The following is a 144,179-nucleotide window of genomic DNA, read 5'->3' on the forward strand; positions in this document are numbered from 1 at the left end:
AGGATTCAGAAATGGTTAAGTATGTGAATTGCTGGAGAATGTAGCTCACAGTATAGAGAATAATGACGATATATTCTTCTGTGTAATGGTTTTATGTTACCTACCTTTCCAGTTATGTAAGATTACAACCGAGCTTTATGATGTCACTCAACTAGCGAAATCTACGCTACGCACTAGTCACGGGTATGAGAAAATGGAATGATATGTAAACAATAAAGTACATAAACACTGGATGGCTGAGGATGTCTTAATGTCAAGCTCGGCCATATTGGCACTCCTAGTAGGCGCAGTCCTTCATAGGAATTCATTGAATTGTACGCTATTTCAGATAAATGAAATTAATTTAAGCTTTTGTATTGTAGTGGGGGCAGTAAACATGTTTAAAAAATTAAGTGAGAGCTTCTTTCTATTACGTACACATTTTATCTCACAAACTGCAATTTGAAATGACGCATATGATGTATTTGATAAATGATGAACTTGAAAAAAATATAGACACCACAATACGTTTTCTAAAATTGAAAGTCAATTTTAGAAAACGCGTATTTACAAAGGAGAGGAGTACCAAGATGGCTACCTAATGGCTTCAGTACAGCGCCCTCTATTAGTCATCTGTATATGAAATAGTTGCTGTAAAATTAACCGAGTGAGTCGCATTCTGTCAAGTGTCAAGTATAGTTGCAAAACTTGCTCAGTATGGAACTGGGAACGTTCGTTAAACTGTTTGCCTTTAGAGGAGTTTTTCCGAAAATAGGTAAGATATATGTATTGATATTGCGGACAAATATGTGGGTTCAATTTAAAACGTTTAATTCAAATGTATGTATGCGACAAGGACCTAACAAGTGTATGGATTTCTGTCGTAGCGTTCTGTCAGCCTATGCGCCAGGGTCAGTTGAAGCGCGCCAACGGTCAATAGTATTTAGAGACCTTTAGCCTAAGTAAATCTCCCATCTTCTGCCTGTGATCAAAGAATAGTAGGCTAACCTACCTCAATAATTACAGGCACAATTTGTTATTCGTTTTTTCATTGAGTGCACTATTACCCGGCTGTTTACTTCCGGTTACCTGTATTGTAGGAGCAGCGACAGATGACATGACACTCACTGCGGGAGCTGGGAGAATTCGATATTTATTCTATTATCAGCTATAGCCTTCTGCATGCAATGACAGTATATAGTGATGCCTTTTTTAATTCTCTCTCTCTCTCTCTGTATGTATATATATATGTGTATATATATATGTGTATATATATATATATATATATATATATATATATATATATATATGTGTGTGTGTGTGTGTATATGTGTATATATATATATATATATATATATATATACACACACACACATGCACAGATATACACACACAGATGCATATGTAATTGTAACATTTATTTATTTAACATACCATTTCCAGATGCTACTTTCTCTGTCCTACTGCAAGAATGCTGAAATTTGGTCTTGATGGATGGGACTATGACGTCACAGAAGCCAAGCCCTGTACTTATTTGAAGATGGAGGAACTGGCTCTGTTGGACTTGCTACAATGTCCCCAGTGTTTTGAGCGACTGGATATTTCAGCAAAGGTCTTACCGTGCCAGCACACCTTTTGTAAGCCTTGCCTGTGGCGCAGTGAGACCTCCAAGTCTGAGGGCCAGATCCTGACCCATTGCCCAGAGTGTCGTACCCCTGTACAAGCTAGGTCAGTGGAGGAGCTACCACCTAACCTCCTTCTGGTTCGGCTCCTGGAGGGGCTCAGTCAGGGATCAATGGGGCCAGAGAGAGATGGACACAAGGACAGAAGCAGGGACAGAAAGTATTCTCGATACATGGTGCCTTCTGTCGGGAAGAATGGTCTGCCCAGGGAGATCCAGCAGCTGAGTTCATACCAGTCTACCCAGAGCAGGGAGATGCAGCCTGGGCAGAATGAGGTGAGTAGAATGTGGGACTGGGTCTGGTACTATGGGTCCCAGATCCATGGGGGGAAACGCCTTGTCTTGCCTTGAATGATCTGTTCTATGTTCTTTTCACATTTTAAATGTGCCTGTTAATTTGGGGTTGGTTTCTCTGGATGTCTCTGGATACAAATATCTGGGAATATAGATAGCTGATAAACCTCATCAACGTCGGTAACCAATACCTGGGGTACCTCTGTTTACTTTATTGAATTCAGTCTGATAGGAGAACATTAACCCATATCTGGGTAACCAGGGTATCTGCTGAACGCTGGGAGTCTTGCCATTCCAGCGGTGCCTTCCAAACTTTGGTGTGACTCACTACCATGGAAATGTTGTTTCTACACATAACCCATTACCTAATTAACTGGGGTTGTTGTGGGGATACTTCTTGATCATTAGAAGAGTTGAATAGGGTTTTGTTTCACCAGGTCCCCATTTTTTACAATGGATACACCCCTCTCCCTGAAAAACAAAAACAACTCCCAAAACAACAGCTATTACCATATTAATTCAATGTGTTGGAGTTCTAATGTTCTGTCATTTTATTTTTTTGGAGGGGAGAAGGGGAGCTTTAACTGGCTTGCATTCAATGGTTTACTGACAGTCAGTAATGTTCATTTTTGTTTGTAAGATAGCTATGGCGTCTGAGTGAAATAGTATTTAATCCATTTACATTGAAGGGGAAAGAACATGTAAATAAACTTGTCAGAAAATTGCATATGGAAATTGGCTTCCTATATAGAAATCGGTCATGCCTAACATTTGCTAGCATAAGGCAAATTGTTCATTTCACTCTCAAGAGGGTTGTTGATTGTGGCAATATTATTTATATGAATACTTCTACTTCTATTTTAAAACCTCTTAATGTAGTTTATCACAGTACAATACACTTTATTACAAGTTATAGTTTCAGCACACATCAGTGCTCTCTATATCGGAAAGTAGGTTGGCCTGCTTTGAAGTCTGTGAATTCATGCATTTCACACTTTTTTTTATAAGTCTCTCCTGCACGAACTATCACTGTACATCCATTTCTCTGCTGACATACAGAAAAGCAAGACTTGGTTCCAGTAATTGTTAACTCTAGAAATCCATTAAATCTCCCCACGTTAGATAAATCAGCTTATAGTTTTTCGGCACCTTACAATTGTAATAAATTCCAAGATAATTTTAAATTGAATGAATCTGTGCCTCTAAATGAAAAGTATGTTCAAGGAGTATTTTTATGAATAATGTGTTTGTGTTATGATTGTGTTATGCTCAATGTTTTTTTTGTCTGTACTGTGTACTACATGTTTATAGGAATGTATTGATTTAAAAAAATATTTTTTTACATGGAGCCTGCCATGGGCGGCACTAACCTCTAAAAAGGCAGAACTTTACCTTTGGGATATCAGAGAGCCAGATTTGATTTGTCTGTATTGGATACCGAATTCTTCTCACCCAGCATGTAATAAACTGCACTTAATGAAAAACGTAGCTCTGCCACAAATCAATTTCCTTTTTTTTTTTGTCAAACAAACAGGTTTATAATAGGTATCATAACCTTTGCAATACATATTCTGTCACCTACTCATTTTTATAGAATTGTTTTGCTGGAGCCCCCAAATATATTATTGGAGTTAATAATAATAGTAACTTTCTATAACTTTTTAAAACTTTTTATTTGTAAATGTCCTGTGGTCGTGTGTATGTACCGTGTTCTAGAGCTGAGGGGCCATTATGAGAAGGCCTATCACCCCTGCTACACTGGGTTGTAACTGGAATGACCTGGCTGTTTCAAAATCATTTAAAATTGTATAATAAATTGACCAGACAGCCATTGGACGCTGAATAAAACAAGGGTGATTTGGGTTTTGTGAGAATTTTCTGGCAGCCACATTCTGGAGCAATAGGAGTTGAGGCAGGAGCTTAATTGATATTCCTCTCACTAATGTATTTCATTTGTGAAGTTTGGATGTTAATAGGGCAACACGCAAGCTTTTCAGTGCCCAGAGGTCAACCTATTACCTACACTACGTTTGGTGTCCAGGGGGTGTACATGTACATTATACTGCCTCCACAGAAACAGTAGATAGGCTCCTGATCTTCTAGCTCACACAAGCCAAGGCTCTTTCAAGGCCACTTTACCTATTTTTGAGCACGTCTTTTTGGGGTTAGTAGTACAGTACGCAGAATGCAGCCTGGATTTAGGGCAGAGACTCAGTCTGGTGTTTTTCTAGAGGGAGAACAAGATGATTATCTTGGCAATGAGACTCAAACTTCTCATGGGAAAATAATGTAAGCACGGCTTAGAAATAAAGTTTAGGGAATTTTGGACCCTTCTTGCTCCAAAGTATTTGCAGCTTTGATGAGTTTCTTTATATTGCTTTATTAATTACATAATTCCTTTGTTTATTTATTGAATTTAATTAATTTTTTAAGTAACTGAAGATGTTTCAAGTTGTATAAGATACAGAGACATTAAACAACAAATTAAACAGCAACACATATACACAGTACCACATTTACAAGTTAAATAGAACCTGAAAAGGAATGAGGAATGAGGCGAGTTGTTGTTCCTGGCTGGTTTTGATCTGCGGTTCCCTATGTGGAAAACTGTCTTTAACCATTACGCTATTTAAACAGCGGGAATGCAACTTATACCTCAGCCATTACAATTTTGCTGAAATAACGTGGACAACAGAAAGTTTATTAACGGAACTAAAGTGTACTCTTGTACAAAGATTACTATAGATGGGTTGCTAATAGCTATACTATACCTATAAAATGAAAACAATGACTCCAATCGTGAATGACATTGATACAATAACTATCAATATAGGTGAAGATAACTGACATTTTCGTCAAGTGAAAAGAGATAATCGTGGAAACCCGTCCTCTTTTACTGCGCAAGGGGTTGTGATCTATAGGCAATTACACCTTAAAGCTTGCACAGATACATACTTCGAAAATCCACCAGCAATTGTCGCAATATAATCGCAAAGAGTTTTATCTTAGGTTTACTATAACGTAGCTACTGAAGGTTGTAGCCAGCAAAGTTTTTGTCTATCTGGAATAAATCCTAATGCAGAATTTGTTATGTCTCCGGTTAGATTCGAACACTGGTCGCTTGCGTGGAAGGCTGTGTCTCTAACCACTACGCTATTTAACAAGGGTCGGTCGGTTGGTCAGTCAGTCATATATATTTACGTTGAAAATTATGTATTAAAATAATGAAATATATGAATATGCAGTACTTTAAGCATTTCTCATCAACACATCACAGAATTACAGTGGGGCAAAAAAGTATTTAGTCAGCCACCAATTGTGCAAGTTCTCCCACTTAAAAAGATGAGAGAGGCCTGTAATTTTCATGATAGGTACACTTCAACTATGAGAGACAAAATGAGACATAAATATCCAGGAAATCACATTGTAGGGTTTTTAATGAATTTATTGGTAAATTCCTCTGAAACATAAGTATTTGGTCACCTACAAACAAGCAAGATGTCTGGCTCTCACAGACCTGTAACTTCTTCTTTAAGAGGCTCCTCTGTCCTCCACTCGTTACCTTTATTAATGACACCTGTTTGAACTTGTTATGTATAAAAGACACCTGTCCATAACCTCAAACAGTCACACGCCAAACTCCACTTTGGCCAAGACCAAAGAGCTGTCACAGGACACCAGAAACAAAATTGTAGACCTGCACCAGGCTGGGAAGACTGAATCTGTAATAGGTAAGCAGCTTGGTGTGAAGAAATCAACCAGACCATTATCAGACCACTGATAATCTCCCTCGATCCGGGGCTCCACGCAAGATCTCACCCCGTGGGATCAAAATTATCCAGAACCCACCCAGAACCACACGGTGAATGAATGACTTCCAGAGAGCTGGGACCAAAGTAACAAAGGCTACCATCAGTAACACACTACGCCGCCAGGGACTCAAATCCTGCAGTGCCAGATGTGTCCCCCTGCTTAAGCTAGTACATGTCCAGGCCCGTCTGAGGTTTGCTAGACAGCATTTGGATGGTCCAGAAGAGGATTGGGAGAATGTCATATGGTCAGATGAAATCAAAATATAACTTTTTGGTAAAAACTCAACTCGTTGTGTTTGGAGGAGAAAGAATGCTGAGTTGCATCCAAATAACACCATACCTACTGTGAAGCATGGGGGTGGAAACATCATGGTTTGGGGCTGTTTTTCTGCAAAAGGACCAGGACGACTGATCCGTGTAAAGGAAAGAATGAATGGGGCCATGTATCGTGAGATTTTGAGTGAAAACCTCCTTCCATCAGCAAGGGCATTGAAGATGAAACGTGGCTGGGTCTTTCAGCATGACAATGATCCCAAACACACTGCCTGGGCAATGAAGGAGTGGCTTCGTAAGAAGCATTTCAAGGTCCTGGAGTGGCCTAGCCAGTCACCAGATCTCAACCTCATAGAAAATCTTTGGAGGGAGTTGAAAGTCCGTGTTGCCCAGCGACAGCCCCAAAACATCACTGCTCTAGAGGAGATCTGCATGGAGGTATGGGCCCAAATACCAGCAACAGTGTGTGAAAACCTTGTGAAGACTTAATGAAAACGTTTCACCTCTGTCACTGCCATCAAAGGGTGTATAGCAAAGTATTGAGATTAACTTTTCTTATTGACCTAATACTTATTTTCCACCATAATTTACCAATAAATTCATAAATAAATCCTACAATGTGATTTTCGGGATATTTCTTTCTCATTTTGTCTCTCATAGTTGAAGTTTACAGGCCTCTCTCATCTTATTAAGTGGAAGAACTTGCACAATTGGTGGCTGAAGAAATACTTTTTTGCCACACTGTAATGGCAATTCAATTGTGTGACTTGGTCATTTGTTATTGCCATTTTAACACTGATGCTTTTATAAGGTGAAGTACAACAGTGATATTCAATAACCATTCATTTTAGTACCTTCTACTTAATATTTCAATGAATATAAATGAATATCATTAATTAGCCATACTTCTATGGTGTCCCAGGTACATAAAATATTTCTAGCACACATACATTTACATCAACAAAAACTAGGAAACACACAGTTACAACAAATATAACTAGCAAACTCACAGTTACATCAACTATACCTAGCAAACTCACAGTTACATCAACTATACATAGCAAACTCACAGTACATCAACTATACCTAGCAAACTCACAGTTACATCAACTATAGCTAGCAAACTCACAGTACATCAACTATACCTAGCAAACTCACAGTTACATCAACTATACCTAGCAAACTCACAGTTACATCAACTATACCTAGCAAACTCACAGTTACATCAACTATACCTAGGAAACTCACAGATACATCAACTATACCTTGCAAACTCACAGTTACATAAACTATAGTTAGCAAACTCACAGTTACATCAAGTATACCTAGCAAACTCACAGTTACATCAAGTATACCTAGCAAACACACAGGAACATTAACCCTGTGGAGCCGTATTGGGTACTTTTGCAAAAGACATTGGTCTGAAATGGCTAGCTGCCAGCCGTTATTATATGCTCACCTTGCTTAATTAGCTACGATGCTAGAGGCCAACCTGCTGAGCAGTTAATTACATCCTGTAACAAAACCCTAATCACCTTATTAAAGTCATCAACACAGTTGGACTTGATCAAACACTTTCTTACTTGAGCATGCTTTTGTCCAATCCACTGCATGTTGTGATAGTCAAATTAACTACATTGCCACTAGATGTGATAAGATAATTAACTCGTACTCATTGAAATCAAAGTGAAAATGTTTTTGCCACTTGCACTGTGAATTTGAATTCCCTGTGCATGTGAGCAAAACACTGACGTGAACTTCATTGTTTTGTTGTGTTGAAGGCAACCGCAGTTATTACTTTAAAAATAGAGATAAAATATTTCTACAAATCTACAGATCATAATTGTAACATATTAACAGATATATTTGTTTGACACGGATTGCAGTATCGGAGTGGTCACGGCTAACAAGATACAGATCATCAGCCAGCACCGTCAGACTCAAGATCAATCCAAATCTCAATCTCATTCCCAACAGCAGACTCAGTCTCAACCCAGATCCCAGTACCAGATGGAGCCAGAATCCCAGGCTCAGCCAGTGGCCCTCTGCAGAGCACTGTTTGATTTTGACTCGAAAGAGATGGATGTGGATCTCGGGGAGTCGAAGGACTGTCTCACCTTCCTGAAGGTATGTGCCTTTTACCTGTATTCTGCACATCAGTGTCCTTTAGCCCTCATCCTGGAGTCCCACAAACTCTATTTTAGGCCTGAACCTGATTGAATTGAACCGATCTTCATGCTGTTGATTCATTGGAATTGAATGTGTTAGCACTACAATTGGGCTTGTACAACAGCCTGCTCACATCGGGAAGCCGGTCCTGACAGACTAGTCTTTAGGGTTTTTAGGTTTTTCTATCTCCAAAATGGTGTTCCTTATTAGTTAGACTAGATGGGGTATTTCTTTGATTTGATCTAGTTAACCCATTTCATCTTGGTGTTTTGCATACCCACATAAGCCTGTTAGTACATTAATATACAGCAAATGAAACTCCTGCTTGAAAATGACTTATTTCAAATCTCAGATTGGCTTTCTGCACTCTGCACAGCTTTAAAAGGCTCTGAGAAATTGAAACTTGTAGACCCTGCAACTCAGTCTCTCCTGCTCACTTGCAACAAGAGACCTCTGATGCAGGGTTTCTTATTGTGAGGGAGGATTTGAAAGGCAGGAGTTATATAAGGGTCTTATGTGCTTCTCTCTCTCTCACTCACTCACACACATACTCCCTCTCTCACTCGCACACTCCCCTGTCTTTCTCTCCCTTATACACACACACACACACTCCCTCTTTCTCTCACACTCTCCATTAAGGAACACATTCTTGCAGGCCTTTTTTTTAAGGCAGAGGGTGGGATAGGAGAGGATGTAGAAAGGACGAGAAAGAGGCCTACAGATACAAAGAGAGTGGATGTCAGATTGTGCTGGAGGGAGGGATGAATATGGGGAGGAGGAGAGTGGTCCCTTCTGCGTAGAACTCTCTGTTCTGGTCTGTACACGTTGCCCCCCCCCCCTCTTTCTCTCTTACTCTCTCTTAGTCACTGTTTCTCTTTTATTCACTCTCTCTCTGTCACTCACACCCTCTCCCTCTCTTTATTTATTTCCTCTCTGTCTGGGTTCCCTCTCTTGTCCATCCGGATTCACAGGGAGACCTCCTTACGGTCACCAGGCGAGTGGATGAAAACTGGATTGAAGGAAAGCTGGGGGACAAAGTTGGTATCTTCCCTCTCAAGTTTACTGAGGTGAGTGTCTCTCTGTCCGTCTGTCTTTCTGTTTGTCTGTCGACCGGGTCACTGTGTATTGACTCTTAGGTGTGTCTTAATTACAAGTGTCTAGTGGTATGTGGTTAATACTGGGTCTGTGCCAGGGCATTGCATTGATTCCTTTTCGATTCCTTAATGGTCTCCCTTAACTGAAATGTTACCCTATCTACTGTGTGCATCCCAAACTGCACCCTATTCCCTATCTATTGATTTTGACCAGGGCCTATAGGCCCCACAGGCACCTTATCTGGGTGGCATTTGGGAGACTGGCGCTGAGTCTACTCCACCGCTCTTCAATGCAGTAGGTTTACATGTGGATCCCAGGGCCATAGCTCAGCTTAGGTAGCTGAGACGGTGTGATTTAGCTGGTTCATGTTGTCGCTGCTCCCTGTGTTTCCACCTCAAACTGGTCGGAGCAGAACCCATTCATATCCATCCGTTAGGTAATGCTCCATATTGTCTCCGGCATATTTCCTGCAGTACTTCTAAAGGAGTGTAGGATAGATGCAGAACCCGCTCCTCTTTACGCCAGCTTTCCTATCTTCCACTCTCTCCTATTTTTAACTCTGCTCTGTGATCTGGCTTTCCCTTTCCTCTTCCTATCTAAATAACCCCCCTGTCTTTCCCTGTCTACCACTTTTCTTTCCACTTTTAGCCTTTCGGGTACCATCCCTCTGTTCTCCTCTTCTCTACTTTTCTGTTCTGTCCTTCACATCCTCCTCTCGCCCACCCCCCCCCCCTTCTCTCTGACTCTCTCTTGCTCACTGAGCCCAGGTCCTCTCTTCCACTCCTCGTGTCGGGCTGTGAAGCGTGAAGACACACTAATGCGTCTGTGCTTGGGTGGCATAACAGCACGTCACTGTAGGGAGCGAGAGCATTAGAACTGCCTGTCTACCTCTCCGCCCGTACTGTCTGTCTGCACTGCCTGTCTGGCAGCATCACTCTGCTCCACTTTTTCCAGTCACGACTGCCTGCCTGCCTGCCTGCCTGCCTGCCTGTCTGTTTTCCTGCCTGCTTGCCTGCCTGCCTGCCTGCCTGCTTAAAGCCAAGCCAACAAGTGCAGTTTGAAAGCTAGTGAGGGAGAGCTAGAGCTTGTGAGCGAGAGAGAGAGCTGGAGTTAGTGATTACAGGCCTCTTTTTAAAAGAGCTGCGTCACAGATCGGAGACGACCACAGAGGGGATCCAGGGGGTGACAGGTAAAGTGGCTAAGAGAGGGAGGAGGGAGGAGCATTTCCTCTCGGTTTGTGATCAACAGTTTGATTTTAAAGGGGAGATTAGGAGTAATTAACACAGTGGCTCCCCTCTCTTTGTTCCCTTTCTCTCTCCTCTGTTCTCTTCCTTTAACAGGCATGTTTATTCTCTTCCAGCCCAACACAGCAGCTACAGCCAAGCTCCTGGAAGGGAGGACCAGACAGGGGAGTAACTCCTCGGCTGAATCTCAGATTGGGAGTGGGCTTAGCAATCTCGCTCCCGGTGACATACCCAACCCCAACGGAACTGCCCACTCCGGAGAGCCCCAGAGCCCCACGAGGAACCCCAATATTGCTGCTTTCAACCTCCCGGTCAACATCCCGGGGAAATCGCAAGCTAGCCTCAGCAGCGCCTTGTACCAGAGGAACCAGACGCAGTCTTCTTATAGCACCGGCCTGTACAAATCGAACCAGGCACAGCAACCCGCTCACATCGCCGCGGCGTTCCAGTCGACCGCGGGTCAGGGTCAGCTATCCGGCGTCAGTTCCCTCAACAGCTTGAACCGCCAGCAGGGGCATCAGGGCCACCGCAGCCTGCCGAACCACCCCCGGGTCCCCCCCGCGCCACTCGGCTCCACCCACCCCTCGGCCGTGACCTCGCAACGGGTGAAGAGGAGCTCGGAGAGCGCCGCCAGACGCCAGTCACAGCACGTGAGTACGCAGGTGTGTGTTAGTGTGCGCGGCGGGTGTCTGTCTGCGTTTGCGTGAGCGCGTGCTGGCCTTCTCCTCTCCATCCACCTTTAAGTTGGTTTTCCTTTCACTTTAAGTCATGTAGCTGGCGCTGTTACCTAGAGTGCATACGTTGTGATGCTTTTTTTCACGTCCACCTACTCTGTTTTTAGAATAGCTACTTATCTCTGGCTGTTTTAAAAAGTGTGAGTCAGTGGAAAGTATAGGGCGCATTCCCAAATGGCAACATATTCCCTAAATAGTGCACAGTTTGTGAACACTTCCCATTAGGGGAAGTGTTCCAAAGTTGTGTTCTTAATTGGTAGGAAACTGCATTTTGGAACACATCCAAGCTGCTCTGTACCTTTGAAGAAAGTGTAGGGAAGAAATTCACGAACACATTCTTACTGAATGCTTCAGGAATGAACAAAAGGGAGGGGAGCAGGGAGTGGAACCATTCTTTTGTGTGCATACTGTGTGCTGTAGGAATGAACCAGAGGTCGCACCAGGCCAGCATGTGTTGCTAGTTCCCCTCCCAGGGAGGAAGATAGAGATGGAAGCTCATGGAGGGAGAAAGGGAGAGATGGGGGAGGCAGTGAAAAATACAGGAGGGGAAACAGCTGGGAAGCCCAAATTTACAAGCAGAGCCTTTGGGAAGGAGGCCTATTGTGCTTGGTCCTGGGACACACAGGTGAAGCTTACGATGTATCACAGACCGGCACACATCTCAACAACACTTCCCAGGTGAAGTTAGCATAGGTGTATCTGAGAAGAAATTAGGTCTTGAACTGACTTAGTATGCAAGAAACACATTAGCCATAAGCAACTTTGAATGAACTATTAGATACGCAGCTTTGCAAACTCAGTTGCAATACACAGTAAGTCGTGTTTTTCCCTGAAAGGAAAAACTGCACCCTATACCTTTAGCCCGAGTGATACAGTAAACAGCATTGCGCGCTCTACGGTCATAGCCATTTCAAAGCAGGTTGATTTGGTAGCCGGTTCTGTGTCAGCTGTGTCAACACCGAAACGCCTCTGCAGAGAGACTTAACTTGAAACCAGCCTACTTCTACCCAGTAACTGTTGCCAGCTGACCCACCCCGAGGAGATAATGAGTTGGATTTAATTGAACCGTCACTGCTGTACCCTGCAATTACACAAGGAGAGAGAGAAGTTATAAGCACAAGAGTAGACTCATGCTCTCATGCGGGGATAAAGAGTAGAGGGGGAAGAGGCGGAAGAGGAAATGAAGCGGGGGGGGTGGGCGGAGCGCCCCTGTGTCTTCCAGTTGATCCCTCGCATAATTATGATGATGACGATGGTGAGTCACTGTAGAGTCAGTTATATAACGGAACCCCTCATCCCTCCATCTACAGTGGGGAGAACAAGTATTTGATACACTGCCAATTTTGCAGGTTTTCCCACTTACAAAGCATGTAGAAGTCTGTCATTTTTATCATAGGTACACTTCAACTGTGAGTGGTGGAATCTAAAACGAAAATACAGAAAATTACATTGTATGATTTTTAAGTAATTAATTTGCATTTTATTGCATGACATAAGTATTTGATACATCAGAAAAGCAGAACTTAATATTTGGTACAGAAACCTTACAGTGCAATTACAGAGATCATATGTTTCCTGTAGTTCTTGACCAGGTTTCGTTGTCATGCTGGAAGACCCAGCCACGACCCATCTTCAATGCTCTTACTAAGGGAAGGAGGTTGTTGGCCAAGATCTCGCGATACATTGCCCCATCCATTCTCCCCTCAATACGGTGCAGTCATCCTGTCCCCTTTGCAGAAAAGCATCCCCAAAGAATGATGTTGCCACCCCCATGCTTCACAGTTGGGATGGTGTTCTTGGGGTTGTACTCAACCTTCTTCTTCCTCCAATCACGGCGAGTGGAGTTTAGACCAAAAGCTCAATTTTTTGTCTCATCAGACCACATGGCCTTCTCCCATTCCTCCTCTGGATCATCCAGATGATCATTGGCAAACTTCAGATGGGCCTGGACATGCGCTGGCTTGATTTTAATCCATGAGAGGTTGGAGTCTGTTTGATTGAGTGTGTGGACAGGTGTCTTTTATACAGGTAACAAGTTCAAACAGGTGCAGTTAATACAGGTAATGAGTGGAGAACAGGAGGGCTTCTTAAAGAAAAACTAACAGGTCTGTGAGAGACAGAATTCTTACAGGTTGGTAGGTGATCAAATACTTATGTCATGCAATAAAATGCTAATTCATTATTTAAAAATTATACAATGTGATTTTCTGGATTTTTGTTTTAGATTCCGTCTCTCACAGTTGAAGTGTACCTATGATAAAAATTACAGACCTCTACATGCTTTGTAAGTAGGAAAATCTGCAAAATCGGCAGTGTATCAAATACTTGTTCTCCCCACTGTATCTCCTTCTATCTCTCCCTCCACTTCTATGTCTTTCTCTCTCCCTCTCGTCTCATTTTTCCCTCTCGCTCTCCCCCTTTCCCTGTCTGTTTTTTCCCCGTCTCTCGTTCTCTCTTACCCCACCCATTCCCCTCCCCCCATCTGCCTGAGAGCTCCTTCCTCTTCAGTGACCAGGTAACAGTTTCTTTCACATCGCTGTGCCAATAATAGCAGACAAGCCGAGTCTGCATCCCCCTGCCCTCCCTTCGCCGGTCAAGAAAGGAGAGTCTCTAGGCTGCCCTTGGTGTCAGAGCTGGGGCTGGGCTAGGCCGCCCATTGGTCAAGCTCCTCTTGTGGTCTGTCTGCTATATTTAGAAAGCCTCTGGTCCAGCAGTGAACTTGTCTGTTATCGCTACCAACACGTGAACACGGCCAGTTGAAATCCTATGAGGCTGTCTGTGGTTGATGGGAAATACTAGTTTGCCCACCCATTACTTAGACTGATCTGTATCAAGTGAGTGCCAGCCATGTTTGGCATGACAAAGAATGACAGAGGAGCTTGGCTAATGCACACAGACCACTGAAGGCAAACTGTTAGTAACAGTTTAGCGGTTGCTAACAGCTCACATATTGTTAAGTGTTTACTTGTTGTTCTGCTAAAGACCCATTCTGGGACATTTGGCCACTGATGGTACAAGGGATGCTGTTGAGCCGAAACAGGTCCCTGGAAATTGTGTACTATATCAGTGGTTCTTGGCCTCTCCACATGGGGTACTTGACAACACTCATGACACCATAGGCTTATTAGTGAAATTAACATGAGGGCGTACTTAAAAAGGTTGGGAACCACTGTAAGATACACCGATGAGCCATGACTTTATGAACCTGCCTAATATTGTGTGGGTCCCCCTTTTGCCGCCAAAACAGCCCTGACCCGTCGAGCCATGAACTCCAATAGACCTCTGAAGGTATGCTGTGGTATCTGGCACCAAGACGTTAGCAACCGATCCTTTAAGTTCTGTAAGTTGTGAGGTGGGGCCTCCATGGATCGGACCTATTTGTCCAGCACATCCCACAGATGCTTGATTGGATTGAAATCTGGGGAATTTGGAGGCCAAGTCAACACTTTGAACTTGTTGTTGTGTTCCTCAAACCATTCCTGAACCATTTTTGCTTTGTGACAGGGCACATTATCCTGCTGAAAGAGGCCAATGCCATCAGGGAATAATGTTGCCATGGAAGGATGCACATGGTCTGCAACAATGCTCAGGTAGGTGGTACGTGTCAAAATAACAACCACATGAAAGGCAGGACCCAAGGTTTCCCAGCAGAACATTGCCCAAAGCATCACACTGCATCTGCTGGCTTGCCTCCTTTTCATTGTGCATCCTGGTGCCATGTGTTCTCCAGGAATGCGATGCACACGCTCCTGGTCATACACGTCAAGTAAAAGAAACGTGATTCATCAGACCAGGCCACCTTCTTCCATTGCTCCGTGGTTCAGTTCTGATGCTCAGGTGCCCATTGTTGGCACTTTCGGTAGTGGTACAAAGGTCAGCATGGGCACGCTGACTGCTCTGCAGCTATGCAGCCCCATACACAACAAACTGTGATGCACTATGTGTTCTGTCCTTTCTATCAGTACCAGCATTAACTTTATCAGCAATTTGAGCTACAGTAGCTCGTCTTTTGGATCGGACCACACGGGCCAGATTTCGCTCCCCACGTGCATCAATGAGCCTTGGCCATCCGTGACCCTGTCGCCGGTTCACCACTTTTCCTTCCTTGGACCATTTTTAATAGGTACTGACCACTGCAGACCGGGAACTCCCCACAAGGGCTGCAGTTTTGGAGATGCTCTGACCCAGTCGTCTAGCCATGACAGTTTGGCCCTCAAAGTCGCTCAGATCCTTTACGCTTGTCCATTTTTCCTGCTTCTAACACATCAACTTTGAGGACAGCATGTTCACTTGCGGCCTAATATATCCCAGCCACTGACAGGTGCCATGATAACGAGATTATCAGTGTTTTTCTATTCACCTGTCAGTGGTCATATATTTAACGGCTGATCGTGTATGTGCCTCGTGTCATCCAAACCACTTGCTTTCAATACTGGAATTTCAAGGCTAACTGAGACATGACAGCGACACTACTTATAGATTGTGCACACATAAACAACATGACAGGGGTTAATGTCTGGGTGTGAAGTCTTAACAACTGGTGATAAGTAGGACAAGTAGGAATGCTCTACCAGGTTCTAGTGTCTGGACTGGCACATAGTTGTGCATCTACCATGGTAACAGAGTGGGTCTGAAATGTGAACCTGGAGAGGAGGAGGAGGAGGAGGAGAGAGAGGAGGAGGAGGAGAGAGAGAGGGAGGCAGGAGATGGGGGGAATAAGAGGGTAGTGTGAGGAGGGAGGAGGGAGTGTGAGTGTATAGGTTAGGAGGAGAGATGAGATGTGGCTAAATAACAGCCTATTCACAGTAGTGGTCTGTCATGACGCTGACAAAACAATACTAATATACTTTGCTGTTTACATTTGCAATGGGAATGATTCGTGCTGTCCAAGCTCGGCGATAGGCGGAAAACATGCAGATGCGGCACTTTACCCTGTCTGTGTATTATCTGTTGCGTCGCACAATCTAGCTTGTTTAGTTCATTATCTATTCACTTATCACTGCAGTTTGTGGTCATTGTTTTTGGGTGGATTGCATTGTTGCCAGCTACGTACCAAGCCTTAAGTAACATGAGCTTTTCCAAATTCAATGCACACAAAGGTCTTTGATTTTTTTTCAAACGTTCAGAAGCATATTTGATGTGTAAAACAATGTTAAAGTTACAAGAGCTGTCGCAAATTCTACTACCACAAAACTCTTTAATAATTCTTTATTTTGACACACAGAGACCCAAACGGAAACTAAGATCCATATATAGTGGATTTTATAGACCAGAGGCATGTAGCTGAGCCAGCTAACGAATGTCAAATTGATAGAAAGGGAGTAGTGTAATGGATACTGCTTACCAGTGCAACCCACATAACACTGTTTCTTCAGTAGCTAGCTAACTAGCTGCTGTTGCTATCAGCTGTCTCTTACTAGCCGCTCTAGTGTGCACATCGGATCAAAGGGAGCTGTTTCTGAGAAAACATGCTGACAGCCAGATTGATATTCAAATAAAGGCTGTATGTTTACAACTTTACGAAGCAAGCCTTTGCGTCAGGTGTAGGTATTTAAGGAGCTAATTATATTAATAAGAGGAAGCGTCTTTTGACCTCCGATTTGTATGTCTTTGGAATAAAAAAAAATTGCAGGATTGGTTGCTGAGATTGCCTTTGTGTAACTTTAATTAATCAAGAATGCATATAATTCAAGGCATGGTCAAATTATCTGTGTTTAATGTGTGTGAACGGGACTAACTAAGAAACAAATACCCTTGAAGAAGTATTCCAGAGTCAAATTCATAACAGATTGTAGAAAACATTAATAATACAACAATGGTGAGGTGAATTTTGTTTTTCACCTACACAATTGAATGGTGTAGTAGACAGTACCACTTTTATAACTACGGGATGAAATAATAAAAAAGCTCTGGACAACATCTACAAACAAAACGTCATAAGATATTTAAAGAGTCGCTATCATAGAAATTGCAGTGGGATAGTACATACATTTTCACTCCAATGTCGTGGTTTGTCTGCCTCTATTGCTTATCTTTCTCCCTCTCTGTAATTTTCTCCCTTTCCCCTCTCATATTTTCTTGCTTTCAATTCAAAGGAGCTATTGGCATGGAAAAAATATTCTCTCTCTTGTATGCAGAACACAGTGCTTGACAGAACAGGCTGAGAGTCTGAAGTGAAGTGTTGTTGACATCCTGGTTAGAACAGCCAGTTCTAGATTCTGCTGCTGGCAACGTTCTGTTCACTATTTCTCCCGTCTCTCCCATGTCTGAAACTATGACGCATTGGTAACCTCCCAAATGGGCTTCTATTCCCTATGCAATACTGCAAGCACAGTGCAATAAATAGGGAACAGGAGCCCCACTGGTCTGTGGTAAAAGTAGTGCACTAGGGTGTATCAGGAATATGCACTCGGGGTTCCTTGTTTTGTTCATTCACTGTAATAGATGGTTGTACCTAATAAACTGGGCACCTACTACAGTGTTTCTAGAGTATTTACGACAGCGTTTCTACAGTTTTTACGACAGCGTTTCCACAGTATTTACTACAGTTTATATAATGGGTTTTTTGTGTGTTTGTTGTGTAATTTACTACAGTGTTTTAAGAGTTTCTAGTGTGTTTGCTGTGTTATTTACTACAGTGTATGTAAGGGGTTCTAGTGTGTTTGCTATGCTATTTACTACAGTGTATATAAGGGTTTCTAGTGTGTTTTCTATGCTTTTACTACCGTGTATATAAGAGTAAATAACACTTTCTAGTGTGTTTGCTATGCTATTTACTACCGTGTATATAAGGGCTTCTAGTGTGTTTGCTGTGTTATTTACTACAGTGTATATAAGGGTTTCTAGTGTGTTTGCTGTGTTATTTACTACAGTGTATATAAGGGTTTTTAGTGTGTTTGCTGTGTTATTTACTACAGTGTATATAAGTATTTCTAGTGTGTTTGCTGTGTTATTTACTACAGTGTATATAAGTATTTCTAGTGTGTTTGCTATGCTATTTACTACAGTGTATATAAGGGTTTCTAGTGTGTTTGCTATGCTATTTACTACAGTGTATATAACGGTTTCTAGTGTGTTTGCTGCAGTATTTACTGTAGTGTTTAGGGATTTATGGTGTGTTTGCGACAGTATTTATCTTCTCCATGTGTGGGTCCATACTTTCCAAAGCCGCTGTAATTGATTTACAAATGTCTCAGGATTTTGATACTGTACATTTAGGTCCCCTTTTGGTAAGAGCATAAATGGGCAATTCACTAGAAAAACTAATGGAACTGACATCTTGTGAAAATGTTGAGGATCATTATTTACATCTATGCTTTGGGCAGTCCCAGTAGGACAACGATCATTTTACACTTACACACTGCCCGCCATTCTACAAATCTTACCGTGGCTTATGCTGTGTTCCAATATATTTTATGCATGCTTTATATCCGGTCATTAAGCTGTATATCTACCAAATTCCCTGGATGATGGAACACCTAGAGAAAAAACATTCTAAAAAACATTCTTTCTCATTCAAAATCACAACTCCAAGACGTGACCTGTGTCTGATTATAGCTACTGAATGGGAGAGATTGTGTCCCAAACGCCACCCTATTCCCTACATTGTGCACTGCAGTGGACCAGGGTCATATGGATCTGTGGTTAAAAGCAGTGCACTCTGCAGACGATAGCGGAGAAAAGGGTATAGGTATTAGGCACAGCACACACATGTGAGTTCTTACGCTTCAAACCAAATGAGGTCCACATTACCACTTTAATAACAGTGTTTAGCATCATGTAGTCATGGATGGCACCATGCCATTAGCATCATAGAGTATGACAAAAATGACAACGCCCACTGGGAGATTAGCGTTTACCCCTGGGAGGGATTCCAGAAAGTGGGATTAACGAATGAAGGATCCCCTGAATATATCTGGTTTCTGTTAACAAGATGAGGGACTCTGGGATTTGTTCGTTCCGCAGCGGCTGCTTCTCGTTTAAATAGTTGAGGGAAGTGCAACTTGGTCTATCCAACAACTGGCACGCCCATGCAGCATTTAAATAAGGGGTTCGACAGAGAAATTCCAATAATCATATTTATAATTTGAGACAGGGGTTGGCAATCTTGAGGCTCTTGAGCTCTGTCAATCATTATTATTATTATTATTGTTTATTTATTTTCAGGTCAGAAATATTAGTAAACCAAATGACGTGTTCATAAAACCATCACAGAAGACTTTGTTAGAATTGCCACCTAGTTTAATAACAATTTAAAATAGGATACTCAAACTATCCTAAAAACACATTTACAGTCTATTTGGATATGTATTTTTGAGCTAAATTCCAACATTCATTGATAAAGGCAAAAAATAACACAAAAAATACTTTGAAACTGTTTATGCAATTAAAATCAACAGAAATGTGTTGATCATTTCATGATGTGGAAAATGTCAGTACATTCTTCCCAGTCAGTGTCTGTGACAGTTAAGATGGACAGATACCATACATGCATCATGAAAATGCATTTCTGTTGATATTTAATGAAAAACGTTTTGCAAAGTATGATCTTTTACAATATATTGGGACGCTGGGTAAAATGTAAAGAAAAACAGAATGCAATGATGTGCAAATCATTCAAAACCTATATAAAAGAGTACGAAGACAACATATCAGATGTTGAAACTGAGAAATGTTCTTGTTTGTTGAACAATATATGCCGACTATGAATTTGATGCCAGCAACACATTTCAAAAAAGCTGGGACAGGGGCAACAAAAGACTGGAAAATTTAAAAGTCTGGAAAACTAAAAAGAACCTGGTGGAATTTTAGGTTCATTGTCAACAGGTCAGTAACATGATTGGGTATTTAAAGAGCATCCTGGAGAGGATGAGTCTTTCAGAAGTAAAGATGGGGAGGGGTTCACCACTCTGTGAAAGGCTCTATGGGCAAATAGTGCAACAATTTAAGAATAACGTTTCTCAAAGTAAAATTACAAAGAGTTTGGGGATCTCATCATCTGTGGTACATAATATCATTATAAGATTGAACAAGGGACAAGGCCGAAAAACGATGTTGGATGGCCATGATCTTTGAGCCCTCAGACGGCACTGCATTAAAAACTGTCATGATTTGGTAGTGGACATCACGGGCATGGGCTCAGGAACACTTCCGAAAACCATTATATGTGAACACAGTACGTCTCTGCATCCAGAAATGCTAGATAAAACTCTACCATGCAGAGAAGAAACCAGATATAGACAAGATCCAGAACCGCCGCCGCCTTTTCTGGGCCCAAGCTCATTTATGATGGACTGAGGCCCTCCCTCCAATGCCTTTCGGGGGAAGAGTCACTGGCTTGTTGTTGACTCTCTGTTGCGCACTTCTGCAATTGGGCTGTACGCTGCTAGCAATACTCGGCCCTCATTCAGGGGTGTTGCGGTTGGTGCGTGTCCCTTTGGTTGATGCCTGGCAATGTGGTTGGATTGATTTCCTGCCTGTTGGGCACAGTGTCCACAGTGTCACCGGACCCCCCCGTCTCAGTTCCAAGGTGTTACACTGCTATATTATTGTGCTGGGGGATATGAGGGATGTACTTCTAACTTTTCTCAGTCTCCTCCCGTTTTAAATTTTAGGAGGAGATGAGGTCCTGGTCCACACCTGCGGATTACCTGGTTTGGGGGGCCCGTTGCTGTCCCTGTCCTTGTTCACCTGGTCATACTTCTGACCTAGTCAAAATTCAAATAGACTCTGGATTTAGCCCAGAGAAATGTATTTATTATTCCAATTGGACTCTTAATATCTCACCCGGCACAGCCAGAAGAGGACTGGTCACCCCTCTGAGCCTGGGTCCTCTCTAGGTTTCTTCCTAAAATTCAACCTTAGGGAGTTTTTCCTAGCCACTGAAATTCAACACTACTGTTGTTTGCTCCTTGGGGTTTAAGGCCGGGTGTCTCTGTAAAGCACTTTGTGACAACTGCTGTTGTAAAAAAGGGCTTTATAAATAAATTTGATTTATTGATTGACTGAGGCAAAGTGGAAAGCTCTCCTGTGGTCTGACAAATCAAAATTTGAAATTATTTTTGGGAGTCATGGATGCCGTGTCTTCTGAGCTAAAGAGCACAGGGACCATCCAGCTTGTTATCAGCGCACTTTTAAAAAGCCAGGATCTGCATTAGTGCACCTGGCATGGGTGACTTGCACATCTGTGAAGGCGCCATTAATGCTGAGCAATATAAACAGGTTTTGGAGCAACATATGCTGCCATCCAGACAACATTTTTTACAGGGTAGGCCTTGCTTATTTCAGCAAGACAATGCCAAACCGCATTCTGCACGTATTACAACAGCATGGCTCCATAGCAAACAGGCTGCAGACCAGACCTGTCACCCATTAAAGGATTTGCACATCATTACATTCTGTTTTTATTTGCATTTTACGTACTTTATTGGAAACTGGCTGTAGTTTTTGACATACAGTTGAGCTCCAAAGTTTGCATACCCTTGGAGAATTGGTAATATATGTACCATTTGTAAAGAAAACATGAGTGAGCAGGCAAAACACTTCTTTGATTTCTTTCGGGATTCACATTCAACTGTAGGTCATAACAGAATGGCACAATCATAAAACAAAACATAGCAACAATTTTTAATATGAACTGACCCTTGTTCAAAAGTCTGCATACCCTTAGTTCTTAATACAGTCTTTTGTAATAGTTGTCTATGAGGCCCCCGTTATCTTACAGGTGGTATAGCTGCCCATTTGGCTTGGCAAAATGCCTCCAGGTCATGCAGAGTCTTTGGTCGTCTTGCATGAACTGCACATTTTACATCTCCCCAGAGTGGCTTGATGATATTAAGGTCAGGAGACTTTAATGGCCACTCCAGAACCTTCACATTTTTTCTGCTGTAAGCACTTGGCCTTGTGCGTAAGGTCATTGTCATGCTGGAAATTCCAAGACCGTCCCATGCGCAGCTTTCATGCAGAAGAATACAAATTGTCTGCCAGTATTTTCTGATAACATGCTGCATTCATCTTGCCATAAATTTTCACAAAATTGCATGTGCCTTAAGAGCTCACACACACCCAAAACATCAGTGAGCCACCAACATGCTTCACAGTGGAAATGGTATTCTGATCACTATAGGCCTTGTTGGCCCCTCTCCAAACATAGCGCTTATGGTTGTGACCATAAAGCTCTATTTTGGTCTTGTCACTCCAAATTATAGTGTGCCAGAAGCTGTGAGGCGTGTCAAGGTGTTATTGGGCATATTGTTACTGGGCTTTTTTGTGGCATTGGCGCAGTAAAGGCTTCTTTATGGCAACTTGACCACACAGCAAATTTTTGTTCAAGTATCGTCGTATTGTGCTCCTTGAAACAACCAAACACTCTTTTTCCAGAGCAGCCTGTATTTCTCCTGAGGTTACCTGTGGGTTTTTCTTTGTATCCCGAACAATTCTTCTGGCAGTTTTGGCTTAAATATTTCTTGGTCAACCTGACATTGGCTTGGTATCAAGAGAGCTCTGAATTTTCCACTTCTTAATAAGTGATTGAACAGTACTGACTGGCATTTGCAAGACTTTGGATATCTTTTTATATCCTTTTCCATCTTTATAAAGTTCCATTACCTTGTTACACAAGTCTTTTGACAGTTCTTTTCTGCTCCCCATGGATCAGTATCTAGCTTGCTCAGTGTATCCACGTGAGAGCTAACAAACTCATTAACTATTTATACACAGACACTAATTGCAATTTAAAAAGTCACAGGTGTGCGAAATTCACCTTTAATTGCCATTTTCACCTGTGTGTGTCACCTTGTGTCTGTAACAAGGCCAAACATTCAAGGGTATGTAAACTTTTGATCAGGGCCATTTGGGTGATTTCTGTTATCATTATGATTTAAAAAGGAGCCAAACAGCTGATAATAAATGGCTGCATATGATCACTATCCTTAATTAATCTCCTGAGACCCTGTGTCCACATATGAGGACACTGTTTTAGGCTTCCTGCACCATGTACTTCTTTCTGCTTGACTTAAACCTATTGTCCTTATTAGAGGACCTTATTGTCCTTATTAGAATCCCAAATAGCTAAGGGAAATAAAGAATGCATACATTATCAAAGCTCAGGTCTTATGAGGTTAAAATACCATATTTTTGAATGATCAGTCATATTTTCAAAATCAAAATGTTTACAATTTCTGCCAAGGTATGCAAACTTATGAGCACATCTGTAGGTTGTTTTCTACAGATTATTATCTTCGTATTCAATTAATCAAAACAATATTTCCCTTTTTTTAGGTATTTGTATAAACAATTGTAGCATTTAATGATTTGAATTGATTGTCACTACACCTTCACCAGACAACTGCTGGGTCCAGTCCATTGTCCATAACCCTAACATCAAATTCTAACCCTAACATTAAATTGACTGCTATGAAGTTTACCTTTCACATTTTTTATCATTTATTTCTCTACCGCAATAAATGGTTGTAACAAAGGACAGCACGCAGTATGTCCACATATTTCACAAAAATGTTAACCACAAATGCAACGATGGAGCCTGGCTGGAAATTGTGTGAAGTGGCATCGCTCAAATATCCAACAGGCCTAGCATGGGTGATTAGACATTGTGCTTTGAAGAGCACTTTTTACATCATTGGGGATATTATGGGTCAAGGCCATAATTAAAGTTGCAATGGACTGTGTCACAGTTGAGGTTATCTCTCTATTCCATAGCCTGCATAGGATTATTGATGTTGTTCTTAATTTTTACATTGCTTTTTCATGACAACGCAGGCTGCAGTGGTCTATGTTTAGGTTAAACCCCATGGGATCATGACAACACAGGCTGGTCTAAGTTTAGGTTTAACCAGTGGGATCATGATAACACAGGCTGGTCTATGTTTAGGTTTAACACCATGGGATCATGACAACACAGGCTGGTCTATGTTTAGGTTTAACACCATGGGATCATGATAACACAGGCTGGTCTATGTTTAGGTTTAACCAGTGGGATCATGACAACACAGGCTGGTCTATGTTTAGGTTTAACCAGTGGGATCATGACAACACAGGCTGGTCTATGTTTAGGTTTAACACCATGGGATCATGATAACACAGGCTGGTCTATGTTTAGGTTTAACCAGTGGGATCATGACAACACAGGCTGGTCTGTGTTTAGGTTTAACCAGTGGGATCATGACAACACAGGCTGGTCTATGTTTAGGTTTAACCCCATGGGATCATGACAACACAGGCTGGTCTATGTTTAGGTTTAACCAGTGGGATCATGATAACACAGGCTGGTCTATGTTTAGGTTTAAATCTGTCAGCAGATCAAAACTAAGTAATAGGACAACAAGGAAACACCCCAGTTATGGGCATAGCATGAGTTACGGAAATGTCATGTTAATCTGAAGGCTCCTTGTCCTGAAAGTAGCCTCTGAGTCAGGTGTAACCCATGGGCTCCCTAAGTCCACAGACTACTGAAGATATTTTGAGTTCATCAGAAAGTGTTTACAATTTGTGAAATGTTTACGAAGTGTTTGCAGTTTACAACTACTAGTATGCTGTAAATTATCTATTCCTGCTTAGGTTGGGCTGTCTGGATTGAGCATTTGTTTCTTTAAAATTTTGTTTTAAAGATTAGGTTGTCTTGGTAACATTTTCTTTAACTGTAGCCAGTAGTTAAACACTTTTCTTTATATTTAAGTGTATGTACATTTAAAATGTATTTTGATTTGTTGATTTGTCTGGCTTGCAATTGATTGTTCATAGTCACTTTTGTTTGTTATTATTACTTTGCAAAGAACTTTCTGAAATGGATTTACGTTAGGCCTGCAGATTTGTTTAATGTTTCAACATGAAAGAGGAGTGGCTGGCTCAGGCAAGACTGAATGGATCAAAGACTGAATCACACATCTGCAATGTCTCTATTAGAAGCCACTCCTTACAGTGTTTGTATGAGCTAAAGTAAAAATGCTATCAATACTTTGTAAAGTTACTTCTGTAGAATGATATGGTCATTCCCACACTGGCCAACTTGAACACATTATGTCAGGTTTATATGGGGATGAGGTTAGGTGGGTAAAAGGCTCTGTATTTCTCTGCAGGTTATAGGCTCTGTATTTCTTTTACTCCTTATTGACACAACCTGCCGTCTCTCACAACAGGTTAGACCACACAATGCAGCATAATAATACTTAATTACCTATCCCAGCTACTGGAAACAGATATTGACACATTTAGGTAGGCCTTATATAATTATTACGTTTTTATTTATGTGCATCACTCAATGACATTACTTTACTAAGCAAATAATGATGTTGCCATTTTGTGGTTCCTAGGGATATTTCAGAACGCTGGATTACTGAGAATGTCAAACCAGTATGAACACCCTAGAAATGTCAAGTTTTCAGAAGGACCTGACACACAGCCTGATCAGAAACCATAGCAGTGAATGCCCTGAAGCTAACCTGCTACAGTTCCTTCTAGGTTATCTTGATCTTTGCATGTACTGGTAAAAAAGGCTTCTCTGACAATCAGTTCAATTCTAGTCCCAATTCTAGAACCCTTTGCTGCCATATGACCTCAAATACCTTTTATTATTCTGACTATATATTAGATTAGAAATATTTTTTGATTATAATTTTTATGAATCTTTCCAATTTACTATACTTTTACATACTTAATGTGACCCAACACAATTTAGCAATGAGTGCTATAAGAACTTATCATTGTGCTTGACAACTTTTGTTTTTTGTTGCTGGAAATTTCCTCTACAGTATGAGTCATGCTGGATGATTTGGAAAGACAACTTAATGTGTCTGGCAGTTGTATTTCTTATAACCTCTGGTCATCAAGCTGTCCATATAAGCAATGATACAATTGCAGGTAGGCTACTAGATAGCTAATGTCTAATTATTTTCTCACAAAATTAACAGGTTTTAATGAAGCGCCAACTCTCTTGTTCTGCAGGGGAGAAGTTAATGGATTTAGGAGACAGGAGAAGGTGGCAAAGCGTTTCCAGAGGCTAGAGGACGAAGCATCTTTCTATTTATTAATTCATTTAGCAGCGGATGGAGAGGAAGAGGATGTGGCCAGAAGGAAGGATTGTTTTCCTCCATTTTCACTCAGCTGCCTCCAGCCCTGTTCTATGAGCTCGCAGTGAGTCACTTGGCCAGATAGCGGGGGAGGGGGGGGTGGCAGTGCAAGCCGATCTGGCCAGGAGGGAAGGGGACAGTTAAGACTCATAGGGTTTCAAGAGTAAAGAAAGTAGGATTGAAGATGCGGAATCAGGAGATAAGGGAGAAGGATTTAGCAGATGGGGGAGATTACTGAAGAGGACATAGCAGAGAAGAGAGAACCAAGATTGTGGCAGCGCTTGACCACCTGGGTAGGTGCTTAGTGGATAATGCTGGAGGAGAGAGGAAGAGGTAAGGAGGAAATGTGGAGATCCAAGACCTGAAGGAGGTTTGCAGTGAGATTAGTCAACAAATAGCTCCTACTGAAGATGAGGTTGACATCAATTTGGAGTGGGAGGGGACTGGGAAAGGTGAGTTTAAAAGTTGACAAAGCTATATAATCCTAAAGTATATATGCAGTATTATGCAGTACATAGTAGAAAGCCGGAGTTCTCAAGCTAATGATGGTCAACGTCCTGGAACAAGATTACTCCACACCAGACCTGGATTAGTAGGATAGTAACTCACAGTCTTATTTTTCATTATTTCTTTTGCACCTTTACAAAAATATGTCCAAATCATTTAGAACATCCAGAATAATGTATTTTTGAACGGTATCATTTCTCCACAGTCAGTCAATTATCTTGCCGACTTAGTCAACTCATATATCTCCAATGTAACCCAATGCAGTTTTGCTAAGTATACAAACTCTGTGTACTGCTTCCCAAAGATTTGTTTTAAAGTAATACTGCCACTGCTACAAAAGCCATATTGGAAGCCTAGCATTTAAAAACTGACTGAGTGAATGTCATTAAATGGCGCTATTTAATTACACACATACTGTATAGGTTAATATTAATATTCATGTTTTTAATTTATAGAGCACTAATAATTTTAATTGTCAATCCTGTAACCTAAACTGCAGCAGTCTAAAGTTTGTCAATATTGCAATGGTTAGCCTATTGCCTAGCCAATATACTGTAGGAATGGTGTTTCATTCCTTTCATAAAGTGCTTTTCATGACAACATGTTTTCTAAAGTGGTAAACCCATTGGTGCAACACGATCCTGGCAGCAAATTAAAAAATAAATGTATTTTGGAGAAAGGTTCTACATGATTGCGGGAGGCGTTAACAATAATTTATTATTTCAAACTACTAAAATAGTGGGCACTATCTTAACTCCATTGTTTCAGGTCCATCATGTTTTCTGTCATGATCATGAGGACATTTTTAAATGTTGTGTATACACGCAGGTTGTCGGCTCAACAAATCTGCACTTCAAATAGCCTAATGATTAAAAAGAGGATCAGTCATTCTGGAACCAAAAATTCTGCAATTCCCTCGTCTGATTAAGAGAAGCCGGATATGTTTACGGAACCCTGAATTTGTTGAACTGTTTTATTGGAATACCACTCAAGTTAAGCTGGGTATGGGTTAGGTTTAGGGGTATAGGAATTGGGATTGAAACTATTTCAGGTCCCTACATGAATGTTTGTGTGTATGAATGTGTGTGTGTAAATGAGAGAGACAGAGACCGTGAGTGAGTGTTTGAAAGTGATGAAGTTACATGACTGACTCTGTAAGGGGATTTGGCAGGTAGGGGGTAGGATGTCTGTTTTTTATTTCTTGGCTGTTTTTTATTTTTGTAAATAGTCATGTTAAAAAGTTTCAGGTGCAGCCAGGGCATTAAAGGAGGTGGCCAGTCTTTTATTTTGGATGATGTATAAAATTGCAGTTAATGATTAGTTAGTGATTTTAATCTGTATGCCAGGAAGAAAGGCTGTTTACCCAAACCACCAAGGTTTCTGATCATATTATTAAACTTCCTCACTTTAAGCGTAATCACTTTAACTGTCGTGGAGGATTTGCTTCGGTTGCAAGTTGCAACTACAGAATTGCCTCCAAATTAATGACAATTACTGCCTATTGTCCATAAGCACTTAACAGTCAGCAAGACTGAAACAATTATCAAAATTGACCAGTTTTTCATACAATAAAATTGACCAAACAGTTTTTTAATACAACCATCACGTAATAACAGCGCCCAATTCCTGGAGACCCAGGTGTTACGAAGTTGTATAGTGTGTTAGCATAGTATAGAAGACATACGGTAGGAGCAAGATCACTGATACAATGTCATTTAGGAAGAGCTATGGTCCAAAATCAACTCTGTAAGATTCAGTAGTTGTAGTGAAGTGGAGATGTCAGGTTCAAAGCCTTAGCTAGGCACGCTGTCTTCAGAGTTCCACTGTTGCACTGTTAGTAATTGAGTGGAGATTGAAAGTTAAAAGGCTGTAGAGAAGTAGGCAGACTAAGCACATTCTCTCTCTGAGTTTCAGTGTTCTCTACTGTGTTTTGAATTAAAGAGTGTGTCTAAAGTGGAGTGACTGAGACTGGGTGAGGGCAGGTAGGACCTCCGGTGGCTAAGATCTTTTTTTCTGCTTTTACATCTGTCTTTATTACAAAAACAATGAAAGTTGCTTTCTTGGTGTAACATTGAGGGTGCATCTCAAACAGGCCCTGGACACAAATAAGTGGACTACATAGGAAATAGAGTGCCATTTGCAGACTGTACTAAATCCACTTGAAACTACAAAATCAAGAAAGAAACATGAATTGCATTGCATTGCATTGCATCATCTTCCGCTTATCCGGGGCCGGGTCGCGGGGGCAGCAGTCTAAGCAGGGATGCCCAGACTTCCCTCTCCCCAGACACTTCCTCCAGCTCTTCCGGGGGGACACCGAGGCGTTCCCAGGCCAGCCGGGAGACATAGTCCCTCCAGCGTGTCCTAGGTCTTCCCCGGGGTCTCTTCCCAGGAAGGCGTTCCGGAGGCATCCGAAACAGATGCCCAAGCCACCTCAGCTGACCCCTCTCAATGTGGAGGAGCAGCGGCTCTACTCTGAGCTCCTCCCGGGTGACCGAGCTTCTCACCCTATCTCTAAGGGATCGCCCAGCCACCCTGCGGAGAAAGCTCATTTCGGCCGCCTGTATCCGGGATCTTGTCCTTTCGGTCATGACCCAAAGCTCATGACCATAGGTGAGAGTAGGAACGTAGATTGACCGGTAAATCGAGAGCTTCGCCTTGCGGCTCAGCTCTTTCTTCACCACGACAGACCGATACATCGACCGCATTACTGCAGAAGCTGCACCGATCCGTCTGTCAATCTCCCGTTCCATCCTTCCCTCACTCGTGAACAGGACCCCTAGATACTTAAACTCCTCCACTTGAGGCAGGCACTCTCCACCAACCTGAAGTGGGCAAGCCACCCTTTTCCGACTGAGGACCATGGCCTCGGATTTGGAGGTACTGATTTTCATCCCCACCGCTTCACACTCGGCTGCAAACCGTCCAAGTGCATGCTGAAGGTCCTGGCTTGAAGGGGCCAACACGACAACATCATCCGCAAAGAGCAGAGACGAAATCGTGTGGTCCCCAAACCTGACACCCTCCGGCCCCTGGCTGCGCCTAGAAATTCTGTCCATAAAAATTACGAACAGAACCGGTGACAAAGGGCAGCCCTGCCGGAGTCCAACATGCACAGGGAACAAGTCTGACTTACTGCCGGCAATGCGGACCAAGCTCCTGCTTCGGTCGTACAGGGACCTGACAGCCCTTAGCAAAGGACCCAGGACCCCATATTCCCGAAGCACTCTCCACAGGATGCCGCGAGGGACACAGTCGAATGCCTTCTCCAAATCCACAAAACACATGTGGACTGGTTGGGCAAACTCCCATGAACCCTCCATCACCCTGTAGAGGGTATAGAGCTGGTCCAGTGTTCCACGGCCTGGACGAAAACCACACTGTTCCTCCTGAATCCGAGGTTCTACTATCGGCCGTATTCTCCTCTCCAGAACCCTGGCATAGACTTTCCCGGGGAGGCTGAGAAGTGTGATCCCCCTATAGTTGGAACACACCCTCCGGTCCCCCTTCTTATAAAGAGGGACCACCACCCCGGTCTGCCATCCCAGAGGCACTGTCCCCGACTGCCACGCGATGTTGCACAGGCGTGTCAGCCAAGACAGCCCCACAACATCCAGAGACTTGAGGTACTCAGGGCGGATCTCATCCACCCCCGGTGCCTTGCCACCGAGGAGTTTCTTAACCACCTCGGTGACTTCAGCCCGGGTGATGGACGAGTCCACCTCTGAGCCTTCATCCTCTGCTTCCTCAATGGAAGACGTGACGGCGGGATTGAGGAGATCCTCGAAGTACTCCTTCCACCGCCCGACGACATCCCCAGTTGAGGTCAACAGCTGCCCACCTCTACTGTAAACAGCGTTGGTAGGGCACTGTTTCCCTCTCCTGAGGCGCCGGATGGTTTGCCAGAATCTCTTCGAGGCCAGCCGATAGTCCTTCTCCATGGCCTCACCGAACTCCTCCCAGGCCCGAGTTTTTGCCTCCACAACCACCCGGGCTGCAGTCCGCTTGGCCTGTCGGTACCCGTCAGCTGCCTCTGGAGTCCCACAAGCCAACCAGGCCTGATAGGACTCCTTCTTCAGCTTGACAGCATCCCTTACTTCCGGTGTCCACCACCGGGTTCGGGGATTGCCGCCTCGACAGGCACCGGAGACCTTACGGCCACAGCTCCGAGCGGCCGCTTCAACAATGGCGGTGGAGAACATGGTCCACTCGGACTCAATATCTCCAACCTCCCTCGGGATCCAGTCAAAGCTCTGCCGGAGGTGGGAGTTAAAGATCTCTCTGACAGGAGACTCGGCCAGACGTTCCCAGCAGACCCTTACAGTACGCTTGGGCCTGCCGAGTCTGTCCAGCTTCCTCCCCCGCCATCGGATCCAACTCACAACCAGGTGGTGATCAGTTGACAGCTCCGCCCCTCTCTTCACCCGAGTGTCCAAGACATATGGCCGCAGGTCAGATGAAACGAGAACAAAGTCGATCATCGACCTGCGGCCTAGGGTGTCCTGGTGCCACGTGCACTGATGGACATCCTTATGCTTGAACATGGTGTTCGTTATGGACAAACTGTGACTAGCACAGAAGTCCAATAACTGAACACCGCTCGGGTTCAGATCAGGGGGGCCGTTCCTCCCAATCACGCCCCTCCAGGTATCACTGTCGTTGCCCACGTGGGCGTTGAAGTCCCCCAGTAGAACGATAGAGTCCCCAGTCGGAGCACTTTCCAGCACCCCTCCCAGAGACTCCAAGAAGGTCGGGTACTCTGCACTGCCGTTCGGCCCGTAGGCACAAACAACAGTGAGAGACCTATCCCCGACCCGTAGGCGCAGGGAAACGACCCTCTCGTTCACCGGGGTAAACTCCAACACATGGCGGCAGAGCTGGGGAGCTATAAGCAAACCCACACCAGCCCGCCGCCTCTCACCATGGGCAACTCCAGAGTGGTGAAGAGTCCATCCTCTCTCAAGGAGTGTGGTTCCAGAGCCCAAGCCGTGCGTAGAGGTGATCCCGACTACCTCTAGTCGGAACCTCTCAACCTCACGCACCATCTCAGGCTCCTTCCCCGCCAGCGAGGTGACATTCCACGTCCCTAGAGCTAGTTTCCGTGTCCGGGGATCGGGTTGTCTAGGCCCCTGCCTTCGACTGCCGCCCGATCCTCTCTGCACCGGCCCCTTATGGTCCCTCCTGTGGGTGGTGAGCCCACGGGAGGGCGGCCCCATGTCGCTCGTTCGGGCTTGGCCCGGCCGGGCCCCATGGGGAAAGGCCCGGCCACCAGGCGCTCGCGAACGAGCCCCAACCCCGGGCCTGGCTCCAGGGGGGGCCCCGGCTGCGCCATGCCGGGCGACGTCACAGGACACACAATTTTCTTCTTCATTAAGGGGTTTTTGAACCGCTCTTAGTCTGACCCATCGCCTAGGACCTGTTTGCCTTGGGAGACCCTACCAGGGGCATATAGCCCCAGACAACATAGCTCCTAGGGTCACTCGGGTACTCAAACCCCTCCACCACGTTAAGGTGGCAGTTCAAGGAGAGGGAAACATGAATCATTATTATTTTAAATCAAAGTGGTTTAAGTCTGTCTGCCTCTCTTCTTCTGAGGTTATCTCTCATTCTCCAGCATTCCAGATTTACAGTCCCCATATACCCCAAATAATACCTTTTCAGAGTTTAAAGATGTCGTCTGCCAAATGGCATATTTATTATTTTTCATTATTGATGTGTTGTTATATTATGGTGATGATATATTCTCCAACTTAATGATTGATTTATTGGTCTTAATCAGTATACAGTCAGAGGAAGACTAATCTATAGTAGGCATCCCTGTTTATTGAGTGCCACATTCACCCCATTTCTTTGGTTTAACTGGAAAACCAGGTGTGTTGAATTTTTCCAATTACTGAACTGATCAATTAACTTCTTTTTTTTGTTGCTGCTTTTACAGTAAATTGTGTTTGGATAAAAGTACAAAAAGAAAATCTGTTTGTTTTGATTGTTGCACTCCTGGAAAATCGTTGTTGACACCCTTGCCCGCCTCTTCCTTTTGTCTAGGGTGAGAGGAAGATGAGTAGTGGTGAAGCCCCTCCCACCATCACCATGGCTCTGATCAACCCCCAGAACCCATCAGGCTCCACTGACTCAAAGCAGTCCTCCACACAGCAGCTCTCCATCAGCGTGTGAGTCACCCTGGAGAAACCGAGTAGTTCCATGGGTATTATTATCTAACTGCTTATAATGAGGTTGTTGCAGAATCAGTCATTGTACTGTATAGTATTGGAACGAGGAATGTGTCATTACAAATGTACCCGCTAAATGCTTTTACACATTCATGTTTGTGAAACATGTTAAGTACATGTTTCGCTTCTAAAGTACCTTGTTAATTACCATGTGAATAACTACCCAAATGTGACTTTGTTACATGAAATAACGCCTACTTTGAACTTCACAGGTAATACCAGTGTTAACCATTTTGATTTAATTAGCTGGGCTGAGAACTGGCAACAACAGTTGTAACTAGGCCAATTGCCTATGTACTGTACAGCATGTAAACACTGGATAGGTGACACTACTTATCAATGTGAGAAGTGAAAATGTGTCCTTAGTTATATTTTTATTATTATTTAAACACTGTACACTTTTTTTTTTCCCTGACATTTTTGTAATGCCCAATACATGGTTATGGTCATGGCTTGTAAAAGCAACTCCCGTGAGGCTTGGGAGAGCCAATCAGCAAATATGCACATCCAGCCAAGCTCCTTAGCTTTTTTTTTACTCCACTAGGAAGTAAACCTGCCCTGAGGAGAACGTATTCCCCAGTCAACAACCACATGTGGGTTATAAACCTGCCCAGAGGAGAACATATTCCCCAGTCAACAACCACATGTGGGTTATAAACCTTCCCAGAGGAGAACGTATTCCCCAGTCAACAACCACATGTGGGTTATAAACCTGCCCAGAGGAGAACATATTCCCCAGTCAACAACCACATGTGGGTTATAAACCTTCCCAGAGGAGAACGTATTCCCCAGTCAACAACCACATGTGGGTTATAAACCTTCCCAGAGGAGAACGTATTCCCCAGTCAACAACCACATGTGGGTTATAAACCTGCCCAGAGGAGAACATATTCCCCAGTCAACAACCACATGTGGGTTATAAACCTTCCCAGTGGAGAACGTATTCCCCAGTCAACAACCACATGTGGTTTATAAACCTGCCCAGAGGAGAACATATTCCCCAGTCAACAACCACATGTGGGTTATAAACCTTCCCAGAGGAGAACGTATTCCCCAGTCAACAACCACATGTGGTTTATAAACCTGCCCAGAGGAGAACATATTCCCCAGTCAACAACTACATGTGATTTATAAACCTGCCCAGAGGAGAATGTATTCCCCAGTCAACAACCACTTGTGGTTTATAAACCTGCCCAGAGGAGAACGTATTCCCCAGTGTGGGTTCCCCAAATCCTGTCCATCTTCCATCCCTGGTGCACAGTATTACCAGCGTTGTATTACCTTCTCCGCTGTCATACAGCTTGAACCAGTGAAGAGAAAAATGCATCCATTTCAATTTGGTATAGACAATGTTTAAACAAATATATTTGACTAGTACAGTACCAGTCAAAAGTTTGGACACACCTAGTGATGGCCATTCGAGGCTTCATTAGCGTTTTTTTTGCAGCAGGATATTATGCTGGCAGCACTCAGATTTCTTTATCGCAATAAAAGCCATAATTGAAATGTATAAGGCAATATAGTAAACAATCTATTCTGTGAAAAAGAATAGACAAGAATAACATTGGAACGGAAATTAAACATAAAATGTACAGACTAGATTGTTAAGTATATTACCTTATATGTTTCAATGATGGCTTTTATTTTGAAAAATGAAATCTGTGTTAGCACTGCTAGCATAATATCCTGCTGCTAGAAGAACGGTAATGAAGCCTCGAATGGCCATCACTAGACACACCTGATCATTCAAGGGCATTTCTTTCATTTTCCTCATTGAAGAACAACGGTGAAGACATCAAAACTATGAAATAACACACATGGAAACATGTAGCAGCCAAAAAAGTGTTTAACAAACCAAAATATATTTCACATATATTTTATAGTCTCTGTTTTTTAGCCACCATTTGCCCTGATGACAGCTTTGCACACCCTTTGAATTCTCTCAACCAGGTTCATGAAGTAGCCACCTGAAATGCTTTCCCAATAGTCTTGGAGAAGTTCCCTCATTATGCTGAGCACTTATCGGCTATTTTTCATTCACTCTGTGATCCAACTCATTCGAAAATAATCTCAGTTGGGTTGAAGCTGGGTGTTCATAGTTTGGATGTCCTTGATGTTTTTCTACAAAGTAAAAATGTAAAAATAAAGACATACCCTTGAATGAGTAGTGTTCTGACACTAAAAAGGCCAGTTTTTTTCGCAGTCACTTCAAATCTACAGCAAGCAGTAAGGTCACATTACAAAACCAGACTCCAAGGCAGGATGAAATCAAACACATTTTCTTTTAAAAAGTTTATTTTTACAAATGTGATGTGTCCATCCTAAGAAAGAAATTTGAGAAGCTTAAGAGCTTTGGCCAAGCTGCACTTTGGCCAAGTCATCTTGGCGCAAGTAACCAATCAAACTCATCGTATGTTCCAACCCTTCTTGATTCTCTGACACTGGCTGTTACCTAGTCCTGCTTAGCCTGCTTGCTAGGTTATTGTACTCACAAAGCTGCCTGAGCGTGGCTAGGTATTGTGCATTTAGCCCATAAATGCAGTTGTTTAGCTCACAGTGCCGCTGTATTTAAACCATTAGTTTTCATGGCCCCATCTACTGTAGTTACGCTGACAAGGTCAAGGTCCCATTTTGGCTTGAGGCATAAACATTGTGATTGACAGGTAACTTTCAAATGTGTAATCACCAAGCATTAGTGACATAGTGGAGCAATAACGTGTTTAACGACCTCAGTAATTGGGTGCATAGTATGTTGAGTAACATTCAGCGAATGAAGTGAATGTGGAATTACACTTTCCTCTTATCAGTTGCCTAATAACTGATTCCTCAACAACCATGTGACCTTGCTGTTACATAGTAATAACTAACCATGTTGCTATTACATTTTTTACTAATTTAGTTTAAATATACACACTGGAGTTCAATAATAATACCATAATAGCAAGTGACTCAGGAGTTAAACCTGTTAATCATGCATGACCTACAAAGGTCCTGGGCTACAATGAAAAAAACAAAACACAATGTGATATGGAATTCGTCAAGTCTGTGTGATATCGTTGTGACCTAACATGTGACCGTGGTCTGTTGTGTTCGTCAGGTGTGCTGCACTGTACTCCTACAAGCCCCGTCGCTCTGAGGAGCTGGAGCTGAGGAAGGGGGAGATGGTTGGGGTGTACGGGAAGTTTAAGGAGGGCTGGCTCCGAGGCCTGTCTCTTCGGACGGGTAAAGTCGGCATCCTGCCCGGCAACTACGTCACACCTGTTCTCAGGTGAACATGGAAAGCTAGTCTCCTACAGATTCTTTACTTTGGAATGTAGTTTAAACTGTATTCTCACTGGACATCTGCCTTTCTCTTTGGGGAATTGGGGGTGATCAATCACTATGCTTTCCATAATTAGAATGCACTGTACCTTCATCGGTTGCCCTCAACGTCATGTTTTAAATATCTTAATGTTCCTGTTTTATTTAATTTATTTGGTTATCTTGAGTATTTTATCCTTTTTTAAGTTGGATTTTTAGGGCACATTGGTAATTACAGTTTTTTTGGATTGCTTAAGCACGATTTTCAAAACAGGACCCGTGTTTTCAAAACACTACACACAATAAGCACAACCACACACCCAATTACCAAAACACTACAGATCCTTTGCATAATTAAACACTCTTGTAAAAACTATACACTTCTGTTTAAAAACCACACTTTGTTACCATATGAAACACACACGTTTCACATTACTATACTCTGTTTGCACGAGTTACACTCTGCTGTGATAAACCTAAAACACTTTTAGCACTTCTACTTCCCTATGATTAGAGTAGGCTACCATCAACAAAGTACAAATATAATGTAAATTCACCAAACACTACACAAGACCAATGTTGCAGACTTAAGAAACTCATTCATTTCTCAACACGCCCAAAATGTTGACATGGAGATTCATAATACTGTAACAAAATGTCACTTTACGTATTGTACTGTAAGTTTACTGTAAAAATAAAAATAAAAATATAGACATTGTCTCTTCGCCTAGCTGGATCTGGCCAGAGAATTTCATCAACATCGCAGGGAATGTTGTCATTAGCAAGACACCTTGGAAAGAAACGTCTTGAATGACGAATCCATCCTTGAATCGCTGCTACCTCCATCTGGTCACAGGCCTCCTCCATGGCTTGGAGACGGAGATCATATACCTTCCACCGCCATGCCGAGAAAAACTCTTCTATAGAGTTGAGGAATGGAGAGTATGGTGGAAGATATAGGACGGTGAAATGTGGATGTTGCTGAAACCAGTTCTGAACCAGAGCAGAACGGTGGAAAGACACATTGTCCCAGACAACAATGTATTGCATATGATCGATTTGATTTGCTGCTGTTATGTTGTGCATTTGGTCCAAGAATGTAAGTATGAGTGCTGTGTTGTAAGGGCCCATATGGGCATGGCAGTGGAGGACCCCATTCTGTGTAATGGCTGCACAGAGTATTATATTACCCCACGTTGCCCTGGGACATTAACTATAGCCCTGTGGCCAATGATGTTTCTTCCCCTCCTTCGTATGCTCGTCAGGTTGAACCCAGCCTCATCTACGTAAATGAACTCATGCTGGATCTCTTCTCCATCCATTAGTAAAACTCTCTGAAGAACAGTGTCAGGCAAAATTGTGTAGTTCAGTGTAGATGTAGTATACATATTACAGTAAAAGATTATGAGACAGTATGCAAGATCACAATGCTAAAGTGAATACATACCTCTGCATAATCATGCCGCAGTCGTTTCACCCTTTCGGAATTGCGCTCGAAAGGCACTCGATAAATTTGCTTCATTTGAATATGGTTTTTATTTAGGATGCGTGCCAGTGTTGATGTTGAGACCTGATGGATATCGTTGAAACTGGCGTGGTTATTGACAATGTTAGTTTGGAGCTGATTGAGTGTCATAGCATTGTTGGCCAAAACCATGTTTACTATCTCCCTCTCTTGCTGTTCTGTGAACATAGGAGGCCTTCCCCCTTGTCGTTCCTGACCCTCAATCCTATGTAGAAAAAAAATACAGTATACAATAGTACAGTAATTTCACAGGAAAAGGTAACAGAAGTGCTGATAGTGCATAGAATACAGTACTGTAAGCAGTTACTGAAACCGTGCAGATGTTTTTGATATGATGTTTTTACAATACCTATTTTCCAGTCGAAATGTTCTTATCACACTTGCCACTCTGTATGGGCTTAGATTTGGCTGTACAGTCCAGCCTCCCTCAGCGTCGGGCCGTGGTGGACAACGTGGTCAACCAGTGTTGCGCGGATCTCATTTGTCAGATTCGGTCTTCTTTGAGCACCTTCTTGTCTTCCTCTTCCTCTACCTCTACCTCCAGCATGGCCTCCATCTCTTCCTCTTCCTCCCCTTCCTCCTCCTCCTCCTCCTTGTCCTCCTCCTCGTTCTCCTCGTTCTCCTCCTCGTCTTACTCTTTCTCTGACTCTTTCCATTGTGCTTGAAGACCGATGAACTCACCTGCTGCTTTTTATAGTGCTTATACATCTGATTGGTGTGTTTACAATTAAGCAAACAAGTGTTTGCACACCTGATGACTGTGTTGAACCAATTGGTTGGACAGTGCGGTAATTTGACAGTCAGTGCTTTGGTATTGCAAGGAAGTGACTTCATGATCGATTTTTGTGTGTAATGTATGTTCAGTGTGTTTAGTGTTTTGCAAATCACTGTGTGTAGAGTTTTGCAACAAGTGTGAGGTTGACAATGTGCTTATAGTTGTGCAAATATGGGCTGATGTTTGCTTCTTAAATGTGTAAGGTTTTGCTAATAGTGTACTACTTTTAATTTTAGTGTGTAAGCAATCCAAAAAAACTGTAAGAACCAGTTCCCCCTGGAATAAGTGAAAACCAAATAATTGGTTCTGTCCTTGACATACATTCGAGTCATGGACACCTCATGTATCTTTCGGTTTCCTCCATGCCACAGAACCTCTGCAAGGCTCCTGGAGTCAAAGGCAGTGACGGCGGGCCCTGGTACCATCCCAGGGAAGAGAACTACATCTTCCAAGACCCCAGCAATGGTTCTAGCTCTGGACCGGGTCAACTCAGATGGAACAGGCTACCCAATTGGACAACATGTTCCGCCCGTCTCTATCGCAACGCAGCCTGTGAGTTCTTCGGGTGGCGCTACGAGACAATCCCTGCATGGCGTTGGCTCGAAGGGATGGGACACAGTGAGAAGGGTTTTCCGTGGTTCACACAGAGGTGAGGCTGGCACAACTTCACCATTCTCTGTTTAAAGGCTAGATGGCTCCAAACTTACCACCATAACGTTTACAGCATTGACTAGACCTGTCAGCTCAGAGAAAGTCAGCGGCGAAGAAAGCTGCTGTTGATCTGTTTTCTGTTGTATTTTTGGCACACACTCCGTGTATAACCACTATTCGTCCTCATAAATTCTTCCCAGGCTCATCTCACCGGGGAAAACAGTATTCCCACACAATATCCTCAAGCTCAGCGCTTCAGACCCACAGTCAGAACTCATCCCAGCGTGGTAACCACTACCCTCCCACCACCAATGCCACGTCAGGCCTTCAGCCCCACACCCAGAGCCAAAACTTTAGCCACATTCAGGCCCCTGGCTACTCCCCAGCTCTGCTAAGGAGGAAACAACACATGAGCATCCTTCCAAATCACAACAGATCTCTGGCCTGGATGTCTGAGGGGCCGCCGCCATCTAGTGGTGGCTTTATGAAGGACAGGGACACTGCTGCCAAAGAGGCGTTTGATAAGCAGGTGTTGGAGACTAAGCAAGCAGCTTTGAATGGGAATGGCCCGAACACTATACACTCCATCCTGGTGAAGCCAGATGCCCATAAAAACAGCACGGAGAAGGTAACAAAAACACACACACACAGTTTTTTTTTTCCTGTCCTTTTTTGGATCAATAATTGATTCACAATCCTATTTTTCCTAACCCTAGTGTAACGCTAATCCTTAATGTATAGCTTATCCTCAACCAAACCTTTACAAATAAGATGTATTCCCAAACAATTTCCTTATTTTAGTAGTCTTGTGTTTCCTGTAATGATAGAAAAAAACCCACAATAGTACTTGTTAAAGGGATAATAAGACGGATATCTACAATTTGTGATAGCTCATAAATCGCTTTAAGTAATTGTCGGACTGCCTCTATATGCACACAACTTTCACTCGGTGGTATGTACCACATACAATTTATGTGATTAATGTCAGTTGTTAGTTTTAAATGTGATGTTTTGTAGTTAATGAACCATCTATGTTAGAAATAGCATGTGAAACTCCTTTTGCAAATGGAAAAAAGTTTTCTGGGCTTATGTTACCTCATTACTGAAAACTGCCTCGTGAGATATTGAAGTCCATATATTGTAAACAAGACAGACTGTGCTTGCTGGACAAGCCCTAAACACTATGCTTGGAGCTACATGTTTTGAGAAAAGGTGGAGGATGCCTTGTGCATACTGAACTCGCAGGACAAGCTGGTGCAGCTAACCTATTTCTATAGCCCACGATATTAATCATTGTTACGCCAATACTTCCTGGTTCCCAAAAGGGATTAGTTGCTGGGTCCCATTGAAGAATCTCGAACCCTCATCAGGTTCCTCTGTGTCGACAGGTTCAACATTGTGGGTTTGTTAGCTACTCCAGATCTACCTCCTGCTGTTGCAGCTCAGCGAAATATTGGGAAACATTACCGTTAGCGTGCTACCGCTACTCATCATTACCATTTAGATTTTTTCCATCCATTCAAAGAGAAAATTACATTTTGAATAAAGGGAACAACTTGCACTCAAAACCCCTTTTACATTTGACCAGGCGTTAGTTTGGAAGCAGTGATCACAACGGAGGGATTTGTTTCTGCAACAGCTTTTGTCAGCATTTGTTGTGCTCACTGCTCGCACTTTTAATGCATACTGAAATGTGAAGGGAAAATGTACAATGTTTTACTACAAACCTTTTGAGCTGAGCACTTTTGACACACACAAAATACGTTTATTGAGTTTGATATTGTCATTGCATCCAAAGAGTATGGTCCCAAGTACTGAACTTTCAAGTACTTTTAATGTATACAATGTATGTTGTATACCAGTGCATTTGAATAATCAAACTGAATGTTCAGACAATTTGATTAATAAGAAAAGTGCTGTATTATTTGTTTAATGCAATACACTTAATGTATTATTGATCTGATCACATTGTAAGTAAAATGTATGCAGAAATACAGGAAATGTTTCACCAATATAATAACAATATTATTATTATTATTTCTTTTTTTCACTCTTTATTTTCACATGCCGGACAAATTCTCAAATTCATAATTTTCCAATGCTGAATCATAACAGGACCATTGTTTGTTTCCCTCAGCCCGCCAAGTCAGTAAGGTTTGTCACCCAGCCTGATTCTCCACCACCACGACCCAGGACCACTTCCCTCCCTTCGGGTAGCCAGCCCCCCTCCAGTACTCGCCCCGGCCCCCTCCCCTTGGAGGTGTGGGCTCCATCACTCACCCTGGGGCGAGATGGGCCAGGGATCATACTGAAAGAAGGCAAGGCTCCTGTTCTTAGGAAAGGTCTGGAGACATACCCTTCAGTCTCAGATAGTCTGACTTCCAATCAGAAAACGACAACAACATCATCATCATCCTCCTCATCAGTGCCATCTGCATCTGTACAGTCCAACAGCCCGAGCAGGTAGTGTGAGTGACCGTGTCTGCTCTCAGAACAGAATTAAAACTTTACATCGACTCTACAAATGAAGAACTGGATTAATGTGTCTTTTTTCTATCCACCAAATCTCTTGCCCATTTTCTTTGTTGTTGTTTGGATAATAACCTCTTTTCCTGGTTTTAATATCCCCAGACACCGAGTAGCGACAGCATACCAGGCCCAAGCCGAGTCAGAGATGAGCCTGAAGCAGGGTGAACCTGTCCTGCTTCACAGGCACCGGCCCGATGGAAGAGTTCTTCTCACCCAGGAGAGTAGTGGCCACACTGGCCTCTTCCATAGTAGTGTTCTACAGTACCTAGATAGGTTCAGCTGACCACTTCAATTGATGAAATAGGTATTATATTATTGTGTCTCCACAGAAATAGATTGACTAGAATGGGAAGAACTCCTTCAACCACGGCAATTTCATAGCACACATTCATGGGTACACTCTATATGGCCCAAGGTCCCCCTGCCCATTTGACTTCAAATGCCATTTCTAGCAATTCCATTTCACTGGATCTCTATGGGTATGGTACCATGCACACAATAATGCAAACATTGTGATTCATCAGATTAGTATAACAATTAGATTTTAACGTTCACATGTTTTCAGAGTATAACATTTTTGGTAATAACCTAATTTGCATGGGCATATCTGAAACCAAGCTACCTGATGGTACTTGAAGATAAATGCGCAAAATCGGCACTCAAAATACAAAATATTAATGTTTTAATCTAATAGGATTTTGTGTTCGGACATACAAAGATTGTATGTGAACTATTTTGAAGATGCGTTCTTTAAATTACTCTGAAATAATTTCACTTAAGATGGAGGCTTGCTCTGCTGTTGTTGGCACATGTGCGGATAATATGCATGCCTGGATTAAGCTGTTTACATTGAAATAATTTGAAGGTTTGCTTTGAAAACCAGGTGTTTTATTTGGCATGGGGTTACGTCTTTTATGATGTAACTCTGTTTTAAGATAAGCACAGTGAGGTGTTCACATAACTAATGACATATTCAGTCCACTGCCATAATCAGTCAATAATATACAATTATTAGTGTGCATGTAATTGCTCTCTGTGTGTTGACACTGCCAAATTAGATGCCCAATCTGTGGATGTTTGTGTGTGTGTGTGTGTGTGCGTATGTATTTTCACTTTGTGTTAAAATAAATTATACTGCCATTTAAAGACCAAATAAATAGGATATTTTTTGCTCTTGAGATTCCTTTGATCTGTTTTAAACTGTAGAAATATAACTTAAAGTTTCTGAGGTACAGTATATTTTCATGTATTTTGATGTGCCCAAGCATGAGTGTACATACTGTATAGCCTACTCTATGATTATTACAAATATATGCCACACAATCCCACCCCTGACCAATGTTTTATACATAGAATGAGTGTCCCTTAATTCAAGAGCTGTAAGACACAATAGACAGTGCCTTTATCAAGCCCAAAAAGTCTAGATTAAAAATATTAACAACCGGTGTAGCTGAAGCTAGATTTATGCAAACATGATCATTAATTGGTAATAAACCATGCTGAAGTCAACTATGGCATACATTTGTTCCATTCTTAATCTGCTGTTGCTAATGAACATTTTACACCGGTGGTATGTGTTCTGTCCTGCACTATAAAGACTTATCTGAGAACATGTACCCACTCCGTATGACCTGTAAGGTATTGTACTGCAGCTCTTTGTGAGTGCTGAAAATAAAACATTAATGACACATTATAAAAGACTCTTAATTATCGTCTGTTTGCATGGATTATGGTCCCAAGGTGCTTTTCACATAATTCACCTTTCACCCCTGTTTTTCAACTAGTATTTCAGGTCAATACACTGGTTTACAGTTGTTGATCAGTTCACATCAGATACAATTTGGTCAATTGTTAAAGCACAGTGCTTGAAACTGCAGGGTTCAGGGTTCAATTGCCATAGAGGCCCATTATGAAAAATACATTATGCACTTACTACTATTTACAGTCACTTTGGTTATACTGTACTTCTGCTAAAAGACATACATGTAAATGTACACAGATTAGCAGGTGAAGCAAAATGTTTTACAAGCTTTAGTCATTCAGTAAAATGTACAAATAGACAATAATACTAACAAGTCAACAGTAGTACATGGCGGCATGGGCCATGTTGAATGGGGTTACATGCTCCACATTTCTATGGACAGGACAGTACCTAGGGGATAGCTGGCTGGTGATGGCTATTAACCTGTAGGAGAGCCTATAATCCTCAGCCTCTCAGCTCCTGACTGCTCTCATGCACCTGTACCCCTGCTGTTTGTTGCAGACAACTGAGTGGGTGGGTGGTGTTTGGAATGATCATTGTAGCAAATTCACTGAGATAGGCCTGGAGCTGACCTCTGTGCCATCTGAATCAGGTCTTGAAATCCTGAAAGGAACTACTGTGCTTCACTTGGTTGTCCATCTCCCCCCAACGCCCTCTTTCTCTCTCTCTCACACACACACACACACACACACACACACACACACACACACACTTTCCTACTGCGCAGTCGTAGATTGGGCTCATCAGACGTGACAACAATGTTATCAGCACCGGAGGAAATGGGCCACTGACGAAATGCCTGGGCATTGCATTGGCATCTAAATAATTTTGATAAGTATTTTGGATGTATCGATGCTAGTGTTTATGATATTGTCTCATATAACTGAAACATCAAATTAAAGTCTTAAAATGCCGGTAGGTGGACGCTTTGTATTCATATTTTGTATTCAGAAGCAACCAGGACAGGGGTTCCTCCCTTCCTCACCCTGAATGATGTGATGCTAGAATTAGCTTATAAGGCTAACCTTAGCTTAAGTAGCATATTTCAGCCTGTTTAATAAAATTATTATAAACATCATATTTGTAATATGTGCAGCAAGAACATCTAGTTAGCCGTGTTAACGTTTAGGATTCGTTCGCTCTGCATAAACCACTCAGCAAGTGGGTTAGCTAATTACCTAGCCGGCTAGCTAGCTGCAACAACATGTTTGTAACTGTCTGCTTGCCTAGCAACAACGACCAAGCGTTTGTGCGATACATCGCGGATTAGCTAGTTAAACTAGCTGATTAAATATACAGTACACTGGCTTGCTCGCAAGTATGCATTATCCATTCATTGAACTACTACTGTATTCGTTTTCAGCTGTCTAACGTTAGCGTGACAGTTAACGTGTTAGCTTCTGTGACTAAATGCACAATGTTTGCTGTAACGTTGTTACATTCATTTAGCTTTTATGTTAGTTGGATTCTGCATCCTACCCAACTTTCGTTATCTGAGAAATAGCCTGCCAGTTGCTGGTATCCCGTTTACTGCAATTATATTATAGCTAATGTTTTGATACTGCATTAATAACTAATTTGACAGTACATGACATCATTCTGAGTCATCAGCAAGGGTGGACGACATAATTGCTTGTTTTCCCCCCCTTGCAGAGTAACAAAATGGACAAGCCAGAGATCATGGACAACGTCAAAGTGGTGGTGCGATGTCGGCCGCTGAATCAGAAGGAGAAAAGTATGGGCCATAAACAGGCGGTCAGTGTGGACGAAAACCGAGGGACCATAACCGTCAACAAATTAGAGACTACCCACGAACCTCCCAAAACCTTTACATTCGACACAGTGTTTGGGCCTGACAGCAAACAGCTGGATGTTTACAACCTTACTGCCCGACCTATCATAGACTCTGTATTAGAGGGTTACAATGGTAAGTGGATAGGTAAAATGATTGCCAGAGGACCAATCTGTTTGTCAAATATAATAAGGAGTGGCAAGGTGTATGATGATGGTACAAATGCACTGGTATCCATTCTAGTGAAGTTATCTGAAAGACAGAAATATATGTTAATCTACTGTTGACATGCTCTGCAAAACTATGCCACGCAATAAACAATTTGACTGACACCAAGGCATTCAACCACATATTGTGCTGTCCTAACATAGTCTTAATTAAATACAAATGATCATATTCTCCATTATGTCTCAAATACATTATACATACGGTAGTTATAGAAAAATGTGAGCCTATATAAGACACATTTTTCAATTAGGCATGATGCAATTTGTCGATACTATTGAATGTGTGTTTTTGTTTGAAAATACATATTAATAAAAAAAAATCTGCCATCTTGTCACTTTCAAATCTTCTCATGTCATCATGACTGGCAGGTAAGGGCAATGCAGTTTCCCCAGTCAGTGAGAGAATGTTTGAAAGATATCAGATGGTGGCATAAGTATTGGTTTTGTACTAGTAGTTAATACTATTGTTATTTATCTGGCTCGATTGACTGAAAATGTCAATAGTCCCCATAAAACCTTGCGGCAAAACTCAGTGTCTCTTTGTGTTGTTACACCATTCATTTAATAGAGTTAACTGAAGCAAAAATGTTGACAAATGCCGCTTTTTGGGGAATATTACACATCAGTTATTTCACTCTGAATGATTAGAGGTGGTTTTGCATAGTTAAGGAGGCCATATAGTTAAGATTTTTCACAGCACTACTAGCGTAAATATAAGCATAAATCATGAGAAGACATCTGCAATTAATGTTTTAAGTTAATACTTCAAATATTAGTTTTTTGGAAGTATGTTCAGAGTGCTTGAGATACCCCCCCCTCTTAAACATTCTTGCTGGCATGTCTGTCGGTTTGCATTGTCTTGTAATTTCCTCATACACACTTAAACACTCTAACCCACCCTGTACAAGCTAACACGTCTGGTTTTGTTCAATTACCGGTCAAGTTATTGTTTAATTTCAGCCTTGTGAACGTTAGAGGCAGGATTCTACTGGGTGCCCCTTTATGCAGTTTCCTTATAACTGCAATCAGACATAGAAATGTATCACCCAGTTAATCTGCTGAAAGGAGATAAAGGGCCTTATAGCAGAAAAATGTGAGCTATCCCTTTAAGGTTTTAATGCGGAAGCTGTGTCTTTTCTCCAGGGACCATCTTTGCGTACGGACAGACGGGGACGGGAAAGACGTTCACTATGGAGGGAGTGAGGGCGGTGCCAGAGCTCCGAGGAATAATACCCAACTCCTTCGCTCATGTGTTCGGCCACATCGCCAAAGCAGAGGGTGACACCCGGTAAGGACAGTAACACAAACGTGGCAAAAACATCAGCTATACTGGTTCATTGTCAGTCTGTTGTTTGCTGCAATAACATTATATGACATGATCTTTTCTTTTCAAACTCTAGTGGAGCTAAGGTCCTCAATCACCATGGGTTTAATCAGTGCTAACAGAAAACACTTAGGGCCCCAAATGCTGACATTGTTTTTCTGACCTGCTTACTGCTCACAGTGTCTAAGATAACTCCTTCTCTCACTCTCAGGTTCTTGGTTCGCGTCTCTTATCTGGAGATTTACAATGAGGAAGTGAGGGACTTGTTGGGCAAGGACCAGATGCAGAGGTTGGAGGTTAGAGGATGTTTCATATGATATGCATCAAGGGCTTCAAAAGTATGCATCAAAAGTAGTGCATTATATTCCAGATAGGGTGCCATTTGGGATGTTGACAATCTATGATATGCTTCTCAGAAAAACCGTCCCATTAATTTAACAAGAAGTTGCTACAAAGCAGCTATAGATAGCAAGACTGTTGTCCTTTTAATTAGATTAATGATATAAACATCTAAGAAATGAAACTGATGTTAGATGTAGTAGGCTCTTGGACGATGAAACCACAGTGATCAATTGATTAAGGTAATATGTTATACTGCTAGTTCCTTGTTTTGTTGCACAGTATGGTGAAACTTGGAACTAGAATTATTATGATCAGTTCTTCTGTCAAATGTGTCTATTGTACATTTGGAAATACATTTTTGGGATCACATAGAAATGTCCTTGTTTCCAAAAGCTTGCCAACAAGCTTTTGAAAGAAAATATTATATTAAATCACATATAATTGATCAGAAATATAGCATAGACATTGTTAATGTTGCAAATGACTATTGTAGCTGGATACAGATGATTTTTTATGGAATATCTACATAGGCATATATATAGATATTCCATAAAAAAAAAAAAAAAAAAAAAAAAACATAGGCATAGTGGATTTGGAGAAGGCATTCGACTGTGTCCCTCGCGGCATCTTGTGGAGGGTGCTTGGGGAATATGGGGTCCTGGGTCCTTTGCTAAGGGCTGTCAGGTCCCTGTACAACCGAAGCAGGAGCTTGGTCCGCATTGCCGGCAGTAAGTCAGACTTGTTCCCTGTGCATGTTGGACTCCGGCAGGGCTGCCCTTTGTCACCGGTTCTGTTCGTAATTTTTATGGACAGAATTTCTAGGCGCAGCCAGGGGCCGGAGGGTGTCAGGTTTGGGGACCACACAATTTCGTCTCTGCTCTTTGCAGATGATGTTGTCGTGTTGGCCCCTTCTAACCAGGACCTTCAGCATGCGCTGGGACGGTTTGCAGCCGAGTGTGAAGCGGTAGGGATGAAAATCAGTACCTCCAAATCCGAGGCCATGGTCCTCAGTCGGAAAAGGGTGGCTTGCCCACTTCAGGTTGGTGGAGAGTGCCTGCCTCAAGTGGAGGAGTTTAAGTATCTAGGGGTCTTGTTCACGATTGAGGGAAGGATGGAACGGGAGATTGACAGACGGATCGGTGCAGCTTCTGCAGTAATGCAGTCGATGTATCGGTCTGTCGTGGTGAAGAAAGAGCTGAGCCGCAAGGCGAAGCTCTCGATTTACCAGTCAATCTACGTTCCTACTCTCACCTATGGTCATGAGCTTTGGGTCATGACCGAAAGGACAAGATCCCGGATACAGGCGGCCGAAATGAGCTTTCTCCGCAGGGTGGCCGGGCGATCCCTTAGAGATAGGGTGAGAAGCTCGGTCACCCGGGAGGAGCTCAGAGTAGAGCCGCTGCTCCTCCACATCGAGAGGGGTCAGCTGAGGTGGCTTGGGCATCTTTTTCGGATGCCTCCGGAACGCCTTCCTGGGAAGGTGTTCCGGTCCCGTCCCACCGGGAGGAGACCCCGGGGAAGACCTAGGACACGCTGGAGGGACTATGTCTCCCGGCTGGCCTGGGAACGCCTCGGTGTCCCCCCGGAAGAGCTGGAGGAAGTGTCTGGGGAGAGGGAAGTCTGGGCATCCCTGCTTAGACTGCTGCCTCCGCGACCCGGCCCCGGATAAGCGGAAGAAGATGGTATGGTACATAGGCATACAGAGGCCTGTCATCAGCTACTGTATCAGTCATGTGTTTGCTAATCCAAGTTTATGATTATTAAAAGACATATTGCAGCATTTTGTTTGAAAATTAGACACGAGTTAGCAACTTTAGTTTTTTAGTGATCGTTTTAGCCACCAGGCAACAACATGTGTATAGAGTTTTTGCATATTTGATGTGATTATGGGATTGCTATCAGAATGCTGTTCTCTGTTCTCCTTAAGCTTATTCATAATCTAATGCTCATATTTAATTACTCTTTTGCGCATGCCTTGAAGTTCAGGGAATGTATGCTTAGGAGACTGACTAGCTGAAACCAAATAGTCAATATCAAACCACAACATGCCATTTGAAATGCTAAAAATGTGTGTGTTCATATGACTTCCAGGTCAAGGAGAGGCCAGATGTGGGCGTTTACATCAAGGACCTGTCTGGTTATGTGGTGAACAATGCTGATGACATGGACAGGATTATGACAATGGGACACAAGAACCGTAAGGATCCACTATGGACAACCTTGTAATTCTTATTAGCATTATAATTAGTGAGCATACATAATGTTTGCTGGCCTACCAAGATCCCGCCACCACAGGCTGAATCTGCTATGTCTTCTGCAACAGGCTCGGTTGGTGCAACCAATATGAACGAGCACAGCTCTCGCTCTCACGCCATCTTCACCATTACCATTGAGTGTAGCGAAAAGGGAGTGGACGGAAATCAACATGTCCGCATGGGAAAACTCCACCTAGTGGATTTGGCGGTAAGGAAGTTTCACATTTGCTGTATAGGTATAATAAAGAAATCAAAAGATTTTATGTCCTCTCCAAGAGATGCAATTTGATAAATTAGTTGAATAAACAAATTATTAATAGCTTGAGGGAAAATCTATAATTGTTTTATAGATTTGAGGGATTCTTAAGACCTATTTAGAGGGAGTATTAACATATTCAAAGGTCAGTGGGTATGACAAGTTAGGTCCGTTGTTGAGTGTTTTGCCAGTTAACTCCTCCACCACACTGTTCAATGCCCCTCTCTCCCCACAGGGTTCTGAGCGACAGGGGAAGACGGGAGCTACAGGCCAGCGGCTGAAAGAGGCCACTAAGATTAACTTGTCTCTTTCCACGCTGGGTAATGTCATCTCAGCTCTAGTGGATGGGAAGAGCACCCACGTCCCATACAGGAACTCTAAACTCACCCGCCTGCTGCAGGACTCTCTGGGGGGAAACTCCAAGACCATGATGGTAACTAACTAGTGTAGTGATACCAGTCTATCATGATCTCTGCCACTCCTAGTAGAATAGTCGAGTCGTGTTTTTTAAATTATTGTTTAGTGTTTTACTTTTACCACTCGCGTTGCATCCGGCAAACTAGCTACAAACCCTAGTTTTGAACTGGGAGGCCAGTTCTACTTTGTCTATTATTTAATTTGAACTTTAATGTCGAAAATTATCTACTGTATGAAGGATGGATATCAAGTCTACACTCCCTTGTTGAAAATGCAACAATGATGCAACAATCATGTCAGACCTTTTTTTCACCTTTAGTTTCTTGTAACCAGTGATATATTAATGAAAACAAAAGGATCATTTTGTGTAAAAATAAGAAGTAACCTGTCAATGCATGGGTTGCATAAGTCTACAAATCTCACAACAAATACTTTGTGGAAAATACCTTTTGCTTGGTCTACAGGAGGAGTCTGGTTAACTGTATCAATCCACACCTGGAATTTGCTATTTAATCCAGCTCTTCTGTGCATAAAGGTTCAAGCTCTGTCAAATTGCGGTAGAATCTCTGTTGCTCTCCGTGTTGGCTGTGTCGAACATTTGAGCAGAACATGACACATTTTCCCACATGGTTTGGAAAGATTAAGTGTATTTTCTTGCAAAATACAGTCTTAGATATTCTTTTTATGTGAGAAATGGCTTCCGTCTTGCCACCCTAGCCCACAATTTAAACTTGGGCAGTGGTTATATGTCCTCTTGGTAGCCTGCTCATCTAAAATATACTTTTAGTGGCCTACCTGTATTACCTGCCAGGAGGAGGTGGTTGTCACAGATACTGCTTCTTTGGGAGGCAGGATGAGTGAGTCCCGCAAATGCGGCCACACATGCAAGTCATGAAACAGACAGAAATCCTGAGTTTTATTATCAGGACAAGTATGATTCACATTACTGTTTGACCAATTCATGAAACTTTGAAAAAAAAAAAAAAATGTATTTTGAAGGTTGAGCTGATTCGACCAGTTAACAATGTAACTCGAAAAGCCAAGAAAAGGGGTGAACTCTGCTTTAAGTAATGTCAAGTGACGGCAAATGACCTTTGTACATGAAATATAATTTGTTAAATTTGACAATTAACTATTTGTTTTTCAGTTACATTTGTGTAGTGCACTGCAAAGTATTACTGCAAATATTTCATTTTCCTATATTACAAAATATTATATGATATGTTTTCAATAAATTATGATAGTGATTTTTTTTTTTTTCCTCCCACCAACCTCTCATTTCTCTTATATTGAATGGCTGATCTTGCTCTGATATTAAATTGAATATGTTCTCCTACACCCTCTGAACTCAGTCCCCCATCTGTTTTTCCGTCAGTGTGCAAACATTGGCCCAGCAGACTACAACTACGACGAGACCATCAGCACGCTGCGCTATGCTAACCGGGCCAAAAACATTAAGAACAAAGCCAGAATCAATGAAGACCCCAAGGATGCCCTCTTACGGCAATTCCAGAAGGAGATCGAAGAGCTCAAGAAGAAACTGGAAGAAGGTAAACGTCTTTTTAGCTCATTACCAAGCAAATAAATATTTTTCTTTTTTAAATGTATCTTTTATATGATTTTGGGGTGAAATTTCCTGGCACTTAGTGGAATTTATTATGCTATCACTCTTAACAAAAGCCCCTGGACCTCTAGTAGCAAAACCGCCCCAAAGCATCAATGATCCACCACTGTATTTGACTATGGGTATCAGGTGCTTTTCCTTGTATGCAGTTCCCTTCTAATGCCAAACATGCCAGTGGTGTTCATGGTCAAAAAGGTATGTTTATATCTTATCTGCCCACAATACACAATTCCAATTGTAATTCCAATGAGGCTTGGCAAGGTTCAGGCAATGCACTTTGTAGGTTGGGCTTAGTAAGGGCTTCTTTCATGTAACCCTTCTAAAGTTCTTGTTGACGTGAAGGTGGCTTCTTTATGTTAGTTGGAAACTTGATAACCCTAAGATTCCACTAGACTTGCAGTTCTGAAATTGTAATCCTTGGACTCTTTCCCTCACTCACCAACTACCTCACCGTGCATGGGAACAATATGCATATATCATCTACTTGGCAAATTTGGAACCGTTCTAGATTTCTGAAAATATTGCTCTCACTGTGCTTAGGGGTATTTTCAACTGTATGCATTTTTCAGTACCCTCTTTCTATTTAAAAAATTCAGCCAATACTTTTGAAAACTATGTTTTGCCGAGGAAATTAGAGGAAATTATATTATTCAATGAAATATTTTGTGTTTGAGAAATTATGTTTAAATGAAAGCATACGGCTTCCCCTTATGTTTAGGCCAAAATATGACTCATTATTTGTGTGGTTTTTGCCGGACCGCGTAAGCGGAGCTGGCCAAGAAGAGCGAACGTCTCTTACTGAGTGAGTGAGTGACTGACTGACTTCCCATTGTTATATAGCGCTGTGTTTAGAGACGCTGACTGCCACACGTTCGACTAGGGTTCGTTACTCGCCACCAATCAAACAAAGTACGCATTAGAGTTTCATCAGGATAGTTTAAACTGGGGTGTCACGATATACTGGTATTGACGGTAACCGTGATATTCCAAAAATGTAATATGGATATCATGTTAATAATGCACATATAATAATATCGTATTCACTAGGCGAAACTGAAGTTCTATTTTTCCAAAAACTCCTCTTGGTTGTTCGATACCTTTTTTTTTGTTGGGCAACTCGTTAGCCCCACTAGGAAACCCGGGAGAGATCCGCAATGAAGCGCCGTTTTAGTAGCCCATTCACATGGAGAAAAGGATGTTGTAATCTTCCAAAAACTCCTCCCGGTTTTTCCATGGCTTATTCATGGCCAAACTAAGCATTTGATTAAACTACGAGTCTGGACCTATACATTAGTGTTTGGATTAAGGCCTTTTCGTAGCCTATTCCCTAGGTGACAAAACTCCTCTGGGTGTTAGGCCTTGTGGATATTTTGTTTATCAGTGGCCTTTTCACCATCATTAAGTGTAATTGTTCTTTTTGTATGCTTTAATTTTTTTATTTGTACCGTTATAGTTATAGACTCTCCACCGCCATACTTTCTTATTTTGAGTGAAATTCATTTGCCAAAAAAGAGGAAAAAGCAAACAAAGTTGAAAAATATTTTGACTGACAGCATTTTATTCTTTAACATTTTCTATAGATACCGTGATAATATTGTTACCGTGAATTATTTTGGCCACGATAACCGTGTAGTTAAATCTGATATAGTGACAGCCCTAGTTTAAACATTTGCTGGCTACAAGCTTCAGTAGCTACAGTATAGTAAGCCTAAAGTAATACTGTTTACGGTTATATTGCGATGGACGAACTGCACCTTCAAGAATCATTTTGTTGTACATAATGTAGTTCACATAATGTATTGGTTGGCTATTCAACTGTCACTGTTTTCTAAAAGAACAAACCAGCCATGGAGTGATTGGGGTAATTGTTTACATTATAGGTACTTTATAGCTATTAGCTAGCCATCTACAGTAATCTCTTTATAATTTAACACATTTAATGTAGTGTTGCTTTGGATGTTAATAGATAATGTAGGGAACGAGTTTCAAGAACCATGGAGTTTTGAATAATTGGTTTGATGCAGGAAGTAAACAGACACCACATCTCTACAACACCCACTGTTTTAATAGCGTAGTGGTTAAATACACAGTCTGTCACAAGACACCCCATAGCAAATCCTGCCAGGGTAACAACATTCATTCCTTCTAATCGTGGCCTGGCAGAAAATAGGCTTGCCTGGCTTCTTGTTTTCCTTCACTCTTGCTCAATTTCATGAAAAGTGTATCTTGAAGTGACTGTAGATTAATGAACAGTGTGTTGTGAAAATATTCAGACCCCCTCACTTTCTGTACATTTTGTTGTGTTATATACTGAATATACATGGATGCATGCTTTAACTTTAATAATTACTGCAAATTAAACACTGTGCATTATTCTAACTTTATTGATTTCAGTAATTGAAGTATTCAGATTTTTGTCAGAAAAAGATTAAAAAGGATTATTATTTTAAAACATTGATGCTAGCGACATACAGTGATGGAAAATAATATTTGATCCATCTGTTGAATTTTTACATTTGCCCACTTACAAAGAAAGGATCAGTATAATTTTAATGGTAGGTTTATTTGAAAAGTGAGAGACAGAATAACAACAAAAAACGCCAGCAAACTAAATGTCAAAATGTTAATAAATTGATTTGCATTTTAATGAGTGAAATAAGTATTCAACCCCTCTCAATCAGAAAGATTTCTGGTTCCCAGGTGTCTTTTATACAGGTAAGATTAGGAGCACACTCTTAAAGGGATTATAAAACACCTTTCCACAGAAGCAATCAATCAGATTCCACTCTCCACCATGGCCAAGCCCAAAGAGCTGTCCAAGGATGTCAGGGACAAGATTGTAGACCTACACAAGGCTGGAATGGGCTACAAGACCATCACCAAGCAGCTTGTTGAGAAGGTTACAACAGTTGGTGCGATTATTCGCAAATGGAAAAAACACAAAAGAACTGTCAATCTCCCTCAGCCTGGGGCTCCATGCAAGATCTCACCTTGTGGAGTTGCAATAATCATGAGAACGGTGAGGAATCAGCCCAGAACTACACAGGAGGATCTTGTCAATGATCTCAAGGCAGCTGGGAAAATATTCACCAAGAAAACAATTGGTAACACACTACGCTGTGAAGGATTAAATCCTGCAGCGCCCGCAAGGTCCCCCTGCTCAAGAAAGCACATGTACAGGCCCGTCTGAAGTTTGCCAATGAACGTCTGAATGATTCAGAGGAGAACTGGGTTGAAAGTGTTATGGTCAGATGATACCAAAATCGAGCTCTTTGGCATCAACTCAATTCGGCGTGTTTGGAGGAGGAGGAATGCTGCCTATGACCCCAAGAACACCATCCCCACCGACAAACATGGATGTGCGAACATTATGCTTTGGAGGTGTTTTTCTGCTAAGGGGACAGGACAACTTCACTGCATCAAAGGGACAATGGACCTCCTTCCCTCAGCAAGGACATTGAAAATGGGTTGTGGATGGGTATTCCAGCATGACAATGACCCAAAACACACGGCCAAGGCAACAAAGGAGTGGCTAGTAGCATATGTAGGGTATATTTATTACCCAAAGGCCAAGAGTTTAAGGCTGGTGTGACTGATCAAAAATGTTTTAATGCCGGTTTATGGAAGACCTTTCGGAAAGTGATTTATTTGGGGCCAACACAGGGGCCACATAATGTATACTGTTTAAAGTTGTCGAGGGAATGAAGCAGTACGACTGTTTGATTGGAACTATTTCCTGAAAATGTCAGCGGGTTTGATTTTGACTGCGACTGCGGACTGTTCTATTGACGTAAGACACTGAAACCCCGCCTTAAGCTAACACCGTCCTCAACACAGCATAAAATTAGGCAACCGAAGCTTGAACTCCACAAAGTTGACAAAGCTGTAAACTTCTACGGAACCCCTGACCCCGACAGCTCGATTCCACAGGCATAACAAGAAGCTACAATTGGCTTGACTGGTTCGGTGATCAGCTAGGGCCTCTTAATCTGTCATACCTTTCAAATGCTGTCAAGAGTTATCATAAAATGGACAAACGCCTTGCACCACAAGCTTTAAAGATCATCAAAGCAACATTGGATATGATTCTGGAAAACGTTGTTGCGGCTGTTCTCCACAAAGTATGCTTCAGATGTGAAGTGGACCACCCGAGCCAGAGAAGATATTCTTGTCTCGAACCACCTGATTATTTTTTGAGACCCATTATGATGACATTGCGGAGACAGTTTTAACACAGTTTAAACTTGAATGCATTGGGGCTTCATGCACCACTGACCGGTGTTCACACTTTCTGCATGTGCTCAAGTTGGAGCCAAACATCACACAGAGACTGAGTGAGAACAAAGATGAATACATGGATAAATGTAATGAGGAAGCTGTATGCGACGCAGTGGCGTCTTGGTGCATCAGCCTCAAAACCTTAATGACTTGGAGAAGATCTGCCAATAGGTGTGGGACAAAATCCCTCCTGAGATTTTTTTCTGCAAATATGTGCAGGCGCTAAGGATGTTTCCAAGACCACATGGCATTGTTGAATACACAGTTTAAAATGGCATGTTAGAAACGAATACATTAAGAAGCTAAATGCTTTACATTTCAGAGGAGGTCTCTGCTTCCAGTAAGGGTCATGCCTGGTCGGGCTTGGGACTGAGTGTCTTGCACAAGTTCTAATCATAATAATTCAACATTAGGTAGATCTGGAAAATTGTTTCTGCTCAGTAGTTCACAGTGGGCAAAATTGTTTTGTCTGTAAGATGAATTTCTACAAATGTTGTTTGAACTTTTGCATGAAGTTTGTTTCGGTTCCAATGAAGGGTTAAAATAGTTTGCAGCTGTGGTGTGCTCTTCTTTTCTGTCGATATTCTTCTTGTATATTCTGTACCGGGAAGGTGTGTCAACACCTTTTCACAAAGTTGTACCTGACGAATTAGTGTGATTCTTTCTCCATTCTGTTTCCAGGAGAGGAGATCTCTGGGTCGGAGGGAAGTGGATCAGAAGAGATGGATGAAGGAGATGATGAGGGAAGAGAGGGACACAGGAGACGGAGAGGTAAGGAACTTCCTCCTTCCTTTATCTGAGTGAGTGTGTGTGTGTGTTAGCGAGTTAGCGTGAGAGTTAGCGTGAGAGTTAGCGTGAGAGTTAGCGGGAGAGTTAGCGGGAGAGTTAGCGAGAGAGTTAGCGAGAGAGTTAGCGAGAGAGTGAGCGTGAGTGAGCGTGAGAGCGAGAGAGCGCGAGCGCGAGAGCGTGCGTGCGTGGTACTGGTCTCAATAGAGGGAGCTGGCTTCTCTAAAGTGTCTGGGAAAGTGTGAACTATACAAGGAAAAGGCTTGCAAACACCCACGTGTGAGTAGAGGTGGGCTTCTTGCAGCATTACTCCGCACTTTATTGCAAGATAAGCTGATCTTGCACACTCATGTTTGCTGTTTTCTTTTGCTTTCATCAAAATTTTGCAAGCCCACATTTAAACCTGTTAACCCCAGAACAGATACTTTATGTGATTGTTATTGTGGCTTCCTTCTTGATCCGAAGGCAAGAATGAGTCAACATCCCCTTTTGAACGCAGTCTGACTAAAAGTACCTAGTGTACGTGTTTAGAAAAAAGTTACATACAGGTCTAAAATACAGGCCAAAATGACAGGAAATGCAGCTCTTGAGTAAATGAGGAATGCTAAATAATCTGAAAGCAGGCGGTTCAACATGGGATATTAGCCATACCACCAATAGTCATGTATGGATAAAGGTCATGCAGAATTGACCGTTACTCTATTTTGTCTACTGAGGCTAGAAGTAGCGATATCAGTGACTTTGAAAGAAGATACCGCATTTTAGGAGGAAACCTCACTGTTTTTCCCCAGCCTTCACCAAAACAGGAAATTGTTTTTTCTCAAAAGAAGAAAGGTGTTACATCCTTTCAATAAATTACCAGACCTGAATCTTTGCCAAAAAACATTTTGAAAACCCAATTTGAGAGTTCCAAAATCTGTTCTTTGTTTAATAATGGATATGATCTGCATTCCTGAAATATAATTTAGCATAATAATAAATATGAAAACTTCGGAAACAAGGATTCCATCTAATTGGCAATAGATTTTATTGTAACTTATTTTCTAAAGATTGATGTCTTCCCATTAGGTTTTTTGTTGCAAAATCACTGGTGTTAAAAAGCAAATGTGCTATGGTGTTGTGACCTGTGCTTCTTGACCAGGTTATTATGGTTAAAAAACAGATTATTTCTATTTAACAGCATCAATCATCATCAAATGTTAATATGAACTAGGGCTGTCGCAATTATTACAACAATTCCCTGTTCGCGATTATTTGTGACGGATCACAGTTATTTTTATGACAACAATCTTTTTGCCTTTTCCAATCTGAATAAGGGAGTTTCACACCGATATTAGAAACAATTGCCTTGCGAATTATGTCAGTTTTAATCAGGTAGGTTGTCTAGCCCAAGTGTGCAGCGGAGCGTTTGACAGCTCTGTGATAAGTTATAGGTGCAGATAATGTACTGAAAGTTATTTGCTTCAACGGCTACCACTTACTGAGAGCACAAACAAAGCTAGTTATATTTCTCTATCCTCACTCTCTAGCTTGCCTCTGAACGTTGGGTGCTGGATGATGTTGATCTGCTCTGATGCTCTAGTGATATTAAACGATGGTATACTGCACTCAGCTTGGTACATTTATTTTTTATTTCATTAAAGTATTTCTGTTTTTCAGGCGGTGCGCTAAAAATTAGCAGCGGTGGAGTGCAGCTCTGATTACAATATGAGGGAAACACTATTCTATACATACTGGTTTCATTATTTTTTAATGACTGTATCTGGTCCCCCTATTTTAAATCCCAACATTTGGAGAACAGAGCCCAATATATACAAAAGGCCATATATGCTGATATTTCTAACAATATTGGCGAATTGGAAGTATAACATTTTCTGCATGGACTACAAATTGCCTTATAAAGATGCTCAGGAAGAGAATTTCTTACATTTGAAGAATGGTTGTCTTTCTGAAAATGAGCAGGGACTCTGCTGTCCTAGCTTCTAGGGGAATCTTGTTCCACCATTTGCGGTGCAGGGACCGAGCAGAGCTTTAACGGCAGATGAGAGCTTCCTTCCCAAAAGGAGGAGATGACCAAGAAACAAGAGATGCCAGAACATAGGGGTCTGGTAGAGATTGCGAGTCTCTGCATTTTTATTTTATATTGTTATATATATTTAAATGCATCTACTTTTTGAGTAAATACCCACAATCAACTTGTGCAATGCATTAGGTGTTAAAGCAGATTGTTTTACAGCACGCATCATTGCTTAAAGGATGCTATTATGATGCTAATCACGGTCATTATGTGGTAGTCAAGCAGTTGACAAGTAGTCAGTTATCTTGAAATAAATTATTTAAACCATGATGAAAAGCTGTATTTTAATTTGGAATCTTTAGAGATTAAAGTGGTAAATTGGATCTAATCCCATCAGATAAGTAGCTAAATAGAATGCCTACCTCTTTGTTGGATCTTCCATTGCTTAGACAAATATCTCATAATAACTGGCCGCAGTTACGCGTGCTGGCCTAGTAAACTACCGTATTGCTGATTATTTATAATCTCTTTCATGAATGCAAGAAACCGATAGAAGATCATTAGATATCTACCTAACACAATAAACACATGGAGGCTATAGCATTAATTTAGTCCTGTGCCGGTCCTATCATAGTCCATCTGTGCATCAGCAATGGTTTCTAACATATTGGACTGTGGTCGTTCATAGTTTTTTTTTCTAATTCTCAGCAAAGCTCAATCTGGTGTTCATTCAAATGAGAAAAGGACAAATGCCAGAGCCACTTATGTTGGGAAATGAGGGGAGGTGAGCATTTGGACAGTGCTTCTCTCACTGGGGTGACAGACTATCATGTGTCTTGGGTGAAATCAACCACATTATAGGTCAGCCCCTTTCTGAAATCGAGTAAGGGGATGCAGGAATGCTGATCGTATATGTTGCTAGCTACAGAAACAATTTCAGAACAGCGCTTCAGTTTTACTGCATTTCTCTTTATACAGTGGTATGGTAGAGCTAGTGTGTTTTTAAGGGCCATGTGGCATGTTCATGAAACAACTGTAGCCTTGTAGCCTTCATGCCTCTAGGTTTAAATAAGATGTTTAAAGCAGTGATACTGCCGTATGTATGTATGCGCGTGTGTGCGTGCATGCGTGCGTGTGTGCACTTCTTTATGTAGCTAGTTACATAAAGCTCTTAGGATTGGCTTGCAGGCAGGTTGCTCTCTCCAGGTCTTGATTTGTGTCCATGCTCCAATTTCTCTCTCTTTCTTCTCTCTGTATCCCCCTATCTCCCTGTGTTTGGCCCATCCCTGTGGAGTGTCTCCTCTCTGTTTCAGGCAGTGGCAGCAGCATCAGTAGCTCAGACTCTGCCTGCTCCTCTATTGTGCCACAGGCCCCTGAGGAAAAACCCAAGCCCCAGACTAGTGAGTGGGAGCAGCTTGCTTACTGCACTACTACCCAAACCACCAACCCTATCACTCACAGATTTGAGTTACAAAGCGTCTCAAAAGTTGAAGTGTTAATTGAGGATCAGGCTCCGTGTGTTCACATTTACAGGACAACTGATCCTAAGTCAGCACTCCCACTGTGAAGCTTTAACATTCTGCACTCAAGCGCCTCAGAGTATTATTGATATGTCCTACAATAGACAAGTTAACTGACGCATGTATACTGCAGAAAGAGGCTAACCAGCTTTCCCCTTGCTAATGTCAGCCTCCCGTCCTTGCTAATGTCAGCCTCCCGTCCTTGCTAATGTCAGCCTCCCGTCCTTGCTACTCCCATAAGTGTAACGCACTGCCTTTCCCAACTCCCATAGGCATACGCTTCTCCCCAACTCCTGCTTTTCACACCTTGCCAAGTGTTAGAAAGTATGGGAGGTCACTGGAAGAGCATGGTTCAATGAGCAAAGTATTAAGACTCATTCCCCAACCCTGTTCACACTGCAGTCATAATATATCACTGTAGTGCAATTATACACTGTAATCCAGTGTACTTTGGAGAGAATTGAAAGAATATATAATGAATAATTTAACAGGCTACCTGTCAAAAATATACTATCTGTGTTGGTATTCACAACCAATAATTAATTGTATTTCATTCAATGCATTTTCCGTGTCCCACAGGTTCAGTGCATTTAGTTGATTCAGCCAAAACCGAGGTTGTGACTATTATAGGGATAAAAATACCAGTTGTTTTCCAAGCTTACTGAAGATTTCCATTCCTCTAACCCATGTGGAAAGACAGGGATTGTCTTTCAGACAAAGTAAACAGTCTCAGAGAAGGACACCTTAGATCCGCGCCACTACATCTCTATATCCATTCAGCTCAAGATACACCTGCACAACTCAACACTGACCATTCCTCTGGCAGACACCAAGGACAAGTCACCCATCACAGCTGGCTAGGGTTGGGATTTCACATGCTTTAAAGGCCATGAATTCCCAAAACAAGTAAAAAAAATATTTTATCTTTCTGCCATATTATGTGTATTGTTTGTTGAGTACTACACAAATGCTGAGACATCATGGTCAGCGATTACTGCCATGCATCCTGTCTGTATGAATAAGTTGCTCCCAGCATTTTTTGCCCATTCTTTGCAAAATGTATCATGTTCTGTCAAGTCATGCTGGGAGCAACTCATTCAATTTTCTACCATTTTAACATATTTTCAATTGGACTGAGGTCCAGGCTTTTACAGAACATTGACCTTTTTGTTTGTTGTTGTTGTTGTTTGTTTGTTTGTCACCAAATAGAGCTTAGTGTTGAGGCCAGAAATCAGCCCATATAATCTTCTTCCACCTGGTCCCAATGTCTCCTACGTAAGACACGATGATGTGAAGTTATTTTCTTTGCCACCTATGAAAGGCCACTTTTGTGAAGCACCTGAGCTGTTGTTGGAGGATGCACACTGTCTCCCAGCTCTGCCTTTAGAGTTGCCATAGGTGGTCACCCTGACTGGGCCCTTCTCGCCCAGATAACGAATAACTGTGAGGGATAGCATTATACACAAGAAGGTTGAGTCAGCTGTGACTGGTTTCATTATGAAACATGCGAAACAAAATGCTATAGATGCAGTAATAAGGTCAAAGCAAGACACAACAATTTCACAGAAATTTAGTAATGTGGAGGAAAGATTCAGAATCTCCTTTTAACCCCCCCACCCCCCGCTAAGCTATCCTACATCTATGCTATTGTTTGTTTGTGTGTTTCACACAATCCTGCAGAAAATATCTATCTATCATGATTGCATGGTTGTCAGTATTCATGACACTGATGCAATTCAATGCATAACTGCTGAGAGCAACTACCACCACCAAATTATTTATGCAAAGTAGTTATAAGGTATAGCAGTAATTTCTAAATATGAAAGAACTTCTAAATGTTATTTTGCAAAAACGTATCTGTCCAGATCAGGATAATCACATAGTTGGCCTGAAAATGGTAACACCTTATATGAAGCAGAGCACCATAACATGTTATGACACTGTAATCGTGTCACCTGTCCAAAAATGCTTCATATAAAATGTTGATCTATTACAGCAGTGTGCTCAGTCGTGTTTAGTCTTAAATAAATCTAGATCGAAAGAAAAGTAAACACCTCACACTTACTAGTATAGGCCTAAAGACATCTTTAAAATAGGTGAGTTTGCAACTCAATATTACACTTTATTTGCATGAATGAAATATAACAAAATGCTGTGCGTGTTTGAGCTTTTCACTTAGGTGGTAATTCAAAGATGCAGTGGGACAATGGTCCTCATGTAATCATGCTCCCAAAATGTAATTAGCAGATATCTTATACCAGTCTGTTATTATATATATTTTTTCATTTATAACAAGACCTAGAGGTCCTCTAGTGGATTATTGTTTGTTTTTGAAGTATTGGCCTTCTGTCAGCTGGAGATGTATGACTCTGTGACATAGAGGGGAGAGAGACTGATTAACTTAACTGATCTTAACTGCTGACATGGCTTCCTGAGGGATAATTTTAATCTGATTTATATTTTTATAATAAGGCATTATTTTCATAATAGGGCATTTATAATTAACCTGCCTTTGGTCCACTAGGGAGTGCTGTTTTTTTAGTTTGTTTCTGAAGAGAGCTTGAAGTTTTAAAGCTTAAATTTCAACACAATGTCTGGCATTGTAATGGTGTCTTCAATTCTGTAAGTCTATATTAATGTGTTCCTGAGGTGTATACTTTTGCTATTTGGTAAGTAATATGGTTATTGTTTAAACTCCTGCTTTTAGTGGTTAATAAATCATGCCCGATTTGACATCCACTTGACTGGGTCAGATTGTACCAGGGACTGCATCCGTTCTGGTCTAGGTTCCAGTGACCTCTTTACTGCATCCATCTTGAATGTTAAGCATTCCACACTACCTTGCATGTCTCCTGGTGCATCTTACGTATCATAACCTTCTACAATGGCTACTTTGTCTCTCACTGTCTTCAGATTTGCTATTATTCACAGCTGATACCGCTATCTTGTCAATTTATAATTAGTTTGTTGCTGTTAACGAAATGAATATGCTGTTAAAGACAGACAAAAAGGCCTTGGGGGTAAATGTTTAGAGCGACAATGTTTGGGTCGTACATCATTCATTTTCATCTTCCCTACCATGAAGAGACCGATTGGTTTCTCCAAGAATTGTTCGTCCGCTCGTGCTTATCCTTCTGCGCTGTCTGTCTTGTCGTTTTGTTTTGTCTCGCACTTATTCTTTCTCTTTCTTTTTCATTTTCTATGTGTGTCTCAGTCTCTCCTGTGTGTCTGTCTCTGTCGGCGTGTTCACACTGCACCTTAGCCCAGGGCTTGCATAGCACTGAAACGTGGTCAAGAACAAAACCATTGGAAGTCCTACCCTTTCACTTAATTTGCATATGCTCTTGACGTGTGCTGTTACCAACAGCTACAGTGTATTTCTTTTTTCGGTCCTTTCATTCCGCGAACTTTTGACGTTTCATTATACCTGCAAAATTTTAGCGCAGTAGTTATTGCAGCTTGCTTTGGACGTAAATCTAGCAAATATGTCCAAAGAATGAAGGTTTACTGACGTTTTTCTCAGTCTTTGCGTTTTAACAAAGTTGTCAAAGCAAATACCGACAGGGTGGGCATCTTCATCAACTGATGTCATGAAGTCGTTAATTGAGTCATGGTAGCGTGACACTAATCGCGTGTCAGTGATGTGCGGTAACATTATTTGTATGCCAGAGAGAACATAACATTTGTAGCTTATCATAGAATGTAAAATGGTATTGTGTCACATTTGTCTGTTAGCCCAGGGCTTCGGAATATAAGTGTGAATCCTTAGCCTAGGGTTAACCCTTAGCCCAGGGTTAACAAACACAGGCCAAGCTAACACAGGGCCAGTCTTAGCCAGGGGCTAAGTTAGCCCAGGGCTTTGAACACTGCAGTGTGAAAAGGCCTTAACTCACTAATTCTTTCTGTTTGCCTGTTGCTCTTTCTCACGGTCTGTTCCTCCTCTCTTTTTCTGTGCATTATCATTGTAGAGTCTGTAATGACTTCCGGGCGTGTAATGTGTCTCTCTCTTTGTCTTCTCTCTTCCTCCTCTCACCCTGGTGCAAACTGCCTCCTGTCTGACTCTGAAATGCTATACTCCCCTTAATTCAAGAAGAACGAGGTTGGTGCAAGGATGTCCTGCCACGCTGTTGCTCTGTAAATCATTCACACCGTACTACCTGCTTCTCCACGTGACCAGTCAATCGGGGCATGTCCCAAATGGCACCCTATTCCCTGTGGTGGACTACTTCATTTACTGAAAGTTAATGAACTAAAAATAGAATAGGGTGCCATTTGGGATGCCGACTCTGCCCTCAATCTGGCTCTAGATCTGAATGCACCCAGATTGTCCGACAGCTCTGAGACCAGGTTATAATTGCAATGTTTTTCCGTGACTAACTATTAAAGTCTGTGTAAATGATGGGTTTTTCACTCCTATATCTCTGAGAGTCTATTATTAAAAAAATAAGAATTTTTGAAGAGAGAGTCTGTCCTGAGCTTCACTTAGAATGCCTGAGGCCTGTGCCTCTAAACCCAATGAAGAAGTAGTTCATAGAGTTGTTATAGTTTTTGGTACTCGTTTTTGTTATAGTTTCTGGTACTAGTTTTTGGTATGAAACTGTTGCTATCTAACACGTCTTGAGAATGTATTCAAAAGTGAGATGGTTTGTGTTCAAACAAAATGTTTAAATTTACCATTTTAATGATGTGCCGTCTTAACCTGGTCTCAAATCTGTTCCTTCATGATGCGCCAGCTACCAGAACAGTTGGCTAGTCAGTGCCGTTTGCAGAACATTGAAAACAATGCAAATTTGCCAATCAGATTTGACTACCTGGTTGTAGGATGATGTGTGCTTAGGTTTGGGGTGTTCCCTATTGTTACAGTTGGACTCTGCACCTAGTCGAACTTCTCAACGGTTTGAGATAACAAAACATGACATGGAGGGATCTCAATGATGGCTGTGGACTTTGAAGGTAGTTCTGTTATAAATACATTTAATGAATGGTACTATTATTATTATTAAAGGGAAGAAGAAGGTTTCTCCTGACAAGATGGTGGAGATGCAGGCAAAGATCGAGGAGGAGAGGAAGGAGTTGGAAGCCAAGCTGGACATGGAAGAGGAGGAGAGGAACAAGGCCCGGGCAGAGCTGGAGAAGAGGGAGAAAGATCTCCTGAAAGCACAGTGAGTCTTCAGTACACTCTTAACCACATTCCACATTCACATAAATAAGGGGATGACTCACATAAAAAGTCAGTTATCTTAGAATTATTTAAAATGTAAAACAGAGGAACAATACATCTGTCATAGTGCATATACACTCACCTAAAGGATTATTAGGAACACCTGTTCAATTTCTCATTAATGCAATTGTCTAATCAACCAATCACATGGCAGTTGCTTCAATGCATTTAGGGGTGTGGTCCTGGTCAAGATCTCCTGAACTCCAAACTGAATGTCAGAATGGGAAAGAAAGGTGATTTAAGCAATTTTGAGCGTGGCATGGTTGTTGGTGCCAGACGGACCGGTCTGAGTATTTCACAATCTGCTCAGTTACTGGGATTGTCACGCACAACCATTTCTAGGGTTTACAAAGAATGGTGTGAAAAGGGAAAAACATCCAGTATGCGGCAGTCCTGTGGGCAAAAATGCTTTGTTGATGCCAGAGGTCATAGGAGAATTGGCCAACTGATTCAAGCTGATAGAAGAGCAACTTTGACTGAAATAACCACTCGTTACAACCGAGGTATGCAGCAAAGCATTTGTGAAGCCACAACACGCACAACCTTGAGGCGGATGGGCTACAACAGCAGAAGACCCCACCGGATACCACTCATCTCCACTACAAATAGGAAAAAGAGGCTACAATTTGCACAAGCTCACCAAAATTGAAGACTGGAAGAATGTTGCCTGGTCTGATGAGTCTCGATTTCTGTTGAGACATTCAGATGGTAGAGTCAGAATTTGGCGTAAACAGAATGAGAACATGGATCCATCATGCCTTGTTACCACTGTGCAGGCTGGTGGTGGTGGTGTAATGGTGTGGGGGATGTTTTCTTGGCACACTTTAGGCCCCTTAGTGCCAATTGGGCATCGTTTAAATGCCACGGCCTACCTGTGCATTGTTTCTGACCATGTCCATCCCTTTATGACCACCATGTACCCATCCTCTGATGGCTACTTCCAGCAGGATAATGTACCATGTCACAAAGCTCGAATCATTTCAAATTGGTTTCTTGAACATGACAATGAGTTCACTGCACTGAAATGGCCCCCACAGTCACCAGATCTCAACCCAATAGAGCATCTTTGGGATATGGTGGAACGGGAGCTTCGTGCCCTGGATGTGCATCCCACAAATCTCCATCAACTGCAAGATGCTATCCTATCAATATGGGCCAACATTTCTAAAGAATGCTTTCAGCACCTTGTTGAATCAATGCCACGTAGAATTAAGGCAGTTCTGAAGGCGAAAGGGGGTCAAACACAGTATTAGTATGGTGTTCCTAATAATCCTTTAGGTGAGTGTATTTGGGATGTTCACACGTAATTGGTTTATTTCCAAAAATGCATTTGACTTCTCAAACTTGCAGGGGTAGGTAGCATGACATTTTACTCACCAAAGTAACAGTGTGGTAAAAGACATAGTAATTTAGCTGGATTTAGGATCTGTTCCCTATTAATTAAAACAAGGCCTTTGAGTGCAATCAACCACTGTAAGCATTTGAATCTTGCTAAGTGGCAGTGGCAACAGGGGCTAAGGTCAAATGAAATTAAAGTTAAGCTCTTTGGCCAAGGACACCTGTGGTGAGTTTGATGCAGAAAGAAGGATGCCTATGCAGAAAATAACCTGATGCCTTTTGTAACATACATACCATGGGTATGTAATACCAAAAGTATTTGATACACTTCCGATTTTGCTGTTTTTCCTACTTACAAAGCATGTAGAGGTCTGTAATTTTTATCATAGGTACACTTCAACTGTGAGAGACGGAATCTAAAATCCAGAAAATCACATTGTATGATTTTTAAATAATGAATTTGCATTTCATTGCATGACATAAGTATTTGACATAAGTGTTTCTGCCTGCTGTGTTGGTAATAAGGAACACAATGTCTAACGTGTCTCAGCTGATACAGGCAGTACTATGAAGACAAAAGTAGAAGAAACGCACACCTTAGTTGACGAGGTGCTGGCTAAAGGGTACGGAATGGAAACAAAATGAATGAAAAAGCTGCACACTCTAAACTCAAATGCATATAATATTTTAATAAGACCAACGTTTCGACAGACACGCTGTCTTCATCAGGGTACATAGAGTACTATGAAGACAAACATCTTGGCTTGTTAATATAGGCACATTTTTATTTATTTTTAAATAAGTAAGTTTAGTGTTTTATTTTATACAGCTTCCTTGCAAAACAATCTTTAGTTTCACTTGATTTTCCTGGCTGCCAAGACGGGTGTCTCAAACGCTTTACGTTTCCTTTATAGGCCATGTATATACATAACAGATTTTGAAAAACAAATGACCAACATATATAGTCAAACAATTAATGTGTTTTGTTGAAATTCTGACTTTAAACAGACAATTAATAGAATTTGGAGCAACAGTTTTATTCCTGTGAGTGAGGTTTTACCTTTTTTTTTAGCACCAACAGAGCTCAGCTTTGCTTTCATTCTGGCACTGACAATCTAAAATCAACCTTAAGGGATACTGGCACTCACAATCTAAAATCAACCCTAAGAGATACTGGCCCTGACAGTCTAGAATCAACCCTAAGGGATACTGGCCCTGACAGTCTAAAATCAACCCTAAGAGATACTGGCCCTGACAGTCTAAAATCAACCCTAAGGGATAATGGCCCTGACAGTCTAAAATCAACCCTAAGGGATAATGGCCCTGACAGTCTAAAATCAACCCTAAGGGATAATGGCCCTGACAGTCTAAAATCAACCCTAAGGGATAATGGCCCTGACAGTCTAAAATCAAGCCTAAGGGATAATGGCCCTGACAGTCTAAAATCAACCCTAAGGGATAATGGCCCTGACAGTCTAAAATCAACCCTAAGGGATAATGGCCCTGACAATCTAAAATCAACCCTAAGGGATAATGGCCCTGACAGTCTAAAATCAAGCCTAAGGGATAATGGCCCTGACAATCTAAAATCAACCCTAAGGGATAATGGCCCTGACAATCTAAAATCAACCCTAAGGGATAATGGCCCTGACAGTCTAAAATCAACCCTAAGGGATAATGGCCCTGACAATCTAAAATCAACCCTAAGGGATACTGGCCCTGTCAGTCTAAAATCAACCCTAAGGGATACTGGCCCTGTCAGTCTAAAACAGGGTTTAGCATCGGGCCAATTTTTATTAAGCCACTAGATGTTGTGCCAGAACATAGTCAGAAATTAATGGATGAAAAATGAAAAATGCTACTCGATTTGCCTGGTACCGACTGTTACAGTGTCTTTTGTACCTGCTTAGTCAGCTGTGGTTACCTTGTGGTTAAATCTTGTAGGACAGTCAGAAACAAAAAGCCACAGATGTGTGACGGTGTCCAGGTACTACTGACACGTAGGCCTCACCGGCAAGTGTCTTCATTCACCAACTTGCAACACAGACCGCCTTTCTAAGACACACATATGGGAAATGTGTAATGGATGAAAATAACTCAAGAGATAAGAGGACTTGAATAAGCCCTTTAATGGCCTGTTTGAGTCATGCTTTTAATGACCTATGTTATTTGATGTACCGTAGCCTGTTTTTTTACTCAGAATTTTTCCTTTGCATCGTCACGTACTACTTAGCATTTTTTTATTGTTTGCGTACTGGAGGTAGGCTGCACTATTACATTGTGTGCAGAGCTAAACATTTAAACTAGCTGTACAACACAAAATGGTACTATCAAAGAGTCTAAAGAGGAAAGTTGAAAGTGAAAATAGGGCATTCAAAGATGAATGGAAGGACAAGCATGCCTTCATCCTACATAGTTTGTGAATGCAAAGCCAGTGTGTCTTATTTGCACTGAAATGTGTCAAGCAAGCCACAGTTGAATGCACTTCAGAACCTTTCAATGTAAAAACTCAATTCAACTCCAAATTAAGCATTGTTGCAAAAAACTTTTTGCACTTCTATTTTGTAGGCAATATCACTAAAGAAGAAGTGTTTATGTGAGAAAATGTTGCTGGCATGACTGAGATCTATTTCAGCACCAGCCACTGTCAAAATAATCAAGCCGGGGGCCAGATAATATTGGTGGCTGGCCAGTTTTGTCCCGCGGGCCGTCTTTTGCCGAACCCTGATCTAAAATCAACCTAAAGGTATACTGGCCATGACACAGTCTAAAATCAACCCTAAGGGACACTGGCCATGACACAACGTAAGATTATCCCCTGGGGATACTCACCCTCTACCCCCACAGGCAGGAGCACCACCTGCTACTGGAGAAGCTATCAGCCCTGGAGAAGAAGGTGATTGTTGGAGGAGTTGACCTTCTGGCCAAGGCTGAGGAGCAGGAGAAACTATTGCAGGAGTCAAACAATGAGCTGGAGGAGCGGCGCAGGAGGGCTGAGCAACTCCGCAGAGAACTGGAAGAGAAGGAGGTATATCACACATACTATTTTCCTCGCTACATTTTGTGCCCGAAATCTGAAATATCTAATGCATATGTATTCAGACCCTTTATTCAGTGCTTTGTAGACGGGTCCTCTCTTTATTTTACTCCTTTTGTCCTTCCCTGAATCCTGATCAGTCTCCCAGTCCCTACTGCTAAGCATCCCTATAGCATGTTGCAAAATAAACAGATCACTTCTCCAAATAATAAACCAGAAATGCACCATCTCCTTACACAGCAGTTAAATCATCAGCATAGATCAGACCTGTGTAAGATAAGGCCCCCGGGCCAGGTCCGACCTGTTTAGTCGTTCTATACGGCCCGCGATACATCCAGAACTTTAAAATTAATACAAAATGAAAATACTTCACGAGGTCTGCAGATCACGTTAATGTATTAATATAAGTACTGTAGTATCATACTGTCTGTTTAAAATAATTTAAGTTGAAACAAGCTATTTGCGTTGCTAGGATACGTGTGGACCAGCACCACAATCCATGCGCGGAAAAGTATTAATTTGTTCATACTATACGCAATGGAGGGCTAGCTATCTCTGGCAATGAGCCTGTCTAAGAAATGTTGATAACGAAAGCAGAGTATTTAAAAAAGGAAAATATTTGTTTTGCAGATGACTCATTTAAAGCAACCTGCTTAATATGTAAACCTAACATCACCGTTTTTAAAGAGTACAATTTGCAGAGGCACTTCCAGAGCAAGCAAGCGGCCAAATACAAAAATATTTCACCCTATGCAACAATTCAGCAAGCCCAAGTACAGATCCAGTCTAATTGACGAACATCTTGCAGCTTTACCCCACACTGCTTCAACAGAAATGACACCTGACTTCACCTCATATGAGGCTCTCCTGTTCATTTTGAGTGAGTGGCCCTAAAAGTAGATTTCTTGGGTCTGGGCTGCTGGAATAGCTGTTGTTAAAAGCATGTTGTACAAAAAATATACTGTATGAAGTTAGATAACGGCAATTATACCATTGAATGAAAATCTTCAAAAGTAATTTCATAGACTTATGGCTGCCCAAATAAATGTTAACAATATGCCTTATATAATATAGCCTACACTGTTAAGTTGAAAGTTAGGTTTTAAGGCAACAAAAATGAAGAGACAACTGCACTATATGTTCTTTCCTTTTCAAAAACTTTTAATCTTCCCACAGAGGTGATGCAGGAACTTGGGTTTTTGATGTGAGGGGGAAAGTTTTACGCAAAATGTAGATAACTGAGATAAGCAATACATGAATAGTTAGAAAGAAGGCTGCAAAAGTATTCTGAAACATAAACATGATTTGACATGAAAACATTAGATTTGACATTAGATGTGGAAAAAGATTGCATGCATAAGATGTGTTGTAGTGGATAAAAATAAACATTGGTCTATGTAAACCAGATAATATATATTTTTGAATTAATTTGGAGATCAACTCAAAATTATTCTTGATGCACTAAATTAATCCTACAGCACTTGCTTTATACTGTTATAATTCTGTTTGTAGAATAATTTTTGATTATATTGGTCTCAGTTACTAGTCCCATGATGTAGTTGTCTGACCGGCTTGGAAAGAACCTTTTTGCCCCTGAAAGAATAGCGTAGAACAGCCCTGGTCCAAATTGTTGTAGGGTAACCTGGCTGAAATTTGGTTGGAAATGGCTCAGTTCTTTGAATGCTCATCTGGCAGCCAGTCATTCCAGTCATTCCTGCAGCAGGATGTTCACCACCTCATGTCGTCTTTTTTGAGATTCATATCTGTTAAGGTAATGACTTCATAATGCCCAGTGGTTCCAGGATTAGTCATAACCTAGAAACTGTCTCAGATTTCTTTAGCGATTAGTCTATTGGTAATTGGTTTGCTACTAAATGTAAATGCAGCCATGACGTCATTTAAATGTTGTCTGCATTATGTTAAATTGTTGGTTTGATAGGCTTGTTATGAATCAGTAGGTCATGTCATACAGAGCATGAGGCAATAGTCTGTGTGCATATATTGAAGTACTGGCATTTGAAACAATCCACCCCACTCTAAATCAGAAGTCCATTTAAGCTACTAATTTATCCAAGTAAGCAACATCTGGCTATTTCAGATCGGCGTTGTTTTCTGAAAATGACGGCATCATCTGTTACAGAGAAGTGAATTTCACCCATTGTTACGTGCATTATGAAAATGTCAACACGTGATAAAACACTCTAGTCCCACTCAAATAACAGCAGAATCCAATCTAGAATGATGCCTCCGCACTAAATATTTGCTAACATTTACTGTAAGAACAGCAGGCCCATTCACTGGAAAGAGTCACTGTCTTTCACAAAGCAACAAGAGAAAACTAGGTCACATGTAAAAGGGGGGGAATCGATGCTGCACTCTGACTCCGGTCAAAAGTAGTGCACTACATAGGGCATAGGATGCCATTTCAGATAACTGTTGACTTCCTCTTGTTGCCAGTAAGGACCACAATGGTAATAAGCCTTTCTGCTCTGTGGATTATCCTCAGACGGGTTTGTGAGTTTATTCAGCATTTAATGCCCTTTAAAAAAAAAACACACAAGTTAAACATTCACTATCCCCAGCGACCATACCAATAACTTCATGGAGAAAATATTTCTGAAGAAAAGCAAGGGTGTGTCTTCTAATGATCAAACTGGAATAAGATGGCGCCTGTGTGTTTGGCTTGCTGTCTGCTGCTTTCGTGTTTTCTTCTCTGTCTGATGTGTCGTTTACCTGCTGTACGCGGCTAGTGTATGCCCGTCAAGCTCTCCTAGACCTCCGCATCTCTGTTGTGGATTCACTCGCAGACTTTTAACTCCCTTCACAGAACTGGTTCCAGCAAACTGTACATTTTTTAACTCTCCTTGTCCTAGTGGACGCGGGGGTGGGATTATAACTTTTTTAAATAACTCTCTCTCCTCACGCTGCCGGCTGGCCCCTGCAACGGCCTTTCCCAGCTTTGAAACCACCTAGATTGGTATGGTCCCATCTGTATAGGGGTGATATACCGCCCTCCACACTCCATTAAGGATTTTATACAGCAATTTACTGAGTTCATTGGCAACATTGCCACAAACTATGATTGCTTCCTTTTGGTGGCCGATTTTAATATTCATGTCTGCTGTCATTCAAATTCCCTGTCGCAGGAGTTTCTTGACTTAATAGATTCTTTTAATTTACTGCAGTGGGTCGAAAACTCTACTCACATTCAGGGCCACACATTGGACCTTGTGTTATCTTACGGGATTGATGTCTCTGATATCGTATTCTCTGATTTTCTTCTCTCTGATCACAAGCCTATTTTATTCTCACTGTCTCTTCTGGAGCTTTCTCAACCCACTATCTCACCTGTTATGTCGCGGTTCTATTCTCCACAGTTCAGCACAAACTTCGACCTGTGCTTTGCTGAACTATGCTCTCACTTGCACTTGGACCAACCATTATCTGACTTGGATGCAGATCAGCATCTTAGCCTTTTAAATTCTGCTTGGCTTAAAGTAGCAAATGTGACTGCTCCTCTTAAGCCTCACAAACCCAAACCAAAATCAGATATGTGGCAAAATTCTGACACTCGTCATCAAAGACAAATTTGTAGAAAGGCCGAACGCAAATGGAAACGGGACAGGCCAACTGCCTCCTTCCACATGTTCAAAGTCTCTCTTATAGCATACCAGAACGCTGCTAAATCAGCTAAAGTCGTATACTTCTCAAACTTAATTGAGTCCAATCACTCTAACCCTAAGGACTTGTTTTCTGTCATTCAATCTGTTTTAAATCCATCTGTTAAATTGTCTTTTGCCTCTATGTGAAGACTTCCAGAGATTTTTTATTAACAAAATCACTAAATTAAGGCTTAGTATTTGCCCTAAATTAACTCTCCCCCCTATTGTGTCGCTTACCTCCTGTGTTTGGGAGGCTTTTGATTCAATTAACTCTCTTATTAACAAGTGTTTAAACACAGGCTCTGTTCAGGCCAATTTTAAAGTGGCTACGGCCACTCCTCTGCTCAAGAAGCCTTCACTGGATCCTCCTGTTTTAAAAAATTACCGGCCAATCTCTGTCTTACCTTTCATTTCCAAGTTATTGGAGAAAATCGTGTTGGATCAACTCCAACACTTTTTGTCAAATAACTGTATAAATTAGGTTTTTCAATCTGGGTTTAGGACTGCCCACAGCACTGAGTCCGCTCTCCTGCGAGTGCTAAACGACATTTATATCTCTACTGACTCTGGAGACATTGTGATTCTAGTTCTCTTAGATCTTTCGGTGGCTTTTGACGCCGTTGACCACCCTACTCTGTTAGCTAGACTGGAGACATGGGTGGGCATAAAAGGCTCTGTTTTGTCATGGTTCCAGTCTTACCTTTCTGACAGAAAGTTTTTAGTAAAGATGGGCAACTTCTCCTGCTCCATGGCACCTCTAAACTGTGGTCTTCCACAGGGCTCCATTTGGCTCCCTCTCTATTTTCTCTCTACATCCTACCGCTGGGCGCAATTTTTAGGAAACACTGTGTATCATTTCCCTTTTATGCGGACGACACTCAAATTTACATTCCAATCAAGCAAAACAATCCTGCAGCATTAAACTCTCTTTTGCTATGCTTAGGTGAAGGCATGGCTGGCTCAAAATGTCCTCTCTCTAAATGATGATAAGACCGAGGTCATTGTTTTCAGGCCGAGTGAGAGATCCCAGTGTACATGCCTATCTCCCTTTAAATCTACAGAAGTGCGGAACTTAGGTTTTCTTGTTGACAAGTCCTTAAAGTTTGATAAACACATCTCATCTGTAATCAGTTCCGGTTTCTACCAACTTCGTTCACTATCTAAAATCAAAGGCTTTCTCACTCCAATAACTCTGGAAATGGCGGTTAATGCTTTCGTCACGTGTCGGCTGGATTATTGCAACTAACTATATTGGGGTATATCAGATTCTCAAATTTCCCGTCTTCAGTTAGTCCAAAATGCTGCGGCCAGACTCATCTTTAATTGTTGCAAATATGATCATATTTCTCCTATCCTCAGATCTTTGCACTGGCTACCAGTTCGGCAGAGAATAGAATTTTGTCTACAAATCTTTACACAACATAGCTCCGGTTTATCTCTCGGAACTTATTAATCCGTACATTCCGTCCAGAAGTCTCAGATCCCATGACCAGGCGTTGCTGGTAGTCCCTCGTGTCAGACTAAAGCGTAGAGGGGAGCGTACTTTTGCGGTGGCAGGGCCTCGTCTGTGGAACACCCTGCCTCTAGAGATCAGAACGGCTCCCAACCTCTCTGCTTTCAAGTCTTTGGTTAAAAAATACCTGTTCTCGTTAGCATTTTGATTACTTTTCTTGGGCTGTTTTTACAATTTTTCATTTGTGTCTTTGTTTTAAAGTTAATCTTTTCTTAGATGTTTTCTATGTGTTTATGGGTTGTTATGCTGCTTTTATTTTTACATGCTTGTTCTGTAAAGCACTTTGGTCTGTCTAGCGGCAGTATATATGTGCTAAATAAATAAATTAACTTGAACTTGGAATGAAATCGACTCCCCCGTGTGTTCACGCAGGCGGAGCGTCTGGACATTGAGGAGAAGTACACAAGTCTACAAGAGGAGGCCCAGGGGAAGACCAAGAAGCTGAAGAAAGTCTGGACCATGCTGATGGCTGCCAAGTCTGAGGTCTGTTAGGGCTGTGGATAATTAAAGAAACCCAGCAATATTCTCAGTGTATTGGATGTAGCACTAGTGAGTTCAAACCACATTTGGGAATGTTTTTTGGGCCCAGCGGTCGATGACACGTTGCCATTGTTTCGTCAGATGGCCGACCTGCAGCAGGAGCATCACCGAGAGATCGAGGGCCTCCTGGAGAACATCCGCCAGCTCAGCAGGGAGCTCCGGCTGCAGATGCTCATCATAGATAACTTCATTCCGCAGGAGTACCAGGTGCGTCTCCGTGCACAGGCATGCGTCCATCTGCCTGCGTTTCGACTCTGTTTGACGGCACCGGTGATAATGTTATTCCTCCTCCTTCCCGACGGTTGCAGGAGATGATCGAGAATTACGTGCACTGGAATGAGGACATTGGAGAGTGGCAGCTGGTGAGTACCGGAGACAGCAACACTGCGATAATTAGGGAGAACGAGGAGGTTCTTTCAACGTCCACAGCAAAGATACGCGCAAGTGTGACCGTTAAGAATGTGCCATCGGTTCAGTCAAGGCACAGCGATTTCACACTGACGGTGTCATTGCTCACTCTGTTTCTCCTCAGAAATGTGTAGCTTACACCGGCAACAATATGAGAAAACAGACTCCTGTGTCGGACAAGAAAGAGAAAGACGTGAGTATTTAATCTGATCCGGGTTAATGCAGTAATAGCCAGCTCAAACCTTCCCAATAGAAGCCCGGGCTTTACCTTAAAGAAAGACAGACTGGTCTAAACTGGAGCTTTCTTGTATTATTCTCCCCCTGGCTCCTAATTTCTCCCCAGCCGTTTGAGGTGGACCTGTCCCACGTGTACTTGGCCTACACAGAGGAGAGTATGAGACAGTCACTGATGAAGCTGGAGAGGCCTAGGACCTCCAAGAGTGGCAAGAGTGGCCGGCCCAAGACTGGACGAAGGTAAACCACTGCCACCACCCTTTGCTATTAAATTCCAATGCATGTTTTCTCTGAATGCTCCGCAGGCCATTCTACAACAGAGCTTTAATAACATGGGTCAGAGAAGGAGGTTGATATCACCCACTTTCAGTCTGAAGTAAAATGTAGAATTGGTTTCTTTTTCCCCAGTGTAATGTTCCACGTTAGCGGTCTTTGTAACCACTGTGACCTTTACACTGGGTAAATGCTATTAGCTGCATGCACAACCCACTTGTACCAATGCATTTCCAAGTCCTATTCAAGTAATTAGCTTCTCTACGTCAGTTCAGTCCTTAACATCTGCTGTTCCTAGAAACCTGTGCTGTCTTAGGCCACTTTTAAAACCCAGACTTTTCTATTGCTATTGTTCATTTCTGTATTTGGTATGAATTGCAAAGGCCTGTTAAGCTTGACAATTGAATCATTCCTTACTCACTTTAAAAACCTGCTCTCCAATGAATTCACCTGCGGAATCCATCAGACCTGTATTTGAATATGAGTCTTGCTGTATACTGTACCTTGTCTCATATTAATTACAAATGGTACATTCATATTTTTGGTCTACTTGACATTTTAAAACTCAAACACATCAGTTACTGTTACATAACATTTTCTTATGTAAGAAAATGAAATATGTTGCTTACATAAATATTCAACCCCCACAGAGTAATATTTGGTAGAGCCTCTTTTCATGGCATTGCTTTAAGTATTTTGCTTTGCAGCGATTGAGGCCAATTCACACCAACATCTGGAGCATGGTAAATTCCAAGACAAAAACATTGAAATTATAAGAAAGGAGGACAACTCTGCCTAGAATAAGCTGTCCACCAAAGCTGGGTGACTGGCAAGCAAAATCACCAGGCCAAAGGTAACTATGTTAACAATTACCTGTTAAAGCCGGGCTATTTGAAAGAGTGGCACGGTGAAATGTCTTGGGGCAGGTTGCAACAGCTAGTCGTACAAAGTTTGTATTCTGCATCAGATGTAGAATGCACTCTACGTCTGTCTTCATGAATATACCTTTTGGAGTTGATACTTGTTAGGATTGAGGGCGAGATGGTTGGAGTGCAGTAGAGGAAATTCCTAGAGGAAGTCTGGATTTGTTCAAGAGACCTCAGACTGGGGAAGGAGGTCAAATCAACCAAATGTGCCCATCGAACTTGAGAGAAGCTTGCAACGAAGAATGGACAAACATTGCAGGAATTAGATATGCAAAACTAACTTGCAGTTATAGTTGCTGCCCAAAGGTGGTTCTACCAACTTTTGACTCAGGGGCATTTCATTTCACAGAATTATTGTAATATATAGTTTATGATCAGATATGTTGTTGTAGAGAGAAACTAATAGTGTTTACTGGAATTTCACACAATAGTTTATTAGATTCTTATGTATCACTAAATCAAGTCCATATCCCGATTGGTGAAGTGTTACTGAAACCTCTTATCACACTGTTCGATAGTTCTGAGGAATATGGCATAATCTGCCACATTCTATCAGATATTTTCTGCTTTCTGGGCAATCTGAAAGTGACTATGATAATCGCCGCGATCATCAAACAAGTATTTCTCTCCAACCGTGACAACATCTGCTATGCAACCAACACAACTTTTTAACTGATCTCCATGTCGCTCAAACCGCACCCGGGTCTCTACTTAGTGCACTACTTTTGACCAGAGGCCCCTGGCTGCTATTTTTGATGCTTCTGTCTTTTTCCCGGACAGGAAAAGGTCAGCGAAGCCCGAGGCTGTGATCGAATCCCTGCTGCAGTGAGAGACCGAGAGAGTGCCAGGGAGCCATTCAGGGCTGGATCCCGATGTACTGCAAATTAATCTACACGTTACCTTAGGAGCGACCACCGGGGGCAGTCACTATTCGACCTTGAAGATTTTTATTGTTGAGCGTTGTTATTTATAATGATTTAACTGAATACACTGTATAGCCCAGTACGGTTTTAAATGTGAAGGGAGGAGACAGCGGTAAGGTTTGGCCCAGGAGGGAGGGAACAGGTAACAGTCACGGTATGTGTTGCTGTTTGGGAACCGGACGTTAGGTTTGGGTGTAATGGTCGAGTCAAGTGCACAAGTTTGTTGTATTGTAATAAAATGGATCTTGTTGAGGATTGTCAGCTTAATATTTGAGTCATACTGTCGCCAACGAAGCACAATTCAGTTGGCAGGCCGCATTTCAAATGGCCCCCTGTTGCTTATCTAGTGCATTTTTTTGACCGAGGTCTGTAGTGGCTCATAAGTAGTGGCCAAAATGCCTAAATGAAAAGGGCAGGTTGCCATTTTAAAAAGACTTTCTGCTTGGAAACAGGATGTTCATTTGCTGTAGTATGAAAACCATTTATCTCTGTAGGATGAAGTGATGTCAGTTACAAGGGTGGGTTTGTGTATTGTGTCCATAATGGTGTCCCATTTCCTATATAATGAACTACTTTTGACCAGGGCACAGTAGTGCATTATTGGAGTATCGGTTGCCATATCTTATGCTGCAAATTAGTCTATGATGAGCACAAGGCAGGGTCTTTGAACAATTCACCCAGCAACCACAGCAACAAACTCTGACCCTGTTGGTGATGAATTCTCCTTAGCTTCTAATGCCAGGATGTGTTGATGACCCATATGATGCCCTACAACATTGTTTAGAATTGATACAAAAAGAACAAACAATTCAGAAATGAATCTAATGTACACCACAGGTTATAATGGCCCCTATTTCAAGCATCATGATCCTGGAAGTCTAAAATGTGCTTGACTTTGTTAAAACTCCTTCAGGCTTGAAGGATAAGTTTTGCATGCCATAATGGTCTCATAGTATTGCAATTCACCCATTAAACACTAACTAAGTGACCTAGTCCTCTTTTATTTCTTTATTCTCATGTCATTGTTAATGGTGTATTGTTGTGAAAGCAAACTGTCTTTACTTTGTATTATATTCTGTCAAATGTTTACATCTACCAAGCTACACCCCCCTGTATTAATTTATTAAATTATTTTACATGTTTAATCTCACACCATTTTGTGGTCCTTATTCAATATTAATCTGTTTGTTGGTTTACAACTGTTTGGTTATATTTGTCTGGTTTAGATGTGAGCAAGTTCCGATTTCAATCTGTAAGCAAAAGCACAGCTTTCCTAATCCTGATTAAAACGTTACCCTACCGCTTAAACACTTGATTGATGCAATCAACTCATCAATCCTGATTCAAATGTTACCCTACCGCTTAAGCACTTGATCAACTCATCATCAAGTCTTTCATTTCAATCAGGTGTGTGAGTTGCAAGTGCAAAAATAATACAGTAATGCACCCCTTGGGGTCCCCAGGACCAGGATTGACCAGGGGGCCCAATTCAGATATTCTTTCTGTAAAGTGTAGTTTTGTCAATCAAATCTGAATTGGTTTTCCTGTGTATGTACTGCCTAGTTGCCTGGTGGTTAACCCAATAAATTTAATATTGTTAATGACCTTTTACCGGTTTTACCGGTGCTTTCATGTGTGTAGATTACCAGATAGTTCAGTGATTACACATTCTGCAGCTTAAGAAGCTACAGTCAGTGATACGTACATTCAGGAACATGATTACATAGTAGTTTCTAAATGTAATGTACCACTTGTTTTTGACACTTGTTAATTTATTTATAAATAGTACAAACATATTTTCATACATTAAAATAACATTCAGGAAGTAGGACCAGGTGTAAAACTAAAAGTGTTGTTTTGCACATTGGTGAATGTTCCATTGATTGCGATCAGCAGAGCGCTGGGCTCTTTTATGATTCCGACGGGAGTATTTGACTTGAGCACAGCAGTAGAGATCTTCAAGAAGAGCTCTTAACTGTTCCTCCTCTTCATCTTTGTCCACAGTGCAGTTGTTTGGATGAAACTGCGCAGAGAATAGAGAGCATTTAGAAGTGTAGACATTCTATAAACAACCTACAACACAGCCTTAGATCCTTAACAAACAATGCTCTGACATGCTGTAGTCACATTTTGTCTGCATGCTTCCTTACCTTATTATATTGTATCAGAAACCGGTGAATTTCCCTGTTTTCTGGAATCCCATACTTTGTATAGTTTATGTCAGTCAAAATCTTCTCAGCTATGCAGAAATCTTCAGGCTGAAATTTGAGAGCATTATTAATGATTGCTTCATGGTGAAGCCTATGGTCTTATCTTTTCATCGTGTTCCACAGGAGCACACTCACCCCTTTACGGCCGCAGCGTTCTCTATCGAATTGGTGCGGCACAATACTTGACAAAAACTCCTGTAACAAAAATGTCAGCGCTATTTAAATCTGCACACATTTTCTTGCATGTTTCAGAAGGAAGCTTTCAAATTGGATTCAAAGCTGTAGATACAAAAGATTACAGTTTTTACCTCCGGGCCTGTCTTGAGTAGATCGTTGACGGTGTCCATGATTCTCTTCAATAAATGATGCTCGTCCTGAGTGGGTGCAGTGTAGACCAGTTCAAATGCGAAGAAGAGGAGAGCAACAGTCTTCATGGTTCTACTGGCAGTGGAAGTATTTTTTCTACGACCTTGGGGTAAAGAAGCTTCAAGTAAGACTGACAACCTCAAATGCAGGCCTCTTATATTTTCACTGACACCCTCACAGATGCCACTAGATAAGATCATAGCTGACACTAGCAACATTCAGGATGTACTAATATGGGCTGTCTTGCATGGGATCAATTAGCAATGAAGTTGTTTCTAACTGAACTTGATTACTGACACTTGAAAAATCTTGAGAATCGTGGTGTCATAGATCAGAGGTTTGGCTTCCAACCAAAACCTTTTCCTCAGAACTGAATATAAATAACACCACAATTAATAATGAAAACTACAATATTGATACATCTCATGAGTATATAATAAGTTCAATGACACAAACTGACCTATTTCCCTGTGTTCATTGGCAGAGGAGAACAGGTTTATATAACATACATATTTAATGTCCAAAATACCTCAAAACCATTAGCTTGTTAGCAATTGAAAATGTGGAATTAACTCCAGTATACATCACGTGTGACACTTTTGGGAAATACATTTTCATATAAAAAAGAAATTAATTGGAGTCCTCGAATGTAAATTATTTGATTTAGTGATTTATTTGATAAATGTATTAGTTTAGCCCCTCTGCATTAAGACCAATTCAAACTGAGCTGTACAAACAGGCTTTATTTACATTGCCTTCAAAAAGTTTTGAGTCCCCTTCACTTTCTCCACCTTTTGTTTTGTTATAGATGTCATTTATTGATATAATTTTGTTGGCATCAATCTACACACAATATTCCCTAATGACAAAGAAAAATATTTTTTCTGATGTTTGTGCCAGTTTATTAAAAACAAGTATAAATATAATGTACTGTTGTGCTCAAAGAGGTGCATACCCTTGGAGAAATGGTAATACAGTGGATATAAAAAGTCTACACACCCCTGTTAAAATGCCAGGTTCTTGTGATGTAAAAGAATGAGACAAAGATAAATCATGTCAGAACTTTTTTCACCTATAACATGAACAATTCAATGGAAAAACAAACTGAAATCTTTGAGGGGAAAAATAAAAACTCACAAGAACCTGGTTGCATAAGTGTGCACACCCTTAAACTAATACTTTGTTGAAGCACCTTTAGATTTTATCACAGCACTCTTTTTGGGTAGCATCTTTTTGACGTGGCAATATTTGCCCACTCCTCTTTGCAAATTTGTCAGATTGCAAGGACATCTCCTGTGCACAGCCCTCTTCAGATAACACCACAGATGTTCAATTGGATTCAGGTCTGGGCTCTGGATGGGCCATTCCAAAACATGGTGAAGCCATGCTTTTGTGGATTTGGATGTGTATTTTGGGTCATTGTTGTGCTGAAAGGTGAACTTTCTCTTCATCTTCAGCTTTCTAACGGACGCCTGAAGGTTTTGTGCCAAAATTGCTTGGTATTTGGAACGGTTCATAATTCCCTCCACCCTGACTAAGGCCCCGGTTCCAGCTGAAGAAAAAAAAAACGAAGCATGGTGATGCCACCACCGTGGCACTGTGGGTATTCACTGTGGGTATGGATTTATTTGGGTGATGTGCAGTGTTGTTTTTGCACCAAACATACCTTTTGGAATTATTGCCAAAAAGTTCAAATTTGGTTTCATCAGAAACCCGTGTGATTTTGGGAGACTTGATGTTTGTTTTCTTTGCAAACCTCAGCTGGGCTTGGTTGTTTTTCTTTGTAAGAAAAGGCTTCCGTCTTGCCCCCCTACCCCATAGGCCATTCATATGAAGAATACTGGAGATTGTTGTCACATGTAGCACACAGCCAGTACTTGACAGAAACTATGTTTCCTGTAGTTCTTGACCAGGTTTGCACACACTGCAGCAGGGATTTTGGCCCACTCCTCCATACAGATCTTCTCCAGATTTGTCAGGTTTCGGGCCTGTCGCTGGGCAATATGGACTTTCAGCTCTATTGGATTGGATTTTCTATTGGATTCAGGTCTGAAGACTGGCTCGGCCACTCCAGGACCTTGAGATGCTTCTTACGGAGCCACTCCTTAGTTGCCCTGGCTGTGTGTTTCGGGTCATTGTCATGCTGGAAGACCCAGCCACGACTCATCTTCAATGCTCTTACTGAGGGAAGGAGGTTATTGGCCAAGAACTTGCGATACATTGCCCCATCCATCCTCCCCTCAATACGGTGCAGTCATCCTGTCCCCTTTGCAGAAAAGCATCCCCAAAGAAAAATTTTTCCACCTCCATGCTTCACGATTGGGATGGTGTTCTTGGGGTTGTACTCATCTTTCTTGTTCCTCCAAACACAGCAAGTGGAGTTCAGAACAAAAAAGCTCTATTTTTGTCTCATCAGATCACATGACCTTTTCCCATTCCTCCTCTGGATCATCCAGATGGTCATTGGTAAACTTCAGATGGGCCTGGACATGCGCTGGCAAGGGGACCTTGCGTGCGCTGCAGGATTTTAATCCATGACGGCGTAGTGTGTGTTACTAATGGTTTTCTTTGAGACTGTGGTCCCAGCTCTCTTCAGGTCATTGACCTGAAGAGAGGATATAAATATATCCACTGTATTTATGCCTGATAGCACATGGCAGTGGAATGAGATTCCATTGTCTGATCAGACTTGACTTTGCTTAGCCAAATCAAAAATGGTTACTTCTATGCTATTCCACCATTAAAAAAGCAGAATCACGCCGAATACGGCCACAGGAGCCGCCATCCTGAACCCGTACTGGCCATCATTTTGGGACGGACATGTAAAATAGATCTGGAATCCATTTGATATGGAGTTGCGTACTGTATATTCATCTAAACAAAGATCATTTTAAAGACACAAACCTTCAGTAACACAATCCAAGACATCAATGTGCAACACGGTTGCTTGTGCGAAGGAATTATAAACCATTTAACCCATAGACAAATGTTCCTCATTTTTTTGTTGGGGCGAGAGAGCTTGGTTGAAGGTTTACCAGACTACTGACAAAAATAGGTGCAAGTCCGTAAATGATTGCATATAATTTAACCACATATTATTTGTAAATCAATGTGATCATGAATGACCATTATATATTGGAGGCCCTTAGTAAAGGTAGCTACTCCTTCACAAGCTTAACATTAAAATGGCCTGTGTTTCTGGGTACACCCAGACTGGTCAGAGACCCAAAACTCAGGGGTTTCCACAATGACATGTGTTCCTGGCAGTGGTGTCGTTAGGCCTGGGCTTAAGCCCCGGGTCTTTTATGAATAGGCCCTGATCTCAAATTGACCAAAAAAATAACAATAAAGAAATTGCCCCTGACCTATTCATCTATAATTCCGATCGCACATTATGACAATGTATACGTGTATGCCGCTATCGTGTACATCTGAATTTTTCGCATGTACATTAAAAACCCTGTACTTTCTGTCCCGGGCAGAGTGGGGGGGGTGGGCTAAGCCCCGAATATATTGTGATCCTAGCGACGCCCAGGGTTCCTGGGTCCACCTAGAGACCCAGAACTCAGGGATGCACCCAATGGCATGTGTTCCCGGGTCCACCTAGATTCCCCAGAACTCAGGGATGCCCAGAAAAGAATTCACAACTGTGCCTTTGTGTCTGTTTAGGAATCAAGCTTGCTATAGCTTCCTGTATCACAGCTGTTAGGTGAAAATATTACTAGCTCTTAACTAAGGTTTGATTATGCCTTCAACCAAAACTAGGTACCCTTTTAAAATATGTTGTGTTGTTCAGATTGTCTATATTAAATGTTTTTTTCAACTTAATTGATACTATATGTTAACCAAATGTCAAAAAATCTATTCTATACAATATTTTTGTAGTCGTACAAATGCAATTGACAGATCCACATAGTAATTTAACATTATTGTGAAAATTCCAAAACATTGATAAAATGATGACTAAACTAAAAACAGACATGACCACCTGTTACGAATCCCTCTGGCACAGGTGATCCCCCGTTACACCGGCCCTGGAGGTCTACGTCACCATCCTTCAAGGCACCACTTTTCCGGCTAATCACCTTCACCCCGGACTGTCCCCATATTGTCGCCCACACTTGTTTCCCATTCTCACTGATTTTCATGCCTATATATATATGGCCCTGTTTCCCCAGTGCTGTGTTGGTTATTATTTCCATGTCACCATGCAGTGAGTACGACTATTCTATGCGTATGTGTATTGTATCGTTCAGGCTTCTTCCGCGTGTTCTGTTTTGGAGGCTTTTCACCTCACTTTACTTAGGCCTTGCCCAGTTAGTTTTTTGACGTGCTTTGAGTTGGGTTATAGAAACCCTTACCAAATTTCCTGCGTCTGTCTCCACTCCCTACAACACTACGAAACCACCCAAGTAAGCCTGTGTTACTCTTGCTACCCCAGGGCAGAGTGTGGGGGGATTGGCTGAAGCACTCCTCCCCGCTGTGCTGCTTTCTGAACCAAGGGTGAGACTATTTTAGTCAGTCAACTTTTTAATATCTACATTTCTCCTCTAAAACACAAATGTAATCTTAGTTATAAGAGAAACACAAAAACAAAACGAATGAAAATGTTCTTAGTTAACCGAAGCCAATTTAGCATTCCAAATAAAATATAAAATTTTATTGTAGGGGATAAACTCACTTTGGCTATTTAACCATCTTCATAGGCTATTACAATTTTGGATTCAAATTCAGTCCTCATGGGACACATCGTGTCTCCTTAACGTTAAAGACCATCACCATTGTTGAAGTCTAACACTTCCCCGAGTTGGTTTGTTGGAAAGGAGAATAAAACACCAGGAGTCAGGTCAATTACCGTACCGCATATTCCGTTTATTACAAAAGCTTACAAGTGTCGCCGCACAATGTCTCAGGATCAACAGTCAAAACATCATTTTATACTTCAACTACGCCCAAAAGATAGAGTCGTTAAGTTCACAAAGCAAGTGTGCTATTGGTCCAGTTCTATTCCTTATAAGGAAAACTACAAACATCTTCTTGCCCCCTTCTGGTTTCTGTCTTGTCTGTCAGACTATGTGTGTGTGTCTCTAACCTGTGTCCTGTTTCTCAAAAGACAGACATACTAAATCTTCTCTCCCCGGCAACCGCTTGAACATGGTTTCCTATTCTCCTACTTGCACCTTCCGTTTTATCTCATATTACAAACAATTAATATTTTGCTTCATTGGTTACAACAGCTTATAACAGTTCACTAACTTATACAATCAATATATTTGAGAGATCACCCCTATTCGCCAAGCTCCAGTTCTCCATGCTGCTTCAGTAGAGGCATCAGCATCCCTGGTGGCGATCCTGGAGCCTTCTCAATGGCTGTAGAAATCACTCTCATGGCAAGCCCTCTTATGCATGGGATACAACAACACCCACAAGTAACCATTATAGCACCAAATGTAGCAAGCGATAAAAGAACAGACATTATCAAACCTTTCCACTGGCCGAACATCGAGGTTAGCCATTCCTCCAGCGGATTATCTATCCCAGAATGCTCGTATCCAACCCCTTGACATAGTCCAATTCAATCCCCCAAATTTCCTCACACAGGTGTCCTCAGGTGGGGTCGCGAACCTCTTCACTGGGGGAATGAAGACCCGATGCCAACCTGGGAAACCTGTTAACAACATACAACACACATCATTATTCCACCAATCATTCTATTCTCAACTCCTCAGACCTTTCTCTGTGACCCTGTCATCTTGGTACGAGTGGTAGCCACTCGGTGTCCTATACCCCCTTTTGTTACAGTATTCTTCAGTTCTTTCCCCTAAGAGTCTATTCCCCTGGCGCCGTCCTTTGTCTCCTTCACTCGCTTGTAGTCCCGTCGTGTCCTGGGGTCCGCTCCTGGCACCGGTCTGACTGGTGCTGGTCCTCCTTCCGTCCACACTGGGGAAAGTTCCTCCTTCCCGGTTTGGATGAGGTCCGTCAGCGACCTCCCTGGCTCCTGCGCTGGTGTACACTGGCTCCAATGGTACCAGGTCTCTCCTTTGTCCCTCAGGCGGACCGCATGACTCGTTCTCTCCACCACCTGATGAGGACCCGTCCACCTTGGCTCCGACCACTTTCGCTTGATGACCTTCAGCAACACCCACTCCGCCTGGGGCAGGTTCTGGTCCAGCGGGTGTAGGTCCCTCCGTTCTCCGACTCTGTTGGTGAATTCTGAAACGAGAGCTCGCAATTCATCAAAATACACTCTGTGATCTTTGGGCCACTTTTCCCCTTCCGGGACCGCAGGCCCCGCGGCTGGTCCTGGAAACTGTTTCCCCGTCAGCAGCTCGTATGGGGTGAACCCAGTGGTCTGATTTAACGAGCATCGAATCGTCATGAGTGCCAATGGCAGTGCATCCACCCAGTTCAATTTAGTCTGTGCACATATCTTAGCCAACTTGTTTTTTAAGTTTTGGTTCATCCTTTCCACCTTTTCCTGAGACTGTGGATGGTATACAGTGCCAAAAGCATGTTTTAGGCCCAATAAGCTCTCTACCTTCTGTAAATCACTGTTCTTAAAGTGAGTCCCATTGTCTGACCTAATTTTCTCTGGGAAGCCGTGTCTGGGAATGTACTGGTTCACTAAACACTTGATCACTGTCTGGCGTCCTTACCAGCTGTAGCTTTTCTTTTGACACCTTGAACCCTTTCTCAGCCAGTCTGGTGAGGGCCGTCATTGTAGCTTGGATCCAACTTGTTTTTGGATCACCGTCGGGGCCGCCAGCAGCAGGTCGTCTACGTACTGGACCAAAGTTACCCCTGTCGGCAGGCAGCATCCCTGCAGCACTTTTCTCAGTACCTGGTTTAATATGCCAGGGGAAAGCACAAACCCCTGTGATAGTCTTGTGTATCGCCATTGTCGACCCCTATGTGTGAAAGAAAAAATATCACGAAGTTCCTCTGCTAGTGGGAGACAGAAAAAAGCGTTAGCCAGGTCAATGCAGGTGAACCATTTCTACGTCTTACAGCTGTGCGAGTACCATACGTTTTGCGCCTGAGTGAGTGTCCAGTCAGTACATTCGACCGCCCTTTTAACCATGGGCCCCAGGTCTTTTGCTTGGTGTTTAGGATGCAGGGCCAGTGACACATGCGGGACGGACTCCTCCGCCATCATGTACCACTGATCCTGCTCCTCTGTCAACTGTACATCTACTGCCGCTACTGTCAACTGCTACTGTCAACTGTCAACTGTGCCGCTACCCCTACAGGGCCTACATATATGAATTTAGACCCGACCTGCCACGTGTCCCCACACACTACATCCCCAAACCCCTCTCTATACACCTCATCGCCCTGCCGATCATAAAATAGGCTTACATGTGGGGGGTCTGGCAGAGGAAAGTACGGCTCGAGGAGGGAGATCCACGGCCTCCACTTGAAGTACTGGGACAAAATGAGTCCTTTGAATCGATTCTAATGCGTCATGGTGTAGTTCTTGTTCTGGTGGGGGCGAACGCGGCAGAGGGTATACGTCTGCGTCTCCCTTACTCCAATCTCCACTACTGTCTGCGTCGGGGTCTTCATCTGAGTCAGTCCATCTCCCTACTGCTTTCCCCGTGAGTAACACCCGTCCTCTATGTGAATTTCCTTTTTTCTGCCTAGTTTTTGTCCTTCTCACTGTGTCACTATCGTCCAACCCCGACCCCGACTTTGAGTCCTCACCTAACCTGCCTTTAGTACGGCCTGATCTTTTCTTTCTGGCTCCTGTTTATTTCTTTCTGGCATCCTGTTTATTCTCTCCTAGCTGTCTCCCCTTCTCGCTCCTCTCCTCGTACCTCCCGTACTCTCTCTCTGCCCCTGCCCCGAACGGCCCCACCTCCCCCTCAGTGTCTGTCTCGCTCTCTGACTCTGCCTTCCTACTCAACCCTCTCTTATCTTGCTTTCCTGTGAATTGATTTATGGGCTTGCTGTTCTGTGTCTAAAGACAATATCCCACTCTCTAAACGTAACACTGGATATAATGGTGCACGCTCTGTACCAAGCACCAAGTCATCTTCGTATGCTGGGGGTTCTATCTCTCCTCCCTTTTTCTCCTCCTTAATTTTCTGTTCCTTTTTCTCTTTGTTCAAATGGTCTACGCCCTGACACCACACTGCTAATTTACACCATTCTTTTCTGTGCTTTTCCCATTCCTTTTCCTTTTCTCTATATCTCCCTCTCTTGACCAAATTTCCTGTTTCCTTCTTGTCTCTAACTCTATCTCGATTTTTGGAACGATCCTTCTCCTTATTATCCTTAATCCTGCCTCACGCACCACTTGTCGCAATTTCTCTTCTATCCCTTCTTTTTCTTTCTGAATTGGGTCCATCCTGCCTACAACCGTCATTACATTTGCCACCTGTATCCCCAATTGTTTCCACTTTCCCGTACCTGGACCCCACCCATCGTCATCAACTTCTCTCTCAAACTCCCCGTCCATTTCTCCCTGACTTATGTTACTGTGAGTCCCAGACTCAGAATGATTAACAAATGATTAGCGGGTCCCTGACCCAACACTTTTGGGACTTGAACCCAGTTCTCTTATAAAAAATTTGGGGAGTTCCAAACTCCCTGGGCCTCTAACCCAGCTGAATGTGAACCTTTACACACAATAAGTATTTCGAGATGCCCCTAAGTCCTCGGGCCTCTAACCCGACTGGTTGCCAAGACTCTAACTCGCAACTCTCCACTGTCCTCGTCGGGAAGTGGCGTAGGGTAGTCAACCCCAGAACCAATACCAATTGCCTCGCCCTCCTGAATTTAAACCAGTCCCACTACGTTTTCCACAGGTTCACAATTTAGTTCATACCCATTATGCAGATTTAGATATAACAGGCTCTGCTTACCTTTTTTATGATGCACCGGTGCTGGAACCTGTGAGTCTCGTATAGGTCAACTGGACTGAGTCGAATTCCTTCTCCCTTTTTCCAATCCCGGACGAGCCCCCAAAATTGTTTGTTGGAAAACCCGAGTTGGTTTGTTGGAAAGGAGAATAAAACACCAGGAGTCAGGTCAATTACCGTACCGCATATTCCGTTTATTACAAAAGCTTTTGGAGACAATTGTCGCCGCACAATGTCTCAGGATCAACAGTCAAAACATCATTTTATACTTCAACTACGCCCAAAAGATAGAGTCGTTAAGTTCACAAAGCAAGTGTGCTATTGGTCCAGTTCCAGTTCTATTCCTTATAAGGATAACTACAAACATCTTCTTGCCCCCTTCTGGTTTCTGTCTTGTCTGTCAGACTATGTGTGTGTGTCTCTAACCTGTGTCCTGTTTCTCAAAAGACAGACATACTAAATCTTTCTCTCCCCGGCAACTGCTTGAACAGGGTTTCCTATTCTCCTACTTGCACCTTCCGTTTTATCTCATATTACAAACAATTAATATTTTGCTTCATTGGTTACAACAGCTTATAACAGTTCACTAACTTATACAATCAATATATCTACACCATGTAGATCCTTCATTCTACCACTTATACAATATAGAAGGAGAGAGAAAACCCAATATTTGTAACTTTTGTAAGAAAACCATGAAACTATTTTACCCGATTAGAAAATCATAATTGTACCAATTTCTAATTCATCACTAGGTTTCAGATGCACCCACGTGTGCTACTGAAAAGCTCAGCATGCAACAGGTGCAGTTCAGCCATTTGTTCAGCCGACGCCCGGACACATTCTTTCTCCTTCAAAAATCTTTCAAGACCATCTTTGAGGAACTTATCATTCATTTTTTTTTATTTCTAATAACACAATAAATGACCAACATGTATTTTGTAATTCATCAGGCATTCTTTGAATTTCTTCCCATGTTTTCTGTATATCAAAAAAACTCAAAAAATCTTAATCTATTTTCAAACTCTTTTTGATGTCATCAGCCAATGATTTTGCCATTTTTCTGAATTACAACATCTGGGCTGCAGTCCCTGTTTGTACCATGTTGTTTTTAACTAAAAGACGTTATTTTCTTTACTTCCCCTTTTTTGTACAAGATTTTAATTATTAAGTGTCAACTTGCTATCCAAAACAAGGACTTCTAAATGATTTAAGAAGATTCACACTAAAAAGGCCTAAAAAGGACTCAGCTTCTCCTGTGGTATTTCATGGACTGAGACTAAGAACACATCTTTCTGTGTCAACTTAAGTTTTGTGTGTCCTTACCACAGGGTTCTACTGCCTAAAGAAACAAAGTTTCTAGGTCATCTGGTTCCAGATGTGTTAATCTGGATACTCACGCGACTTGTTCTTTTAGAGTGGTTTGACTCACCAATCCATCTGTCCTAGTCATGGTACCATACTGTTAGATTCTGTCCATTTTTGATCCATGAACAAAATTAATGCAACCGGAAGTCAGGGGAGAGCCATCTTTATTCAGCATGAGTCTACGATGTTGACCTTCCATAGTTCTTACATGTTCTCCAATAATTACAAAGTTAACACAATCTTTTATGCCAGGACACATGGGAGGTGGTCAGTGGTCATACACAGTCCAATATCCTACAATAAGAAAGGTTTATCCTACAAAAGACCCTATGGTATGTTCCAACCTATGGTCAATGGGCCTATCCATAGAGCCTGTGACAGTCACATGGACAGCTCCTATAAGGAGGTATGGACAGGATGTGTGGGTTTGTGCTGGTTTGTGCCGGTAAACGTTTCGTTTGTGCTGCTTTGGGTTTTAAAATATTCGACATTGACGATGACGTCACCAGCCCCCCCACATTCTCCAAATTCACCCAAAATAGTCTCAATCGTTTGTGCTTCGTTTGTGCTGGTTTGTGCCGGTAAAAGTTTTGTTTGTGCTGCTTTGGGTTTTAAAATATTCGACATTGAATTATAGACTATGACGTCACCAGCCCCCCCACATGCTCCAAATTCACCCAAAATAGTCTCGTTCGTTTGTGCTACGTTTGTGTTGGTTTGTGCTGTTATTAATTTGATTACATTTCTGATATTTTAAAACCCAACGCGGCACAAACAAAACTTTTACCGGCACAAACCAGCACAAACGAACAAGATTATTTTGGGTGATTGTGCCGGTAAAAGTTTTGTTTGTGCCGCGTTGGGTTTTAAAATATCAGAAATGTAATCAAATTAATATTTAGGCCTATAGGCTACAAACAAGGCTCACTGAATAAAATAGATAAATCAATGGTCACAAAATCAAAAATAGTCAGACAGCTCTGGATTTTGGTTTGTAGTTAGTCAGTAGCCTATAGCCTATGAGCATTTTATTTCGGTTTTGTCTATTCAATCTCTAAAATGTTAGATGCTAATAAAGATGATTTAATAGAACATCATGCAATTTCTTATCAGGTTTTTTGTAGTTCTGTAGTAAAAACGTAATGTTTTTATCTTTTATTAGGCCTATGTCACTCTTATCTTCTGCTACCCTATGAGCAAAATGGATTTGTGCGCATGTGCCATCAAGTCGTAGTTTAAATGTAACTTCAGCATTTTTGGGCAAGAAAACTATCCTCGATAGCTAAACTATCCTCGAGGTGAGCACACTTTTAAAGTAGAATTGACGAAGACGTCCAAGAATGCCCAAGAAACCAGCAGTCGACAGGGATTCCATTTTCACAGTCCTGTGTTCATCAAAAGAGGCCATAATCCAAAATGGCAACATAGCTACTCCTAATGAGAGCATCTGGACAGAGCTTAGTAAACAGCTAGACAACAAGATCACTGCAAAGGCACTATACACTTTTGTTAAATTAAACAGACACAACATCTGGAATGCTTTAGGGTTTACCAGGGCCGTTTCCAGCATTGAAGGACATCCGGGGCTTAGCCCAGAGCATTTTATGCAAATACAGGGATCACTCGAAGAGTTTTTTTTTATTACAGTAACACTTTACTTTCAGTCAAAATAAATCTTTAACATTATATTCAAGGCAGGCTAACATCCTCTCAGTGCTCAACTGAGCATAACCTTTGTTTTGGATATGGAAAACATAACCATTGCTCAACTGAGCATGATAACAATATACAGTACATCTTTACATTATGCTCAATACACATACACAGAGTCAACATACAACATACACTATTCAACTCTTGCTGTCTATCTGGTATGTCCTTCTATATTTGTTATATTACTCTCTCATCCACCTGCTTTTGTCTTTCACATCACTTGCTTTTGTCTTTCACATCACCTGCTGTAGTCTTTCACATCACCTGTTGTAGTCTTTCACATCACCTGCTTTTGTCTTTCACATCACTTGCTTTTGTCTTTCACATCACTTGCTTTTGTCTTTCACATCACCTGCTTTTGTCTTTCACATCACCTGCTTTTGTCTTTCACATCACCTGCTTTTGTCTTTCTCATCACCTGCTTTTGTCTTTCTCACCACTTGCTTTTGTCTTTCTCACCACTTGCTATTGTCTTGTATACTGCAAGCCCTGCTCAAAAATCCAGCTAAAACCAGCCTAAGCTGGTTGGCTGGTCTTAGCTGGTTTAAGATGGTCTCCCAGCCTGGCCTAGCTGGTTTTAGCTGGCCTTCCAGCCTGGCCTAGCTGGTTTTAGCTGGTCTTCCAGCCTGACCAGCTAAGACAAGCTAAAAAATGTTCAAACCCCCCCTAAAACCAACCTGATATACCAGCTACTTCCAGCTTAAACCAGCTAAGACCAGCCAACCAGCTTAGGCTGGTTTTAGCTGGATTTTTCAGCAGGGAGTATACTTGCAAGTCAACATAAAAATATACTTATAGTTCACTATTTTGTATTATGTTTGCACTTGCACAGTATACTATTATGTTTAAATGTAGATATTTTTTTATAAAAAAAGATTTATTTTCATTAAAAAAAAAACTATAACTGTACCTTAATTTTAAAAACATTTCATTAGCTTCATGTTGCATTTTTTTTTATCAACACTTGATTGTTGGTAACTTTCATAAAGAAAGGCAACATTTTAAACAAAAAAAATTTAAAGACTACACCTTGATCAGATTAAGAACGGATTCAGAATAATAATAAAAAACACAGATGGAGTAGATCGAATCCAAAGTCCAAACCTTCACAGACAGTTGTTATAGGCTATTTGTGGGTTAACTTACCCTTCATTTCATTTGGTAATATTAGGCGTTTTTTTTTTACTTTTGATTTACACACTGTTTAATGATTGATGATGATGATCACATTATTTCATATTTGATTGAGCAATCTTCTATCACTTGCTTGCTAGTATCATACTAACTTATATCAGATGCTACTAGTAACATACAAGTGATGCTAGTAGCCTAATAACTAGCTACAGTAGTTAACAAATAGACATACAGTGAAAGACAGCCAGAAGATGATCTTTAGATTTAAAGGATAAAAAAACTGAATTCATTTCTTACCCACTGACTTCTTTCCAAAGAATCCCCAAAGTCTTGTTTGCTTCATTTTTCATTTCCCGCTCGCTGTCTGTCGTTATTAAATCGCACACTTGACTTTGCTACTAGGCTAGCCCCTCCCCTACCTGCTACATATTCAAAAGGGAGGAAGAAACGGCAGCAAAGTAATGTAGGCCTATATGGCTAGATTATTTTTAAGGTATATTTTTACAGGCTGTATGCAGTACGTGCAAAGCCAAAGCACAACGAAATAGGACAACTTATGATTTCGAGGTTTGCATAGGCTTAAAAAAATAAAATAAAATCTCATTCGAGATTCGGGGCTACACTCAAAACATCCGGGGCTGAAGCCCCGGCAAAATCGGCTGGCGCCGCCCCTGGGGTTTACTCATGAAAGTGATCATGAAACAAGTGGCAGTAGTGATGACACTGATTTTGAGCCAGGGTCGCTTTCCTCCAGTCCAAAAGATTGCTGCACTTTTGATTTTGAAGTTTCATTTCAGAAATTGATTGAATTTATGCCTGAAACAGTGACATACTCACAAGTTCTCTAAAACAAAAAAAGGAATACACAATTTTGAAGCCTGGTATCTGGACGCATGTGATAAATCATCACATTTGGTGAGAAGTGAAATGCCCCTGCACATTTACTTTTAAAAGAGCCAAGGTCTATCCATCAGTCACAGACAAATATATTGTAATCAGAGGCAACTGTAAGGAGTGTCGTGGCCAAATTCACATAAAATGTGACAAAAAGCCTGAAATAAACAGCACAATGATGTTCAGGTGTTCGCTTAAAAACACTGATGACTCCCTGCATACTGGCTGTTCCAAACGTCCGATGTCTGGTAACTTGCGTGTGCAGATATCCAAAGAACTGTGTGAGGGTAGAAAGGAACCTCATGTATGGAGGGCATCAGAGGCAATAAAGCTGATGGATTTTGGAGATCCTGAGCCAAGTCATCTGCTTAATTTGGCCACCCTGCGCAAAGCAAAGCAGGAGAGAAATTATTTGGAATTAGGCGACAAGGATCCTGTTCTGTTATTGCAGATGCTGAAATACAGTGCCCCTCACAGTGGTAGCATTAAAGACATTGGACTAGACAAGTTTTTTTGTCACTATTGGAGCCAAACACAAATGTATATGTACAAGACATTATTAAAGACATCTACTAACCCCACTGTGAGTTTTGATGCAACTGGTTCAGTGGTGAGGAAACTACAGACCAAATGGCAAGTCTGGCTATATATTCCTTTGTCAGGGTGTTGTGGCAGGGGGTGAGAGCTCAAGTGTCCCAGTGGTGCAAATGCTGTCAGAGAGACATGATGTTAATGCCATAACACATTGGCTGACAGAATGGATACGCGCAGGTGTGAGTGACTTTTCTCTGGCTTTGCTCTGAGCTTTGGTCAAGGCTTTTACTTCTCATCCTGATCTTAAGACCTACATCAATGAATGTTGTGGTGTCTTACTCTGTAGACAGTCAGCAAAAGTCCCACCTTGTTTCGTGCGGGTTGATGTTGCTCACTGCATCAAGATGATCTGCCGGTGGGACTGCTTGAAAAAAAAAACACATCGCATTAAAGATTTTTTTGTTAGGTCAATAGCTCAGCTTCTCATGTCACAATCCATGGACGATGCAAGAGAGCTACTAAGATGCATTACTATTGTGGCTCTTAGCAGTGACAGCTCTGGAGCCCCCCTCATTTCAGAAAGGTGCAAGAAATACCTAAAAGCCAGAATTGCAGAAGAGTGTGTCATCATTCCAGATGTAGAGGGTGCGGACCTGGAAGAAGTGGATCCATGTGACCAAACACAGACAGACCTGCAGCAGTGGGTAACAGATATATGTGAGGAGAGCAGGTCACTTGCCACATCTAATGGTGATCATGACAATATGCACTTCCTCCCTGAGATTATTCCAAATATAATCTGGCTTGCAAATTACTTACCTCTCTGGACAGGGGTAATGATCCCTCACTTCCAGAGTTCCAAAATCACTGCAAGTTCAGCCAATGTCGAAGCCAAAAACATCAAACGCGGCCTTTTCAAGCATGAACACTTACCTATTCGAGTGGATCGATTCATTGCTCGACATCTGTCCTTCATTGAAGGCAACATGCATATTTTTTCTGCCAAACAAAAGAGTGTGGAAAAAGGTGAAGAGGATGAGCCTGTTGCAACAGAGATCGACACAGGAGTCAGTCCACTACCCACCACAACCTGCAGGATTGATGGAAGGCCAGAGATGGATGCTTCCTGCTCTGGGAAGTCTGACACTGTCACAAACATCCATCCAACAGATGAAGAAGCTGTTGAAAACTGGAGAGGCTTAGCAGTTCCACCCAAAAAGAGGAAGAGGAGTTCATACCTCTCTCCTTGTCCTGAATGGCTCCATGCAGATCCATCTGTGAGAGGGAAAAGACTCAAAGTGGACCAGTTGAAAAATTTAAACAATCAACAGCCTGTTAAACTCAGGAAATCAAGAATCTCTGTGCTGAACACATGTGCATTTGATGCTTTTTGTCAATGCTTATGTTGTGCTTACTGTGATAGTGTAACTTTTGAAAATATTGTTTGCAATGAGGATTCCAACAACCTCAACTTCACGCAGGTATCAAGTCCTATGTATTGTCCTTTGTTCAGAGTTAGTCAGCACATCTGCGTTAAGTTTCTCATGCCCATTTCCTCTCAACTTTCATGAGTAAAACAAAAGAATGAAAACCAGTGGTGTTTAAGAGTACATTTATATTTACTGTCATAAATATTAGTAACACCCCCTCTTTTTTGGGAAGCACAGGGGATATGATCACTAGTATAGCCAGCATCCATTTAGGGCAGTAAATTAATTAGGCTTTAGCCATCAGAGATTCATTAATTTACTGCAACTGCCTTTGGAGCAAGGGATCTAACATTTAGGAGTTCCATTTTGAGATGTGAGGTGATACAGTCATTTTTATTTGTGACCCGAGGTGGAGGAAGGCTCTATCTTAATAAGGTTGCTATCGTTAGCACTACCTTGTTTCACTTTTCGCAGCCTGGAACGAGTCACAGTGGCAATAGGTAAAACTAACTACTCTGGCTATGCTATTGACAGACTCCACTATGCTACCAGGCTGGCTAACTGCCTGTGGCCTGACCTGCACCCTATCTCATGGTGAGGCTACTAGGATGGAGTCCGTCGCTCTTCAGCATACGTTTTCCTACCCTTTGTCATGATACTGCAAATTACATTTGTATGCAGTCATTGACCTTTTATTATCCTTGAGATTATAGAACTTGAAGAGTGTCCACCTATGGCAAATTAAATTGTTTTGACACGATTACAATTCAGACAGAAAACACCATGTGTTAGTTTAACTATTTATCAGACTATTTATCGGAGACATGCACAACAATACTTTATGTCTTGGTGTTCTGCTCCTCTGGGGTAACGCACTGCCGTCACATGATTGTGTATACGATACTACCAAGAATAACATCATCACACTAATATTATTAATAGCAATCCCCACAGGCAATGAGCAAGGTATGCAGTAGTGATCCCTACTGAATTCCAAGCCATGAAGTCCAAGGAACACTCTGTAGACCTGGAAGAATATTAAAACCACCAAGACCCTTCCTAAAGCCCGCTGTCCGGTCCAACTAAGCAACTGGGCAAAAAGTTCCTTGGACAGGGAGATTACTAAGAACCCAATGGCTACTCTAATTAACACAGCTTCAGATTTGCTCTAAAGAAATGGGAGAACCTGCCAGTTCTTTGCAGCATTTTGTATATCAGGCCTTTATGGTAGAGTGGCTAGATGAAAGCCACTGCTCAGTAAAAGGCATACAGTGGATATAGAAAAGAATCACCCCCTTTAAAATAATGAAAACGGAAATGAAAACAGACAAAAAAAAGTGTTTTATTCAGCTGTATTTACAACTTATAACATCCTAGTGAAAGATATAATATCAACAAAAATTACAAATTATATAACAGAATCACTGAGTTGGAAAAATAATCACCCCCCTCCTAAACATGACTTGTAAACCCAACCAGGTGTAGTTAATCACCTTCTCAATAGTACACAAAGCCAATTGACTTTCAACTCTGATATGGTCATTTTGATTAGCTCAGCATGAAACAAGCTTTTCCTGAAGCATTTCGATCCTTGGTAGTGCAACTGAAGAAAACAATCCACTATGGGTGGCAAGGCATTGTGAAAAGATCTCCGGGATAAAGTTGTGGACAGGCACAAGTCAGGAAATGGATACAAAAAATTGTAAAAGGCTTTATCAGTGCCTAGAAGCACAGTGAAGTCTATTCTTAAGAAGTGGAAGGTATTTGGTACAACACAGACCCTCCCTGGGTCAGGATGTCGCTCCAAACTGGATGAAAGAGCCAGGAAGAAACTGGTCAGAGAGGCTACCAAGAGGCCTACAGCAACTCTGAAGCAGTTGCAGGAATTCATAACAAAGAGTGGTCATTGTGTGCATGTGACAACAATATCACAAATTCTCCACAAATGTGGCTTGTATGGGAGGGTTGCAAGAAAAAAGCCACTCCTCAAGAAAGGCCACATGCAGTCACGACTGAGCTTTGCCAAGGCCACTTGGAAAAAGGTGTTATGGTCAGATGAGACTAAAATTGAATTATTTGGCCTCAACACCGAACGATATGTCTGGCGAAAATCCAATACAGCTCACCATCCAAATAACACCATTCCTACAGTAAAGCATGGAGGTGGTAACATCATGTTATGGGGTTGTTTCTCTGCAGCAGGGACTGGAGCACTTGTCAGGATAGAAGGAAAAATGGATGGGACAAAATACTGTCAAATTCTTGAGGAAAATATGCTGTTCTCTGCCAGAAAGTTGTCAATGGAAAGAAGATTTACCTTCCAACATGACAATGACCCAAAGCACACAGCAAACCTGACCACACAGTGGTTGAAGTAGAAAAAGGTGAATGTCTTTGCATGGCCTAGTCAGAATCCGGACCTAAACCCCATTGAAAATCTGTGGAATGACTTGAAGACAGCAGTCCACAAACGGTCACCATCAAATTTAACTGAACTTGAGCAATTCTGCAAAGAAGAGTGGTCAAATATTACAACATCTAGATGTGCAAAGTTAGTAGAGACATATCCCAACAGACTAAAAGCTGTAATTAAACCAAAAGGTGGTTCAACAAAATACTGACACAAGGGGGTGATCCTTTTTCCAACTCAGTGATTATGTTTTTTATTTTTGTAATTTTGTTGGTGTTATATCTTTCACTTTCCTGAAGCATGAGTTTCTTGACTACTTCAGCCCGGGTGATGGACGAGTCCACCTCTGAGCCCTCATCCTCTGCTTCCTCAATGTAAGACGTGACGGCGGGATTGAGTAGATCCTTGAAGTACTCCTTCCACCGCCCGACAACATCCCCAGTTGAGGTCAACAGCTGCCCACCTCTACTGTAAACAGTGTTGGTAGGGCACTGTTTCCCTCTCCTGAGGTGCCGGACGGTTTGCCAGAATCTCTTCGAGGTCAGCCGATAGTCCTTCTCCATGGCCTCACCGAACTCCTCCCAGGCCCGAGTTATTGCCTCCACAACCACCTGGGCTGCAGTCCGCTTGGCCTGCCGGTAACCGTTACCTGCCTCAGGAGTCCCACAAGCCAACCAGGCCTGATAGGTCTCCTTCTTCAGCTTGACAGCATCCCTCACTTCGCATACGAGCCCCAACCCTGGGCATGGCTCCAGGGTGGGGCCCCGGCTGCGCCATACTGGGCGACGTCACGGTCCTCAAAATGTTTTCTGTCAATAAAGGGTTTTGAACTGCTCTTAGTCTGACCCGTCGCCTAGGACCTGTTTGCCTTGGGAGACCATACCAGGGGCATATAGCCCTAGACAACATAGCTCCTAAGGTCACTTGGGTACTCAAACCCCTCCACCACATTAAGGTGGCAGTTCATGGAGGAGCTAATTCAGATGTGCAAAGCTTGTAGAGGTACTGCTGGATGATTTCGATAAAATCAGTTTTCTTGGGTGCCAAATATTTGTTTTGATGGACCACCTGCAAGAAAGCCGATGATGGACAGATAACACGTTTAAGGAAGAGGGTGTCATTTAAAGGACTATTCCCACTTGAAAACATTAAACTGTAAACTTGATGTGGTCTGAGAATCATGTACTGTACCTCTGTGGGGTAATCATGTGATGTCAGTTACATGGGGGGGTTTGTTTCCTCTTCACACATTAAAAGCAATTTGTGTTTTTTTTTTTTCTCATGTTATCATTAATGTTCAATTATAGCGAGAGCAAAGTGTCTTTATTTTGTATTGTACTGTATATCAACTGTTTACATCTACCAAACACCTGACCAATGAATTATCACAAATTAATTTATTAAATTTCCCTGCGCCTACGGGTCGGGGATAGGTCTCTCACTGTTGTTTGTGCCTACGGGCCGAACGGCAGTGCAGAGTACCCGACCTTCTTGGAGTCTCTGGGAGGGGTGCTGGAAAGTGCTCTGACTGGGGACTCTATTGTTCTACTGAGGGACTTCAACGCCCACGTGGGCAACGACAGTGACACCTGGAGGGGCGTGATTGGGAGGAACGGCCCCCCTGATCTGAACCCGAGTGGTGTTCAGTTATTGGACTTCTGTGCTAGTCACAGTTTGTCCATAACGAACACCATGTTCAAGCATAAGGGTGTCCATCAGTGCACATGGCACCAGGACACCCTAGGCCGCAGGTCGATGATCGACTTTGTTGTCGTCTCATCTGACCTGCGGTCGTATGTCTTGGACACTCGGGTGAAGAGAGGGGCGGAGCTGTCAACTGATCACCACCTGGTGGTGAGTTGGATCCGATGGCGGGGGAGAGAGCTGGACAGACTCGGCAGGCCCAAGCGTACTGTAAGGGTCTGCTGGGAACGTCTGGCTGAGTCTCCTGTCAGAGAGATCTTTAACTCCCACCTCCGGCAGAGCTTCGACTGGATCCCGAGGGAGGCTGGAGATATTGAGTCCGAGTGGACCATGTTCTCCACCGCCATTGTCGAAGCGGCCGCTCGGAGCTGTGGCCGTAAGGTCTCCGGTGCCTGTCGAGGCGGCAATCCCCGAACCCGGTGGTGGACACCGGAAGTAAGGGATGCCGTCAAGCTGAAGAAGGAGTCCTATCAGGCCTGGTTGGCTTGTGGGACTCCTGACGCAGCTGACGGGTACCGACAGGCCAAGCGGGCTGCAGCCCGGGTGGTTGTGGAGGCAAAAACTCGGGCCTGGGAGGAGTTCGGTGAGGCCATGGAGAAGGACTATCGGCTGGCCTCGAAGAGATTCTGGCAAACCATCCGGCGCCTCAGGAGAGGGAAACAGTGCCCTACCAACACTGTTTACAGTAGAGGTGGGCAGCTGTTGACCTCAACTGAGGATGTCGTCGGGCGGTGGAAGGAGCACTTTGAGGATCTCCTCAATCCCGCTGTCTCTTCTTCCATTGAGGAAGCAGAGGATGAGGGCTCAGAAGTGGACTCGTCCATCACCCGGGCTGAAGTCACTGAGGTGGTCAAGAAACTCCTCGGTGGCAAGGCACCGGGGGTGGATGAGATCCGCCCTGAGTACCTCAAGTCTCTGGATGTTGTGGGGCTGTCTTGGTTGACACACCTGTGCAACATCGCGTGGCGGTCGGGGACAGTGCCTCTGGGATGGCAGACCGGGGTGGTGGTCCCTCTTTTTAAGAAGGGGGACCGGAGGGTGTGTTCCAACTATAGGGGGATCACACTTCTCAGCCTCCCCGGGAAAGTCTATGCCAGGGTTCTGGAGAGGAGAATACGGCCGATAGTAGATCCTTGGATTCAGGAGGAACAGTGTGGTTTTCGTCTGGGCCGTGGAACACTGGACCAGCTCTATACCCTCTACAGGGTGATGGAGGGTTCATAGGAGTTTGCCCAACCAATCCACATGTGTTTTGTGGATTTGGAGAAGGCATTCGACTGTGTCCCTCGCGGCATCCTGTGGAGGGTGCTTCGGGAATATGGGGTCCTGGGTCCCTTGCTAAGGGCTGTCAGGTCCCTGTACGACCGAAGCAGGAGCTTGGTCCGCATTGCCGGCAGTAAGTCAGACTTGTTCCCTGTGCATGTTGGACTCCGGCAGGGCTGCCCTTTGTCACCGGTTCTGTTCGTAATTTTTATGGACAGAATTTCTAGGCGCAGCCAGGGGCCGGAGGGTGTCAGGTTTGGGGACCACACGATTTCGTCTCTTCTCTTTGCAGATGATGTTGTCGTGTTGGCCCCTTCAAGCCAGGACCTTCAGCATGCACTTGGACGGTTTGCAGCCGAGTGTGAAGCGGTGGGGATGAAAATCAGTACCTCCAAATCCGAGGCCATGGTCCTCAGTCGGAAAAGGGTGGCTTGCCCACTTCAGGTTGGTGGAGAGTGCCTGCCTCAAGTGGAGGAGTTTAAGTATCTAGGGGTCTTGTTCACGAGTGAGGGAAGGATGGAACGGGAGATTGACAGACGGATCGGTGCAGCTTCTGCAGTAATGCAGTCGATGTATCGGTCTGTCGTGGTGAAGAAAGAGCTGAGCCGCAAGGCGAAGCTCTCGATTTACCAGTCAATCTACGTTCCTACTCTCACCTATGGTCATGAGCTTTGGGTCATGACCGAAAGGACAAGATCCCGGATACAGGCGGCCGAAATGAGCTTTCTCCGCAGGGTGGCCGGGCGATCCCTTAGAGATAGGGTGAGAAGCTCGGTCACCCGGGAGGAGCTCAGAGTAGAGCCGCTGCTCCTCCACATCGAGAGGGGTCAGCTGAGGTGGCTTGGGCATCTTTTTCGGATGCCTCCGGAATGCCTTCCTGGGAAGGTGTTCCGGTCCCGTCCCACCGGGAGGAGACCCCAGGGAAGACCTAGGACACGCTGGAGGGACTATGTCTCCCGGCTGGCCTGGGAACGCCCCGGTGTCCCCCCGGAAGAGCTAGAGGAAGTGTCTGGGGAGAGGGAAGTCTGGGCATCCCTGCTTAGACTGCTGCCCCCGCGACCCGGCCCCGGATAAGCGGAAGAAGATGGTATGGTATGGTATAATTTATTAAATCATTTTAAATGTTCAATCTCACCATTTCTTGGTTCTTATTAAATATTCCTTTTGTAGATGGTTTATATGTGTGTGGTTTTGGCAAATTAAGATGTAAAACATTCTGTACAATCATGGCACTGTGTTTTTTCATTTCTCTATGACATTGTTTAAGCAGAGCCCAATTCAGATATTTTGTTCAATCAAAACGAATAATGTTACATGGGTATTGTGCAGGTCATTTATAAAGCATGTCACATTCTGCAGTTATGGTCATGGGTAGAGAATCTGATTATGTGGTGGTGCATGAGGGTAATAAACCACTTATTTTGCCACATGTAAGTTCATTTATTAATAAATATTACAAAAATAAATGTTTTATAATACATTAAAATATTACTCAATAAATAAGATGAAGTAGAAAACTATTAATGTTTTTTGCAACAGTTGTCAACAGTTCCCATTTCTGTGTGCACTTGGCTTATTGGGAAAATATGTGCTGAGCACATTCACACAGCTTGCAAAGAAGTGCGCTTAGTTTTTCCTCATGTCCATTCTTCACGGTGTAGATTTTTAGTTGTTTCTGGGGAAAGATTAGAGAACATTACACAATCTAAAAATAACCTGCAACACCACCTTTGAACACTGACAAACATTTATTTATTATTTGTTTTACCAGGTAAGTTGTTGGAGAACATTCTCATTCACAGCATTTAATTACAGTTGGAGGAAAGGGGATGAACCTGGGGTAGTGACCAAGTAGTTATGTATCAAATAGTAGTGTTGATTCTCTGGTCACAGATTATCAGGTCTTTTAAGACTAAAACTAAGACAAATTCATGTCTATAACCAACAGCCCGAGTAGTAGTTTCATTCACAAGAGCAATGCTCTGAATAATTGTGTGCAACATTACTAGATGATGTATTGTGTTCAATGCATATCAACATATCTATTCATATAATTCCTTAATTTTTGCATACACTGGTATTGCAATGTTTAGTATGTTTCACTGAAAACACTTTCAGCCTGAGAAACATCCTAAAATACAGCCCCAAAGCTTACATTTGTCTGCATGTTTCCTTACCTGATTGTACTGATGCAACTCCCTTTTCAACTTGCATAATGGATGATTATGTGTGCTGTTTATTTTAGATAGAATCTTCTCAGCTATGAAGAAATCATCTGTCTGTAAATTGAGAGGGAAGATTAGTGTTCGCTTTATATTGAATCTCTTGCTGTATCACTGCAATAGCTTTTAGTACCTTTTTAAATAGTGTAAAAAAAAATTCTGGGTTCTACCAAGTGTTGACATGAGTAAGTTGTCAGCAGTTATCGATGGAAACCGTTTTCCCGGAAACAGATTAAGAATGGTCATGGACTAAGAATGAAGGTCAACGGTGAATCTCTAATGATTTTTTTCCCTTTTGTCCAGTTAAGCAGCTTATGATGATTCATGGTTTATTGCCATGTCATATTAAATCATATTCCTATTTCATATTTGCCAAAAACATAAAGACAACTCACTCCGTTATTTCGGACACAGCGTTCTGAGTCGAACTCCTTTGGCACATATTCGTCCAGAATTTTCTAAAAGGAAAACAAAACATCCCAAAATGCTAGTTACTATGTTTTGACTTTTGTATGATGTATTATTGCATTGAAGTATGTCTCTCATCTATTAATAACAAGAAGCCTTCAAATAAAATGCAACACTGTAATTACAATGGATTATAATGCAATGTTCCTACCTCTGAGCAATTCAGGAGCTTCTTCACATCATTTATGATGTCCTTCAGTAACTGGTGCCGGGCTATTGGTGTGAGTGGAATAAGAGGTGCAGTGTAGACCAGTACAAATGCAAAGAAACAGGGAGCAATGTTCTTCATGGTTTTAGTAATAATAATAATAGTAGTAGTAGTAGTAATAATTAATGGTAGTAGTAGTAGTATTGGCAGGCTATGACAATGGCTCTGTCTCAGTCATCAGGGTAGGTGTAAAGAAGCTATAAATGGGACTGACTTGACACACCAAACACAGACCTCTTATATTGTCACTGACAGCCTCAAATCAGATAGAGATCACAACTTCACGTCACATTTGAAACTAAGAAAGCAGCTTGAGGTTTTTCCTAATAAGGGCAGTCTTCAATATGATTAATTAGATATCAAGTTTGTCCAACTTGATTGACAGAAGGAAAATATTGGTAATTATGTGAAAATTACATGATGTAATGGACACACAATCCCACATTGCTTGCATTCTTATTAAAATTACGTGTTGATTTATATACATTTTTGTAATTTTTTGTTGCTGCAGTTCACATTTTTTTGAGCCTCTGAACCCTCCATAGTCAGTACTTGACGTAAGTGGGATCTGTCTGGGTCACGTCGTAGGGGGCCGTGCATGCTCACTGCTGGTCGGCAAAAGCTGCCAGGCCAACACCAAGTAGGCAAAGCTGTGTCGTAGGCAGGACAGGAGGCAGGCTGGGGGTAGGATTGTGTCGTGACGGCTCACGGTAGAACAAACCTCTCGCAGCAAACCTCCACCTGCAGGGAGAGGGAGGAGGGAGGACTGAACCCCTTTCTCATGCCCCCCAACCCACCCTGGCTGTCACTCCTTTCAGGCTGAAGTGGAAAACAAACAACCCACACGAGGGTTCGAAGACCGGAGACTGAGTTAATTGTAGGCAGAAATTGGCAAAGATACATCAAAATGTATACTAAAATAAGATACCAAACACCTTAATTTTAACTACAAAATACAACAGCCGCACCATGTATCAAAATAAACTACTGTATTTTTGTATTTTTTAAATGCTAACAATACTTTTACAAGGGAACAAGAAATCTGTTCACAAACCATCCATCTATCGGCCCATTCACCAGTACACTGATTCAGTTGATTAAGTAGGGAATGATTGACTCTGCCTAACGAGTCATACGATTAATCTGACACATTCAACCAGTTAACGTAACAAATATTCACACATCCCTGTGATCACCTAGATGGGGGTTAGTTTTACAGTAACCAACAGTTTAATGTTAAACTAACAGTTTGTTAATGACTCATAATTATATCCTAATTTAGTTACTTGGTGTTTGGTAATGAAGGGCCTACTTTGCATCAGCAACACTGACTCAGTGACAAACAAGTCATTCATGAGAATACAACTGCATGACACATTTATTCATAGCAACTAGTTTCTAAATAATTAATTGTTTGATTGTTAATCATAAACTATAATAATAAATTATGTGTCACACAGTTATTTATGCAGTGGTATGCAAAATCATGATCCTACTAGACAGCTACTTCAATTATAGTACAATCATTTGCAATCAATTATTTATTTATCAATCACTGGACACCTATTTGGAAAATGTTCGCACTATGTCAACAATTATTAAATGATCGATGTGTTGATTTTAAATGTAGCCAGAAACGTAATCAGAAAGTAGCGACAGAACTTGTCAAGGAGTATTAACCCAACTCCAACCACTGACTACTGAGAGATGCAGAATATAGCTATAGAGGACACATACACATTATGAAGTAAGAACATTTACTTCAATTCCAATAGAGTATACTACAATAGAGAATACTAGGGACCAGGTATTCCAAAACAGTTCAAAAGTTCTACCAAAAACAGTCAAAACTTATGGGTGAGAAATTAAGCGTGTGATTGAGTCAGTGTGTGGGTGTGTGTGAAAGAGGGAGTGTATTGAATTAGAGTGTGTGCCATGTGGTCTACATTGCAGAAGTCTCTTTAACTACTGATGCCTTTAAGCACAACTAACTTTTCAAAAAGTGGGGCATTTAGACGTTGATGGGGCCGGTTGATCAGTCCAGCAAAGGAAAAAAAACTATTATGTTAAAACCGCTCCATAGTTGCCAAGTTTCTCACCTTGACCGTCTTCTTCAGTTACGGATGAATTTTCTATTCTGACATGAATTCTGGGCAAATTACTGAGTAGGCAAAAATCTGAGGCAGCATTTTAATGATGTCATCATGTAGACTTCTCATAAAGTATTTTACAGTATTTTTAAGCTACAAAACACAAAACACTGAAGTTGTTTGATACAAAATATGAAGCCATATTTATCAACTCACCAAATACAAATGACAAAATCCTGTTTTGTATTTGAAATACCTATTTGAATTACATGTATCATTAATACTGCCCATCCCTGATTGTAGGGGACTGAAGTAGTCACTGACACATACATCTACCAAAACAGGGCTCTGCACCAAAGCAGGCTGTGGCCCGAGTAGGCAACCCTTCCAGGGGCCCTACCACAAGTCTGACTTTGGGGACCATGGGGCATGGACAGAGTGCTCACTTTCTCTCCTCCCACTCCTCCAGCTGTGTGAGGCCAGGTTAAACACTGCAAAACTGAAGGGCAAGGAGGCACAACAAAAACTTGCTGTTAGGCCCAAAAGTGCAGTTATACAGAAAACAACTACCGACTGCGTTTTCCGAGAGCTGCAGCAGCCCAACAGGAACTGAAGGTGACGTGAGCGGAAGCCAATGTCCATGTCTATTATCTGTAGCGATGGAAATAAGCATGGAGGAATTGGTTTGCTCACTCATTTGGTGCTCTTTCCATTTATACCTTGCATTACAGTGATCATTAGAGTTTGATGATCCCTAAATCTCCCAGCAAGGCTTTGTTAAATTAGCACCACCCTGACTTGGATTCAAAGGGAAATTCAGAAACATCAGGGAGAGAAAAGTGACTGCATTTGTAACAAGAAATTGTTTAGTCTCAGGGATGGTAGCTAATTAAATTAGGCAGCTCTTCCTTGCCCAATATCAGCTCAGCCATTAAGCTAAACATAGTTAACCTGTAGCTGCTTTACCTAGCAATCACCATTACTCAAAATTGCCAGTGTCTTAGCTGGAAAAAAAATTCAGCACAGAAACAGCATCTAAATGCGATAACTTACAATACACCTTTGACCTAGCCGGCTGACCTGAACAGGGCACAAACACACTAATAATGGCAACGCAACAAAAATATGGGTACAATACATTTGCAACTCCTCCTCCACCTTTGGTCTGCCGCCTGCATGGCAAACACAAATTTTTTTGCATTTTCTTTCCAATTTGAAAAGAGAACTTTGCTAGAAAAAACAATGTACCACACTCTCCTGAGCTCCCCATAGAAAATAAAAAACAATATATTTAGTGACACCTGGTGGGCACCTGTCAAATTTCAGGTAGGGCAAGGTCCCACCCCCTAGATCCGCCAGTGCCCAGAATAAAAACCTATAGTGCTTTATCAGGCATACCTATATACCTGCTAAATCAGTCTTTACTTTCTGAAAAAATCAAATCTGTCTCCAAATAAACATTCCCTGTGAAATGCCAACGGAGGGTGCCAAATCCTCCATTGGAAGGACAATAGCCAATGATTAGAACATGGAAGAAGTTCAAGATGACTGTCAATCTCCCTCGGTCTGGGGCTCCATGCAAGATCTCACCTCGTGGGGCATCAATGATCATGAGGAAGGTGAGGGATCAGCGCAGAACTACACGGCAGGACCTGGTCAATGACCTGTAGAGAGCTGGGACCAAAGTCTCAAAGAAAACCATTAGTAACACACTACGCCGTTATGGATTAAAACTCTGCAGTGCACCCAACATCCCCCTGCTCAAGCCAGCGCATGTGCAGGCCCATCTGAAGTTTGCCAATGACCATCTGGATCCAGAGGAGGAATGGGAGAAGGTCATGTGGTCTGATGAGACAAAAACGGAGCTTTTTGGTCTCAGCTCCACTTGCCGTGTTTGGAAGAAAAAGAAGGATGAGTACAACCCCAAGAACACCATCCCAACCGTGAAGCATGGAGGTGGAAACATCATTCTTTGGGGATGCTTTTCTGGAAAGGGGACAGGATGACTGCACCGTATTGAGGATGGATGGCCAACACAAGATCTTGGCCAACAACCTCCTTCCCTAAATAAGAGCATTGAAGATGGGTCGTGGCTGGGTCTTCCAGCATGACAACGACCGGAAACACACAGCCAGGGCAACTAAGGTGTGGCTCCGTAAGAAGCATCTCAAGGTCCTGGAGTGGTCTAGCCAGTCTCCAGACCTGAACCCAATAGAAAATCTTTGGAAGGAGCTGAAAGTCGTTATTGCCTAGCAACAGCCACAAAACCTGAAGGATCTGGAGAAGGTCTGTATGCAGTGTGTGCAAACCTGGTCAAGCACTATAGGAAACGTATGATCTCTGTAATTGCAAACAAAGGTTTCTGTACCAAATATTAAGTTCTGCTTTTCTGATGTATCAAATACTTAGAAAATCTAATTCAATAAAATGCAAATACATACAATGTGATTTTCTGGATTTTTGTCACTCACAGTTGAAGAGTACATATGATAAAAATTACATACTTCTACAGGCTTTGTGAGTGGGAAAACCTGCAGAATCGGCAGAGTATCAAATCACACTGGTTAGTACACCTGTGGTTAGTACACCTGTGGTTAGTACACCTGTGGTTAGTACACCTTTGGTTAGTACACCTGTGGTTAGTACACCTGTGGGTAGATTTGTCTTTGTGAAGGACACATTAATCAAGCCAAATACAAGGTTATCCTGTATTTCTGTTCTGACAATGTTCCCCAACTATGAGAATTGTTTTTTCAAGCAGGATAATGCTCTATGAGACACAGCCAGGTCCATCAAGGTGTGGATGGAGGAACACCAGATCAAGACCCTGTCATGGCCAGCCCAATCTCCAGGCCTGAACCCTATTGAAAACCTCTGGAATTTGATCAAGAGGAAGATTGATGGTCACTAGCTACTTGCAATTCTGGGCCAGGAGTGGCATAAAATCACCCAACAGCAATGTGACAGACTGGTGGAGAGCATGCCAAGACACATGAAAGCTGTAATAAAAAATCTGGGTTATTCCACCAAATATTGATTTCTGAACTCTTCCTAGGTGAAAACACTAATATTCTTTTGTTGAAAAATGAATATTGTTTTCACTGCATAATTTGAGATCTGAAAACAAGGCCTTTTTTTTGGGGTTATTTTGACCTTTTGTTATTTTCTACAAATAAATACATGTTTTTATTTGGAATATGGGAGTAATGTTGTCAGTAGTTTATAGAATAAAACAAAACTGTTCATTATACTCAAACACATACCTATGAATAGTAAAATGAGAGAAACTGATAATTCTGCAGTGGTCTCTTCATTTTTTCTAGAGCTGTATACAGCACCAGAAACAATTAAGAGAGCACTGCACCTTTTTCTTTCCTTTCCAAAAAAGTTGAAAAGGAAAGTTTTGAGTGAGGAACAGAAGTGTTCAATTTGCATTGCTCTCTTAATTTGAACCTATCCGTTCCTCACTCAAGGAAAGAAAAAGAAAAAGTTGCAGTGGTGACTTAATTTTTTCTGGCACTGTATATATATATGCATATATATACAAATGTAGACCATAGGCACAGCATACCTAACATAATTGAATTTGGCACACAACCATGTACTCCCCAAACAATTGTCAAAAGTTATACTGAACATAAACAACAGGCAGGTCCAAAACATAATTCCCTGGCCTCGTCTAAACAATGACAACAATAAAAACATTAACAAAATTAACAGCAGCAAGGCATATACACTCACCTAAAGGATTATTAGGAACACCTGTTAAATGTCTCATTAATGCAATTATCTAATCAACCAAATTCGCATGGCAGTTGCTTCAATGCATTTAAGGGTGTGGTCAAGACAATCTCCTGAACTCCAAACTAAATGTCGGTCCGGTCTGAGTATTTCACAATCTGCTCAGTTACTGGGATTTTCACGCACAACCATTTCTAGGGTTTACAAAGAATGGTGTGAAAAGGGAAAAACATCCTGTATGCGGCAGTCCTGTGAGCGAAAATGCCTTGTTGATGATTGAGGTCAGAGGAGAATGGGCCGACTGATTCAAGCTGATAGAAGAGCAACTTTGACTGAAATTACCACGTTACAACCGAGGTATGCAGCAAGCATTTGTGAAGCCACAACACGCACAACCTTGAGGCGGATGGGCTACAACAGCAGAAGACCACACCGGGTACCACTCATCTCCACTACAAATAGGAAAAAGAGGCTACAATTTGCACGAGCTCACCAAAATTGGACAGTTGAAGACTGGAAGAATGTTGCCTGGTCTGATGAGTCTCAATTTCTGTTGAGACATTCAGATGGTAGAGTCAGAATTTGGCGTAAACAGAATGAGAACATGGATCCATAATGCCTTGTTACCACTGTGCAGGCTGGTGGTGGTGGTGTAATGGTGTGGGGGATGTTTTCTTGGCACACTTTAGGCCCCTTCGTGCCAATTGGGCATCGTTTAAATGTCACGGCCTACCTGAGCATTGTTTCTGACCATGTCCATCCCTTTATGACCACCATGTACCCATCCTCTGATGGCTACTTCCAGCAGGATAATGCACCATGTCACAAAGCTCTAATCATTTCAAATTGGTTTCTTGAACATGACAATGAGTTCACTGTACTGAAATGGCCTCCACAGTCACCAGATCTCAACCCAATAGAGCATCTTTGGGATGTGGTGGAACGGGAGCTTCGTGCCCTGGATGTGCATCCCACAAATCTCCATCAACTGCAAGATGCTATTCTATCAATATGGGCCAACATTTCTAATGAATGCTTTCAGCACCTTGTTGAATCAATGCCACTTAGAATTAAGGCAGTTCTGAAGGCGAAAGAGGGTCAAACACAGTATTAGTATGGTGTTCCTAATAATCCTTTAGGTGAGTGTACATATATACCAATGGACATGTCAAAAGTGCTGTAATTGTCTTGTTCATTTTTGGCATCTTATGCTGATGAGTGTGACCCCTTTTGCATTCCATTGAAGGCAGGGTGGCCTTTCTACCATTCTGGTTGTTGGTGAAGATCTTCTGTGTGTTTTTGTATGGTCTTTATTGTGATGATGTTAAAGTGATCACGGGCTCCACTCCGGCCTCCACGATAAGATGGTATTCCAGCAGCGTTGGCAGGAGGAAATAAGAAAAGAGAAGGTACTATGAAAAGCCTATACCATTCAGTGAGAATTCTAGTCACACCTCAGACACCTTTAGGTAGTGCTTTGTGTACATTGTATGAACCCAAATCTCTGTCGGTTATCTGGTAGGCTGATTGGCTGTGGATGACCAAGGCTGTGATGACAAAGACTCCATCCTTTTAGGTATTACTGTCGAAAGGCTGTACTACAGTCTCATTCTTTCTTCTCAATTTCACGAAAGGTCAAAATGCAAGGGAGTTTCATATCCGTCATTAAAGTTTCCTTGGTGGAGAGATCTGCTCAGATAAGAGTCCACTTCCTTTTTTTTCTGTCCAAAATGGGTGTTGGTAATCAGCTTGTTTAGGGAGGGAGTGATTAAAATGTGTCCACAGCTGTCTCTAGTCAATGTCTATCTGCAGATTATAAATACATGCATGTTACCTCACGTGATTAATAGAGGTGAAAATATATTTTGTGTGTCATTGTTTTTCCACACAATTGATCAACCCTGAATTTGTTGAGACATCTTTCTGGAATACCCCTAAGTGATTAAAATACCAAAGGTTCACAGCACAAAATGCAACAGTGACAATATATGCAATACAACGAACACTCTCAGAGACACAGGCATGTCCAGTGGTTGGCATATGACAATGTCTGAAAGGATATTGGCACTTGTGACATTATCTGTAACAAGCACAATTATTCAACAAGTGATCAGGCTTTTGGCATGAATAAAAAAGGCCACAGGTAAGCCACATCTGTGTTTTGGAACAATGGAGGACAGCATTAAAGTGAGAGAGATGAGAGAAGGTTGATGAGGAAGAGAAGCAATGATCTCTAATGACATTTGGGACTCTATACTTGACTGTTTCTACATGATATGACAATGAGGAAATCTGGGCTGACAGTACAGCCAAACGCAAGCAGTGTCACTTTCACATCAATTCCATTCAAAAAGTGAAACTTGTATAATGTATACATTCATTCCACACAGACTGATATTTTTCAAATGTTTATTTCTTTTAATTTTGACAACTAATGAAAATCCCAAATTCAGTATCTCAGAAAATGTGAATATTGTGAAAAGGTTCAATATTGAAGACACCTGGTGCCACACTATAATCAGCTAATCAACCCAAAACACCTGCAAAGGCCTTTAAATGGTCTCTCAGTCTTGTTCTGTAGGCAACACAATCATGGGGAAGACTGCTGACTTGACAGCTGTCCAAAAGACGACCATTGACACCTTGCACAAGGAGGGCAAGACACAAAAGGTCATAGCTAAAGAGGCTGGCTGTTCACAGAGCTCTGTGTCCAAGCACATTAATAGAGAGGTGAAGGGAAGGAAAAGATGTGGTAGAAAAAAGTCTACAAGCAATAGGGATAACCACACCCTGGAGAGGATTGTGAAACAAAACCCATTCAAAAATGTGGGGGAGATTCACAAAGAGTGGACTGCAGCTGGAGTCAGTGCTTCAAGAACCACCACGCACAGACGTATGCAAGACATGGGTTTCAGCTGTCGCATTCCTTGTGTCAAGCCACTCTTGAACAAGACACAGCGTCAGAAGCGTCTCGCCTGGGCTAAAAACAAAAAGGACTGGACTGCTGCTGAGTTATGTTCTCTGATGAAAGTAAATTTTGCATTTCCTTTGGAAATCAAGTTCCCAGACTCTGGAGGAAGAGAGGAGAGGCACATAATCCACGTTTCCACAGTCATAATCCAAGTTTCCACAGTCAGTGATGGTTTGTGGTGCCATGTCATCTGCTGGTCTTGGTCCACTGTGTTTTCTGGGGTCCAAGGTCAATGCAGCCGTCTACCAGGAAGTTTTAGAGCACTTCATGCTTCCTGCTGCTGACCAACTTAATGGAGATGCAGATTTCATTTTTCAACAGGGCTTGACACCTGCACACAGTGCCAAAGCTACCAGTACCTGGTTTAAGGACCATGGTATCCCTGTTCTTAATTGGCCAGCAAACACGCCTGACCTTAACCCTATAGAAAATCTATAGGGTATTGTGAAGAGGAAGATGCGATACGCCAGACCCAACAATGCAGAAAAGCTGAAGGCCACTATCAGAGCAACCTAGGCTCTCATAACACCTGAGCAGTGCCACAGACTGATCGACTCCATGCCACGCCGCATTGCTGCAGTTATTCAGGCAAAAGGAGCCCCAACTAAGTATTGAGTGCTGTACATGCTCATACTTTTCATGTTCAAACATGTGAATTTATTAATTGGTCATATTAAGTAATATTCTAATTTTCTGAGATACTGAATTTGGGATTTTCATTAGTTGTCAGTTATACTCATCACAATTAAAAGAAATAAACATTTGAAATATATATGCCTGTGTGTAATGAATGAATATAATATACAAGTTTCACTTTTTGAATGCAATTACTGAAATAAATCAATTTTTTTTATGATATTCTAATTTTATGACCAGCACCTGTACTGTGCTGACCACCTTGTTTTCTGTATTCTGAATCTGTAAGCATTAGTACATGCCGAACAATACAGGAAAATGTTTATTCTATAAAATACATGTTTTTTTCCTTTTTGTTGAATTGAGAGACGCCAGTTTATGGTGGTAGACCATGCATGATTACCGAAGCCCAATAATTAGTCATTGTGAACATGATTGTAGAACATTGTTGTAAAACTACTATATATGTTGTGGTGCAAGCACCCCCCTCCATCTGTTGAACCAGTGTTGCAATAATGTCCGCATAGAAGGCTGGCAGGTTCCAGAACCTTCCAGGGCAGCTTAGCAGGACCAGTCCCACCCCTGCACTGCTGCTACCAATTGGGACCTCATCAGAGCAGCTATTTAAGGGCTAGGAAACACTGGAGAAACCACCGGGGTGGCAAGGGGTGACATCTGCCACCATAAAAATGTGTCTTGCCACCCCCGTTGTCAGCAGTGTCTGCTATAATATATTCATATTTAATTGTATTAAATGGTATTAATTTAATACAAATTAAATACCAATACTGCTCCGACTGGGGACTCTATCGTTCTACTGGGGGACTTCAACGCCCACATGGGCAACGACAGTGACACATGGAGGGGCGTGATGGGAGGAACGGCCCCCCTGATCTGAACCCGAGCGGTGTTCAGTTATTGGACTTCTGTGCTAGTCACAGTTTGTCCATAACGAACACCATGTTCAAGCATAAGGGTGTCCATCAGTGCATGTGGCACCAGGACACCCTAGGCCGCAGGTCGATGATCGACTTTGTTGTCGTTTCATCTGACCTGCGGCCACATGTCTTGGACACTCGGGTGAAGAGAGGGGCGGAGCTGTCAACTGATCACCACCTGGTTGTGAGTTGGATCCGATGGCGGGGGAGGAAGCTGGACAGACTCGGCAGGCCCAAGCGTACTGTAAGGGTCTGCTGGGAACGTCTGGCCGAGTCTCCTGTCAGAGAGATCTTTAACTCCCACCTCCGGCAGAGCTTTGACTGGATCCCGAGGGAGGCTGGAGATATTGAGTCTGAGTGGACCATGTTCTCCACCGCCATTGTCGAAGCGGCCGCTCGGAGCTGTGGCCGTAAGGTCTCCGGTGCCTGTCGAGGCGGCAATCCCCGAACCCGGTGGTGGACACCGGAAGTAAGGGATGCTGTCAAGCTGAAGAAGGAGTCCTATCAGGCCTGGTTGGATTGTGGGACTCCTGAGGCAGCTGACGGGTACTGACAGGCCAAGTGGACTGTAGCCCGGGTGGTTGTGGAGGCAAAAACTCGGGCCTGGGAGGAGTTCGGTGAGGCCATGGAGAAGGACTATCGGCTGGCCTCGAAGAGATTCTGGCAAACCATCCGGCGCCTCAGGAGAGGGAAACAGTGCCCTACCAATGCTGTTTACAGTAGAGGTGGGCAGCTGTTGACCTAAACTGGGGATGTCGTCGGGCGGTGGAAGGAGTACTTCGATGATCTCCTCAATCCCGCCTTCACGTCTTCCATTGAGGAAGCAGAGGATGAGGGCTCAGAGGTGGACTCGTCCATCACCCGGGCTGAAGTCACCGAGGTGGTTAAGAAACTCCTCGGTGGCAAGGCACTGGGGGTGGATGAGATCCGCCCTGAGTACCTCAAGTCTCTGGATGTTGTGGGGCTGTCTTGGCTGACACGCCTGTGCAACATCGCGTGGCAGTCGGGGACAGTGCCTCTGGGATGGCAGACCAGGGTGGTGGTCCCTCTTTTTAAGAAGGGGGACCGGAGGGTGTGTTCCAACTATAGGGGATCACACTTCTCAGCCTCCCCGGGAAAGTCTATGCCAGGGTTCTGGAGAGGAGAATACGGCAGATAGTAGAACCTCGGATTCAGGAGGAACAGTGTGGTTTTTGTCCAGGCCGTGGAACACTGGACCAGCTCTATACCCTCTACAGGGTGATGGAGGGTTCATGGGAGTTTGCCCAACCAATCCACATGTGTTTTGTGGATTTGGAGAAGGCATTCGACTGTGTCCCTCACGGCATCCTGTGGAGAGTGCTTCGGGAATATGGGGTCCTGGTTCCTTTGCTAAGGGCTGTCAGGTCCCTGTACGACCGAAGCAGGAGCTATGCTGGCCTGGGAACGCCTCAGTGTCCCCCCGGAAGAACTGGAGGAAGTGTCTGGGGAGAAGGAAGTCTGGGCATCCCTGCTTAGACTGCTGCCCCCGTGACCTGGCCCCAGATAAGCGGAAGATGATGGTATGGTATGGTATTTTTTTTTTCTACTGTACAAGGTAATGTAATGCAGTAGTCAGTTTTATTGGCAAAGTTAGCTAGCTAGCAAATTTGCAGATGAAAAAACTTGTAGCTAGCTGCCATCATTGCCATGTAATGTTTGTGCTGATAGCTAGCTAGCAAAGGGGCATTGTTGATGTAGCTTGCTATGGATAATTCAATTGTTAATTTCATCTGTGTTTATGTACAGTAATTCTATATTAGACGTCTCTGGACATCTATATTACATCAACAAAATGTGATGTGTGGGCATATGTGATTAACATTTGTAATTCCAATTGTGTAAGTATATTAAATGCCTACTCTATTACCCCAGTTGCCTATATTCAGTGTTTGTGTACATAAAGTAATGTAAGGCATTAATTTCAGAGTGCATTGATTTATGCTTCTGCACTTTGCAGAATAATATAAACAATTTCTCAAAGTAAAATACTGCACCTTCTCCCTCAATTCTTAAGTTGCATATATAATACTTAGGAAACTACCAACACTCATATAGAGATTTTGCACACTCGAAAGACTTACCAAATTTCTTAACACAAAAATACACAAAAGTGTAGAACATGTATGATATTTATTAGCAAGACATTACTGACCATTTTCAGTAGCTGGATTTCTATAAATAAAGTTGACGTAACCCTTGAATTTCGCCCTTGAATTTCGACTTGCCACCTTTTTGTCACCCCACAAAAGAAAATCTATAAACCCCACTGCTAAGAAAGAGAAGAAAAGCCGCCGGGAGCAATGACCGTATTCACCCATTCCTCCCAAACATCAATTGAGATGACGCCACCACTGTATCACAGAGGTTTGTTTTTTGTTAGTTACTACCTCAACTCCTCTCCGCACACTTCTATTTTCTTCTGACGGCAACAAAAGACTGGAGGTTGTGCAATGTCAAAAAACTAAACCTGGTGGAATATAACATAACTAATTAGGTAAACTGACAAAAGGTAGAGAGAGGATGGGTCTCTCAGAACTGAGGATGGGGAGGGGTTCTGTGAAAGACTGAGTGGGCAAATATTGCGACAATGTAAGAATAAATGTAAAATTGCAAAGAGTTTGGGGATTTCATCATCTACAGTACACAATATCATTAAAAGATTCAGAGAATCCGCCAACATTTCTGTATGCAAGGGACAAGGCCCCCAGCCAGCGCTGCATTAAAAAGATTCTGTAGTGAAAATCACTGCATGGGATCCTGGAAACACTTTAAAAATCCATTGTTTGTGAACACAGTTTGTTGCTGGATCTACAAATGCAAGTTAATTTAAACTCTACCATGCAAAGAAACCATGAATAAACAAGATCCAGAAACGCTGCCGCCTTCTCTGGGCCCGAATTCATTTAAGATGGTCTGAGGCGAAGAGAAAAACTGTCCTGTGTTTTGATGAACCAAATGTAAAAATTTGTTTTGCGAATCATGGATGCCGTGTCCTCCGGACTACAGAGGAGAGAGACCGTTTGGCTTCTTATCAGCGGACAATTCAAAAGCCAGTATCCGTGATGGTGTCCTATCACGAATGAATTAGTGCAAAAGGGGTGAGTTAGTACACATGTCATGGGTGACTTGCACATCTGTGAAGGCACAATTAATGCTGAACAATACTGTATATACAGGTTTTGGAGCAACATATGCTGCCATCCAGACAACATATTTTTCAGGGAAGGCCTTGTTTATTTCAGCAAGACAATGCCACATTCTGCATGTATTACAACAGCATGGCTCCATTTTAAAAGAGTCTGGGTGATAAACTGGCCTGCCTGCAGTCCAGCCCTGTCACCCACTGAAAACATTTGGTGAATTGTTTTTATGTATTTAGATAAAATAGTTTTTATATATAAAAAAATGCTGTCCACTTCGAAAAAACATGCCAGAGAGAGCCATTGCATGCAAGTAAATTTGAGAATATTACCAGAAATACTAAGCTAAAGAAATGAGATGCCGTGGGAATCTCACTGGTAAATGAGATTTGAGTAAAGTAGGCCCACACTATAACCCTTCATAAATCTGACTGTTGCTAAACTCATCACCTGGGAATTGCTTGAATAGAATTTTACACTTTACTAATGTTATTTCAACAGTATATCTTTCTGACATTAATTCACGTTAGCTATCTAGACAGCCACAGCACCGCCTCTCCCATAATGTCATTCTTACCTGTCTTTGTAGGACTTCCAGAGCTTCACAAAGTTAGACATTGTGGCTAGCGCATCAGTAATATTGGTTTTCCATGTTTTGCGTACTGTACTTCTGTTATTTTCCTCCTCACCACGACATAGTTCTCAAAACCTTAATGTACCTATTTTAGAACTGATGCCCAGAATGCCCAGAATGCTAACTCTCAGTCATGTCCGAATTGATGACCTGATGTTGACAGCCGAACGTGAAGCCTAGATTGAGTGACATTTTGAAAAGTGAAATTAGAGTGAAGTGTTGTTGTTTTATCCCTCCCACCTGTTGAGAACAATGAAGACTAGGTCATTGAGCGTCGGGCAGACAGTGATGAGGGAGGACGCGAGGAAGGTGCTGGGAAAATCTAAACAAGTCCCTTGAATCCTACAGCTCATGTCCAAGTTAAGTCAGAAGTGATAATAAGCATCAAGTCGAAGTCAAGTTGCAAGTGTTTTCTCTTTTTTGAAAAATATGTGAGAGTTGCTCTCAAGTCCTCATCTCTGGTGAACATGCCCCTGTACCAACGTTTTTGAAACCTGTTGCTGGCATCAAATTCAAAATTCACATTGTATTTTTCCAAAAACAATAAAATGTCTGTGTTAAATTGCTGTCCCCTCAAAATAACTGAACACACAGTCTTTAAAGGTCTCAGGTGTGAATGGGGAGCAGGTGTGTTAAATTTGGTGTCATCGCTCTCACACTCCCTCATATTGCACATACTGAAGCAGAGCATGATCTCCTCCCTTCGGAGACTGGGCTGCAGGGCAGTATTCCAACATGATAACGGCCCCAAACACACCTCCAAGACGACCACTGCCTTGCTAAAGAATCTGAGGGTAAAGGTGATGGACTGGCCAAGCATGTCTCCAGACCTATACCCTATTGAGCATCTGTGGGGCATCCTCAAATGGAAGGTGTAGGAGCGCAAGGTCTCTAACATCCACTAGCTCTGTGATGTTGTCATGGAGGAGTGGAAGAAGACTCCAGTGGCACCCTGTGAAGCTCTGGTGAACTTGGTGGCCACACAAAATATTGATATTGGGGCCCAATTTGGACATTTTCACTTAGGGTTGTACTTTTGTTGCAAGCGGTTTAGACAATAATGGCTGTGTGTTGTGTTATTTTGAGGGGACAGCAAATTTACACTGTTATACAAGCTGTACACTCACTACTTTGTAGTAAAGTGTCATTTCTTCAGTGTTGTCACATGGAAAGATATACTCAAATATTTACAAAAATGTGAGGGGTGTACTCAGCTCTGTGAGATACTGTATCTGCTCAGGGATATAAAGTAACAAAGTACTAACACTTTGTTACAGTACTTAAGTTTTATGGAGTATCTGTACTTTACCGGAGTTTTTATATTTCTGTCTACTTTCACTTTTACTTCACAAGTATGTAGAGCTCCAGAAAGAAATTAAGAGATCACTGCACCTTTTTCTCTCCTTTCCAAAAAAGTTTAAAAGAAAGGCTTTGAGTGAGAAACAGAAGGGTTAAAATTAAAAGACCACTGCAAATTGAACACTTTTGTTCCTCACTCAAAACTTTCCTTTTCAACTTTTGACAGAAAAAAATATTTTTTCTAGAGATGTATGTACTTTTACTCTGTTACTTTAACAACGGATTGTTGTTACTTGCTACACAATAAAATCTGATAATGCCTTGTTCCTGTCTGTGCAAACGCTCTTCAAGATAATAAAAGACAAGGGAGAGGTGGGCGTGAGAGTTATCTGCTCAAACTCGAAGGTTCCAGTATAAGTTTGAATTATTAGGTGATTCTTTTGTCAATTTTAATATATGGGAAAGTCTATGTAATGGCATCAGTTTATGGAATGTCCCTGACTCATATCCAATTATTTCATAAATTGAAAGCTCATCTAGGACGAATTAGCATTTATTTCCATAACACAATATTTACTGTGATTTAGCATAGTATTTACAATATTTACAGTATATTCTCTCACACACGACAGCTCAAAGCAACTGGATGGATTCCTGGCCTGTTAAGCAGAATACAGGAGGAGGAAGAAAGAAAAAAGAGGGAGGGAGCATGCAAGAGGATAGGGGAAGACGAGAAATTAGTTGAAGGAAAGTGGGGTTAATAAGAGAAATGGTGGGAAAATGGAGAGGGAGAGAGAAGGAGGAGAAAGGAGTTGAGTGATGGATGGAGAAAATAAATTTAGCTTGGAGTAAAAAAACTATTTGACAAATTTCTTTCTTTGTACATTTTTACTTTTACTTTTGATTCCTAAGTACATTTTAACACCAGATAAATACTTTTGATACTTAAGTACATTTTAACACCAGATAAATACTTTTGATACTTAAGTACATTTTAACACCAGATAAATACTCATGATACTTAAGTGCATTTTAACACCTGATAAATACTTATGATACTTTAGTACATTTTAACACCAGATAAATACTTTTGATACTTAAGTACTTTTAATGTGAGCTACATTAAGACTTTTACTCATGTGATTTTCTTAGTGATGACTTTTATCAGAGTCACTTTTAAGTACGATAGCAGTACTTTTATTCAAGTATGAAAATCAAGTACTTTATACACCACTGTTAATCTGCTATAGACAAAAACAGTACTGCGCAGCTGTTTTTATTGACCTTGCAAAAGCAAGGTTTTGATCATAGTAAAAAAAATATGTGTCAATAATAATACAAGTATTTTGGTATTTGGTTGGACCATTCACTCTTGTTCTATACCCACATTAGCAGTCCAAATTCACTTGTCCTGCAGAGTATACTAAGGTAAAAATGACCATTCCTGGCACTGTCATTTCCAGGCTTACCACTAATAGGTTTGATTTAATATTCTAGGAAGTGGGAAATAACTTGTTGTTCTTTGAACAATATTTCATCTGCCAAGATAAGTGCAACATTCAGAAACCACAACAACACACACTGACATTATTAGAGATCAATTTGCCTCAGCTTCTAATGCCAGGATGTGTTCATGACCCATATGATGCCCTTCAAGTTTGTTTAGAATTGATACAAAAAGAAAAAACTATTAATTCAGAAATGAATCTAATGTACACCACAGGCCCCTATTTCAAGCATCATGAGTCTGGAAGTGTAAACTGTGCTAAACCTTGTTAACGCTTTCAGGCTTGAAGAATACTGTAGGTTTTGCATGCCATAGTGGTCCCATAGTACTGCCATTCACCCATTAAACATTAACTAAGTGACCTATTCTTTTGTTTTTTTCTTCTCATGTCATTTGTAGTGTTTTACTGTAGTGGAAGGAACGTGCTTGTTTTGTATTATACAGTGTTATATATGTTTGCCAAGCTAAACTAATTTGTAAAGAAATCTGAATTAGTGGTTAACACATGAAATATAATATTGTTAATGACCTTATTTTACCAGTGCTTTCATGTGTGTAGATTACCAGATAGTTCAGTGGTTGCACATTATGCAGCTTAAGAAGCTAGTCAGGGACGCGTATATTTGTGTAACTGATGTAGCAGAAGCAGCATTAGGTTTATAAACCACTTGTTTTTGCCTTTGGTTATTTAATTTATTCATAAATAGTTCAAAAATAAATGTTTCATAACACAATAAAATATCATTCAATAAATACATTAAGGTTATAAACATTAATGTTGGTTTGCACAGTGCAAAGAGTTTTCCCCATTGTTGTCAGCAGAGCGCTGGGCTCTTTTGTGATTCAGACGGGAGTATTTGAACTGAGCACAACAACCAAGATCTTTAAGAAGATCTCTTAGCTGTTCCTCATCTTTGTTAAGCGTCACAGTGCAGTTAGTTGGGTGAAACTGTGGAGAGAATAGAGAACGTTTAGAACCATATACTGTCTAAAACTGTGCTCTAGTCACAAGGCTCTGTAGGAACCTACAACATGAAAGGTCTTCAAAATATGTAGTATCAAAAACATTTGGATGCATGCTTCCTTACCTTATTATATTGTATCAGCAACCGGTCAATTTTCAAGATGTTTTCTGGAATCACATACTTTGTGGAGTTCATTTTAGACAGAATCTCCTCAGCTATGCAGAAATCTTCAGGCTGGAATTGAAGACAGACATTATTAATTATGGCTTTATGCTGAATAACATGCTGTAACAGCCACAATAGCCTGTATTACATTTTTAAAAGGTTTGAACTTTGTTCCGGCTTAAATATTGACATGAAAACAAGTGTTGAAGTTAGCAGCAGTTATCACCGATCTCTGGACATTTCTCAAACACAGATTAAGCAGTCTTGGATTAAGAAGCACTTTTAATGATGAATCTTGTGATTTTTTAGTCTGATGAAGCATCCTATGACTTTTTTGTCATCTTATTTTCATAATTTTCAGCAAGATTATATACTCACCCCGGTAGAAATGCAGTGACTTTTGTCAAATCCACTTGGCACCATAATATCTGAAAGTTTCTGAAAAGCAAATAAAAATCACAGAATGTAATCAATTTCTCTTTTTCTCAATCTGTATTAGATACCATTTTTTTTACAGTATTTATATACAAAAACCTTTTCTGAAATGTTAACAATAAGCAACACTAGATAAAATGGATGATCATGCAATATTCCTACCTCTGGATCTTCAAGGAGCTTGCTGACATTGTTAATGATGTTCCTCAGGATGTGATACTCATCGTTCTGAGTGGGTGCAGTATAGACCAGTACAAATGCAAAGAAGAGGAGAGCAACAGTCTTCATGGCTTGGGTAGTAGTAGAAGTATTAGCAGACTATGGCTATGGATGGCTCAGTCTTCGGGTTAAAGAAGTTTTCAATGAGATTCACTTGAATAATCAAACACAGGACTCTTATATTGTTCCTGACAACCTCAGTCTAGATAGAGATCACACCTTCACGTCACTGCCAAAACACAGACTAGCAGTGTGGATGTCCTAATATGGAGCATCCTGTATATCATTGATTAGCAATCAAATGCTATCAAACTGAACTTGCTGACTGAACTTTGGAAAAAATGCAAGATCATGATGTCATAGATCATAATCCTTTATCGCTTGCGTCTTTGGTTTGGTCCATCTTCATTTAGGCTTGAAGTGGACTTTTGTTCTTACCCCTCCATAGACCTGTCAATATGACAATTTCTGTCAAGCCAGCATAACTTTTGTATTAACCTTTTGTGACAACGGAGGTGATATTTTGTTGTGACAAAGCCTTCAGATGAATCTCACCCTACCCGCCCTTCTTTTATCCAAAGTCACGAGCAAGGGCAAAACATTCACACATTTGGGGGTATAAAGTATCTGGGCATCTTGGGGTTATCTCCCATGAAAAACTAATCTTTCACCCTCAATTTACTTCAGTTCTACACAGAGCAAAATACTTTTTTCACTCAGTTGAAAATATTCAAGACCATAACATGGTGGAAATATCCTACAAACAGCAACACAGTTCTTTTTCTTCCATGCTGGTGTCATGTAGAACAGCACCCACACTTTAAATGTCAGATGTGAAAAAGACAGGGGTTGAACAATGCCAGGCTGCCATTGTAAATAAGAAATGATCTTAATGAAAAGCATGGTTAAATGAAAGTACAAATTAAATAAAAAATCTAATGCATATAGGAGGGTTACACAAGCTACTACTGTATATGGTTAATAAAGTGGTACTTTGTCAATCATATCAGATATTTTTCATCCTATTTTCTTTCAGAACTGATCCGATTGAGCCATTGACAATTTGTTAGTGAAAAATCTATTTGTTGTCATTTAAGAAATCTCTTATGGTCCTATTTCAAAAATCTGAATTGGACCTCCTGTGAGTACACGGCCTAGTTGCCTGGTGGTTAACACATGAAATGGAACATTGTAACAACCTTGTTTTACCGGTGCTTTCATGTGTGTAGATTACTAGATAGTTCAGTGATTACACATTCTGCAGCTTAAGAAGCTACAGTCAGTGATACTTACATTCAGGAACATGATTAGGTAGTAGTTTATAAAGGTATTATACCACTTTTTTGCTTTCTGTTAGTGAATTTATTCACAAAGAGTATAGAATAAAATGTTTTATAATACATAAAAATATAATTGTGAAGGATGATATTTTAACATGTTTAACTTGAACTCGTTGTTGTGGTCCTCAAACCATTCCGGAACCATTTTTGCTTTGTGGCAGGGTGCATTATCCTTCTAAAAGAGGCCAATGGGAGGCCTTCAGGGAATACCATTGCCATGAAAGAGTGCACATGGACTGCAACAATGTTTAGGTAGGTGGTAAGTGTCTCAAAGCAACATCCACATGAATGGCAGAACATTTCCCAAAGCATCACACAGTCTCCACTGGCTTGCCTCCTTCCCATAGTGCATCCTGGTGCCATGTGTTCTCCCGCTAAGCAACCCACACCCACCTAGGTATCCACGTGATGTATAAGGAAACGTGATTAATCAGACCAGGCCACCTCTTTCCATTGCTCCGTGGTCCAGTTCTGATGGTCACGTGCCCATTCTATGCGCTTTTGGCAGTGGACAGGGGTCAGCATGGGCACCCTGACTGGTCTGTGGCTACGCAGCCCCATATGCAACAAACTGTGATGCACTGTGTGTTCTGACACCTTTCTATCAGTACCAGCATTAACTTTTTCAGAGGTTTGAGCTACTGTACAGTAGTTTGCCTGTTGGATCGGACCACACAGGCCAGCTTTCGATCCCCACGTGCATTAATGAGCCTTGGCCATCCGTGGCCCTGTTGCCGGTTCAACGGTTTTCCTTCCTTGGACCATGTTTGATAGGTACTGACCACTGCAGACTGGGAACACCCCACAAGGCCTGCAGTTTCGTAAGTGCTTTGACCCAGTTGTCTAGCCATCACAATTTGGCCCTTGTCAAAGTCGCTCAGATCCTTACGCTTGCCCATTTTCCTTGGGGACAACATGTTCACTTGCAGCCTTATATATCCCAGCCACTGACAGGTGCCATGATAAGGAGATTATCAGTGTTATTCACTACACCTGTCAGTGGTCATAATGTTATGGCTGATCGGTGTATATGGAGTGGCCAGTTCTATTTTCTAGCATGAGAGATCATTTTGACAAACACATTTAAATATATTTCTATAGTATAACTTTTATCCTCAACATTCCCTATTCATATAAACATTCTCATATCTCCAGCAAAGAAGATAACATACAAGGTCGGTTTCAGATCCGTGAGTCCCACCAGTGCTCATCCCTCTCCCTAGCGCACTACGCACTCACAGGCACCTGGCCACGCCCACTCTGGCAGATCTCGTCCCCCTGAATTCTGATTAATCCTGATCACCTGGCGCTTGTTATCTTCTTCCAGTCAAAGTACTTAAGCCAGCAGTCCCCGCCAGACTATTGTGAGAAATTGTTTAAATCGTCTGTGCTTGCCCTTTTGTTACAGTGACTTGGATATTCGTTTACGACCCTTGCTTTGGACTGATCTCACCGACTAAGTCTTCCGCCTTAGCCCCTCCAGTACCGTCGCCTAGCTCTTCAGTCCTAATTTGTGCCTGATGACTACGATTCCTGCCTCACTCCACCTGTACCTTAGCCCACTGTGCGTGACCCTGCCTGACGACTCCGATTCCTGCCTCTCCCTTTGTGCTCTGCAATAAATGTTGTGCTTGGTACATGAATCCTTCTCAGTCCCCTTGATTCCTTATAGTCTGTATTTATTAATACTTGTAGGTTATCATAGCATCAAACACATCACACTTATACCCCCCCAGGGGAACTACCATACCATACCATCTTCTTCCGCTTATCCGGGGCCGGGTCGCGGGGGCAGCAGTCTAAGCAGGGATGCCCAGACTTCCCTCTCCCCAGACACTTCCTCCAGCTCTTCCGGGGGGACACCGAGGCGTTCCAAGGCCAGCCGGGAGACATAGTCCCTCCAGCGTGTCCTAGGTCTTCCCTGGGGTCTCCTCCCGGTGGGACGGGACCGGAACACCTTCCCAGGAAGGCGTTCCGGAGGCATCTGAAAAAGATGCCCAAGCCACCTCAGCTGACCCCTCTCGATGTGGAGGAGCAGCTGCTCTACTCTGAGCTCCTCCCGGGTGACCGAGCTTCTCACCCTATCTCTAAGTGATCGCCCGGCCACCCTGCGGAGAAAGCTAATTTCGGCCGCCTGTATCCGGGATCTTGTCCTTTCGGTCATGACCCAAAGCTCATGACCATAGGTGAGAGTAGGAACGTAGATTGACTGGTAAATCAAGAGCTTCGCCTTGCGGCTCAGCTCTTTCTTCACCATGACAGACCGATACATCGACTGCATTACTGCAGAAGCTGCACCGATCCGTCTGTCAATCTCCCGTTCCATCCTTCCCTCACTCGTGAACAAGACCCCTAAATACTTAAACTCCTCCACTTGAGGCAGGCACTCTCCACCAACCTGAAGTGGGCAAGCCACCCTTTTCCGACTGAGGACCATGGCCTCGGATTTGGAGGTACTGATTTTCATCCCCACCGCTTCACACTCGGCTGCAAACCGTCCCAGCGCATGCTGAAGGTCCTGGTTAGAAGGGGCCAACAGGACAACATCATCTGCAAAGAGCAGAGACGAAATTGTGTGGTCCCCAAACCTGACACCCTCCGGCCCCTGGCTGCGCCTAGAAATTCTGTCCATAAAAATTACGAACAGAACCGGTGACAAAGGGCAGCCCTGCCGGAGTCCAACATGCACAGGGAACAAGTCTGACTTACTGCCGGCAATGCGGACCAAGCTCCTGCTTCGGTTGTACAGGGACCTGATAGCCCTTAGCAAAGGACCCAGGACCCCATATTCCCCAAGCACCCTCCACAAGATGCCGCGAGGGACACAGTCGAATGCCTTCTCCAAATCCACAAAACACATGTGGATTGGTTGGGCAAACTCCCATGAACCCTTCAACACCCCGTAGAGGGTATAGAGCTGGTCCAGTGTTCCACGGCCCGGACGAAAACCACACTGTTCCTCCTGAATCCGAGGTTCTACTATCGGCCGTATTCTCCTCTCCAGAACCCTGGCATAGACTTTCCCGGGGAGGCTGAGAAGTGTGATCCCCCTATAGTTGGAACACACCCTCCGGTCCCCCTTCTTAAAAAGAGGGACCACCACCCCGGTCTGCCATCCCAGAGGCACTGTCCCCAACCGCCACGCGATGTTGCACAGGCGTGTCAACCAAGACAGCCCCACAACATCCAGAGACTTGAGGTACTCAGGGCGGATCTCATCCACCCCCGGTGCCTTGCCACCGAGAAGTTTCTTGACCACCTTAGTGACTTCAGCCCGGGTGATGGACGAGTCCACCTCTGATATCTCATCCTCTGCTTCCTCAATGGAAGAAGTGACAGCGGGATTGAGGAGATCCTCGAAGTACTCCTTCCACCGCCCGACGACATCCTCAGTTGAGGTCAACAGCTGGCCACCTCTACTGTAAACAGTGTTGGTAGGGCACTGTTTCCCTCTCCTGAGGCGCCGGATGGTTTGCCAGAATCTCTTCGAGGCCAGCCGATAGTCCTTCTCCATGGCCTCACCGAACTCCTCCCAGGCCCGAGTTTTTGCCTCCACAACCACCCGGGCTGCAGCCCGCTTGGCCTGTCGGTACCCGTCAGCTGCGTCAGGAGTCCTACAAGCCAACCAGGCCTGATAGGATTCCTTCTTCAGCTTGACGGCATTCCTTACTTCCGGTGTCCACCACCGGTTTCGGGGATTGCCGCCTCGACAGGCACCGGAGACCTTACGGCCACAGCTCCGAGCGGCCGCTTCGACAATGGCGGTGGAGAACATGGTCCACTCGGACTCAATATCTCCAGCCTCCCTCGGGATCCAGTCGAAGCTCTGCCGGAGGTGGGAGTTAAAGATCTCTCTGACAGGAAACTCGGCCAGACGTTCCCAGCAGACCCTTACAGTACGCTTGGGCCTGCCGAGTCTGTCCAGCTTCCTCCCCCGCCATCGGATCCAACTCACCACCAGGTGGTGATCAGTTGACAGCTCCGCCCCTCTCTTCACCCGAGTGTCCAAGACATGTGGCCGCAGGTCAGATGAGACGACAACAAAGTCGATCATCGACCTGTGGCCTAGGGTGTCCTGGTGCCACGTGCACTAATGGACACCCTTATGCTTGAACATGGTGTTCGTTATGGACAAACTGTGACTAGCACAGAAGTCCAATAACTGAACACCACTCGGGTTCAGATCAGGGGGGCCGTTCCTCCCAATCACGCCCCTCCAGGTGTCACTGTCGTTGCCCACGTGGGCGTTGTTGTCCCCCAGTAGAATAATAGAGTCCCCAGTCGGAGCACTTTCCAGCACCCCTCCCAGAGACTCCAAGAAGGTCGGGTACTCTGCACTGCCGTTCGGCCCGTAGGCACAAACAACAGTGAGAGACCTATCCCCGACCCGTAGGCACAGGGAAACGACCCTCTCGTTCACCGGGGTAAACTCCAACACATGGCGGCAGAGCTGGGGAGCTATAAGCAAACCCACACCAGCCCGCCGCCTCTCACCACGGGCAACTCCAGAGTGGTGAAGAGTCCATCCTCTCTCAAGGAGTGTGGTTCCAGAGCCCAAGCCGTGCGTAGAGGTGATCCCGACTACCTCTAATCGGAACCTCTCAACCTCACGCACTAACTCAGGCTCCTTCCCCGCCAGCGAGGTGACATTCCACGTCCCTAGAGCTAGTTTCCGTGTCCAGAGATCGGGTTGTCTAGGCCCCTGCCTTCGACTGCCGCCCGATCCTCTTCGCACCGGCCCCTTATGGTCCCTCCTGTGGTTGGTGCCCGTTCGGGCTGAGCCCGGCCGTACCCCATGGGGGAAGGCCCGGCCACCAGGCGCTCGCATACGAGCCCCAACCCCGGGCCTGGCTCCAGGGTGGGGCCCCGGCTGCGCCATAACGGGCGACGTCACGGTACTCATAATTTTATTCATCATTAAGGGGGTTTTGAACCGCTCTTAGTCTGACCCGTCGCCTAAGACCTGTTTGCCTTGGGAGACCCTACCAGGGGCATATAGCCCCAGACAACATAGCTCCTAGGGTCACTCGGGTACTCAAACCCCTCCACCACGTTAAGGTGGCAGTTCTTGGAGGTACCAGTTCTTGGAGGTACCCTAGTTACCAGGGGAACTATTAATGGCATTTCCCACCCCCATCAAGGAACCATATTTAGGGCCAGCTTTTCACAGGACTTCCTTTACTGAGATACGACCGGGTGCCATGCTGCAGACATGGTGCCGGCCACTGGAAACAAGGAAATCCAGATAAATGACCTTTTTTTATCAGTGCTTTCATGTGTGTAGATTACCAGATAGTTCAGTGGTTGAACATTCTGCAGCTTAAGAAGCTAGTCAGGGACATGTACATTTGTATAACTGATGTAGCAGAAGCAGCATTAGGTTTATAAACTACTTCCTTTTGCCGTTGGTTATTTTATTTATTCATAAATAATAAAAAAATAAATGTTTCATAACACAATAAAATATCATTCAATAAATACATTAAGGTTATAAACATTAATGTTGGTTTGCACAGTGCAAAGAGTTTTCCCCATTGTAGTCAGCAGAGCGCTGGGCTCTTTTGTGATTCAGACGGGAGTATTTGAACTGAGCACAACAACCAAGATCTTTAAGAAGATCTCTTAGCTGTTCCTCATCTTTGTTAAGCCTGGACTTTGGCACTGTCATTTCCAGGCTTACCACTAATAGGTTTGATTTAATATTCTAGGAAGTGGGAAATAACTTGTTGTTCTTTGAACAATATTTCATCTGCCAAGATAAGTGCAACATTCAGAAACCACAACAACACACACTGACACTATTAGAGATTAATTTGCCTCAACTTCTAATGCCAGGATGTGTTCATGACCAATATGATGCTCTTCAAGTTTGTTTAGAATCGATACAAAAAGAAAAAACTATTAATTCAGAAATTAATCTAATGTACACCACAGGCCCCTATTTCAAGCATCATGAGTCTGGAAGTGTAAACTGTGCTAAACCTTGTTAACGCTTTCAGGCTTGAAGAATACTGTAGGTTTTGCATGCCATAGTGGTCCCATAGTACTGCCATTCACCCATTAAACATTAACTAAGTGACCTATTCTTTAGTTTTTTTCTTCTCATGTCATTTGTAGTGTTTTACTGTAGTGGAAGGAACGTGCTTGTTTTGTATTATACAGTGTTATATATGTTTGCCAAGCTAAACGAATTTGTAAAAAAATCTGAATTAGTGGTTAACACATGAAATATAATATTGTTAATGACCTTATTTTACCAGTGCTTTCATGTGTGTAGATTACCAGATAGTTCAGTGGTTGCACATTATGCAGCTTAAGAAGCTAGTCAGGGACGCGTATATTTGTGTAACTGATGTAGCAGAAGCAGCATTAGGTTTATAAACCACTTGTTTTTGCCTTTGGTTATTTAATTTATTCATAAATAGTTCAAAAATAAATGTTTCATAACACAATAAAATATCATTCAATAAATACATTAAGGTTATAAACATTAATGTTGGTTTGCACAGTGCAAAGAGTTTTCCCCATTGTTGTCAGCAGAGCGCTGGGCTCTTTTGTGATTCAGACGGGAGTATTTGAACTGAGCACAACAACCAAGATCTTTAAGAAGATCTCTTAGCTGTTCCTCATCTTTGTTAAGCGTCACAGTGCAGTTAGTTTGGTGAAACTGTGGAGAGAATAGAGAACGTTCAGAACCATATACTGTCTAAAAACTGTGCTCTAGTCACAAGGCTCTGTAGGAACCTACAACATGAAAGGTCTTCAAAATATGTAGTATCAAAAACATTTGGATGCATGCTTCCTTACCTGATTATATTGTATCAGCAACCGGCCAATGTTCAAGATGTTTTCTGGAATCACATACTTTGTGGAGTTAATTTTAGACAGAATCTCCTCAGCTATGCAGAAATCTTCAGGCTGGAATTGAAGACAGACATTATTAATTATGGCTTTATGCTGAAAAACATGCTGTAACAGCCACAATAGCCTGTATTACATTTTTAAAAGGTTTGAACTTTGTTCCGGCTTAAATATTGACATGAAAACAAGTGTTGAAGTTAGCAGCAGTTATCACCGATCTCTGGACATTTCTCCAACACAGATTAAGCAGTCTTGGATTAAGAAGCACTTTTAATGATGAATCTTGTGATTTTTTAATCTGATGAAGCATCCTATGACTTTTTTGTCATCTTATTTTCATAATTTTCAGCAAGATTATATACTCACCCCGGTAGAAATGCAGTGACTTTTGTCAAATCCACTTGGCACCATAATATCTGAAAGTTTCTGAAAAGCAAATAAAAATCACAGAATGTAATCAATTTCTCTTTTTCTCAATCTGTATTAGATACCATTTTTTTTTACAGTATTTATATACAAAAACCTTTTCTGAAATGTTAACAATAAGCAACACTAGATAAAATGGATGATCATGCAATATTCCTACCTCTGGATCTTCAAGGAGCTTGCTGACATTGTTAATGATGTTCCTCAGGATGTGATACTCATCGTTCTGAGTGGGTGCAGTATAGACCAGTACAAATGCAAAGAAGAGGAGAGCAACAGTCTTCATGGCTTGGGTAGTAGTAGAAGTATTAGCAGACTATGGCTATGGATGGCTCAGTCTTCGGGTTAAAGAAGTTTTCAATGAGATTCACTTGAATAATCAAACACAGGACTCTTATATTGTTCCTGACAACCTCAGTCTAGATAGAGATCACACCTTCACGTCACTGCCAAAACACAGACTAGCAGTGTGGATGTCCTAATATGGAGCATCCTGTGTATCATTGATTAGCCATCAAATGGTATCAAACTGAACTTGTTGACTGAACTTTGGAAAAAATGCAAGATCATGATGTCATAGATCATAATCCTTTATCGCTTGCGTCTTTGGTTTGGTCCATCTTCATTTAGGCTTGAAGTGGACTTTTGTTCTTACCCCTCCATAGACCTGTCAATATGACAATTTCTGTCAAGCCAGCATAACTTTTGTATTAACCTTTTGTGACAACGGAGGTGATATTTTGTTGTGACAAAACCTTCAGATGAATCTCACCCTACCCACCCTTCTTTTATCCAAAGTCACGAGCAAGGGCAAAACATTCACACATTTGGGGGTATAAAGTATCTGGGCATCTTGGGGTTATCTCCCATGAAAAACTAATCTTTCACCCTCAATTTACTTCAGTTCTACACAGAGCAAAATACTTTTTTCACTCAGTTGAAAATATTCAAGACCATAACATGGTGGAAATATCCTACAAACAGCAACACAGTTCTTTTTCTTCCATGCTGGTGTCATGTAGAACAGCACCCACACTTTAAATGTCAGATGTGAAAAAGACAGGGGTTGACCAATGCCAGGCCGCCATTGTAAATAAGAAATGATCTTAATGACAAGCATGGTTAAATGAAAGTACAAATTAAAAAAAAAATCGAATGCATATAGGAGGGTTACACAAGCTACTACTGTATATGGTTAATAAAGTGGTACTTTGTCAATCATATCAGATATTTTTCATCCTATTTTCTTTCAGAACTGATCCGATTGAGCCATTGACAATTTGTTAGTGAAAAATCTATTTGTTGTCATTTAAGAAATCTCTTATGGTCGTATTTCAAAAATCTGAATTGGACCTCCTGTGAGTACACGGCCTAGTTGCCTGGTGGTTAACACATGAAATGGAACATTGTTAACAACCTTGTTTTACCGGTGCTTTCATGTGTGTAGATTACTAGATAGTTCAGTGATTACACATTCTGCAGCTTAAGAAGCTACAGTCAGTGATACGTACATTCAGGAACATGATTAGGTAGTAGTTTATAAAGGTATTATACCACTTTTTTGCTTTCTGTTAGTGAATTTATTCACAAAGAGTATAGAATAAAATGTTTTATAATACATAAAAATATAATTGTGAAGGATGATATTTTAACATGTTTAACTTGAACTCGTTGTTGTGGTCCTCAAACCATTCCGGAACCATTTTTGCTTTGTGGCAGGGTGCATTATCCTTCTAAAAGAGGCCAATGGGAGGCCTTCAGGGAATACCATTGCCATGAAAGAGTGCACATGGACTGCAACAATGTTTGGCAGAACATTTCCCAAAGCATCACACAGTCTCCACTGGCTTGCCTCCTTCCCATAGTGCATCCTGGTGCCATGTGTTCTCCCGCTAAGCAACCCACACCCACCTAAGTATCCACGTGATGTATAAGGAAACGTGATTAATCAGACCAGGCCACCTCTTTCCATTGCTCCGTGGTCCAGTTCTGATGGTCACGTGCCCATTCTATGCGCTTTTGGCAGTGGACAGGGGTCAGCATGGGCACCCTGACTGGTCTGTGGCTACGCAGCCCCATACGCAACAAACTGTGATGCACTGTGTGTTCTGACACCTTTCTATCAGTACCAGCATTAACTTTTTCAGAGGTTTGAGCTACTGTACAGTAGTTTGCCTGTTGGATCGGACCACACAGGCCAGCTTTCGATCCCCACGTGCATTAATGAGCCTTGGCCATCCGTGGCCCTGTTGCCGGTTCAACGGTTTTCCTTCCTTGGACCATGTTTGATAGATACTGACCACTGCAGACTGGGAACACCCCACAAGGCCTGCAGTTTCGTAAGTGCTTTGACCCAGTTGTCTAGCCATCACAATTTGGCCCTTGTCAAAGTCGCTCAGATCCTTTCGCTTGCCCATTTTCCTTGGGGACAACATGTTCACTTGCAGCCTTATATACCCCAGCCACTGACAGGTGCCATGATAAGGAGATTATCAGTGTTATTCACTACACCTGTCAGTGGTCATAATGTTATGGCTGATCGGTGTATATGGAGTGGCCAGTTCTATTTTCTAGCATGAGAGATCATTTTGACAAACACATTTAAATATATTTCTATAGTATAACTTTTATCCTTGACCGAAATACAGGCGGCCGAAATAAGCTTTCTCCGCAGGGTGGCTGGGCGATCCCTTAGAGATAGGGTGAGAAGCTCGGTCACCCGGGAGGAGCTTGGAGTAGAGCCGCTGCTCCTCCACATCGAGAGGGGTCAGCAGAGGTGGCTTGGGAATCTGTTTCGGATGCCTCGAGAACGCCTTCCTGGGAAGGTGTTCCGGTCCCGTCCCACCGGGAGGAGACCCCGGGGAAGACCTAGGACACGCTGGAGGGACTATGTCTCCCGGCTGGCCTGGGAACGCCTCGGTGTCCACCCGGAAGAGCTGGAGGAAGTGTCTGGGGAGAGGGAAGTCTGGGTATCTCTGCTTAGACTGCTGCCCCCGCGACCCGGCCCCGGATGAAGCGGAAGAAGATGAATGAATGAATGAACTTTTATCCTCAACATTCCCTATTCATATAAACATTCTCATATCTCCAGCAAAGACGATAAAATACAAGGTCGGTTTCAGATCCGTGAGTCCCACCAGTGCTCATCCCTCTCCCTAGCGCACTATGCACTCACAGGCACCTGGCCACGCCCACTCTGGCAGATCTCGTCCCCCTGAATTCTGATTAATCCTGATCACCTGGCGCTTGATATCTTCTTCCAGTCAAAGTACTTAAGCCAGCAGTCCCCGCCAGACTATTGTGAGAAATTGTTTAATCGTCTGTGCTTGCCCTTTTGTTACAGTGACTTGGATATTCGTTTACGACCCTTGCTTTGGACTGATCTCACCGACTACGTCTTCCGCCTTAGCCCCTCCGGTACCGTCGCCTAGCTCTTCAGTCCTAATTTGTGCCTGATGACTACAATTCCTGCCTCACTCCACCTGTACCTTAGCCCACTGTGCGTGACCCTGCCTGACGACTCCGATTCCTGCCTCTCCCTTTGTGCTCTGCAATAAATGTTGTGCTTGGTACATGAATCCTTCTCAGTCCCCTTGATTCCTTATAGTCGGTATTTATTAATTCCGAACTTGTAGGTTATCATAGCATCAAAAAAATCACACTTATACCCCCCCAGGGGAACTATTAATGGTATTTCCCACCTCATCAAGGAACCATATTTAGGGCCAGCTTTTCACAGGACTTCCTTTACTGAGACACGACCGGGTGCCATGCTGCAGACATGGTGCCGGCCACTGGAAACAAGGAAATCCAGATAAATGACCTTATTTTACCAGTGCTTTCATGTGTGTAGATTACCAGATAGTTCAGTGGTTGAACATTCTGCAGCTTAAGAAGCTAGTCAGGGACATGTACATTTGTATAACTGATGTAGCAGAAGCAGCATTAGGTTTATAAACCACTTGTTTTTGCCGTTGGTTATTTTATTTATTCATAAATAATAAAAAAATAAATGTTTCATAACACAATAAAATATCATTCAATAAATACATTAAGGTTATAAACATTAATGTTGGTTTGCACAGTGCAAAGAGTTTTCCCCATTGTTGTCAGCAGAGCGCTGGGCTCTTTTGTGATTCAGACGGGAGTATTTGAACTGAGCACAACAACCAAGCTCTTTAAGAAGATCTCTTAGCTGTTCCTCATCTTTGTTAAGCCTGGACTTTGGCACTGTCATTTCCAGGCTTACCACTAATAGGTTTGATTTAATATTCTAGGAAGTGGGAAATAACTTGTTGTTCTTTGAACAATATTTCATCTGCCAAGATAAGTGCAACATTCAGAAACCACAACAACACACACTGACACTATTAGAGATTAATTTGCCTCAGCTTCTAATGCCAGGATGTGTTCATGACCAATATGATGCTCTTCAAGTTTGTTTAGAATTGATACAAAAAGAAAAAACTATTAATTCAGAAATGAATCTAATGTACACCACAGGCCCCTATTTCAAGCATCATGAGTCTGGAAGTGTAAACTGTGCTAAACCTTGTTAACGCTTTCAGGCTTGAAGAATACTGTAGGTTTTGCATGCCATAGTGGTCCCATAGTACTGCCATTCACCCATTAAACATTAACTAAGTGACCTATTCTTTTGTTTTTTTCTTCTCATGTCATTTGTAGTGTTTTACTGTAGTGGAAGGAACGTGCTTGTTTTGTATTATACAGTGTTATATATGTTTGCCAAGCTAAACTAATTTGTAAAGAAATCTGAATTAGTGGTTAACACATGAAATATAATATTGTTAATGACCTTATTTTACCAGTGCTTTCATGTGTGTAGATTACCAGATAGTTCAGTGGTTGCACATTATGCAGCTTAAGAAGCTAGTCAGGGACGCGTATATTTGTGTAACTGATGTAGCAGAAGCAGCATTAGGTTTATAAACCACTTGTTTTTGCCTTTGGTTATTTAATTTATTCATAAATAGTTCAAAAATAAATGTTTCATAACACAATAAAATATCATTCAATAAATACATTAAGGTTATAAACATTAATGTTGGTTTGCACAGTGCAAAGAGTTTTCCCCATTGTTGTCAGCAGAGCGCTGGGCTCTTTTGTGATTCAGACGGGAGTATTTGAACTGAGCACAACAACCAAGATCTTTAAGAAGATCTCTTAGCTGTTCCTCATCTTTGTTAAGCGTCACAGTGCAGTTAGTTTGGTGAAACTGTGGAGAGAATAGAGAACGTTCAGAACCATATACTGTCTAAAACTGTGCTCTAGTCACAAGGCTCTGTAGGAACCTACAACATGAAAGGTCTTCAAAATATGTAGTATCAAAATCATGTGGATGCATGCTTCCTTACCTGATTATATTGTATCAGCAACCGGCCAATGTTCAAGATGTTTTCTGGAATCACATACTTTGTGGAGTTAATTTTAAACAGAATCTCCTCAGCTAGGCAGAAATCTTCAGGCTGGAATTGAAGACAGACATTATTAATTATGCCTTTATGCTGAATAACATGCTGTAACAGCCACAATAGCCTGTATTACATTTTTAAAAGGTTTGAACTTTGTTCCGGCTCTACCAACTGTCTGATTGTATCAAATATTGACATGAAAACAAGTGTTGAAGTTAGCAGCAGTTATCACCGACCCTCTGGACATTTCTCCAACACAGATTAAGCAGTATTGGATTAAGAAGCACTTTCAATGATGAATCTTGTGATTTTTTAGTCTAATCAAGCATCCTATGACTTTTTTGTCATCTTATTTTTATAATTTTCAACAAGATTATATACTCACCCTGGTAGAAATGCAGCGACTTTTGTCAAATCCACTTGGCACCATAATGCCTGAAAGTTTCTGAAAAGCAAATAAAAATCACAGAATGTAATCAATTTCTCTTTTTTCTCAATCTGTATTAGATTAAACATTTTTACAGTATTTACAAAAAGAAAATCTGAAATGTTAACAATAAGCACTACTAGATAGAATGGATGATCTTGCAATATTCCTACCTCTGGATCTTCAAGGAGCTTGCTGACATTGTTAATGATGTTCCTCAGGATATGATACTCATCGTTCTGAGTGGGTGCAGTATAGACCAGTACAAATGCAAAGAAGAGGAGAGCAACAGTCTTCATTGCTTGGGTAGTGGTAGAAGTATTATCAGTCTTTGGCTATGGATGGCTCAGTCTTCGGGTTAAAGAAGTTTTAAATGAGATTCACTTGAATAATCAAACACAGGACTCTTATATTGTTCCTGACAACCTCAGTCTAGATAGAGATCACACCTTCACGTCACTGCCAAAACTCAGACTAGCAGTGTGGATGTCCTAATATGGAGCATCCTGTATATCATTGATTAGCAATCAAATGCTATCAAACTGAACTTGCTGACTGAACTTGGGAAAAAATGCAAGATCATGATCCTTTATCGCTTGCATCTTTGGTTTGGTCCATCTTCATTTAGGCTTGAAGTAGACTTTTTTTCTTACCCTTCCATAGACCTGTCAAAATGACAATTTCTGTCAAGCCAGCATAACTTTTGCATTAACCTTTTGTGACAACGGAGGTGGTATTTTGTTGTGACAAAGCCTTCAGATGAATCTCACCCTACCCGCCCTTCTTTTATCCAAAGTCACGAGCAAGGGCAAAACATTCACACATTTGGGGGTATAAAGTATCTGGGCATCTTGGGGTTATCTCCCATGAAAAACAAAACTTTCACACTGAATGGCAGAACATTTCCCAAAGCATCACTCAGTCTCCGCTGGCTTGCCTCCTTCCTATTGTGCATCCTGGTGCCATGTGTTCTCCCAGTAAGCAACCCACACCCACCTAGGTATCCACGTGATGTAAAAGGAAACGTGATTCATCATACCAGGCTACTTCCTTCCATTGCTCCGTGGTCCAGTTCTGATGGTCACGTGCCCATTCTATGCGCTTTTGGCAGTGGACAGGGGTCAGCATGGGCACCCTGACTGGTCTGTGGCTACGCAGCCCCATACGCAACAAACTGTGATGCACTGTGTGTTCTGACACCTTTCTATCAGTACCAGCATTAACTTTTTCAGAGGTTTGAGCTACTGTACAGTAGTTTGCCTGTTGGATCGGACCACACAGGCCAGCTTTCGATCCCCACGTGCATTAATGAGCCTTGGCCATCCGTGGCCCTGTTGCCGGTTCAACGGTTTTCCTTCCTTGGACCATGTTTGATAGGTACTGACCACTGCAGACTGGGAACACCCCACAAGGCCTGCAGTTTCGGAAGTGCTTTGACCCAGTTGTCTAGCCATCACAATTTGGCCCTTGTCAAAGTCGCTCAGATCCTTTCGCTTGCCCATTTTCCTTGGGGACAACATGTTCACTTGCAGCCTTATATATCCCAGCCACTGACAGGTGCCATGATAAGGAGATTATCAGTGTTATTCACTACACCTGTCAGTGGTCATAATGTTATGGCTGATCGGTGTATATGGAGTGGCCAGTTCTATTTTCTAGCATGAGAGATCATTTTGACAAACACATTTAAATATATTTCTATAGTATAACTTTTATCCTCAACATTCCCTATTCATATAAACATTCTCATATCTCCAGCAAAGAAGATAACATACAAGGTCGGTTTCAGATCCGTGAGTCCCACCAGTGCTCATCCCTCTCCCTAGCGCACTACGCACTCACAGGCACCTGGCCACGCCCACTCTGGCAGATCTCGTCCCCCTGAATTCTGATTAATCCTGATCACCTGGCGCTTGATATCTTCTTCCAGTCAAAGTACTTAAGCCAGCAGTCCCCGCCAGACTATTGTGAGAAATTGTTTAATCGTCTGTGCTTGCCCTTTTGTTACAGTGACTTGGATATTCGTTTACGACCCTTGCTTTGGACTGATCTCACCGACTACGTCTTCCGCCTTAGCCCCTCCGGTACCGTCGCCTAGCTCTTCAGTCCTAATTTGTGCCTGATGACTACGATTCCTGCCTCACTCCACCTGTACCTTAGCCCACTGTGCATGACCCTGCCTGACGACTCCGATTCCTGCCTTTCCCTTTGTGCTCTGCAATAAATGTTGTGCTTGGTACATGAATCCTTCTCAGTCCCCTTGATTCCTTATAGTCGGTATTTATTAATACCGAACTTGTAGGTTATCATAGCATCAAACACATCACACTTATACCCCCCCAGGGGAACTACCATACCATACCATCTTCTTCCGCTTATCCGGGGCCGGGTCGCGGGGGCAGCAGTCTAAGCAGGGATGCCCAGACTTCCGTCTCCCCAGACACTTCCTCCAGCTCTTCCGGGGGGACACCGAGGCGTTCCAAGGCCAGCCGGGAGACATAGTCCCTCCAGCGTGTCCTAGGTCTTCCCTGGGGTCTCCTCCCGGTGGGACGGGACTGGAACACCTTCCCAGGAAGGCGTTCCGGAGGCATCCGAAAAAGATGCCCAAGCCACCTCAGCTGACCCCTCTCGATGTGGAGGAGCAGCGGCTCTACTCTGAGCTCCTCCCGGGTGACCGAGCTTCTCACCCTATCTCTAAGGGATCGCCCGGCCACCCTGCGGAGAAAGCTCATTTCGGCCGCCTGTATCCGGGATCTTGTCCTTTCGGTCATGACCCAAAGCTCATGACCATAGGTGAGAGTAGGAACGTAGATTGACTGGTAAATCGAGAGCTTCGCCTTGCGGCTCAGCTCTTTCTTCACCACGACAGACCGATACATCGACTGCATTACTGCAGAAGCTGCACCGATCCGTCTGTCAATCTCCCGTTCCATCCTTCCCTCACTCGTGAACAAGTCCCCTAGACACTTAAACTCCTCCACTTGAGGCAGGCACTCTCCACCAACCTGAAGTGGGCAAACCACCCTTTTCCGACTGAGGACCATGGCCTCGGATTTGGAGGTACTGATTTTCATCCCCACCGCTTCACACTCGGCTGCAAACCGTCCCAGCGCATGCTGAAGGTCCTGGTTAGAAGGGGCCAACAGGACAACATCATCTGCAAAGAGCAGAGACGAAATTGTGTGGTCCCCAAACCTGACACCCTCCGGCCCCTGGCTGCGCCTAGAAATTCTGTCCATAAAAATTACGAACAGAACCGGTGACAAAGGGCAGCCCTGCCGGAGTCCAACATGCACTGGGAACAAGTCTGACTTACTGCCGGCAATGCGGACCAAGCTCCTGCTTCGGTTGTACAGGGACCTGATAGCCCTTAGCAAAGGACCCAGGACCCCATATTCCCCAAGCACCCTCCACAAGATGCCGCGAGGGACACAGTCGAATGCCTTCTCCAAATCCACAAAACACATGTGGATTGGTTGGGCAAACTCCCATGAACCCTTCAACACCCCGTAGAGGGTATAGAGCTGGTCCAGTGTTCCACGGCCCGGACGAAAACCACACTGTTCCTCCTGAATCCGAGGTTCTACTATCGGCCGTATTCTCCTCTCCAGAACCCTGGCATAGACTTTCCCGGGGAGGCTGAGAAGTGTGATCCCCCTATAGTTGGAACACACCCTCCGGTCCCCCTTCTTAAAAAGAGGGACCACCACCCCGGTCTGCCATCCCAGAGGCACTGTCTCCGACCGCCACGCAATGTTGCACAGGCGTGTCAACCAAGACAGCCCCACAACATCCAGAGACTTGAGGTACTCAGGGCGGATCTCATCCACCCCCGGTGCCTTGCCACCGAGGAGTTTCTTGACCACCTCAGTGACTTCAGCCCGGGTGATGGACGAGTCCACTTCTGAGCCCTCATCCTCTGCTTCCTCAATGGAAGAAGTGACAGCGGGATTGAGGGGATCCTCGAAGTACTCCTTCCACCGCCCGATGACATCCTCAGTTGAGGTCAACAGCTGCCCACCTCTACTGTAAACAGCGTTGGTAGGGCACTGTTTCCCTCTCCTGAGGCGCCGGATGGTTTGCCAGAATCTCTTCGAGGCCAGCCGATAGTCCTTCTCCATGGCCTCACCGAACTCCTCCCAGGCCCGAGTTTTTGCCTTCACAACCACCCGGGCTGCAGCCCACTTGGCCTGTCGGTACCCGTCAGCTGCGTCAGGAGTCCCACAAGCCAACCAGGCCTGATAGGACTCCTTCTTCAGCTTGACGGCATTCCTTACTTCCGGTGTCCACCACCGGGTTCGGGGATTGCCGCCTCGACAGGCACCGGAGACCTTACGGCCACAGCTCCGAGTGGCCGCTTCGACAATGGCGGTGGAGAACATGGTCCACTCGGACTCAATATCTCCAGCCTCCCTCGGGATCCAGTCGAAGCTCTGCCGGAGGTGGGAGTTAAAGATCTCTCTGACAGGAGACTCGGCCAGACGTTCCCAGCAGACCCTTACAGTACGCTTGGGCCTGCCGAGTCTGTCCAGCTTCCTCCCCCGCCATCGGATCCAACTCACCACCAGGTGGTGATCAGTTGACAGCTCCGCCCCTCTCTTCACCCGAGTGTCCAAGACATACGGCCGCAGGTCAGATGAGACGACAACAAAGTCGATCATCGACCTGTGGCCTAGGGTGTCCTGGTGCCACGTGCACTGATGGACACCCTTATGCTTGAACATGGTGTTCGTTATGGACAAACTGTGACTAGCACAGAAGTCCAATAACTGAACACCACTCGGGTTCAGATCAGGGGGGCCGTTCCTCCCAATCACGCCCCTCCAGGTGTCACTGTCGTTGCCCACGTGGGCGTTGAAGTCCCCCAGTAGAACAATAGAGTCCCCAGTCGGAGCACTTTCCAGCACCCCTCCCAGAGACTCCAAGAAGGTCGGGTACTCTGCACTGCCGTTCGGCCCGTAGGCACAAACAACAGTGAGAGACCTATCCCCGACCCGTAGGCACAGGGAAACGACCCTCTCGTTCACCGGGGTAAACTCCAACACATGGCGGCAGAGCTGGGGAGCTATAAGCAAACCCACACCAGCCCGCCGCCTCTCACCATGGGCAACTCCAGAGTGGTGAAGAGTCCATCCTCTCTCAAGGAGTGTGGTTCCAGAGCCCAAGCCGTGCGTAGAGGTGATCCCGACTACCTCTAATCGGAACCTCTCAACCTCACGCACTAACTCAGGCTCCTTCCCCGCCAGCGAGGTGACATTCCACGTCCCTAGAGCTAGTTTCCGTGTCCAGAGATCGGGTTGTCTAGGCCCCTGCCTTCGACTGCCGCCCGATCCTCTTCGCACCGGCCCCTTATGGTCCCTCCTGTGGTTGGTGAGCCCACGGGAGGGCGGCCCCACGTCGCCCGTTCGGGCTGAGCCCGGCCGTACCCCATGGGGGAAGGCCCGGCCACCAGGCGCTCGCATACGAGCCCCAACCCCGGGCCTGGCTCCAGGGTGGGGCCCCGGCTGCGCCATAACGGGCAACGTCACGGTACTCATAATTTTATTCATCATTAAGGGGGTTTTGAACCGCTCTTAGTCTGACCCGTC

General features: G+C 42.6%; 2 protein-coding genes and 1 long non-coding RNA gene across 10 annotated transcripts; 2 read left to right on the top strand and 1 right to left on the bottom strand.

Moving 5' to 3' along the window:
• Positions 1-638: 638 nt before the first annotated feature.
• sh3rf2 (SH3 domain containing ring finger 2) lies at positions 639-43,573 on the top strand. Of its 3 annotated transcripts, none has more exons than XM_010897007.3 (11): positions 639-754; positions 1,423-1,936; positions 8,017-8,166; positions 9,180-9,275; positions 10,664-11,209; positions 32,917-33,041; positions 36,199-36,369; positions 39,073-39,350; positions 39,553-39,980; positions 41,490-41,815; positions 41,984-43,573. In XM_010897007.3, the coding sequence occupies exons 2-11, from the start codon at positions 1,451-1,453 to the stop codon at positions 42,162-42,164; spliced, it is 2,787 nt and encodes a 928-aa protein (XP_010895309.2). In that variant the 5' UTR covers positions 639-754; positions 1,423-1,450; the 3' UTR covers positions 42,165-43,573. The 3 variants fall into 3 exon arrangements, with proteins under 3 accessions (XP_010895309.2, XP_010895317.2, XP_010895325.1); XM_010897015.3 differs by having other exon boundaries at positions 10,664-11,197; XM_010897023.3 differs by lacking the exons at positions 639-754; positions 1,423-1,936; positions 8,017-8,166 and adding an exon at positions 8,887-9,022.
• Positions 43,574-44,364: 791 nt separating this feature from the next.
• Positions 44,365-79,544, top strand: kif3a (kinesin family member 3A). Of its 6 annotated transcripts, none has more exons than XM_010896959.3 (19): positions 44,365-44,558; positions 45,297-45,570; positions 46,806-46,950; positions 47,198-47,282; positions 49,420-49,525; positions 49,652-49,791; positions 50,075-50,272; positions 51,632-51,806; positions 56,840-56,929; positions 60,275-60,361; positions 64,572-64,580; positions 65,487-65,643; positions 69,888-70,068; positions 75,625-75,735; positions 75,874-75,999; positions 76,101-76,154; positions 76,325-76,393; positions 76,544-76,674; positions 78,414-79,544. In XM_010896959.3, the coding sequence occupies exons 1-19, from the start codon at positions 44,553-44,555 to the stop codon at positions 78,460-78,462; spliced, it is 2,193 nt and encodes a 730-aa protein (XP_010895261.2). In that variant the 5' UTR covers positions 44,365-44,552; the 3' UTR covers positions 78,463-79,544. The 6 variants fall into 6 exon arrangements, with proteins under 6 accessions (XP_010895261.2, XP_010895269.2, XP_019901608.2 ...); XM_010896967.3 differs by having other exon boundaries at positions 64,575-64,580; XM_020046049.2 differs by lacking the exon at positions 64,572-64,580.
• Positions 79,545-95,764: 16,220 nt separating this feature from the next.
• LOC114839089 lies at positions 95,765-96,492 on the bottom strand. The gene is made up of 4 exons (XR_003781730.2): positions 96,459-96,492; positions 96,236-96,331; positions 96,006-96,060; positions 95,765-95,815 (listed from the first exon to the last, which is right to left on the bottom strand). It is a non-coding gene; the product is annotated as an uncharacterized LOC114839089 (long non-coding RNA).
• Between the last annotated feature and the right edge of the window lie 47,687 nt (positions 96,493-144,179).

The sequence above is a fragment of the Esox lucius genome, chromosome 4, assembly GCF_011004845.1.
Source record: "Esox lucius isolate fEsoLuc1 chromosome 4, fEsoLuc1.pri, whole genome shotgun sequence".
Classification (NCBI taxonomy): Eukaryota; Metazoa; Chordata; class Actinopteri; order Esociformes; family Esocidae; genus Esox; species Esox lucius.

Coding starts and splice junctions, on each gene's coding strand:
- sh3rf2 (XM_010897007.3), top strand. CDS start 1,451: ATGCTGAAATTTGGTCTTGATGGATGGGACTATGACGTCACAGAAGCC. Junction 9,276..10,663: donor TCCCTCTCAAGTTTACTGAG/GTGAGTGTCTCT, acceptor ATTCTCTTCCAG/CCCAACACAGCAGCTACAGC. Junction 39,351..39,552: donor TTTCCGTGGTTCACACAGAG/GTGAGGCTGGCA, acceptor AATTCTTCCCAG/GCTCATCTCACCGGGGAAAA.
- kif3a (XM_010896959.3), top strand. Junction 56,930..60,274: donor GGGACACAGGAGACGGAGAG/GTAAGGAACTTC, acceptor TCTCTGTTTCAG/GCAGTGGCAGCAGCATCAGT. Junction 76,155..76,324: donor ACATTGGAGAGTGGCAGCTG/GTGAGTACCGGA, acceptor GTTTCTCCTCAG/AAATGTGTAGCTTACACCGG.